At 39.1% G+C, this 144,179-nt stretch overlaps 1 protein-coding gene and 3 non-coding genes across 5 annotated transcripts; 3 read left to right on the top strand and 1 right to left on the bottom strand.

Moving 5' to 3' along the window:
- The first annotated feature begins 37,097 nt into the window (after window positions 1–37,097).
- On the top strand, window positions 37,098–37,179 carry TRNAS-CGA (transfer RNA serine (anticodon CGA)). Its single transcript has one exon. It is a non-coding gene; the product is annotated as a tRNA-Ser (tRNA).
- A 1,253-nt stretch (window positions 37,180–38,432) lies between these two features.
- On the top strand, window positions 38,433–114,814 carry LOC135702377 (beta-glucuronidase). Of its 2 annotated transcripts, none has more exons than XM_065223408.1 (9): window positions 38,433–38,566; window positions 111,975–112,083; window positions 112,146–112,446; window positions 112,506–113,189; window positions 113,246–113,418; window positions 113,479–113,707; window positions 114,000–114,176; window positions 114,261–114,399; window positions 114,466–114,814. In XM_065223408.1, the coding sequence occupies exons 1-9, from the start codon at window positions 38,485–38,487 to the stop codon at window positions 114,657–114,659; spliced, it is 2,088 nt and encodes a 695-aa protein (XP_065079480.1). In that variant the 5' UTR covers window positions 38,433–38,484; the 3' UTR covers window positions 114,660–114,814. The 2 variants fall into 2 exon arrangements, with proteins under 2 accessions (XP_065079480.1, XP_065079478.1); XM_065223406.1 differs by lacking the exon at window positions 38,433–38,566 and adding an exon at window positions 64,106–64,388.
- TRNAS-CGA (transfer RNA serine (anticodon CGA)) lies at window positions 113,807–113,888 on the bottom strand. The gene has a single exon. It is a non-coding gene; the product is annotated as a tRNA-Ser (tRNA).
- Window positions 114,815–126,481: 11,667 nt separating the features above from the next.
- On the top strand, window positions 126,482–126,554 carry TRNAR-CCU (transfer RNA arginine (anticodon CCU)). The gene has a single exon. It is a non-coding gene; the product is annotated as a tRNA-Arg (tRNA).
- Window positions 126,555–144,179: the final 17,625 nt, after the last annotated feature.

Below are 144,179 nucleotides of genomic sequence, written 5' to 3'. Positions count from 1 at the left end.
ACAACAAGCCTTGCGTAGTATAAGTAATGTGCCGTGAGTGCACACAGCAATGATGTTATTATCGTCTTGCTCTCTTGAGATCTTGGTAACTCACTGTTCGAAATTCTCTCTGCGTATTGACGAGTGCACGGATGGATTTGAGTTCACTCACTCGACAAAAAGTGACACAACAGCGGGGCCCTGTTTACTAAAAATGAACACATATATGTTCATTTTTAGGCTCTGAACCATTTGGTGGATTATTTTAACTTTTGGTTAAAATTTGACAGATGAAAAGTTATCGATTAACCCTGCTATCCGAGCGTGGTTACTTCTGACAGACAAGAAGTTAAATTTTGACGACCGTGGCTCGAAAACCGGTCGATCGACAGCACGGGGATTTTCGAACATAAGAAATAACTTTCGAAATGTCACTTTTAACCACGAGTTAAATTTAACTCGGCAAATGGTTCACAGCCTTAGTAAACAGGGCCCCGCTGTTGTGTCACTTTTTGTCGAGTGAGTGAACTCAAATCCATCCGTGCACTCGTCAATTAGTGTTAAGAGTCAGAGTTCATCGTTAGCTTATGATGATGCCAAAAAATCTTGTAGCAGGTGTGTGCGTATTCATTGATCGCTGGAAGCGATTTTTCGACATCACTGGTTGAGATCGTTGGTTTTGCGGACGACGTCGCCTTGACGGTTACAGGCGAGACGCTGAAAAAGGTGGAAGTGTTGGCAACCGAGGCGATCGACATGATTGGTAACTGGATGCAAGGAGCGAAGCTGCTGATATCCCACCGTAAAACTGAAGTGCTATTGGTCAGTAACTGTAAAGCAGTGCAGCGTACAGAAAACACCGCCATAGACGAGTGCACGGGTGAACTTTAGCTCATCTACTGAAATTTTTTTGACACAACAGCGGGGCCCTGTTTACTAAAAATGAACACATGAATAATGCTCGCGTAACATTTGAAAAGGGCCTATCAACTTTTGTAAATAATTTGCTAGGTCCTTTTCACGAGAACCGAAGTACGCCCATGCAAACCAAGAGCACTATCGGGAAGGGGAGAATTTCCTCTGGCCGATGGTGTTGTTAGTTTGCGTGAGTGCGCGAAAAAGGCTTAACAAGTTTTGTGTACATAAGTTGATAGACCCGTTTCAAATGTTACGTGAGTATTATTCATGTGTTCATTTTTAGTAAACAGGACCCCGCTGTTGTGTCACTTTTTGTCGAGTGAGTGAACTCAAATCCATCCGTGCACTCGTCTATAGCCTCAAATCGCGTGTTGAAATACCTGGGAGTGATGATCGATGAACGCCAAAAATTCAAAAATCACGTTGAATATGCCTGTGAGAAGGCTTTGAAGGCTATCAAAGTGATAGCTAAAATCATGAATAACTCTGGTCCAAGCAGTAGTAAAATGCGAGTCATGAGTGCGTACAGAACCATCTCGTTGGAAGCAGTATGCGTTATCACTGTAATGATCCCTACTGGCATCACTCTGGCGGAGGACGAGTACTACAGGCGAAAAGAAGCCGAATCTTGAAAACTATAGACATTTTTGGGAATTTTAAAGATGTGAGATTTTCAGAGAAGTCCACAGAACTTCAGAGGTGTTCTGAGTTGTTCCGAGTATTTCGAGGTAGATCAGAGAACTGTAGAGCCATTAGTTAATTGCAGGAACATTTGAGAAGTTACAAGAATTATGAAACATTCCATGATTTTCTGGAAATTTGCTAGGTATACGGAGATTTTTCATGAATGTATTAAAAAAAAGTAGAAGGGTCTGTGCCCAGGGGCACGAACGGAAGCTTGACGTAGGACCGCTAGTGGACGGAATAAATGTGAAGAGCATTTAGTTCTTTTAATTGATCAATTATCTATCATCTCAACTCTTTCCGTTTTTGAATTGTAGGCGTACCAAATTTGTAGTAATCTTTTTCAAAGAGAAAGTTGATTAAGAGAATCAATCAAAATCACTTGCACTCCTGCTTCCAAGTTTGGCTACAAGATTACAACTCTGGAGAGCATTTTGTGTCGTCGTTGGGGGCTTATGGTTCTGAATATGGACAAACAAGCACAAATAAATTCTATTCCAACTCTTTACTGATGTAAGCTTGATGGCCCTGAAAGGGCCGTTCTATTGAAGAGGACATCCATGGCCACTTACGCTTGGCGTGTTTAGTGTAGGTGACAGCATCACGGACCTCATTTTCCAGGAACACCTTCAGCACACCTCTTAGATCAGACCGGAAATACGTTTGACACCACCACGGCGAGCCAGACGACCGATGGCGGTTATCTCGAAGAACTTTGCGCCTCCTTTACCAGACCTTTTCCTCCTTTGCCACGACCAGTCAATTGTTGCTTGTTAGGTGTGAAGGAGTGGACTAGCCACCACCTTTCTACTGCTGCTATTGCTGTTCCTCACGCCGTCCGAAGCAAAAGTGAGCTAATGCCATACAGCAGCGCTCTTTTATATCTTTTCAGGATAAAGCAGAATGATGTGCAACCAAGTGGTATAAAAGCTACAAAGACTTCCCCCATTATGAGTAGTTTGCTATCAAGTAGCGACACTGGCTCTTTTCCTTTTGCGTACACGGCGAATGAGAACTACCCAAATTTGAGTTTAGTTCACTGATAATCGCCAAAAGTGCAGGAACTCAGCGATGAATAAATTTGTCTCATGGTTTCCTGTGGAAAACCTAAACAATTTGCCAGAAAATGAGGAAATTGACGAAAATTTTATTCAGTCTCGGAGTAGCACCAATAGACTAAGTGAATCCAATCTTCACTTTTCTCAAATTTTTCTCTGGAAAATCCTGGAAAAACCTGGGAAAACATGAGGCAAATTTACTCATCGCTGAGTTCCTGCACTTTATTTCTTATTTCTGAGATAACTATACACAAATTTGGGTCGATCTCATTCGCCGTGATATCACCTTGAAAGATATCGGCGCCGGTGGTTAGCGTGATTACCTCTCACCCCAGCAGGCCTGGGTCCAATCTCAGTCGGCGCCACCGGCATGTTCTAAGGCATAACATCTCTGATCACGCCTTCTTTCGGGAAGTAAAGCCGTTGGTCCCCGGTTGAGTTGATGGGTCGATTGGTAGGGTCCAGATGTGGGAGCTGCCTCCCTGGCGTCAGTAGCATTGAAGCTCAGTACGGAAAACAAATCTCGCGTCACTTTTCAATAGGTCCTATCTACATTGATCGATTCTCTTCATCGACACTCTCTTTCATAAATAACTCGGCTTCACAAATGTTTCCTGCCGTCTTCGTCGAATTAGATGCTAGATTGTTGCTTCTTCCATCGAAAATATCCGGCCGTGGCGATTCAAAGTTGATCAAGGTTGATCAAAATAATGTATACCCCTGCTTCCAGTTTGATTACATGAGCATTTTGAGTGGTCGTTGGTTCTGAATATGGACAAACAGGCAGATGAATTCTATTCCTACTCTTTACTGTTATAAGCTTGGTGGTTCTGAAAAGAGCCGTTTTGTTGCCAAAGTTGGTGATGATTTAACCTCCGAAACCAAACAGAGTGCGTCTCTGTCACTTCCAAACGTAGATGTCATCCATGGCCGCTTACGCTTGGCATGTTTAGTGTAGGTGACAGCATCACGGATCTCATTTTTCAGAAACACCTTCAGCACACCTCGTAAATCAGATCGGAGATACGTCAGACACCACCACGGCGAGCCAGACGACGGATGGTGGTTATCTCGAAGAATTTGCGGTTGGTCCTGAATATGGCGATGAGTGTGCAAAATATTACGCATTTGCATCCTCACTATTCGCACGCGCCCGAAGATCGGAGGCGAATGCCAGTTCGCCTTGTTTCGTCTACTTACTACTCTTTGACGACTGTGCTGGGGAAGCAGCATATGCATGTAGGTATTTGATGGATTTGTTAGTTAATTCGACGCTTTTGGACAATGCTGAACATTTACCAGTTTTTCAATAATTTCTTGTTGAAAATCAACATTTGGAAGCGTTGTTATCGATGCGTAGCCATATTTCGGATCGATCGGTGATAAAATTATTGAAATTGGACCAGGGGCAGCTGAGTTATTAACGTTCAAAATCTTTCTTAATTTGTTACATGTTCCATTTTCGGTTTTCACAAAGTGTACCCCCATATAGAAATCAAAGACGTAGTCCTACGTCAAAAAAATGATGCATGCATTTGTTATCTAAGTTTAGAGAAAGAAAATTGAAAAAAAATTACGCACGCAAATTTGAAGAAATAAACAAGTAAACCAGTAGAGGTTTGAAAAAAAAAATTAATTGAAAATAAACTACAAGCTATGAAAACATTCACTTATTACGGAAAATCGTGATAAATTTGCGAAATTTTACGGTACCTAAATTTAAGTTTGCGATTACTGACTCCGTTTTCGACCTATTGGCCCGAGCTTCATTTAGCATGAGATTAAATATTAATACATGCACAAAAAATCAGTCCCATCTCATTTAACAAATTCGCTCATAATTCCACAAAATATTTTAAATCAAACGACGATTATTTCCTACACTATTTCCTGTTTCTGAAATTCTCCACCAGAACCAAAACACCACTTACCACATTATCATCGAAGTCCCATGCCTTCGGCTGTCGATTTCCGGCTGATGGCGGCGGCACAAACGGCTTCCCACAGACTAACAACCAGCAGCAGGACATCATCACTATCAACACGACTCTTGTGACCCGGAGCATCCCGAAAACGGAACCACCTTTGCTGCTGGGGACATTCTTCCTGCTGGCATCTCGCCCACCTACTCCAGCCGAAGCCATCGTGTCGACCTCGATTCTTCTACCTACTTTTTCCTCGAAGGTGAACCCTTTTCTTATTTTTATGCTGACCACAACACAACACTTCCGAACTTGACGGGGCTTTTCACCTTCGTAAGCTATTTTTCTTCCTCTCTTCTTCACAGATTTCTTCTACACTGGGCTTCTGAACTGGCCACACTTGAACGACACCTTTAATTAATTTCGCGTCTTCTCGGACATGGCATGCACATTCTCTTGGACTTGGACACTTGAGACTACATGTTAAAAAAAAATCAGCTTTTTATTGCATTTCGCAGATACTGACCAGATTTTGGCTTCGACCTGGCGCCTTGACTGCCATTCAACTCCCGTGATATTCCCCGGAGGGATGTAATAAAAGCAGCTGATCCGGCTGGAGTTGGAAATGGGGTGGGTGAAAGGGGTTCAACGTGAACAGAATTCTGGCGTCAACGGCGACGAGACATCCGAGGGAGATCCCGAAGGGTCACACACTTTCATTCATAAAACCTCGCACTGGCAGCGTCCTTGCGCAAAATCCTACGATGAATCATGCACACATTGTTGGCTGCTTTTGTTTACGTTTTGAATTTTTGAAACTGACAGGTGATACTGAAACCGGTGCGGACTTTCGAAACACTTTCCGAAACACTGGTATATTAGCTTCTCCACTAAGAAAACAAATCGATTTTCGCTCCGTAAATCATGGAATTTAATTACACTCGCTGAACCCACTGACTTTCGTCGGGAAACACGATAAAGAAGGACACAATTTCATACAACTTCGACAAGTTAAATTGCCAGCACGCAGGCGCTACGTTTGTCACCCCCTGTTGAATTCACGAAATGACAACACTCTAGTTAGCAGCATAAGCAACAATGAAAACGATGGTAAAATTCGAAACAGCAATGAATTTAAAAAAAAACACGATGTAAACAAAAACCGATCGACGAAAAAAATAACAATGCAAACATGGAGTCTCGCACACGAATCTCAAACCAACCGACAGCCCGACGGACAGCGATAGACTGAATGATGGAATCATTAAATGAATTTCTGAGCAGTCCTGACTTAACTTTACTTAAATGGGAGAGAGTGAACAAAAATAATGATCGCACGCTTCCAACTGGCACACACACTGGCAGTTGCAGAAGAGTGCGGAGTTGGGATCGTTGACGATCGTGCTTTGGAGAATGAATGCTGGAAGCAATGAACAAGAAATACTGGAAGTATCCAAGTTCATCAGGACGTCGATGAACCGCGTTTGGGACCACTGGCAAAGGTAGAAACTCAATCTTTGAGTTCTAAAATTTAATATTCAAGAACAGAATTGACGGAATCCTTTTTCCATCGAATTTGTTCTACCACTTCGCATTTTCTCGAGCCCACATCTGGCGATTTACTTAATTTACGAGGTTCATAATGTATCCAATTGTTTGCTGTAGAGAAGCAGCAGGTCAGCACGACTTCTGAATGTGGAGATTTTTTTTTTCATTCCTTTATTTAACGTCGGTCTCTGTTCCGCAATCTAGTGCCAATCACCGACGGACATCGATTGCCATCCATTGACGGCAATCGAATGTGCAGGAAGGCAGCTTCCACACCTGCGTAGGATATCGCACCCATTCACAACACACATGGGGCCGGGACCAACGGCTTTACTTCCCTTCCGAAGGAAGACGTGACCAGAGATTTTTATGCCTCAGAAAAATCCCACCGACCTCGGCGGGGATTGAACCCAGACCCATTGGGGTGTTAGAAAGAATGTTGAGATTAGTGCCTTCGAAAACATGAAGTGAAAGGATTCCATCAATTTTGTTTGTGAAAAATAGTGATCGACGATCGTACACACGGTCGACCGATGAAGATCTTACCAGAACTTTACCGGAATTCTGTCGATTAAAAAATAAATGGTATGTAACTTAAGGATTTCAAAATCAGACGACGACCGATATTTCACTTAAGGTTTGGAATAATAGATAAGCAAAATCTATAATTTATTAACCACCAAATATGCAGAGTCTGTGAAGTGTTCGAAGGATCTCAACTTTTCAAATAAATGATAAGACCTGTACTCGAAAAAAATGCACCAGACAAAAGTGTTCGCCAAAAATTTATTTTAAGTCGGATTTTCTTGAAACTTTCAGGGAATGAAAACTAATACATATGAATTATGTTTCGGCATAATTACTTTATTCAATTTCCTTTCCATCGCTGAAAGCCCGCACCTTTCCCTTAAGACCCCTCATTACATTTTGTGCAATGGTGGAGCCGACCTTTTTGGTCACTTTCATTCATTCTTTCTTCAACTCCAGCTCGCTCTTAAACACCTTGGACGATTTTCGAACTTTGGCCTTCATTATGGTCCAAAATCTTTCCACCGGACGAATCTCTGGTGAATTTAGGGGGTTGGCGGTTTTTGGTACAAAAACAACGTTATTGTCTCTGTACCAATCCAACGTCGATCGCGCGTAATGGCATGATGCCAGGTCCGGCCAAAATAATGTCTCGCCTCCGTGGGACCGCAGGAAGGGCAACAGACGCTTCTGGAGGCACTCGGTGCGGTAAATTACGTTGTTGATGGTACCCATTGTGATGTACGGTTTACTCAGTTTACCAGAGCAAGAATTTTTTGGCGAATTTGTCCACTTTCTTCTTCCTTATGTCTTCCGGAACATCAAACCGTGATTTGTCAACGTAGAACTCCAGCCCCGGTATCTGCTTTGCGTCTGCCTTGATGTAGGTTTCGTCATCCATAACCACACACATCGGTTTCGTTAACCACTCTCGATACAGCTTCCTTGCGCGGGATTTGACCGCCGTGTTCTGTTGATCACGCCGGTTCGGTAGCTTCCGGACCTTGAATACACGAAGCCCAGCTCGTTTCATGGTTTACTTAACGAACCAGGCGGAACACTTTGCCTCCAGAGCCGCGTCGCGAATCAAAAGGTTCGGATTACGCTTGAAATAATCCAACACCTTCCGGGCCTTCACAGGGTCAGCTGTCTTCGATTTTCTTCCACTTCCAGCCCGCCGCTCGGTCGTCTGGGACTCTTTAAACCATTTTACCACCCGAGACACAGTTGTATGGGTGATTCCCAGTTGTCTTCCGATCCATCTCATGGTCGCAGTCGGATTTTCCATGACGGCGCGCAAAATTCTCCGGCGATTTTCTTCTTGTTTCGACGACATCTCAATAGCCACAGAACTGATTGTTATGAAATTTTGCACATGTGAACAATTCACTCCAAACTATTTATACCCAGATTTTCATCAATTTTTACCCACGGATAAAAAAGTTACACACGGATAAAAATGGTGCATTTTTTTTTTCGAGTACAAGCCTTAAACACTTGAATGGAACAGCCGCAGAGGTGGAGACAGCGAGACAGCAGGAGGAATGGCTCCACATATGGCGAATAAGTGAAATGATGTCATGCCAATTTAACAGAGTGACAATGGCCACCCTATGACCCTGGAATAGGTTCTGAAAGCCCAGCAGGAAGTGACCAATCTCTGATTTAAACAAAAACTAGTTATGCGGTATATCCAGAATTTAAGAAACAATTCAGAGACCATTTTTTCTGTTACGGGGCATTAGAGACCATGCAAAGACACCATATGGCCACCCAATGTCCTTGGAACAAGTTCCGGAAGCCCAGAGGAAGTGGTGTTTTTCGTATTGAAGAAAACCAGACGTGCGGCTAATCGAAATATTCAGAAATTCCTGGACAATTCATTACAGATCATGCCAACTGAACAGAGTGACAATGGCTACCTGAAGTATTCGGAACTGGTTCTGAAATCCCAGGAAATAAGAACAATCAATCTATTTCTACTATAAACAGCCATGCAGTTTATCTTATCGGTTTAACGAATATATCATTCGAAACCATGACAATTTACAAGATTGACAATGATCAGCTGTGGTGAGCCGAAATTCCCAGCTACCAAACATTCATCACTAACATGACGAGATGACCATTAGACTGATGCAAAAATTGTTAAGCAATTATTTAAGAGATTGATAATTTTATGGCAAGATTAAGCAACTGTATTGTGGGCAACACTGTATTCTGCAGTGTGACATAGTAGCCATGGTTTTTGTCCTCTATTCTACGCGCCACAAACACCAATGTTGCCTGCTGAACAGTTGATTGAGCATAACCATAAGACATCGGTGACTTGAATCATTAATAATTTTTATTCCTTACATTTGATCGAAAAGTGGTCTTGAACAAAGTTGTAGCTGAGAAAATTTTCAACAAGCTCAGCTATAATTTTCTATAGCAGAGTAAACTGGTGAATTTTGAGATTTATATGAACCGAAATTATGGTTTCTCCATAGTAATTTCCATATAAACTTCAAATTGTTTGTGCGAAGTCAGTTTCTTATCAAATGAGTTTAAACTTTCGGAGGCTAGTCAGGACCCGATTTGAAACCGTTTCAACACTGTGGAGCGAAAATTTCTAATTTTGCATCAGTCTAATGACCATTATATTCCCTGAACTGCTGTGGTCTCCAAATTAACGAAAACAGTCTGAAAGTTTTGAAACGCATCACGGCCACTTTCTTTATGGTTCCAGGGCACTGTTCCAGGGACATTGAGCCTCTCTGCTCGATTGGCATGTCACGAATCCCAAGTAACAATTTGGGTTTTATGAGGGTTCTGAAGACCATGATTTCGACTTGTGGAATGCTTTAAAACTACGATTAAACTTACAATGCTACTTGGGATGACAAATCCATAACATTCTGAAAATTTTGATATGCCAAATGACCAGTTTGGAAGAATTGAGAGGATACAGTTTTCATTCTTGCCTTCATCGCAAGGAATGGATTCTAATTGAAAGGTCCCGCTATTTATACCCTTCGAAGAGTGAGAACACCCTCCAAAGGCGCGCCCTAGAACCTGTTCCAGAGCCATTGGCGGACCAATGTCAGTCTGTTGAATTAGCATGGAATCTAATGACATGTCCATAAAACTGAAAATTTTGATATGTCGCATGACTAATTTTTGATGACTTCAGAGATTGGCCACCTTCTCCGAGACTTCCGAAACCTGTTCCAGTGACATAGGGTGGCCATTATCATTCTACTTAATTGAAATGACCTCTAATGATATGCCCATGAAATTGTGGAAATTTTTAGGTTTCCGGAAACTGTTCCAGAGCCATTGAGTGGCCATGGTCACTTTGTTGAATTGGCATGGAATCTAATGGTATGACTCAGTGATGCAAAATATCATGACACTCACGTGACACTCGTCTACGCATAAACCGACCATCGCTGACAGAACGTTTTGTCACGCAATGAGAGGTAGAGCCATGGCAAACAACAATCACCAGTAAGTGTCGCTGCTCACAGGCAAAACGTAACACTCGCTGCTGATTATGTAAAACACAGCGAAAACAGTGAAGACTTCTGCAGTACGATGGTGAGAAAAAGCGAAACGACAGAAGAAAATGAAAACAATGCCTAAGCATTTCAAGTTCGTCTCGGCAGGCGCGACTGTGTGAGTTAATAACAAAGCATCAGGCAATATTAAACGGAAGCTGTTAGGCTCACTCACCAACACACTCACATAATCAAGCAAAGCAGCAACTGCTTCAAAACGAGCACAGATGAGTGGCGTGATTGTCGAGAATGATCAGATCGGTGATGGATCACAACCGAAGACAACATTCACCAGTTGCTTTTTACTTTTTTCGTCAACTTGATGGATGGTCATGGAGAGAGCTTCGACGAGCATATTGATAGGAATGTACAAAGCGTTACTACCATCATCCGTTTGACGATTGTGATTGTGATAGGTCGCAACTCTGGGTATGACTTGACATCTCGCATGACTAGTTTTTGCAGAAATCAAAGATTGGCCTCTTTATTTTTTTTCCTCTGTTCGGGACCTAACACTACTTCGACCAGTAAATTGATCTATTGTTGTATATCCCGTGTCCTTAGTTTAGTGCATGTCGTATTACTCCATCACTATTGAGAAAAGATGAAGTATTCGATTTTTTTACAGTTGTCATTCTCGCATTTACCGCAAGGATCCGACTCTAATCTAAAGGTCCCATTATTTATACCCTTCGGAGTGTTGAAACACCCTCCAAAGGCGCACCCCTCTGTCAGTCAAAATTGGATTCCTTAGCAACAAAATTAAGGAATGACACCGATAATGACCATGCATCAGAACCCTAGTCTTAACCACTTCAACCTAGGGAACAACGAATATAAGATTAGGAATCACATAGATGAAGACTAATTAATTCATTTTTTCCTTGTTTCAAGATCATCCTCGGTGGACAAAGCCGAATCTTGTCACTATCAACAAGGCATAAAAAGTAACAAAAACTAAGATGTGTTCCTTGGATTACTGAAGTTCCCCTTGTTTGAAGTAGTCAGGACTAGGAATCGGTGGTAGATCTTACATCCCGAAACGTACCACGAAAAGGAGATCTACCCACTTTACGGGGCATGCCACTTCATATGAGGCTCCAAAACCAATTCCAGGGATATTGAGTGGCCATTGCCACTACTAAATTAGCACGGTCACTTATGGCTTGTCCATCAAATTGTGAAATTTAGATATTCCGCATGACTAGGTTTTGTTAAATTAAGAGATTGACCATTTCCTCCAGGGCTGCCGAATCCTATTACAGGTGCATTGTGTATTAATTTTCACTCTGCTCAGTTCAGAGGGTGCCCAATGAATTGTCAATTAAGTACTGAAAATTTTGATATATCACTCGTCTGATTTTGTAAAAATCAAAGATTAGCCACCTGTTCAAAGAGCATTGGGTGGCCATTGTCACTCTGCTCAATTGGCATGATGTCTAATGAATTGTCTACAAATTTCTGATAATTTTGAGATGTCACATACCTATAGGTTTTGATGAAGTCATGGATTGTTTATCCAATCTGAGACTTCCGGAACCTGTTCCATAGGGTGGCCATTGTCATTCTGCTCAATTGAAATGGCCTCTATTGACATACCCATGAAATTTTGAAAATTTGTATTTGCCGCATGATCAGCTTTTATTGAAATCGGAGATTGCCCACTTTCGCCTGGGCTTACGGAACCTGTTCCAGGGTTATTGGGTGGCCATTGTCAACCTGTTGAATTGGAAATGTAGCCTGTTGAATTGACTTACTTACCTTACCTTACCAATCAGGCTAAGGCCTTGTTGTCCTCTGCTGTCCGAAGAAGTCGTCTCCACTCTACTCGATCCATGGTCACACTTCCCCTGCCTCGTAGTCTGCGAAGGGTCCGCAGGTCACCTTCTACTTGGTCGATCCACCTTGCCCGCTGTGCGCCTCTTCTTCTTGTTCCTGTTGGGTCGCTTTTAAGAACCATTTTCATTGGGTTGTCGTGCGGCAGCCCACCGCAGTCGCCCAACTTTTGCAATGTGCACGATGGATGGTTCTCCCAGCAGCTGGTGCAATTCGTGGTTCATTCGCCTCCTCCAAGTTCCGTCATCCATCTGAACTCCACCGTAGATGGTACGCAACACCTTCCGTTCGAAAACACCAAGGGCGCGTTGGTCCTCCACGAGCATAGTCCAGGTCTCGTGGCCGTAGAGGACCACCGGTCTAATCAGCGTCTTGTAGACAGTCAACTTCGTGAGGCGGCGAATTTTATTCGACTGGAGCGTCCTCCGGAGTCCAAAGTAGGGACATAATGCGTCTTTGAATTTCTCTGCTGGTATCATTTTCGGCGGTCATCAGTGAGCCCAAATACACGAACTCATCGACCACCTCCATTTCGTCACCGTCAATCTAAACTCGGGGTGGGAGGCTAACATTGTCTTTCCTAGAACCTTTTCCTTTCATGTATTTTGTCTTTGATGCGTAGATGGCAAGTCCAATCCGGCTAGCTTCAGCCTTCAGTCTGATGTACGTTTCTGCCATCGTCTCAAAGTTCCGTGCCATGATGTCAATGTCATCGGCGAAGCCAAGAAGCTGGATGGACTTGCTGAAGATCGTACCACTCGTGTCTATCCCACATCTTCTGATCACACCTTCTAACGCGATGTTGAACAGCAGACACGAAAGTCCATCACCTTGCCGTAACCCCCTTCGAGATTCAAAGGGACTCGAGAGTGTCCCGGATACGCACATCACTCGATCCATCGTCGCCTTGACCAGATTGGTTATCTTAGTATTTTACAACATGTTTGAAAGCTGTATAGCGATAAACATAACCAACATGATTTTATTTCAATTTAAACATCAAAATGGGTACCCGGGTACCCCGTCGCACACATAAAGGTTAAACAACATACCAATAACTTGATGAGATATACCGTGGACCCAACCGGTGCAAACTAACGACTTTAAATTGGATCACACTGGACTAGCCTATCGGTCCCAAGTACATCGATGAACGTACCTTATTCTAGTCGAAATTCTAGTACTACACTATGTTTGTTTTGATTTGCTATGAAAGTTTGACAGATAATACAAGGGGCTCGTGGATTTCTCTATGTGTCGAGAGGTGTATCGATTAGCTTGGGACCGAAAAGAGTACCAGAGCAGAGCCAAAAAGTTGAACGCGTTTCTTTGGGACCTTCTGGTCTTAAAGTTACCTCTACGGTCAAACCATAGAGGTAACTCTAAGACTATTAGGTCCCGGGGGAACATTCAATCCTACAGTTGGTTTGTCTAAAACCATCGAAAACCTAAATTTCGAATCTAATATGAGTGAGTAAGTGAAGTAATGTAACAGTTTATTTGGAGTAATAATACCATGATAAAAATACAAATCCGTGTTTATGCATGATCAACATCTTGCTTGTCGACAATCCGATCTGCTAATGTGTGGCTTAACTCGTTCTCATCTGGGTGGAGAGTTTCGGACATTGCGGATACTAAGCTGGCATTTATTGTTCAACGAGACCGTAGTCCATTGATTCGTCTTTTTACTCTTTGTCCAACTTCAATCAGGAGATCCGCCTCGGCTTCCAGTTCAGCTAGTTCAGACATAAATCCATCGTTGATCGTGCTTGCTACAGACAACCGACTCCGGGTTGTTTCCATTCTAATAGCTTCTGATAATGGCGCCGATCGGAAGAATTTCAGCAAAAAATTCGGAGGCATTTCAGACATTCGGCGTTCTCGTTCATGTGGAGAAGCCGAGTGAACGTAGTTAGCCCAGAGCCTCCAGGCACTTGAATGTCCGGTGAACTGATGTCCATGAAGATCCTGAAGTTCCTTTGCCAGATTAGTCAAGGTCTGATTGTTTGGTGCTCCTGAACGATCTGCGTTTTGAAAACGAATTAGTTGTTTGTCAGCCAAATCCCAAAGTGATCTACAAGACACTGCGTTTGAATAGATGTGCACGTGAATCCTTATTTCCTTCTCTCTCCATGATACGAGTAGTTTGCTATCAATTTGATCGATAGTGAGACGTCGCTTCAGGGCTTGATCTTGCATTATGACAAACTTGCTCATTGCACTGAAATCAGGATCATTATCAGCCCATGTCGGAACCTGCACACCGTTGTTTTCAACAAATACGATTTCCCGACACAAGACAGGTTGCTAAATCTTCCAAACACCTCGCATAATTTCCTCGACCAAATTCCCAGTAACTGTTGCAGAAGAGAATTGACTTCCCGAAGTTTCACCAACAAAATGTCGCTTGAAGAAAACTCCACGGAGAGCAAGTTGGCTGCTGGCTGGTTCACGAAGCTCAACGCGTTTTTCTGTTTTCTTCCGTTTGTTTGAAGATTTTGGACCAGAATTTTCCTTGTTGCTGACGTCACTTAGTGGATCTTGATCAGAAAATTCCTCATCGAGAGCTTCGAGTAGGTACTCTGCTTGATAGCTGCATTCTAGAACGTCTTCAGGGAACGAAAACGTCTGGTTCTTTGACTCCTCCTCGTCTGCATCCATGGTAGATTCTGCAAAGAGGATACACAAAACTATAAATTCTTAAGTCTTAAGATATTTCCGATAATTTAAGGGGTAAAACTTACATATGATGATTGCTCCGATAATAATTTCACTTCTTCTGATCGAAATCGTGGCTTGCAACTGATTTTTGTTCGGAATCAAAACAACAACAAAGTGTCTGTTTTGGTTTTTGTTGTTGTTTTGATTTCAAGATCTTACACTCTCATTGCATTCTACTGGAAACACGTGTAAAAATAATTTTGCAAAATATTTGCAATTTTGCAAACTATTTTACTTATTTGTGAACAATTATATGGTTTTCCAAGTATGAATTAGATTGAAAATGATTTTGAGACGTGTTTAAATTCAAATGGTACACCTTTTTTGTTTCCAAATGTGTTAAACTCAATAGCGTTCTAGGCGTGAAATAACCATAAAGTTCGTTGTTTTTCCTCAGCGTACCATCAAAGTGCAACTCAAAATATTCCCAAAAATCCAGTCACCACTGCAACCGACAATATTGATATAATATATTATATCCTAAGATCAATCTGTTCAGCACTTTGGAAGAAGGCTTCATAAGTGTTTTTATGAGCATGGTCTGGTGGAAAATACACTGAAGTGAACACATGCGTTTCACCGGCTATGTGTGATTTCACCCAAACATGCTCAAATTCTTTGAATTTTCTTTCTTTCTTCACTTTGTTCGCTTTCATCCTAGCTTGTTTCAGTTGCCACAGTAGATCAAAATTTCATTCGTATTTTGTTTATGTTTAGTGCGTATATTTCATAAAGGAAACCCTGGAATAAGAGGATTGCTCAGTCGTGAAAATGATACCCTAAGGAACCGTTTAAATACATTTAGCGAAAATAGAGTGAAATTAACGTTTAAATTTATGTCGTTTTCGATTTTGCGGTGTAGCTACACCGGTGCTACACTGCCGTACACCGAAATATTTTAAGGTGTACATATAGGATGCACCTTTGTTTACAAACAAATGATGTTGAGCTGTCAAAGACTCGCGCTTATTCCTGCTTACACTACACTGAACCAAAACATCCGCAATACTTCGAATGATTATTGCATTGCTCGAGCCCTTTAACAATATGCATTCGAATTACAGAATTTCTTATGGTTGAATTCGTTGTCAGATGATGAACATCCATATGACTGTCATCCATATACAGGATGATTTTCGTTTGAAAATTAGCTATACAACATACGGTACTCAGAGGACAAACATTTAAGAATAGTGTGACATGCAAGTGCTTTTAATTAGATTTATAATTTGATTATCTACATTTCCATACTGAAAAGCCATATAATAAGCCATTCCATTATGGATACAATTTTTTTTTCGCGGTGTAGAAAACCTCCTCTACCACGAACTTAGTTAGTTTAAATGATCTTTATTTTAGTTTAACTTGGACGATTACCATATAAATTTTTACTAAGTGATTTAATTGCTTTCTTCATCTTTAGGTATGGGCAAAATTCAAAATTTGTTTTACAGAATTAGTCCTAGACTTAGTACACGGTCGACCACCTTGGTGGGATTGGTTTGTTTTGTTTTTAGAATTTGAAGAGAAACTACTTAATACTACTATTTACAGCTTAAAACTAACCTACTCTACTATATACACTTAACCTACTATGTACAAATTGCTTATTAAAGCATGTTCAGAAAGATTGCATTTTTGAATAAATTTAGTTGTCATATCATCAATTTTGGAATCTACTTTGGGAATTTCTGCCTCTTGATGGAGGTCTGCTATTCTTGTGTCGAATGGACGATCTAGGATCATCCTCAACACTCTATTCTGTGCAACCTGGATTTTGTTCCTGTGGGTCTGAGCGCACGATTCCCACACCGGGGCGGCATAGAAGATCGCGGGGGCTATGATCTGTTTGTAAACAGCCAGTTTGTTTTGCCTTGAGAGGCGGGATCTGCGGCAAATGAGCGGATACAAACACCTAACCAAGGCGGAGCACTTAACTAGGGTTTTCTCTATGTGCGAGCGGAACAGGAGCTTCTCATCGAACAACATCCCGAGATAAGTAACATCAGTGGACCACTCGACCCTTGTACCATCCATTATTACGGTACAGGAGGGAGACGGTTTAAGTTTTAATGATTGTCTGTGAAGGAACATGATCGCTTGGGTTTTCGAGGCGTTGATTTTGATTTTCCACGTGGTGGCATAATCAGTAAAGGTGTCAAGGCATCGTTGGAGCTTGTTCGTAATTTCACGAGGCATCCTACCCTTGACGGCTATCGCGGTGTCATCTGCAAACAGAAAGAACACGCAACCGTCTCCTAGAGGAGGGATGTCCGACGTGTAGATGCTGTAAAGCAGTGGTCCCAGCAGACTCCCTTGCGGAACACCTGCTGGGATCGGAAATTGTCCCGAAAGGGAACTATTCAACGACACCCTGAACGACCTTTGCTGGAGATAGTTACGGGTGATTTTCACAAGGTATGGTGGAAAGTTGGAGTTACAAAGCTTGTATATAAGTCCGTCGTGCCAGACATTGTCAAACGCCTTTTCGACGTCTAACAAGGCCATGGCTGTGGACTTGGATACAGCTTTGTTACTTCGGATGTTATTCATCACCCGCACTAGCTGATGATTGGTGGAATGCCCCTTGCGGAACCCGAACTGTTCCGGAAGAAGAATGTCATGTTCCTCCACAAACTTGTTTAGTCGGCTGAGGATCAATTTTTCGAACAGCTTGCTCAGCGCTGAGAGCAGGCTAATCGGTCTGTAGCTTGACGGTAGTGAAGGGTCTTTCCCAGGTTTGCGGATCGGGATGATTTTTGCCACCTTCCAGATGCTTGGAAAGTAGTGCAGCTCCAAGCATCTGTTGAGGATGGCAGCCAGCAGCGAGTGCACCCTCGCGCTGAGATTTTTCAACTCTAGGTTGAATATTCCGTCAAACCCAGGAGCCTTCATGTTCGTACTGTGTTTCAGCGCTGAGCAAATTTGTTCCTCTGTAATCCGTTCTTCTGGAGGGACGGCACAAGGGGAGGCATCTAACGTCTGGACGCACTGCACAACCTGGTTCTCGAGTGGACTTGGGATTGTAGAGCCAAGCAAATGCGACTGGGCAATGTGCTCCCCAATTGCATTGGCCTTCTCTTCGTTGGTGATAAGCCGTTTGTCATTGACTCTAAGTGGTGGAATGGGCTTGGGGTGAGACTTCAGCACCTTGGCAACCTTCCAGAATGGTCTGGAACGGTCGTCCAGGTTCTGAACGAGCCGCCCGAAGCTCTCGTTCCGGATTGAGACCATTCTGGAAGCGATCTGCCGATTCAGATCGACCATTTCGTATTTACGCTGCAGATCCCCAGTCCGCTGAAACTGGCGTCTACGAACATTTCTGAGCCGAATCAAGAGTTTGGTGTGGGAATCAATTGCTTGAAACTTACCCCTCACAGGAACTCGTCGAACGCACTCTTCGTCAGCCATGGATATGGCTTGATGGAGACCCTCCAGGGCCCGGTCGATGTCCTCCACTGTGTCGAGCGGTGGGTTGTCGTCGATGTGGCGGTCGACCACGCGTCGAAACTGGACCCAGTTGACTCGATGGTAGTCCTTCCGCTGGCACGGTGCAGGGGCCACGTTGTAGCCCAGCTCGGTCAGCACCGGTTGGTGGTCCGAACTCAGGTCGTTGACGGCAACCGGCTTGGCTAATCTGGTGTTTGCCAAGAACAGGTCCAGCGTCGATGGGTTGCCCGTCGGTGATGTGAAGGTTGGTTCGTCCGGAAACCAGACGGAATAGAGACCATGCTGGGAATGGTCGAATAGCAGGCGGCCGTTCTGGTTCTGCTGGTAGTTCCGCCAGGCCTCGTGCCGGGCGTTCAGGTCCCCTCCGATTACAAAGCGGGCATTGGTGTGGGTTATGATGGCAAGGTCGTTCTTGAACTGCTGTGCTGTACCATTGCTAACGGTACATTGCCGGGGGCAGTAGACAACGATGAACCGGACGTTTCCGGTCGATGTTTCCACCTCAACGCCGACGGCCTCGATGATGGAAGTGCGGTAGTGGGGTAGGGTGCAGTACTTGATGCCTTCCTTGATGATGACCGCGACACCGCCCCCCCTGGAGCTGGTGCGATCAAGCCGGACAATGCTGTGGTCGGGCAGCCAGAAGCTGTCACCGGTCTTGAGGTGGGTCTCGGTGAGAAGGCCCACGTCGATGTCGTGCTTGCGGAGGAAGTCTGCAAGCTCAATGTTTTTCGCCCCTACGGAGCGAGCGTTCCAGTTGGCGATCTTTATGGCTTCACGGTCCATAATTAGCGACGAAGGAGATGATAGCTTGGAGCTGTTGTGTTCTTGTTGCGCAGGTGCGCTTGATGATGATGGCCTGGGCCAACAGTGTGACGATCTCATCCGTTGACAGCGGAGAATCGTCTGTAGCTTCACCGGTTGTACCAGCCAATCCCGGAGCAGGGGGATCCGTCGATGGCCCGGAGGCTTGACCGGGTACTGCAGCGGCAGCCAACTGTTGGTTGAGCGGGAGCGGCGGCAACACTGGAATTGGCCGTGATTGGACCGGTGATAACGGAGGAAAGTTCTGCGCGTTGTTTTCTGGAACCTTCTTGCGACCGGGCTGGCTGTTGGACGAGGCCTTCTTCCGGATCTCGGCGTATTCGGCCCGCTTCGGACAGGCCTTACTCGTGGCCTTGTGGGCGGCACCGCAGTTGGCGCATGTGGGAGTGGCTTCCTCGATGCTGTCGCAGTTGTCGATCTTGTGGTTTTTGCCGCATTTGATGCAGCGGCTGGCCATGCGGCAATTTCTGGTGCCGTGCCCGAACAATAGGCAGTTCGAGCACTGAGTGACGCCACGGTGGGTGGGTTTATACCGCTCCCACTTCACTACGATGTGGAACAGTGTGTAACCCGACAGCCTTACGAGTTTCCCGTTTTTAGTAAAAATGGCTTAAGCGCCACTCCCGAGGGAGACCATCTACCGAGACTAGGGTTGCCCGACCATATGAGACCTTTCAGGGAAGGTTCTGTTTTTCTCAAATGAATGAGCGGGAAGCAAGTTGGCTGTTGATCGATTACGATAAGGACGGGAATGCCCACGACCTATGGTCGTGAAAGAATCAAATAAAAGAATGAAGCATCCACGAAAACGATTTCTGCCACCGATGAATTGCTCTCGCGGATTTTATCATCACGGGCAGACTTGACACAACACTTCGAACGGATCCCGTTCGAATAGAGAGAAATCCTGGTTGGTTTCGGGGCCAACTTCCCCAGTAAAACTCTGCAAAAACTTCAAAAGAAAACGACCGGAAACGTGAAAAAGCCTTACATTCGCTTTTCTAGATCACTTTGGGAAATGATGAACAAAAACTTTTTATCTGTAGTGTGTTGGTTTATTGAAAACGCCTCCTATTCATCTTCAAACTACCTCTTGTTCATGATGGTTTATTTTCGTACTTCTACGTTATCGACAATTTATTATTCTAGGCCTATCTCAAATTCATTCCCTCTAGTTAGCTATCCTTTTCTTCTTTCTTCTTCTGGCGGTATTTATCTAGTGTGCTGTGCGACGAATGGTATTCATTTTGTGTGTGCTACAAAAAAGCTGTTTGGCGTTACCGACGCTTGCGCGGATCGGAATGGGTAACGGCTGAATGAACAGCGGCCACGCTAGCGGTTATGCTATGCTAGGGGCTTTAACTCACCATGCGCATGGGAATTTTGTGAACATGCATGTTACTCACGTTTTGACTCGCTACTTGCGTGGAGGAATTGGCGGTTGCTCGATGATGCCGGTTGAACCCACGTGTACCACACGTGATACTCCTACGGACTCCGAAACTATGCTACTGCGGACTGCACATAGCCGATGTAGTTTTCCAACTACGCCTCACACGCTGAGTTGTGGTCTTCTACCTAGACGGGGTACGGCCGTCGCATCGATGGTCGTCACCGTCGACGGGAAACTGCGGAAAGTGGTTGCCGCTGAAGAGGGAGGTTACCGGTTCGAAACCAGTGGGTTGCTGCTCACTGTGCCTAGGGCGCGGAAACCTTTTTGCTGCCCTTTTCCGGCCTCTGGTACCACCGGGTGTTCTTCGAAGCTGGAAAATGGGGTCGAAAACGGTCGCTGACTGATGTGGGTGGTGTGACGAGCTTCGCAACTTGCCACAAATCTGCCAAAGAGAAATTCCGTCGCGTGGCATTCAACATCTGCACACTGAACAAAGTTATGCACACAAAATTACCTCGGTTTCAATACACCTTCGCACACTCCTAACCGCCGAACTAACGCACTAAGCACTTTCTGCTCTAATTTCGAAAACTAACGAACTAATCGAGGGAATTTATAAAGAAAATCTAAATTAACAAACTTAAAGACTATTTCACGTTTACTAATTCACCTTTAAATTCACACCACGGCGCGATAACTGAAACTCGGACCGCTCTCGCCTCTTCCACAAACCAGAACGAAGTGAAAGAATCAAGTCTGAAGGTCCTCAGATTAGGCGCAAGAATTGCAATCTTCGTCGCCGGAAATTACGTGAAATCAACGAAGTTGACTTTCACGAAGTTCAAAAAATCGCCTTCACGCATACTAATTTTTTTTGTAAAAAAATACGAAGGAAGGCATTCTCCTTCTATCAAGTTAACGCATATGCCAATTCGCTTCCCACCCGAAGTGCATGAAAGGATGGGACGGGTCAACAAATCCTGAAAGCAGAATTGTGCAGGTCGATGTCCGTGCGTTTACGCGTGGTTTGCTTAGACTCTTCGTTTGGCTATCGAATTACGCTTTGGCGCCCGAAATGGTACAGAGAACTCATTTACCATCTAATGAACATTTCGGTGAGTGAACTTTTTGCGAACGCTTCATGCGTCAAGGGGTAATTTGATGGTGTTTGAAAAATTTCAATTAATGTACAACTTTTTACATTTTGATTTTTATAATATGGCACCTGCCACAAGTGTGCGTGTCGTCTGGAGATCCTTCACGGTTGTGAAGTTCTTCTCCAGATGGACCAGGTAGAGCTGGACACGATACTTGATGGCCTTGCTGCGGGTCATCTTGTGGACTTCGACCGGCTTGAGGCCGTTCGCCTTAATCGCGTCCATTAAGGTGGTGGTGTCCATGTCGTGGAGCCCGCGCAGCACCACTTTCAGCGGCTTGGTGGCCTCGATGTCGTGGGAGAAGTACTCCAGCTTCATTCTGTCCAAGAGGGCCTGAACTGCGTTGAAGTGTTTTTCGGCCGGGACCATCAGTTTGTAGCCTTCCGTGCACCGTTGAATGGTACAGCGAAGGCCCTGCTTAATGTAGAAATCCAGCTGCTCCCATAGCCCGGGAGGGAAGCCCTTCACATAGAAGGGTGGCAACTTAACTTTTTTCGGCACCGTCTCAGGGTCCGACTGCGGCTGGGCTCCGTTCTGCAGGGCGGAGAACGGATTGTTGCTCAGCAGCTTTTTTGCTGCTGATACGGTGGCGCTGCTGTCTTCAGGTCTGGGTCGTTTAGTTCCGGGAGGCCCCGGCTGCGGGTCCGCAACGCCTGTCGGGATGGGCAATGGGGTTTTCTTCTGCTTCTTCTGGGCTGGCTCGGTGGTCGCGCCGTCTCCTGGGAGAGTCTGTTTTCCCGGTAAACCGGCACTCGCGTTACCGCGCGATTTCTTACCCATGGCTGGGTCAGCGAGAGCGTCACTACACAACGCGGAGCTAATTCGACTTGCGAACGAACGAACGAAACTAGAGAGAATTCAAATCGACTGAACTGCTCAACAGTCTGGCAGCGAATGAGGTCTACCACGAACTAGCCAAACATTGGTTTTCATCCTTTACCTATGTTCGTAACAGCTCTGATAGCGATGCATATGCTTCCACCTCGTTTGTCAGCTCAGATCAGCAAATGACGTTCGATAGAATTATTTGCATCATTGTTTTGAATGATTTGCGTTATGGGGTTGAACCAATACCATATGCATTTCCATTTAGTATGACAGTCATTCTACAGAGAGCATTACGCATTTTAACTGAAGGCACTATCCCTTCTCATAACAATTTCCATCCTGTATTCGAGAGGAAAATCATCTGATTCCAAAACAACCGTCATCCGGTTGCAGCCATCATTCGAAAAAGCGTTTCGGTGTTTTGTTTTGAATGGTCTGAGGTTTCATTCGATCAAAGGATGATGTTTGTGTACAGTGTACACCAGTGCTACACCGCAAAAACGAAAACGACATTAGGTTGCCGAAAAAAGACGATTTTACCCATCATCACTTACCGTACATAATGTCTTTTTCACTCAAAAAATCTTACATTATTGCTACCAAGTTGAGGTAGCTCATCGATTCTTCCGGTTCGCCTCCTAGCATCGTGCTATAAGGTACCAGGCGATAACCAGGTAGTTGGTCGATAGCTCGATGACGTCATTTCGTTGGCGTCTGCAATGGGAAATTCTCATAGCAGGCGTTGACGATGGGACGTTGTCGAGTTGTTGAATAGCAACTATCGTGGTAGCTCACCGATTGCCTGTCGATCTGACAAATTTGGAAAGACGTCTGCATTGAATTGTCTCATATAATAATATTCCGCCCACTATATCACAAGAAATTGCGAGTAGCTGAGTAGAATGGAGATAAGTTAAGCATTGGGTACAGGACCAAGTCTCCCCTGGGTGGTGCCAAAAGATGAGCGCAATAGAATCATCAAGTTGCCATAAGGCACGGAATGAGACTATTGCATCGCTGGGTAGTCAAAGTCTTCCATTCGTTAGTCATTTCAGGTGGATTAGAACAGGTTTAGGTTTAGGGTGGGCGTTGGCCAGATTTGGATTTTTCAGATATAATCCTAAATAGGACCTAGATTATTTAATACACTAGTAACCTCAACTTCTGTCACAATGTTTCATTGTGACTAATCAACACTCAATGGGTAAAATATCAAATTTGCGGTAAATTTGAAAAAAAAGGTAACTTGGAGTGTAGAGTGCACTGCCCACTGGACGATTCTGAAGCCTGAACAATATATATAGATACATTCATACCATTGGCATTTTGTATTTGAGATAAGACAGAGACAGGATGCGGAGGGCCCACTTAGGGGGAGCGTAACCCATGTTATGGCTTCCATTTATTAAATAGTTCAGATAGGCTGGAAATGATAGGTTCATCGTGAGAAAATGTACCATATGGTGCCCGTTCACTGATCAAAATTAGATTGAAATCGTCAGGCCCTGCCCTGTAATAAGGGGATTAACGATGATTTGTCAAGTTTCATTTTGCATTTGCATATAATTGTAAGTTTAGGTTTGCTTTTGTAATTGTAAGATAGATAGTTTGGCTCAATTGAAACATTGAGTTGTATAAACTTGACGAATCATACATCTAAAATAGTAGTAGTTACAGTGCCGCATTATCTAACAACCACTGCCTGCAACTAATGTTGGAGGGGTCAGCAGGGCTGATTACGGATCAAAACTAACATAACTCTAACACTGAAATGATCCCGAAACTAACGCTCATTCATTGCACTTTGAGTCATAAAGTAGTTTTATTTATTTTCCTACTAATCTATCTACACACTTAGTTTTTTCTACCGAGCTCGGCTGTGCGGGTCTCGACGGGGAGGGGGTTTCGCTGAGATCTCGGCGGGAGTGACATTTGATTGCCGAGTCTCGGATAATGCCTTTTCTAATAATCTGCCTACGTTTCTTTTATTTGTTATCTACTTCATCCCTTTTTTATTTGTCTGCTCTTCTTTCCTCTTCTCTTCTTTTGTTTTGTTTGTTTACATATAACTAATACTAATACCTCCTTGTTTTCTCTCTAATTTGTCTACTATGTCCCACCATCACGATGTGAGATGAGCTACCGTACATGGTACACGCTCATATACACTCCCAAAATAGTATGCCGCAAGTAAGTATATCACAGAGGCAACTAAAGATCCAGAAACGAAAACCGATAACGCTGAAGATAATGAGCTGTGGTGATTTATATGACTAAATAGTATTATTTATTTATACTAACCTAAACACAACGTGGGGTGACCCAAATCCAAACGATCACTAACCAAAATAATAGACTTATCTTTTTTCAGCAGCACTACACCAGCCAGCAAAGTTCAACAATCCATCGTTGCTTATGCCTTTGTTGTCGTTTGGAACCAGTTTTGCAAGGTAGGCGACGATTGTGCGTATTTCTCGCGTAACTTTTGAAAAGGGCCTAGCCTGAACAATACGTAAAGAGCAAATTGAAACATTGTACGTCGCGTGAAAGTGGAACTTAATGAAGGCCTAAGTACTTTTTCGTAGTTTTTAGTTTTCGGATTTGAAAGATCGTCGGTTACAGTGGCCTGCTTACTGAGCAGAAAAACGTGGTCCCAGGTCCTTACATATCAAAGAGATTTATGGTAAAATCGCTTGTGTATCGTGTATTTTGCGAAACTCGTTGTTGTCGTTGGTTCCGGGTTTGAATGGATACAAAAATTTGAGCAACGGTATTATGTGATATGAGGGGCTCGGTGGCCTTAGAGCAACCGTTTTTGCTTACTGAGCAGAACATCATGAGTCTAATCTCAGGCCCATCCACATTCAAGATTCGTCAATCGTTTTATTTGTTAATATGACTACATGGTAATAACAGCAACTCGGTGATTAAAAAGGTGCTCGTCTGCCTAGTGGCAAACGTTTTTGCTTACTAAGCAGAAGACCGTGGGTTTAATCCCAAGCTCCTTCGCGTTATATGATCGTTAGGACATCAATTCAGCTTATCGTTTACCAAAACGAACCCTGCTGCAAACCCAACCCTCTTATCCAACATCCCAGTGATTCCTCGTGGAAGTGCAGAGGTGTTCTCGGCTTCCATCAAAGCGAGTGTCATGTCAACACAATCCTTCCCATTCCTTTCTTGACCTGTGTTCGGGCGCGGCCGACGCTGGTATTGCCTAATTTAAGATCACCAGTTTTTACACATTGAGGATGATTGCTAGTCCCAAGCATCGTCTATTGGTTCTCTGTGTAATTACAGCTGATCTGGCAATAACAGAGTAGCAACCGTGGGCGGTCAATCAAGCTCAAGCTCAAGCTCAAAATCTTACATTATTGCTACCAACCTCATTCCTAAATTCAAAAATCTTTCTGCAATAAATATATAAAACTGGTTGCAGTGTCAAAACGGGAAAATGAGAGGTGAGAATTGTGTAAACTTTATAATTCAGAGCAGTGGGGAATTTGGTGGCTACCCCGACCAACCATTTCGTTAATTTTCTATACATCGATCTTCAAAGCCATTCATAAGAAAAATCGATAGCGATCGTCACCATTTCATGAATTATTGTAAAGATGCTAAAAGTCTAATCGTGAATCGTTTCTAAAGATCTTTCTCAAAATATTGCCACCAATCGTTACCAATGTTAAAATATCGATTGTGTTGCCAGATCAAAATATCGATTTCTATTGTAAAATCAAAATATCGATACACAAAAACTGCTGATTTTATTTGTGATTTTTTATGCCATCTGGGGTGTACTGATTTCGTTGTTGGTTGCTAATCCTCCGGTCCACGGCTGCTGTTGATGAGCTTATCAACGACAGGTAAACACACTCTAGTATGTGGTGTATTGAAATTTCTGTAAATCTTTTCATACATGAATTCAATATTTATTTGTCATAACCATCAACCAGTCTGCCATGTAGGTGTAACAGAGGTCAAAAAGGTATCAATTTTCCTCATTGGGTTCTAAATGCCGAGAATCCCACCACGCATGCTATCACGGGTTATTAAATATATAGACGTAAACTTGAAGAACTACAACTTCCGACTACTTCTTCCGATGAAATGCCGAATATGTCGATAAATAATATAAACGTTGCCATCTGTCACCTGGTGTGTATCGAACTCTCTTTAACCAGCGATGCAAATCGATAACAAGGAGATTATAAATATGCATCGATGGCAATCTTTGTTGTTCTTTGTCAAAGTTCAAAGCTACGATGATATCAGTATTTAAATATTTATTGATGAATATTTGTCCATGTGACAAATCGAAATTAAAAGAAATTTAGTATTGCACCTTTATAGATTACTATCATAATCTTAAATGTAAGTATCGATCAACAAAGATTTTTAAATGTGTACATCGACATCATAGAAAATTTAAAGTACAGAATTGCCGACATAAATCTTTATTTCTGTATAAAGAGCATTGAAGATGTTTCACGAACAGTTGGTCGGGATCATGGTTTAAGCTCGGGTTTAAGTCAAAATGATAATTTCGAATTGGTAATCGATTTGGTAGTGGTGAACCAACAAAATTTCATTCAATTTATAACTACTCACTACGTATCCAACAACACGTGCTGATGGACCCATTGATTCAGTTTACTATGCAAACGATTTTGATAAAACACAGCTCCCTTTTACACATTCAGGCCCTATCAGCCGACGACGTGATAAGAACGCATTTTTTCCTTCGCCTTATGCACTTTCATACTGGTTTGGCAGCAGTGAACAGAAAATGATAACGCACCATTCAGTTGAGTAAGTTCGACAAACAGCGTGTTATCACAATGAAAGGAAAGTTTAAAAAACACATTTCAAGGCAGCTAGAAACCCACAGCGTAGAAAGATGACCATCCCACTTAATACCGAGGATGACCGAAGGGGACAAGGTTTCCACAACGTCGAGCTTTGCAATGTAATGACAAAGATTTTATTTACCCTGCACTCCGGCTGATGGTAACCGATCTTGGTCCATTTGATGATGGACAGATGCATTCCCGATGGGGTGTATTAATCACCCCGATCGTGACCGACACGGGTAGCTGTCACGTCCAATCTACCGACGATGCGTTTGGTGAAATTCGTCTTCAAAGACGACTGTCGTTTTCACGGTAAATTTGCCAGCGAGAACCGTTGGACCGATCGCGCGTGGGAGATCACTCACTCGATTATTGTTTGTTGTCATTTGTGTGTCTCGCGATGAGCGGTGTAAATATTTGCATTACTGCTTCTTGTTGCTGATGGTGGATCAATTTTGCAGACGCTCTTGTGATGGCTCTACCTACTTGACACGGGCGATGATTGGTTCATCAACCAATCGCGGCGAGGTGATCCCCGAAGGCCACGTTGTCAGCCGGACGGATAGATTTCGAGACGGCAGGCAACAAGTAGAATTTGTGAAAATGGACAAAAACGAGCATCGTCGTGCATTCCTTTTACAGTAGGGGTAAACGTTGCAAAATGAATCCTGAGGTAAAACTTCTGATCTATGCTGACTTTGGAGAAACTCAGATCACCGGGGTGAATTTGATCATTATGACTAGTTATATCCCTCCTTGGAGGCGAACCAGCCCAATGCTGAAAGCCTCTTTAATAAAGCTAAATAATAATAGTTATATCCCTAATAAACGGGTACCATATACTGACGATATCTTAGATGGTGTGACCATACCACATAAAATTTGGATGATATCTCGAATTAGTGGTTAGGCGCATCTTATGGTTATTGTTTATGCGGGATTTTATGGCATAAATTTCAATTTTTTCTGACGTTCAGTAGCATTCAAGTAGCATTTTATACCAGAGACGATGTTTAGTAAGATGCGCTCGGAAAGAATAAAGGTAAATTTGGGTTTCGATTCAAATCTAATTTTTCAATTCCCGTTTTTCATCATCATCCCAAAAATAACCGTTTAGGGATAATCACATAATTTTAAGAGCAGAATTGCTCTACTATAAGTTTACTTTGTATAAAATCATATGAGAGAAGATTTACTTTAACATCTTAATGATCTAGATCTTCAAAATTTCATGGAATCATGAATTCGTATAAAATCAAAGATAAAATCACTACAAAAAATGAGCCTAAATCTTGTTTTGGTATGTCGGAAATACAAGACACCAGAGCAGGAGAAACTCAGTATTAAATAAAAGTTAAATAAAACAGCAAAAAAGGTTATCGTCCATTTAATTCCACTTAATTAATTTTGGTATCCATGACAGATACGTATTTCGACTACAATGTGCAGTAGACTGATGCAAAATTTGAAATTTTTGCTCCACAGTGCTCAAACTGTTCCAAATTGGGCCCTGATTAGCCTCCCAAAATTTGAACTCATTTAATGAGAAACTGACTTGGCACAAACCATTTGAAGTTTATATGGGAATTGCTATGGAGAAACCATAATTTCGGTTCATATCAATCTCAAAATTCACCAGTTCACTCTACTTTAGAAAATGTTAGTTGAAATGTTGAAATTTTCTCAGCTACAACTTTGTTCAAGACCACTTTTCGATCAAATGTAACGAACAAAAATTATTAATGGTTCAAGTCACTGATGTCTTATGATTATGCTCAATCAACTGTTCAGCAGGCAACATTGGTGTTTATGGCGCGTAGATCAGAGGACAAAAACCATGGCAACCACGGTAAGAAAAAAGTACCCAAAATTGAGTTCCTTTCACTTATTACGTGGCTTCCGTGGGGCTAGGTAAAATTAAGTTAAAGAAGAAAACTCAATTTTGAGTAATCCTGATCATGAATCCACGTTGACCAAGTTGACAAAAAATAATAAAACGGAGCAGACTGGAACCGAACCATGGACGTTGAGATTACGGGGCCCGTGTGTTGACTATCCGTCTATCAACGCTTGTGAAAATTAAATGGTTAAAGGCGCATAAGAGCAACCTCAATGAAAATAAACTTATATTTGAGCTCATTTATTATTACTCAATAGTTGAGTAAATTTTAACCAACGCCGCTTTTCTGATTCACTCAACGGTGGACCTCAAATGATAGAACCCAACGTTGAGTTTTTTTTTCTTGCCGTGTATGTCACACTGCAGAATACAGTGTTGCCCATAATACAGTTGCTTAATCTTGCCGTAAGATTATCAATCTCTTAAACAATTAATAACTATTTAATTTGACGTTTGGCTAAAAAACGATTTTCTGCAAAGTTGTAGCTGATAAAAAAATCACATAAGAATAGCATTAGAATTTGTTAACAGTACAATATGTAAAAAGGCTAGAAGACACAGTAATTTCCATATAAACTTCAAATGGTTTGTGCCAAGTCAGTTTCTTATCAAATGAGTTTAAACTTTCGGAGGCTTATAAGGACCCGATTTGAAACCGTTTGAACATTGTGGAGCGAAAATTTCAAATTTTGCATCAGTCTAATGTGCAGTCTTCATCAGTGCCATTCCCACTAAAGAACTTATCAAAATCAAACCCCCTTAAGTACTCATCCCCTAGGTAAAAAAGTCAAAATCATAGGTATAAATATGAAACTACAATGTGTTGAATCGGAACCTATCTAACTAATAAAAACCAAAGATTTAAGTAAACTAAAGGAGAAAAATCTATACAACTCTCTAATGAGGAAAATCCAAAAGGCTTGGTAGCCATCATAATGAAATAATGAAATTGGGTTGTTAGCGGAATGCTTAAATAAAACAGCAAAAAAAGGTTATCTTCCATTTAATTCCACTAGAAAATTAACAACACAATCATGTAGAAGAATGATTCCTCCGTCATTTGGAATAGTTTGTTTGCGAGATTGAGTTTTTATTCGGAAGAAATCAGTGATTGACGTGTTTGTTTACAAAAGTAATTACGTCCAAATCTCGAAGTTCTCGGGATTTATCATTCTCCAAAATGCCCTGGAGATATCATAAAGGTTAATCGAAATCTTTTTCGATGTCCACCCAGAATTGTACTTGGTACATTTTGTACTTCACAGATACTCATAACATCATTTAAAATTATTAATTGTGTTTCAATCGATGTTTAAATATAACATTGTTGCATTACCCTAATCATCCTGGATATCACATCAGGAAGTTCCGCAGACTCAACAAGGTATACGTTGATTCGACTTAATAATAGAATGGGCAAACCGTCGTGAAGTCCCATAATAACATTTGTTTGGTTTATTATGTTCATACCTTTATTTTTTTATTTTTTATTATAGTCAAATCAAAATAAATTCAAATTTTTTACTCTGTAAGCTATCGTGGTAGGAATAATGGCAAAATCACCGTTTGTCCCGTGTGCGAACAGATTGCGAGTGGAAGAAAATAATAAAATTTATCAAATTTTGAGGATAGTTTGATTTTCAGAGTTGGTTGGAAATGCTAACATGAAGCTTTAGTGTGATAATTTATTAGCTAGAGAATGATCTTTTAGAAGAGAGTAGGTGGATAGTTCCGTTAGAGTACGGCAGTATGAAAATTGAATAGAAGTTGAAAATGAGCGTCACACTAAAGCTTCATGTTAGCATTTCCAACCAACTCTGAAAATCGCTAACTTTGCGTATGAAGTAACATAAAAACACTTTGAATGTAACAACTCAAGGCGGGAGTAGCCGTCAACAATGCTGATGATGGTACAGCACGCAACAACCACCCTACTGCTTTCTCTCTGAGATGATCACGTTGGTCATGACGAGAGGAGCAACACAATAGTTGGGTAAAGAAGAATTGCATTATAACACACACCATCGATTGAAAATGCTCTCGCAACGTGGGGCTTTAGGTAGTGATGAAAACGTCGCTAGAACTATTCCACAGCCGCAGTCAGTTTATGAGCAAAAGAGGGACACACATTTTTTTTTTTTTCGAAGAACTGTGAAGTCCGACCGCAACGCGGTCCGCAAGAAAATAGTTTCCCTAGAAGCGCTTCAATTTAGAGAAAAGGAAGAAAGTGCTGAGTGGTTGCGATGATGCGCGTTGGTGTAGGGTGGTAACACAGGAGTGGAACTTCGTATCAGAAAGTGGCTCCACTTGTCATTTGCAAACACTAACGCACCTAGCGGTAGAAGGCATCTTCTGCCTGCAGTTAAGATAGGCAGCATCCTATGATAGTGTGAGTGCACATAGAAAGCCCGTGTGGAACGCTACCACAATACATCGCTTGTTGAGCAGAAAAACGAAGCACCTTTTGATTTACCGATTTGTTTGCACTTCCCCTTCTGTTCTGTGGTGGTAACCTCCAACTAGGTCGGCCAAATGTTGTAAAGGATCTTGATCGGATTTACCGGGAAATACCGATTGGAGCTGATGACCATTAAGGACAGGTAAGTAGTTGGTCCATCAAGGTAAGATAAATTAATAAACATATAAAGTATCCGTTCGATTTTGGCAACACGTCCTCAGTATATTTAAACTGCTTGTGCTCTGCAGTTATATTATTAAATTCTGTTTAATAATTTTCTTAGATTTTCAGTAAAATTGTGGAGCTTTAAACGTCACCTGCAGGCCTGTTCTGCGAGTAGTATGGCTCTCTGTCGCTAGTAGGGTGACGGTGGTCGCCTCGTGTGAGGTGACTCTTCATTTGATTGCACGGAGAGTCACCCCACTAGTGCGTGACTTTTGTTGACTCATTGGTGGTGGAGATTCGCACGACTCGCGGAATAGGTCAGATGATAAGATTTGCATTTATTAAAGATTTTGAAAGGCTAAGAAGTCAAAATTGTGTTGACAAAATCTAACGGGTAATGCCGATATAACTATATATATATATATATATATATATATATATATATACACACATTAAATGCAAAGGGGAGGGATGGGACCACCAGGGCACCGGCTTGAAGCGATTTGGATGGGGAGAGTGGAATTGCCAACTCCCTGTCATTAACATTTCGTGAATTGACGGCGGGCTCTTCTCCCCACTCATTGGGACGTTCCCTCGTATGATGGCTTGTTCTACATCGGGTTGTAGGATTTTATCATTGGAAGGCGATTCTCCTGACCCCGCGGATTGCGTGTAAGTGTATCTGCTTACGGGTCCGCCCCTCCGTTTTTGGCCCTTCTTACAATGGTAAATTGAATACAACCAGGTATCGCTTACTTCGCGTATGAAGTAATATAAAAACACTTTGAATGGAAGATAGTTTGATACTTTACCACAGTGAAGGACATAAATATGAAAGTTGTAAACAGATATGTAAACAAGAGTATATAATGGTGTAGGTGATACAAAATTGATTGATGGCAAGTAATCAATGATACACATGTATTGAATCTGTTTCTTCAGTTTCTTCAGTTTTTTGCTCTAAGAAAGTTAGGTTGGACGAGTTTTCCACTCCCATCATCAAGGTACCAGGTGGTAACCAGGGTAGTTGATCGATAGCTTGATGATGTCATTTCGTTATTGTTTGCAATGGGAAATTCTCATAGCATGCGTTGACGATGAGATGTTGTCGAGTTGTTGATTAGCAACCATCGTGGTAGCTCACCGATTACCTGTCGATCCGCCAAATATGGAAAGACGTCTGCATTGAATTGTCTCATATAATAATATTCCGCCCACTATATCACAAGAAATTGCGAGTAATTGATCTATGCTTCTATGATCTATGCTTCTTTCTATTGTTTTTATACTTTTCAATAATCTGCCTACGTTTCTTTTTCTTTGTTTTCCATTTTATCTTTATTCTCTTTTTATTGTTCTATTTTCTTTTGTTTTGTTTGTTTAGATATAACTAATACTAATACCTCTTTGTTTCCTCTCTAATGTTTCGTCTCTAATTTGTCTGCTATATCCCACCATCACGACGAGAGATGAGCTACCGGTTTTAGAGCAAATTGTAAACAAACTCAGTCGCTGTCCCATACAAAAATCCAACAGGGCTGAATCATGAATTTGACACATTAGAACACCTATATGTAGTCACCTTGCTTGTAACTGTGCTGATTGTATTTCTTGTGTGTTTTTGGGTGTCGGAGGGTGTTTGTTCATGTCAACCGAGCTGTCAAAACATCAATCGAAAAATTATGCTTGCTGGCACCCTAAAATCCATAATGCTGAAAATGACAGATCTCTCTGCGACTGCTTCGCTGACGTTATTTAATAAACCCAACCGGTGCTAGGATGATTCGAGGCTGAACTAATACCATAGAGGTAACTCCATAGAGGCAACTCTAAGACCACTGGGTCCCGAAGAAAATCATTATTATTTTTGGCTCACTCAGTACCAGAACAACGGTCCCAAGCAGTCCCAAGCTATTTCACTCACCCCTGCATGTTCTGCATGAATCCACACACCCCTGATCTGTCAAACTTTCATAGCGAATCAAAACAAACATAGTGTAGTAATAGAATTTCAACTAGAATAGGGTACGTTAATTGTTTGCTTGGGACCAATAGGCTACTAAAGTGGTGAGCCAATTTAAAATCGTTAGTTTCGTATTGATTGTTGGTAACTCTTAGACTAGAAGGTCCCTAAATAACGTGCTCAACTTTTTGGTTCAGCTCTGGTACTCTCTTCGGTCCCAAGCTAATCGATTCACCCCTCGAAACATAGGAAAATCCAATAACCCCTCATTTTATCTGTCAAACTTTCATGGCGAATCAAAACAAACATTGTGTAGTAGTAGAATTTCGACTAGAATGGGATACGTTAATCGTTTGCTTGGGACCAATAGGCTAGTCAAGTAGTGAGCCAATTTAAAATCGTTAGTTTCGTATTGATTGTTGCTAATACGGTCCGCAGCACCGGCTTCTGGAGTGAAACCAGAGCACGACCGTCAGCTAATATCACCGAATTGTTGTACATTTTCAGTGCCTCGTGGAGGAATCGGTTTCCCGGTGGGAAGAAACATAAGAAATGCTGTTGTAAGTACTACCAGGGACAGCCCTATGGGGTTGTACGCAATGGTGACGTACGACTACGTGGTCTTATATAATAAATGTTATTTGTTAACTGCAGCAGGAGCTTGTGTTTTATGTAGGAATAGGAATTTGAGCGGGGTTCTCTCTGTTTATACTCTTTAGTATTACTAAGATTGCCCTGAAAAAAACCTTTTGATATGAATTTTAGTTGGGACATGTTCAGAAATTTAACTCTTTTGAAAAATGCGAAAAGAGCCGATGGTAGTTCAGACTTAAAGGCTTTGGAAGATGATTATGATGTGTAGGCAGCTGGATCAGCAAACCGGACCGGACAATCCCATATTCTTCGGTTCAATGGTTGAGCACTCGCAAGAGTCTCGGCCAATGTGCTACTGTACAGGGGTTGAACAGGTGTCTGCGACAGGTTGGAAGGCCGCAGAATATCAGTGTGAACCCAACTAAAGCTCCTCCCCTTTTAAGTATTTCTCGTTAAACTCTTTCTCTCAACAAGTTGGTAATCTTAGCCTTTAGCAGAAAGACGCTTAACACTTTTTTCGGCGAATTTATGATCCTGTTTCACGTCATGGTTCTTCTCTATGCCTGTTCAGATAAATTGGGTTCTTTAATTTTTAAAAATGTATCGGTTTTTCAACATCATCTGAAAGAGCTTCGTTTTCTGAGTACAGCGATATTTTTTTTCGAAAACATACATTTTCATCTCGATTTTTAAATCAATATATAAAGCAAAACAATAACTTCACTGTTTGACACTAAACTAACAGACTGACAGCTCGCTCCCATGCAAAGTTCCACCGAGTGGCCCTAAGGTGGTAATTTTTGCAAATGCAATCGTACTTATTTAAAATAGTTCCTGTGTACCAAAATTGATGAAATTTTTGATTTGGGTTCTATTTTTAATGCAGATTACGAATATGCATTTACCTCAATACCCTTAAAGAACCCAATTAGTACTTTTATTTATGTTCTCTACTGCGCTAAATCAAACGAGTAGAAATAAGAAGGAATGTCGGTCACGCGCTCGAATAATTAAAAATTTGATAAACATTTAATCGAATAGCTAGAAAAATCTTTACGATTAGTCGTTAATCGAATAATTGCAAAAGTTCAATCCCTAGAAAATAGTGTAATTTCACGTTTTTTTTATGGTCCTTCGAAAATGTCGAACAGCAAAATTGCATCCAGCAAGTATAACCCATGAACCAAAAGCGCTGCGATGCTAATTAAAAAAAATCAAAATAGGGTTAACTACCCCATTTCCGGCCTATCGTCAGCAAGTCCTCGCCAACTGGAAACAAAAGTGGAATGATGGTGATCTGGGAAGATGGCTACATTCTATTATCCCACAGGTGTCGATTAAACCCTGGTTCAAAGGGTTGGATATGAGTCGTGATTTTATTCGTGTAATGTCCAGGCTCATGTCCATTCACTGTTCATTAAACGCCTACCTCTTCCGTATTACGCTTGTCGACAGCAACTTGTGTACCTGTGGAAACGGTTATCACGACATCGAGCATGTTGTTTGGTCCTGCTCCTTGCATCATGAGGCGAGATCCTTCTGTGTGATTCCCTTAGGTTTCGAGGAAAACAACCCTTTAAGCCAATTAGAGACGTCTTGGCTTGCCGTGATATCGTCTTTATGAAGCTTATTTACGACTTTCTTAAAGCTGTTGATGTATGTGTTTAATGTTTTGTGTTTTAGTCATCCTTTACGTTTAAGTTTTAAATTAGTTCAATTGTCCTCCCTCCAAATGATCAATAAATGTAATCCCTAATCTCGAGTAAGCCGCGAGTAATCGGCCCCCGTTCTATTAACATTAGTTGTAAGAAATGATATTAATGTAAAAAATATTCGGCTCCGCAAAGCTAAAGCATTTGAGCCTTGACAAATAAATGGATTATAGAAAAAAAAAACACAGCTTCTTGACGCCAAACTCAGCCTACGGATTCAAAACTCGGCCTAACGCGTTGAAACGCCATTGAAACGCCAATGAATTCACTTCGGCCTATCGGATGAAGATACAAATTGATTCGGTCGGAGCGCTTCTTTTGTTTTTGGGAATAATGGGTGCAAACCTTCACACCACGCGTTCTCATTGTCTTCGTTCGGTAGCTTATTAACTAAAGTATCGAACCAAACGCATAATTGACTTGTTAACTCTGAAATCATGGATTTATTTGAAGTTTTCTGCTCGATAGGCCCAAAATGGGCGATTAGGATGTTGTTTAACAACATTGTCACAAAACTGTCGAAAAACCTGTCAATTGTGCCCGTCAACCATGAAATCAATGAGTTTCAACATTATTGCTTTAAAAATGCCACATGAAGCTTAGCGGGGCGCTATGCCCCACTTTCCCCAATTCCTTTTGCGGTATCAATATGAGTTCGATCTGAAAATCCGATTTGTCGTCCAGCGCCTGGCCTGACAATTTCCGTAGATGGAAACTTGTTTGCATCAAGAACAATGATGTTCTTGAATTTGTGTCGACTTTCGGTTTCAATGCAGCTCTGTGTGCAGCATGCAGCAGAAGCTAGCCCTCTTGATGTTTTCACAGCTTGCTTTGTTTACCATATGGGATGAATACTGGGCTGCCGTTGCCAGGCAACACGCTCTCAAACATTAAACAGCAGCGAAGTTTGTGTAGAGTAAGTTCATTTTGATTGAACGCACACTAATGGTACGTATTTTTAGAGAATGAAGCACAAGCTTTGTCGCTAGTTGCGTTTGTAGAGATTAGTTATGTTAGGAGGAATTTTACTTGATTTGCTTTGAGTGCCACTAAACCACAAGCAGTCGTGGCCGAGTGGTTAAGGCGTCTGACTCGAAATCAGATTCCCTCTGGGAGCGTAGGTTCGAATCCTACCGGCTGCGAAATACTTTTTGCTTCGTTGAATCCCTTACGCGAGCAGTTATTCTGGCTGCCACAGTAGACTATTCATCAGTGCCATCTGTGATCGCTCTACTACATCGACTACATCACGCCATAAAGATTATTGTACGGTGTACTGTACACGGCCGTTCATTTACACTCAGAGAGAGAGAGAGAGTAACTTACTCAGATGTAAGAGAAAATGATATCTAATAATTTAATATCTAAAATCGCATACATTTTTTTTCGATATCTTTACCTACATTGTTTTCAAGATGAATAGAAATAAGTTCATGTTTTAGGATTAATTAAATATGTGTATAATAAATTATATTTCAAACCTCCTTCTCCCTTTCCCCATCCAAAAAATTGTAAATCTCCACTAACCTCGACACGACCGCGAGTAATCGGTTCAATTCCTTTAACTCTAGATTTAAGACATTATTCATGTATAATGCAAATGATAACTCGGCTCTGTAAAGTTTATTCGATTGAGCCTGTACAAATAAATTAATATAAAAAAAAAAAAATCTTTACCTACACACTGTTTCAATCCTACACGGTAAAAAAAAGTACAGCACATACCGTAACGTCGGTTAAGATATCGAAAAAAATACGGATAAAAGAAGAAAATTCTCATACGTTATAATTATCGGTAAACATGGATTACCAAAAATTAACGTTAAAAATTTCCTAATGTATCGTAGAAATAGCCTATTTGAAGTTTAAAGTAACGGTTTTTACCGGTAAAAAATTCCTATATATTTTTACCAATTATTTGAGGTGATCGTAGCTTCGAGTGTAGGCCTTTCAGCGCTCAGTGAGCTTGAACGGCCGTGCACTTTACGAAACGATTACCGATTTACCGATCGATAAAAATTATCGTTACTTTTTACTATAAATAGGCATATTTTTACTATAAATTAGAAAAAAATATTAACATAAATTTTTGATGATCTTTCATTACAGATAATTTAAGTATGTGCATTTTCTCCGAATATCAGCAATTTTTATCGATATCTAGGTTTTCTTTACCGACTTTGAGGTATGTGCATCTTAGCGTGTGTATTTGCTATGCATGCCATGGATTATAGCATCAACTTGTCAAGCAACCAGCTGACATCACCAACACAACGATAACGCGCCTACTAAAACGCAATCATTTCACACAAGTCACCTTTGCCGATTCACCGGTGCTAGTTTAGTATATCTATGATAGTTGCTGTCAGCGGTAAAAACAAGTTTAACCGCAGGGCGTTGCTTCCTTCAAGAGTGATAATGTGTAATCGTGCCATTCTCCAGGGTTAATGCTGGAAGTGATTGTGTCGCTACCATCGAACAGATGGTGGCCAAGTCAAGTGATCGCTGCGCTGGTGACGTACTTTAATGGTGAGTGATGGCGATAATTGAGTTGTAAAACAAAACAAAACCTGTTTCCGCACGGGATTCACAATCAACAGGAATGTAAACAAAACATGCAAACACCGTGACCGATCGGCACTCTGCCAGGATGCAGAATCCGATAACATAACAGAATATGTGTGTTGGCCGAGGGAGCACGGTGAGAGCGATTGTTTACACTCAGGCAGCTTGTGGTTGCTCCGCAGAGCTGGCTGCCCGAGCAAAGTAAAATAACAACCCGATATCATCTAGATAACAAGTCTTGTTATCCCAGATATCATTTTGTTTTCAGTTGTTATCGCATAACTTATTTAGCTATCAGCCTTGATCAATTTTGTTATCAGTTGTTATCATGAAAAATTCACTATACATTTATTAACGATGCAAGGTTAGTTCAAAACTTTAAATATTATTCGCATTGAAACAATAAAAAATAGTACTTTTAATCCCTATCATATTTCAGTTATAAGCGTAAGGCTTTGATATCAAAATGATAACATGATTTGAAATTTATGGAATAAATTTGTATGGCTAACAGAATTTGTTATCAAGATATTATCAATGATAACAAAATTAGTTATTTTTGTGATATCCAACGAGCAATTTTTTGTTACCATTTTTGTTATGTTGGCTGTTAATTCAACCATAATGATAACATATTCAGTTATCAAAAAGTGATAACCGGATAATAGAACTTGTTATCAATTTGATATTTTACTTTGCTCGGGTGCAGTCCAAGTGAAGAGGAGAGTGACTGTTCTTATTGCTTCTAAGCTGTCGCTTTAACAAGACTAATTTAAATCTTATTGAGGCAGCAATAACAAAGTGCCATCAGACGCGGCACAGGGGAATATGGGGTAAAATGCGTTGTTACAAAAAAAAACAGTACACACCAAATTTAAGTTTTCAATATCAGTTAAACAGATTGCTGGATCATGGTCAGCAATCAAATGCTTTACTGAAAAACAGCAAACGATATTTTTACCGAGAAATTCAGCTAACATAAACGATTGCTGGCCGCTCAGTTAAGAGCTGTCAAACTGATAGCATCACAGTCGCAAGTATTTTGCATTCGTACAAATCCGTCCACACCGCAGGAGGTAAAAAAAACTACAAATTATGTAGGTAAGGACACTGGATCGGACACTGATTATATTTAATAAATAATATATTGAAAACAGCCTGGCGATTTTGTCTTTATTATTTGTATATTTGTATCAACGATCTTTTACAGAAGCTAGAAGTCCCTACCCTAATAAAAATAACCATAAAAGAGAGCTTAACGACGTTTTCGGGGTATCATCCATACCATTTGTGGGATAGTTTACTCGTTCGGGATACAGTTCGTTTATGATATTTTTTTATTAGGGTAGTGAAAACAATTTCGATTTACTGAGTTTAATAGTTTAATCAGCAAAATGCTGCCAAATGTCTAAATTCTTTATTGCTTAAAATCAGTAAAGAAATATAGCTGCTGATTTGCTGATTTTTAGTAAAATATTTTCGTTTTGACAGAAGTTGGAATTGCTGGAAAATTCAGCAGCAATATTTTGCTGGAAAGTTTGCTGATCTTTCATCAAGTCTAAAATCAGCAAAATTTTGCTGATTTTCAGTGATTTAAATTTAGTGTGTATAAGGATTATACCACAGACACAATTAGACCACCGACAAACTGACATGACACTTAATTCTGACCTATGCCCGAAAATCGTAAACGGCCGATTTAAATGTTCAGTGATCCGAACTGTCAAAACCATAGGATTTTTTATCTAGATAAAAATAATTTGTCCAGAATAGATCACACACGAACCAATTCATAACTTATGCATGCGGGTTCATGGCTTAGCTAAATATTTCCCGCGAACACGGAGCCAGATGTCAGTAGTGTGCTTTGGTCAGAAAATTTATTGTTTTTTCTATGGTCATTCATGTTGGTTTGTCGGTGATTAGACTGCCGGTATTCTCATAGCAGTCTCATGTCCTGTGAAGTTCCTATCTACATGTAGTATGATCATGCAAGAGTCGAATAGTTTGCTTATTTATCAATAAGCATTTCTAAGGCCAGGAAAAAAATAATCCTAACTAAAAAACACGAAAAAGTGCTTCTACACGTCAAACTTAAGTTTTCAAACTCAGCTTTACTGACAGCAAAACACGTGTTTTACCGAAAAATACAACTAATATAAATGGTTTGCTCGACACCCAGTAAAGCAGCGTTGCCAGATTGTTTTTAAGCTTATCGGCATTTATTATTATAATTAATATAATATTTTTGTCGTTTTTGAAGGTGAAAATTAAAACTATTGGACTAAGAACAGAACATTTACTTTCCAGGAGAGTTCGGAAGAAATTTCCAGAGGATGATGAATTAGCTTCTGAAGGATGCCGAAAAACATCCAGATAGAGAATAAAGCGGTTCTTCTGGAGGAAGTTTGAGGAAAGTTCTTTAAAAACTCGGGAAAACATCCGGGGAACTTCCAAGAAAAATATTGAGAAATTTTGGAAAAAAAATCGGATGACACATTCAAAGGAAGCCAACAAAATTTTGGAAATTGGAAGCAAATTCCAGGAGTAGCCATTTCTAGGGGAAGCCATCCAAGCTGGTGCGAGTATTCTATTTGACAATTGATCATTTTGTCAAGCTTCTGCATACATGTTCCATAAGATGTCACAGCTGTTGTTTGCGGTGACATCTATCGGAAACTAGACACAATCTGTCTTCTTATAATTGTTCACAGAGGACACACCGTTCAAAAAATTCATGTATTTTTCTGCGAGATATAATAGCGCAATAAAATTAACGCTAGATTTGACATAAATTTACGCGATATTTCATGTAAATTTAAGCGCAATATCGCATACATTAGCAATATTGTATGCAAGCTTGTAAACGATTTCGCTGTTTATGCCAAGTATAGCACAAAATAAAACGAAGGGAAATTTTACGTGATAGTTAAAATTCAGAATTTTTTTCTGTGCACTGCAGTGCAAAATATGTCTGGACCTCTATATATGCATTTAGATTATTATTCGAAGTCCCTCCTTTTTTACACATTCTGCACACAAAATAGCTCACCCCTCACAGAATTTCCCGCCGAATTTTATGTATGGGGCGGGGCATAAAGTATCTTTTGCGCAGAATATGTAAAAAAGGAGGGACTTCAAATGATAAAGCAAATGCATGTATAGAGATACCAGACATATTTTGTAGTGTCAGGTACTCTATTTTGTAATCTGTGAAAGGGAAATCACAAATCGAGTGTCAACAAAATACATGGCATGTTGAGAGATTGAGCTCGTGAGAGAGAATTTCTCTCTCAAATTTGAATTTTTTTGGCTCTCTGGGGACTGGTAGTAAAGCAGGTAAAATTGTATGAGGAAAAATCATTTTTATTTTATTGTTGCTTGTTAAGCATTAATTTCCGGGAAAAAAGTGAACGACAAAGCCCCTGACTAATTTCTTTATGTTGTCGTTCACTTTTTTTGACTTGAATATGCACCGAAAGCGAATTATTCCCACTTCTCTCAATTTCTATATGGGGATTTTTATCACCTACCAGCGGAACAGCGCCATCTCTGTGGAAAATATTCGAACAAAATGATTAATTACTTGCTTTAACTTGAAAGCTCAACTAGATAGATTTATAAAGCTGAAACTTGACGAAGCATCACAGCAACGAAAAGCATTATTTCCTTTATTGAACGTCGGTGTCTGTTCCACCGACCTCAGCTGGGATTGAACCTAGACCCATTGGGGTGAGAAAGCAGTCACGCTTACCACTACACCACCGGGGCTGGCAAAAATTAAATTTACTCTTGATGCAGTAATATTTTGTTGAAAATAACTGTAAAATCAGTTAGAAGCTGTCATTTATTCTTATGCTGCAACTTCAGAGAAAAAAAAGTAAAAATTTACTGAAGATTCAGTAAAGTGTTGTCATTGTGACGGAATATCAAATAGCTGGAAGCATCAGCAGCATTATTTTGCTAGAAGGTTTGCTGATCTTTCATCAAGTCCAAAATCAGCAAAACTTTGCAAATTTTCAGCTATTGTTTTTTTTTTATTTGTCATGGCTCAATTGTACTAACTTGGCGGTGCCGTAATTCAACGTACACTAACAAGAATTCTTATGACCTAAAGTTACTAGAACGGAATACCAATGCCGCCTTGAAACGAGGCAACAAGTTGCTTTATTCAGAAAATGTGAAAATTAATGTTAACTCAAAAATCGCATTAAAAGCTTGGAAAAGTTTACTATCGTGGTTCCCAGGCGATAATCTAACCGTTTTTAATCTGAACACGTTTTCATTTGAACTCCGTTAATCTGCACGATCTGCAAACTAATGTCGTTTTCGTTTTTGCGGTGTAGCACTGGTGTAGTGTAAGCAGGAATAAGCGCGAGTCTTTGAGATCTCAACTCAACATCATTTGCTTGTAAACAAAGGTGCATCCTATAGCTACACCCTAAAATATTTCGGTGTAGCTACACCGCAAAAACGAAAACGACATAAAAATTGCTCAAACGTCATTCAGCACATGGAATACAGTATTATCAACAATCAATACGAAACTAACGATTTTAAATTGGCTCACTACTTGACTAGCCTATTGGTCCCAAGCAAACGATTAACGTATCCCATTCTAGTCGAAATTCTAGTACTACGCAATGTTTGTTTTGATTCGCTAAGAAAGTTTGACAGATAATATGAGGGGTTATTGGTTTTTCCTATGTTTCGAGGGGTGAATCGATTAGCTTGGGACCGAAGAGAGTACCAGAGCTGAGCCAAAAAGTTGAGCACGTTATTTCGGGACCTTCTTGTCTTAGAGTTACCTCTATGGTATTATTTTACGAGCCGTTTCTTATTCACCTTATGAACGAACTTTGACACGAGGCTGCGCACGCTATAGCGATTTTCACCCTCCCCTATTTTCCACATGCTCCAATGTGAGGATTATTTTATCTATTGATGGTTTGTTTCATGGTGGGCCTTTCCACACCAGTTTCCCCATTGGCAAAGATGACTCGACATTCTCCTGCCTACCAAGACTACGACCGGGATGGACAGTGACCGTTGAACTTCTTGCTTCTAGTAGTGCGGTTGTAATTCTGTGGGCGTTCGGAAATACTCAATTTGCATCAATTACGCACGTTGACGCGGTTGTAAAACCAGAACCATGCGTCCCCACCGCTTGAAATTGGGCTAAAATTGGGGAACCTCAATCCAGAACTCGTTCACATTGTGGCAACCGTCCATTGCGAAAACATTTGTTTACACACTTTTTTTTTGTCATAACACTCATAACCTGCAACCGGGACGGGATGACACCACCGTTCACATTGTTCGGGTTTTTGTTTACGCACGCTTCGTTCGTTATCTTCACCGGTCGGCCGCAACCGTCGTCGGTCGTCGCTACCGCATTGTGTTCCATCATTTCACTATCACCGTAATGTTTACACCCATACGCATATGGCCAGTTTTTGCAATCCCATCCCTTCAGTAACTCCTGCGTTGTCTGTCGCTCGGAGTCAACCCGTTCTGATTTCCGCGGCGCTGAGTCGAATCAAACGAATAAGTTGCCGTCTTGTAGTGCTCAACTACTGCAGTCAGTGCTGTCCCGATCCCTCTGAACCCCCCGCATTATTTTGCCACTTGCTAATTTCTTCAACTCTTGAAGTTTATGTTCACTGACTCACACAACGCCAGCGAGAGGGTTATCGTTCTTCACTCGGCAAACGTCACCGGCGTGAGTCGGATGCACAGCAGCATTTCTTGCACTAAGAGCTCTACCTCCATGCATCAACGGCCATATAAAAGTACTAGTTCTTGATCGTGATCGCGGGAGTTGGGCTGTGAACTTCGGAAGGATTGCTCGGTTCTCAGTGCGGGTTGAAGCAAGTGATCGATTCAGGACTTTGGTGACCGGTTTTTGAGTGTGTATGTTTTGAAAGACTAGTTCCGGAAGTGTTACGAAGATATGGCGATTCATCGAAGGAGATGTCCAGGAACGGGTAATTTGCACCCTTGTTTTTTAGGTTATTCATAATAACGGTATTATTTCTGGAAGTGTGTCACCAAAGGTGGTTCGGCAAAGTAGGACACGCTTGCTTTAAGTGCGGGAGAATGTTCACTATGGCATGGGATGTTGTCAGATGATTTGCGAAATAACTGAGAAATTGATCACCACTTCATGTTGTTTATGAAGCTCGTTAAGCATGTTAAACAGTATTTATAGAAGCTGAATTAAATCAATAACAATGTTTAGCTATGTTCTGAAACTGATGAATCAATTAATCCCATTGTTGTTAACGGTGTCTTACGACAATCCCTAAGTAACCGTTTCTGTGAATGTTTGTAATTTCTTATCAGCTCGCAAATTCATCGATAGTCGAACACAAATTGTAGATCTTTGTTTCGGAGCGTTTGGCTTTCATCCATACATAAACAAACGTCAGGAATGAGAGAGTTGATTAGCATCAGCGTTGGCGAGAGCGTTGGTTAATATCAGTGTGATAACTATGGAATTGCGGCGTTTTTTTGGCACATGATCTGTTGTTAAGAAACTGGAATTGGTTTGAAAAGTTTTTTTTTTTGTTCAAAGTTGGAATTATACAAATGGATGTTCTGTAATAAATCATAACTACACCGGCATGCATCTTATTTACTTGTTCATAAATGCAGAATAATCAACACAAATAGTTCATGGTCTTCTTAACGTTTTTCTACACAACATGTTTCAGAGTTCTTACACCGACAAACCGACATGAAACTTATACTTAACTTTTGCTCGAAAATATAGAATGACTGATTCAAATGCGCAGCGATTCGATCTGTCAAAAAGCATATATATATTTTTTTATCTAGATAAACAAAATTGTCCGGAATAGATCAGACACGAGCCAACTCATACATTTTGAAAGCAGGTTCGTGACGCCTAGTATTGTCGCGCTTATGTAAAATTCTCATTTGGTGACGGTCGAAGTGCGATGCAACCCCGCCCATAAGTGTGTAACTTTGATAGTCTTTTATGGCAGCGGCTTGAGGAGCGAATCCTGGATAAAGAGCCGCCGTGTGTTAAATCAATGGGCGTAAACAGAAAACAGATGGTATAATCCCTTTTTGAGAAATTATCTTGCCACACACAATATACAGATCGAAGCGAAGTGATCTGACACCTCCGGTGAAGTGAAAATCTAACTAAATCTCTCGAAACGTCAAGCTGTTCTTTTCATGCGTGAAAAAAGTAAACGTAAGCGAAAATGATGCAATTCACAACATCCGATTTCGCTGGATCGAATCTGTTTACAGTTCCAAGCGAAGCAAAATATTTGCGAATTACGTGTTTCACGCAGGTGAACAATGTAGTATTTTGCATGAGACAGAAGTCAGTAGTGTGTTTTGAGCAGATATTTCATGATGATTTCTATGGTTATTCATGTCGGTTTAACGGTAGTTCTTATACGACCTGATACAGGTCAGACCTTGACTGTGGCGAATTGTTCATTGAAGGTTAGGAAAACTCTTGTAAACTCCATGCCTTTATATTTCACTAACATTATGTAATCAGCTCAGCTGCTAGAGTGTACAGAAAGAATCCCGTAAAAAAAAGAACCGTAGAGGGACAATGAAATGTATTGTAACCATACAATAGAGTTTATTGTTTATTGTTTATCAGTCAACAGGTAAAATGACACTTGTTCTACAACTAAATACAAAACTAACGAATAACATAAATTAACATAAAACTCGTTTAAAACTACGCTTATTTGTTTCTCGTGACACGTTGAAATCATACACATAATAACACCGGTTGAATACACGGGACATGCTTCGCAAAGGTTCGTGTAAGCCATAATTAGTTCTTGCCGGAGGGATGGTGATAAACGAGTGCAACCGAAGATTGCGACAACGTGTGTTGATGTCAAAGAAATTAAGAAGCGTAGGACCAGATATGGGAATTGTCGCGTTTGTCATTGACGCACGACAAGATACATTACAAAAATGGTCATCCTGGAAAATTCTCGTTAAACAATAATTTCTTGTCGCACGACAAGATCACCATGACAAAATCAAGAATCCATCCAGTCGCGACTATCTATTCTAGTCATATGTCACTCATTCTGTTCCCTGAGACAACAGTCTATAGGTTGTTTAAAAAGGAGGATCACGACAAGAAACCATCCATTCTAAAACGGAGGTTAGATTTTAAAAAAGTCCGGAAATAATGTTAATTTCCTTCAATATTGGTAGGGGAATTTACGTATTCTCGGCAACCTAAGCAGCGACCTTCTTTCTATAGTCTTTTTCTCTATGGAACGCACACATATGCAGTATTGGTTTGTTTACCATATTTTGCTATCAGCTGCTCTAACAATTTCAGTCGAAAGAATTGTCAAAAACTGTTTTGAAACGCTTTTACAAAGCTCCAATCTTCTTTAGTGAGAGCGAGTATTGTCGGCAACCAGTTTTTCTTCGGCAACCGTTCCATTTGAACTGCATGTAAATCTGCTGTTCTATTATCGGCAACTCGAAATCAGCTACAATTTGTAGTGCGTGTGTTGCATTTCAAGAAAACCTTGCTGGATTGCTTTTTCTCAGTGGTAAATAGTCAAATTGAAGCTGAAAGCATAAAGAATCGTTTGCATGCATTCAGCGAAGTTTTTTCGTAAGAAAATCCAGTGAAAATAGTGTTTCAATTTGGGTTGCCGAAAATAGTCTGTCATGCCGAAGCCGTCATTTCCCCTATTTCCTATTTCAGAAAAAAGTGGGAAATACTGCCAAATACACTTCAATATGTATATTTTTTGAATCGGGATGACGTATCAAGACCGAAAATCGATATCCAGCGCCATCTTGAAATCCAAGATGGTGGCTTCCGATTTCAGAAAAAGTGGGAAATACTGCCAAATACACGCCAATATGGGTATTTCCGGAATCGGGATGACGTCTAGAGACCAAAAATCGATATCCAGCGCCATCTTAAATCCAATATGGCGGCTTCCAATTTCAGAAAAAGTGGGAAATACTGCCAAATACACTTCAATATAGGTATTTCCGGAATCGGGATGACGTCTTGAGACCGAAAATCGATGTCCGACGCCATTGTTTAATCTACATGGTGGCTCTCAGATTCTGAAAAACTGTCATATACTCTACAATATGTATGGGACGGGTTCGACGAAAATATATGTCTGACACTATTTTGTAATGCAATATGGCGGCTCTCAGATTCAGAAAAACTATCAAATTTGGGTATTTTCGGAACAAGTACTACGCGTACATCCCGAAAATCGAGGTCTGACGCCAGTTTTGAATCCAAGATGGTGGCAAGTGGCTTCAGAAAAAACTGTCAAATACCCTATAATATGGATATTTTCGGAACTGGGTCGACGTGTTCATCCCAAAAATTGATGTCTGACGCCATTTTGGAATCCAAGATGGCGGCCGTTGTTTTCTGAAAAGCTGTCAAATTCTACGATATGGATATTTTTGGTACAGGGCGCGTGTATGATGCCGAAAATCGATGTCCGATACCATTTTTGATATCCAAGATGGTGGCTCTCAGATTCGGAAAAACTGCCTAATACCCTAAATCATGGGTATTTTCGGAACAAAACTACAATTTATGTCCAACATCATTTTGTAATGCAAGATGGCGGCCATTGACTTTAGAAAAACTGTCAAATACCCAATAATATAGATTTTTGAGATGACATGTAGATGCCGAATATCAAGGTCCGATACCATTTTTAAATCCCGGATGGCGGCTTCCGGTTTCAGAAAAAAAGATATAAAAACAGTCAAATCTCGCGTAACATTTGAAAAGGGCCTATCCTCGTTGATCGATTCTCTTCATCGATTTTCTCTTTGGTTTACCACGGAAACATTAACGAATTTCTCGCTAAGCTCGCAGCACAGTTCGACAGAAGATGATGTTAGCTTCAGCCTGAAACAACACACTCAATGGAAAATTCATTTACAGTCGGGTTATTCGCGAAAGAGAAAAATGATGAGGAGAATCGATCAACAATGATAGTCCCTGTGTGTTGCGTGAGAAATAACCTTCAATATGAGTAATGCGCGAGAAATAACCTTCAATATGAGTATTTTTGGAAAACGAATGATGTCTAGATAATTACATCTAGAAATAGAAAATGAGTGACCTGAAATCCAAAATGGCAGTTACAGGATACAGGAAAAGTTGGAAATACTGTCAAATACACATGATTGTGGGTATTTTGGGATTCGCGGTGGTAACTACGGATTAGCAACTACTGTCCGATGCCATAATGAATTCCAAGATGGCAGCTTCTGGTTGCAGATAAACTGGATAGTAATGTTAAATACCCCCCCAATATGGGTATATTTTGAATGGGGACGATATTTAGAGGCTCAAAATCGATGTCCGACTGTCAAAAACCCTTCACTAGACGGAAAATTGATGACTGACGCCATTTCAGCATTCCAATTTTCGGCATCTGTACGTCGTCTTTGAGCCAAAAATATCCCTTGCAGAAGATCCTCAACAAAGCACGCTTTTGCCACGTTGCGTCTTGCTTCTAGTAAGTCCAGATTTATAAGTAGACAACGGCTTTCATAACTGGGCAGGTTGAATGGATCTCTCCACCTAAGATGACGTAGAGCGAACCGGACGAATTTTCGCTGAACAGCTTCGATGCGTTGAGTTTCATTCTGGTAATAAGGAGACCAGACGATAGACGAATACTCCAAGATAGGGCGCACAATTGAGCAGTATAAAGCTTTTAGGCAGTAAACGTCCTTGAACTTTTTTGCAAAGCGAAATAAAAATCCTAGTTGCGATGAGGCTTTAGACACAACATACGCGACGTGATCCTTGAAGGTTAATTTTGTATCAACCAGAATCCCCAGGTCCTTGACTGTCGAATCACGTTGTAGATTCACGCCTCTCAAAGCATAGCTAAAATGGAAGAGTGGGCCATGGAAGCTAAAATGGAAGAGTGCGGCCAAATGAAATAACCGAATATTTGGACACGTTCAGCGACATTAGATTAATATGGACCATTCCGTTGGTCATCGTAGAGGGCAGTCCGGATTCCATCCGTTGGTAATTGACGTAACGCCAAAAACTTCTGGGATTTGTCTTGAAGCGCCTTTGCAGATAGTCCTGATATGCGTTGTACAAACGATTATTAAGTTGGTTGTATTCAGTGCTCGCCGCCATATATCTCGTTCTCGTGGAGTCCGTTCGATACTTGCTATGTCGTCTGAGAGCTGCCCGCTTCACAGTCTTAAGATGCTTGAGGTCAGCATTTGACCAGGCTGGCTTAGCCGGCTCGTGTCTAGACTTCACGGGAACGAACTGATCGATGGCATACCACAGGATACCAGATATGGTCGACGCAGCGAGGTTGGCATCACAATTTTGAAGCACCTCGTCCAAATTGACATGTGCGAGGATCTCGTTCATGCTGTTGAAGTCAGCCTTTCTGAAATCATAGGCGATGCTTTCAGAGGTATCTTGAAAGCGTTGCTGTGGATGTTGCGATGCTAAGTTACAATTGAGTAGCAATTTTTCCCAGAAAGATCTTATTTTTGAGCCAAAAAAAAATCAACTGCAACTGCTCACAGAACAAGTTCTTCCAGCAAATACGCATCGCAATTTGCCGGAACGTATCACTATTGGTGGTCAGCTCCAACCGATATTATCCTCGGATCAAATCCCGATCAAGAATTTTCCGGCTGCTTTGATGTCGACATCAGCTTTAATCAACAGGAGTCCAAGCAAACATTTTGCAGATTATCCAAACAGGAACGGGATTAAAAGTTAAACCAGAGTTGGTGCTTACCACCATAAGAGATGCAATGTGAGTGGCCATTACTTTTTAATAATGACATTCATAAACACCAGTTGAAGAATTTATCTATCCAGGGTGTCCTCAAGGGTTTTTCTTTTCATGGGAAAAAATATCCTGGAAATCTTAGAGGATTTTCATATTCTATTAATATCACATTAATAAGAAGAATGCACACGTCAAACAAATTACTCTGGAATTGAAAACATTTTATAATGCAATCAATTCAACTCTTTCTCTGTTGATATCGTTTACTCGTAGAACTTAATAATTTCGGAGCGTAGCCCTAATAAAAATGTTATGGTTAATTTGCTTAACGACGTGTTTGGGGTATCATCAAAATCATTTGTGTAATAGTTATCGTTTGTTAATAGTATTTTTTGTAAGTGAGTTCTTACGACAAACTACTTAATAATAGCGAAGAATACAAATCAAGAAGACTGGCAACTCTGCCAAAAATCAGGAGACAGCAACGGCAACGCCTCTTCTGAGCAAAAGTGGAACCTGTGTATGATGGTGTGTGTTAATTCACGATTGCATTCACACACATAGGAAGAAATAAATAGCTGTCAATTATTGGTTTTGTTGTGATTTTCGTTAAAGTGAAACGTTTCTTTCTTTGCTTTATGCTGACAACAAGTAAAATTCCAGCTGCAATTGAACAAATGCGTAAATAAAATTGTTTTGAAAATTAAAACTATGGCAATGATGCCATTCACAATGATGGTGAGACCTTTCTCGATCATTAATTTGCTATCTCAGAATTATCTTCCACTTTTCCTTAGCCCTTTAGTGATGCATTTATGGGCATTCGAATGGTGCATTAGTAAAATGCATGCCCGTTCCGCACGGCTTTGGCACCTGACCACAGCGGGGGGAGTTAAGTTGTGACGCTCGGCAACTTGGCACAGTACTCGCTGACCATTTGAATGTCTCTGGACAATCCGAAACTTTTGTTATCATTCTCTGGAAGGGGTCGGTCTATTCCGAGAATTGTTAAAGCATACAGAGGCTCACTATCCGGTGGTTTCATGTTCTGACAACATCTAAAATGGAAATATATGCTTTATCAATACGTACCGTTTGGGATTGTAGTCCTTCAACCTTTCATTATCATTTTCTCCAACATTAGATCCTGATACGCCTTCCGTTGGATCGTGATGTACGTATCGGATTTTTCTTCTTTTTGAATCCTTGAATTTTCAGCAGCTTCCGAATTACGGTAGTTCACTCAATGGTGGTGGAAGCTGTCAATTCCTTATTATTGATTGCTTCCAACAGGCAAAATAAACAATACTTTGCTTCCTCGTTCACAAGTAATAGCTACTTTCACTAGGTATCGATCCGAGTTTCAATCCTCTACTTGATCCACCGTGACAAGTTTTTCGGTTTGAAGTTGGAAAACCACCGGCTTGGTGGGATTAGGATACAAATTGCCGTTAAATTTTGTAGAGCAAAACAAAAACAACAACGAGTACCGCGTAATGATTATTCGTTTCGGTGACATTAGGTCACACACACAGTCACTGTTAATGAGCAGTCACACTAACACTTGTGCTTCAAAGTTCCACCTTTGATTGACAGAGGCGCTGTTATCAGTGATGTTTGACATTTGTATGGGAGAAGGGAACAGTTGCCAGTCTTCTTGATTTGTAGTCTTCGATAATAGACTAATAGCAATTTCTTAAGTCATCCTCCTTCATTCCACTCCACGCACTCAGAAATCTCCGCGTGTAAACAGGAATCCTTTGTGAAAATCAGTGAAACATCTGAAAGTCAATACAGGAATGCAGAAACTGCGTTGAATTCCAGACGCTTAGTTTGAAGAAAGAACTTTCACTAAAATTACCTGTTATAGGGCTCCTGACTTAGGTACGCAATCCGACACATCAAAAAAGCCACCTGAAAATGCTGACCGCTCAACCTGGGCTACTAAAAACAGCATCACTGCTAATCCACTAAACATCTGAAACTCAGTCCCCAAATAAAAATCGTTATAAATTCGAAATATTTTAATCGAATGAACCCAAACAACTAAATAATTACCAGAAGCAAAAAATAACACGTTTGATGCATTTGCTGACTTATAGTACGTTCAGACTACAGAGTTTTAACATGTTATAGCGCTATCTTGATGGTGGTTTCTGTGTTGCAATTATTTGACAACCGTTATAACATGTTATAACTCTCTAGTCTGGACAGCGTTTTACAGACCGTTCCGATAATTATAAATACACTAACGATGCACCGTCATTTCAAACTGCGTGAAATATTTCACAAAATTCTGGCTGATGTTTACATCCTACACGGTAAGAAAAAAGTACCCAACAGTTAGTTCTTTACACTCATCTCGGCACTATAGTGCAGGAACCCAAAAGTAGGTAAAGCGGATCAAAGTAGTTTTCATTTACTTGTGTGCAATTGGTATGGAATTTTCCACTAGCTTTCTACCCAAAAGTAAGTTAGTTGTACCCAAAAGTAGGTAAATATGATTATGCTCAACGTTGGGTTCCCACACTTCACTACCCCTGTTGGGTGGTTTTGCTCCTCAATTTTTGACAACATTAGAAGGAGAAAAGGCGACAAACTAGTCAAAAGTAGGTAAAAATGAACTGGTCGTTGGGTACTTTTTTCTTACCGTGTATGAAAGATCATCCGAGGCTGTCATAGCCGAACGAACAACATTCATGAATAAGAACGAGCTGTCATGTTCTGCACAAGACGGCAACGTTGCATGTCGTATGACAGCTTCACTGTGGGCTGTCGCTTATAGCTCAATCTCAAGGCTGTCGTAGGAAAAAGAAAGCGACAGCCTTTGGAATGCTGTCATGAGGCGGTACTTTTGGTATACAAAGCTACCCGCTTTATCAAAGATACCCCGTTTTATGGTAATGAACTTCTTTACCGTATAATAACAGCTTTCCGGAGAATGACTTAAAATAGAGTACCGAGTTTTCCGTATTGGTTATGTTTTATTAGAGCAGTCACCAAACGAAATTCCAATATTGCTGATCTATCAGTAAAGAAAATTTATTTTGTCATCCTCCTCCATTCCATTTAAAATTCAATAAGTCCCCAAATCTTGAAAATTCTGTCTGCAAATTTTTTTTTTTATGTCCCCGATCTCGAAATGCATTTTCTGGGAAATCAGTTTTTTTAAATCATGGATTTAAAAAAATCGAAGATAAATTTTTACTAGGGAAAATGGCTCTAATGTTGGCCTATGGATCTAAGATTGGGCCTATCGCTAAAAATCTGCTATTTATTCATTTTATCTAGGTCATTGGGATGGTACTAATGGATATTTTTGGTCGCTATTGAAAATTTAGTCGATTGCTGAATTTATGTATGGGCCCAAATTAGGGGCATTTAGGCCGACATTACATCTATTTCCCCTGCCTAATATTTGTGGCTCATGTTATTGGGCTACGTTCGATATAATGGCCATCGAAAAACTTCTTGTTTATGTAACTTGAAATATGTTAAGACTTGGAATATTTGGACTTTAAACTTGAACATTTGACCATAATTTTGAACTATCAAATAAAAAAACCTATTGCTGTTCGTTGCTAACAAAGCAACAGAGTCGGAAGCAAATGTTGTCCTGCCGAAGGCAAGCGCAATAATCAACCATCGCTTTGGTGATTCCCCTTTCGTTTTGCCTGACAGGTTTTGGAAAGCTTAGCTAACTTATTTACACTACTAATTGACTGAATTAATTCAACCCCTACAATGAAATTGAACTGAAGTCATCCCAGCAGTCAGCCGATGTGAATATAAGCTGTCAGTCGCTACCTTCCGAATCCGATGCTTGAAAAATTATTCGGGAAAATAATATATGGAGATATATTGATTTCAGAGGTGAAAGCTTGAGCGGAAATCAACCATGCTGGTATTCCATTACATCTTCTCGAGGTATTTTCATACACTTGGTAGGGCAATAAGGCAGCAGCGAATCATGGTGCAACTTGTGTGATTTTACGTTTCGCATGATGAGTTTTGGCTCCAGGCAGATTCTTGTCACTTCTCGGGGAATACCCAGAACAAGTGCATGTGTGACCATTCTGCTCTAGAGACTAAATGTTATTAAACATGATCTTCTTTTGGAGTCTGATATGATTTGATAGACTCAAATAAGATTCTGATCATATCCTCGATGGCACTCGGAACATCTTGGCTTTCCCAGTCTCTCTTTGAATGTAATTGTTCTAATGGTTGCCTTTTTTACCAGCTTTCTCTGTTTTGTGGCTCTCAGAGAGAGGCAACACGCATTGGCGTAGCTAATGGGGGTGCCAAGGGGTCAGGCCCCTTCCAGAATTATCTAGCCCCCCTCCCTTCAGAATATTTGGAATTTTTTTTTAGACTCCCCAGTATTTTTACAAGCTTGTCAAGTTCGAAGTTAATATTCAACAGCGGTTAATAAAATTGAACCACAAACAACGATTTTTGTCCCTTAAAGTTGACTACTTTTCTAATATTTTGGACTAGAAGAAACAATTTAGAAAAATTATATTATATCGATATTTAATCGATGGCATAATAAGACGTCTTCAGGCTCTACAAATTGGCCATGAGCCTAGGTATTTTCTTCAACTTCTGGAAACATCGTAAAACTTCAAGGACTTCAAAGAAGTTCAGGGATCATCATAGGAATTGAGGCAACTTAGTAGATATTCTAGGATAGATCTTCTGAAAAAAATCGTAGAAACAAGGAACTTGAAGAAGTTTTAAAAACTGTGTAGAAGTGGAAAATTTATTTAAGTTTAAGGAGCTTCGTAGAAGTTAAGGGAATATTATATTATTTCAGAGAAGCTCATTATTGATCGGGAACCTCTATATAATTTCATGGACTTGGAATAGTTGTGGAAATTACGTACAAATTCAAGAAATTTCGTTCCTGGAACATCGCGATAAACGTAGAATAGTAGAAAACATTTGTAAAAGAAATTTTTAAATAGTTCTGAAATTTTTTTTTGAATCTAAAAATAGCTCAATAAAGTTCTAAGAACTTAAGGGATCCTCGCTTCAGTTTAAGGAAAACTTAAAAAAAGCTCCATGAAATTCGATAGATTTCAGAAGTGCAAAGATGTTCAGAGATCTTCGTAGAATTAAGAGAGATGGAAAAATATGGGATTAGGAATAATTTCAGGCAACTTCGTAGAAATGAGGAAATTTTGCAAAATTTAAGGGAGTTTTGTAGATGTTCAGGAAACTTTGCATAAGTTATTGGATATTTTTTCATACATCATTCCTTGACAGCAGGAAATCCTCAAATGATCTCCATAATAACGAAGATATTGGTAAAATTCTCTGGATATTTTTCCAAGACTTCAGGTTGATCATGTTCTGAGGATCTCCAGCTGTTTAAACATTCAAATATTCTTACAAGACTGTAGGCTGTTCAGGGAGTATTCAAACGTTTTCCAGCTAATGGAATCCGGTATCTGAAATCTGATTTTTCATAATTTTTGTTAAATGTCAAGATTATTCGAACTTTTAAAATCTTAATTATTTTTTTTACTTTCTTATCTTGAAGAATTTTCAGGGCTGGTAGCCATCAATGCTGTCAAAAATAATGATTTCAGTGACCATGTTGAAGAAATAAGGCTTGTACTCGAAAAAAAATGCTCCATTTTTATTCGTGTTTAACTTTTTTATCCGTGGGTAAAAATTGATGAAAATCTGGGTATAACTAGTTTGGAATGAATTGTTTATATGTGCAAAATTTCATAACAATCGGTTCAGTGGTTATTGAGATGTCATCGAAACAAGAAGAATTTTGCGCGCCGTCATGGAAAATCCGACTGCGACCATGAGATGGATCGGAAGGCAACTGGGAATCACCCATACAACTGTGTCTCGGGTGATAAAATCGTTTAAGGAGTCCCAGACGACCGAGCGGCGGGCTGGAAGTGGAAGAAAATCGAAGACAGCTGACCCTGTGAAGGCCCGGAAGGTGTTGGATTATTTCAAGCGTAATCCGAACCTTTCGATTCGCGACGCGACTCTGAAGGCAAAGTGTTCCGCCTGGTTCGTTCAGCAAACCATGAAACGGGCTGGGCTTCGTGTATTCAAGGTCCGGAAGGCACCGAACCGGCGTGATCAACAAAACACGGCGGTCAAATCCCGCGCAAGGAAACTGTATCGAGAGTGGTTAACGAAACCGATGTGTGTGGTTATGGATGACGAAACCTACATCAAGGCAGACGCAAAGCAGATACCGGGGCTGGAGTTCTACGTTGCCAAATCACGGTTTGATGTTCCGGAAGACATAAGGAAGAAGAAAGTGGACAAATTCGCCAAAAAATACTTGCCAATGCGGTAAACTGAGTAAACCGTACATCATAATGGATACCATCAACAGCGAAATTTACCGCACCGAGTACCTCCAGAAGCGTCTGTTGCCCTTCCTGCGGTCCCGCGGAGGCGAGACATTATTTTGGCCGGACCTGGCATCATGCCATTACGCGCGATCGACGTTGGATTGGTACAGCGACAATAACGTTGTTTTTGTACCAAAATCCGCCAACCCCCCAAATTCACCAGAGATTCGTCCGGTGGAAAGATTTTGGGCCATAATGAAGGCCAAAGTTCGAAAATCGTCCAAGGTGTTTAAGAACGAGCTGGAGTTGAAGAAAGAATGGATGAAAGTGACCAAAAAGGTCGACTCCACCATTGCACAAAATGTAATAAGGGGTCTTAAGGGAAAGGTGCGGGCTTTCAGCGATGGAAAGGAAATTGAATAAAGTATCCATATGTATTAGTTCATTCCCTGAAAGTTTCAAGAAAATCCGACTTAAAATAAATTTTTAGTGAACACTTTTGTCTGGTGCATTTTTTTTGAGTACAGGCCTTAAGTGACCAAATAGTGACTTATAGTTGCAAAATATGACTAAAAAGTGACCTAAGTAGAAAATTAGTCGTTCTGATGGCATACAAAATATGTAAATATTTGATGTTTTAGACTTATTCAATTAGATTATCATAAATATGTACGATAGGAACCTTCCCAATTAACATTGCATGTTTTATAGCATTCTACAAGTCTAAATCATGGTCTACAGAACCCTCATAAACCTAAATTACTTAAGTTTAAATCGAAAGATTCAATAGAAAGTTCATGACTAAACCTCCAAGCTTCTACTACCGGAAATTCTCAGGGAATTTTATTTTTCATGAAAATACCTGGAAGTCTCAGGGAATCTTATGCATTTGCATGCATTGCATTATGAAGAATGCATTTTGAAATAAAAACATTTAATATTAGTTATTTATAGATCCAAAATGGATTAATCTTCAGTAACAAATACATTTTTAAAATTCAGAGATTTCTAATGATTTTTTTTTGGTTCTAGAATATGCATATTTCCCACAAATTTTATAAATTCTGAACTGAAAAGTTATAATACTTCAAGAAAATGTCAAGAATATGGAGTCAAATTCCAGTTTTAAGGGCTCATGGAATTTTATTATAATTTCTAAGGACCTCATTCCACGGGAGTTCCGGGAAAAAAATCTATGAGAAAAACATCTGCAATCTGCTTTCATGGAAAATCTGAGGAATTTTAGACTTCATGTGAAGCCTAAGCATAAAATAGTAAACTCCAAGCGAATTTTCATGAGAAATCTCCGTTGAATATGGAATGGACTATTCTGATCAAATTATTCTAACAGGCTATCAACATATTTGTAGCGCATTGCTGATTTGTGGAGTAGTGTTAAGCTTAAGTAAGTCTTGTTCAGTCCTTAGTTCACCTTACTTATTGAGGTTGAATTATGGGGAACAAAACGCTTTATGCACTACTAGTCCACTAGATATTCAGGCTGGTGTTAATCAGCTTCGTAAACCTTAAATCAGCCAATAATCAGCTTCTGTTCTTACTGTTCAGCTTGAATTGTTACTTGGGACATACAGTGGTAGAGGTAACAATAGCTGCAATTTCCAAACCTACACGGTAAAAAAAAATACTCACAATTAAGTTTAAACAAAAACTCACCGTTGGGTTCTATCCTTTGAGGTCTACCGTTGAGTGAATCAGAAAAGCAGCGAGGGGTAAATTTACTCATCTATTGAGTAATAATATATGAACTCAAATTTAATTTTCTGTTAATCATCGTTTAGCTCAAAACGTAATATTTGTCATTATTGATTGAATTAGTACTTTCCGTAGTTGTTTAAAATGTACATGTTAGTAAATTGAATATCCTGAAATATTTATCGATACATTCCGTTTAACTGAAAAACGCTGCGATTCAAAGTAAAAAAGAACTCAATTTTCAGTTAATAGTACTCAACCATTATGTTTTCACCATTGGGTACTTTTATCTTAATTTTGGATGAAAATCATAGCAACCTGCACTGCCATCGACGCTGTCATTTGTTTGTGCTCCATCGCCTCCGTTCCTGCTCAATTAGTCCTCGCGTTAGTCTTCGTTAGTGTTTGGTACATATCCCGCATAAACATTCAGGATATCATCCCAACTCTATGCGGTATGGTCGTATGATATCGTTTGTGTATGGTATCCGTAGGGGGTGGTGACAAAAAAAGTTGCAACGAAAACCGGTTGCATGCTGGTACGTTGGGTATTTTTCACCTATTCCATTCGATTGATCGTTAGGTAATTTTTACTCAATGGATTCTTCATCAGAATTTTTTTTCCTCTGTTCGGGACCTAACACTACTGCGACCAGTAAATTGATCTATTGTAGTATATCCCGTGTCCTTAGTTTAGTGCATTTCGTACTCCATCACTATTGAGAAATGATGAAGTATTCGATTTTTTTACAGTTGTTACTCTTGCATTTATCGCAAGGATCTGATTCTAATTGAAAAGTCCCGCTATTTATACCCTTCGGAGTGTTGAAACACCCTCCAAAGGCGCGCCCCTTTGTATTCCTTAGCAACAAAATTAAGGTATTACACCGACAATGACCATGCATCACAACCCTAGTCTTAACCACTTCAAACTAGGGAACAACGAATAGAAGATTAGGAATCACATAGATGAAGACTAACTAACTCATTTTTTCCTTGTTTCAAGATCATCCTCGGTGGACAAAGCCGAGTCTTGTCACTATCAACAAGGCATAAAAAGTAACAAAGACTAAGATGTGTTCCTTGGATTACTGAAATCCTGTTCCCCTAGTTTGAAGTAGTCAGGACTAGGAATCGGTGGTAGATCTTACATCCCGTAACGTACCACGAAAAGGTGATCTACCCACGTTACGGGGCTTCAGGATTACACAAAATTGAGTTTTCTTGTTTAACTTAATTTTACCTAGCCCCAGTGAAGCCACGTGTTGAGTGAAAGTGACATAATTTTGGGTACTTTTTTCTTACCGTGTACGACTAGATCCCTCCCTTCAAATAACAACTTGAGTGTGGTACAATCGGTAGAACTGTTTCAAACACATCGTCGGTACACGATCAAATCGGTGATCATCTCTTTTTTTCCAGTGCTTGCGGGGGTGGGGTTGAGGATACTCCTCACCATCCCTCTCCAACTGGGGAGTTTGGTAAAGAGAGATGATCAACCAGATTCGTACCTTCCTCAAAGTTGTCCTTGCTCGTTTTCTACTCTCTATATACAATTTTAACACAGCCGTACTATAACCATAGAGGTAACTCTAAGACCACTGGGTCCAGAAGAAAATCATTATTATTTTTGGCTCACTCAGTACCAGAACAACGGTCCCAAGCAGTCCCAAGCTATTTCACTCACCCCTGCATGTTCTGCATGAATCCACACACCCCTGATGTTATCTGTCAAACTTTCATAGCGAATCAAAACAAACATAGTGTAGTAATAGAATTTCAACTAGAATAGGGTACGTTAATCGTTTGCTTGGGACCAATAGGCTACTAAAGTGGTGAGCCAATTTAAAATTGTTAGTTTCGTATTGATTGTTGCTATAACGGAACTATCAACTCTATACCACCATCTACAAAATCAGGACATTTACGTAAAGTCCACACGTAGACGTAGAACCCACAAATTTGAAGACAGTATCACCTGAACAACTTTCCCGAAGACGGAAACATTCTAAATAGTAAAGATCTCAAGATATATTTTATGCAGGAAATTGACTTGCACATTAGCGCCGCATAGTGGGAAAATTCTGTACTACTGTTCTCTATCTGCCTTGATCTACTGTGCATTTTTGCCGAAGACAGTAACCTTTTATATGGCCAGGATCATGATATATTCCATGTGACCCTAGGGGTGGCCAACCTTACCCCGCATATTTTTTTTTCATTCATAATCTAGTCTGTTTTTGATTCGTGATAAAACATCATCAAATTAAATTTAAATTTTATGAAAATCAATGTAATTTAGGAAAGTAGTCTAAAGATCAACACAGCAAAAAATAAATTGTGGATCAAAACAAGTGGATGCACTTCAATCAACCGGTGGAAACTAACGATTTAAATTAGCTCACTACTTGACTAGTCTATTGATCCCAAGCAAATCGATTAACGTACCCCATTCTGGTCGAAATTCTAGTACTACACTATGTTTGTCTTGATTCTCTATGAAAGTTTGACAGATAAAATGAGGGGTTCATCGATTTTCCTATGTTTCGAGGGGTGCATCGATTAGCTTGGGACCAAAGATAGTACCAGAGCTGAGCCAAAAAGTTGAGCGTGTTTCTTCGGGACCTTCTGGTCTTAGAGTTACCTCTATGCTTCAATCATGTCGAAAATCTCATGTAATTTTTATGGCCACAAAAATAAACAAATGCATTAAAAGCAGCGTAATGTCAGTTCATGCACTGTATAAATGATAATTATGTCCTTTTTGGCAAGTAATATTACACCATATTTTTGACACGATTGAAGTGCTTCCACTGTGATATGATATCTAAATATTTTTTTTGCTGTGAATAATCACTAAATTTATTGTGAAAATTTTATTTAGTTTTGGTTAAATTTTACTTCAAGCTTAGGGTGGCCGTCTTACCCCATCATCTCCTACGTAAACAAACTTTGGTACAGTCATGGGGGCTCAAGTACTCCTGGCTCAGAGCTTTTGGCGGGAATCACCTGAGAAAGAGCAAAACTGTTTTAAACTTGAGAACTTTTCTCAAGCAGTTTTCCATTGGCTTGAAAAATAAAATCGATCGACTCCGCAGTACTTAGGTCAGGCATTAAACGTTCCCATATAGTGGCTACATACTATGTACTTAGTACTATTTTTCACTAGTTCTCGCAATCTGGCTTTACCTGTCTTATCAAGAGCCTATTAGTTCAACTACGTAAACCAGATTATGATGCTCACTTGAATAGTTGGAAGAGCTCACTCACCTTCACACTATCGTTATTGTTATCACGACAATCAAATCTTCAATCAAATGAGCTAATATTAGATTATACCTTGTTCTAATTCGGTTCACAGGAGGGTAGCGTGAGGCAGGAACGTGTGGAACTGACGCAACTTTTCCCAACAAACAAATTACAACACCACAGATACGGTGCGACGGCCTGTGGGACACGATGCGACTCGGATATTTGTTGATTATTCATAATTTATGTGTGAATCGGACGCCAAACCGGCCGGCTTCTTCGGAAGAAGTGCGTGAAGTGAGTGGTCGTGTTAATTAAATAGACATTACAGTGGGTGGTAATGCAAGTTGGGTAATATTTTGGGGGGATTTCTCGAAGTTGGATGAAGTTGAGTGCGAGATTGAGTGTTTACTTTGTAAATGGGATTGAGGTTAGTAACCTAATTATTGTTCTGATAATTAGCAGTACGTCTCGTGAAATCCAGGGAACGTTTTTCCTATTACTAATGCATTGCTTGTCACTCATCTGTGAACCCCTCTCGTCCGTGCGTACTTAATTGATGTCCTTCAAGAGACTTTTTATCTTTACTACCGTTCATACTGGCGACATCGCTCTGATGAGACAACGAAACCCTACCCCGGCTTCTCCCTTAATCATATCCTTCGAAAATGTACCATGTACCCCTCTAACCTCATGTAAGCCACGACTATTCGGCCCAACTTCTACTAGATACAGAAATAAGTTAATTTTGTTACAAACAATGAACAATGAATTATCGGCTTCGTAAAGCTAACGCGATTGAGCCTTTCAAATAAACGAACTAGATAAAAAAGAGACTAAAAAATGAAGGGATTTACACCTCTTTCACACACACACACACATTTGTTTTGGCGATTTTGAATTCCATTGATTCCACATAATTTCCCGTAAAGTCCGTATAATTAACCCAAGTAGAGCCCATACTGAGTAACCCACAAAACAATAAAAATGGTCATGAGAACTGTGTCAATCGAGCTACGGGACTTCTACAACATGTAGAAACTTTTCAGTGGGTCATCCTTATCTCATTTCGCATACTGTTAGTCATGTATATTTTTAACCATGGAATGATAAACCTGGTAAACAAACCGTAAATCCTCCCGCTGCGATATACCGCTAGATTGATTACACAACCCAGCTGTCAATGCCGACGGTGGTTCGATCCATCGAAAGAATAGGGACGACCTAAAAGATTGCAGCGCCTCCATGTTTCGTTTCTGAAATCAGTGTCAAGTGCCGGCCGTTCTCTTATCATAGAACCTGCACAGAGAACAGACGTCCAACTTCGGTCAGAAACTTGTGTAAAGCATAATTTTCCACTTTCGATACATTTTCTGTTTGAAATTGCCACTTGGCGCTACCATCACTTAGTGTCTAGTGTAAATTGTGCAACGCCACCGCCATCAGGTTGTCAAAAAGGGTTTTTAATTGGGGAAGTCGCCGTTAGTGGCGCTTAAGTCGAATAGGAATCTTTACACTAGTTTTTAGAGAAATTGTGTTTGAGCCTCAACGACTGTTCTCTGTGGAACCTGGCAGTAGTCGATAATGTATCTACTCCATAATATGTGCACAGCCGTTAAATTGCAACAAATCGCAATGCCGACATCCTCTATTGTTTGCCAGAAAACCCTTCGAGTGTAACGCCACTTCTGAAGAGTTAGATAAGGAGCTCACCTCTTCCACCACATGTTACCATTACCACGACAACTAGGAACCCGTTATCAATGCACACAGCGTGATCTCCCCGATACGATTGTGTCACACCACCACCGCGGGTCGAAATTTGAACCTTACTGTTTTGAAGATACGTTCCAGCGGCAGTAAACTTCGAGGAAAAAGTCAAGTCATTCCCACTTTAATTGTTCTACGTTCTAGACAAAAGATTGAGAACGGAGGAAAAATGAGCCATTTCATAACCAATAAATAGTAGCTTATCGGAGAAAAATGTCACGTCACGCTCGATTTCAGTGTAGATGTCCGTAACGTTACGCATAGACGTTCTAGAAAACGTTCAAAGGGGTGGGAGTTTCAGCTTGTTTGTGTTGTTATTTGAGTTAGTTTTCTCTGAACACAATCCACAAACGAATATTGACAAACGTCAAAATGCACCCCCCTTTTCTGAACGCCAGTGACGGTTGATTACAGTGTTCTCGGGTAACGTAGCACTTGGATGACGCGTTCTTGGCTGATAACAAGTATGTTGTTAAGCTTGCCGGCTTGATGGTGTAGAGAGCGTCGCCGACGCAGATAAAAATACAACTGCATCGACCGCCCCGTGTCCGTTCAAGATAGGGCGCCCCAACTGAATGTAGGTATGTGGTAGAGTTACCGATTCTCTCGCAACTCGCACACGAAACGGGTGGAACGCGGTTTTAGTTCCATTCGCGGCATCGTACGACATCATCGGGTTACTTTTCAATCGACCAATTAATTAGTTGATTCGGAGTGCAAGGGAAAGGTGATTCCTGTGCAGGACGACGACCATGACCACCGGTGACCGGTAATCATCTTCATCGCGCATAACCATGGTTGCCGACAGAATTGGCGACCGGGAACGATTGCTGCAGGTTCGCCGGCGGCGTAGGCGGTTCCAGAAGTTGCATGAAATCCGACACAACCACAACATGCGGCTGCTGGTGTCGGTGCTAATCGGTAGGCTCATTGTCAGTGTTGCGATTTGCTTACGAGATCTCTGTGATAAAGCAATTAAATGTTACACACCGCGAGCGGCCGGTGCGCTGAGAGGCTGCCACATAAACGTGGCTCTCCCTTAGGGGCGCACGTGGTATGCAAACAAGTACCGCGTAATGCTCCGAAGCTAATCACAGTTACGTTAACCTTCTAGGGTGCAGCTGGGATTTGCAGCGAAGGAGTTGCACTTGAAAGTAGGGCCCCGTGCAGCTGGATCTCAGCACAATCCGAATGATCAATTGTGAGACGTAATAGAGCGAATCTTATCGCGAATCGTTCGATAGTGTTGCGAACGTCGGTTTGCAAGACGATTGAACAACATTTTGTGATAAGGCAATTCAAAGAATCCTATCAATTAACAAAGGGCTGGTAACACTTATTTTCTAAATTTGAACAAACCCACGCTTTCAAGCATAACTCTAGGCCTCTCACTAATCTCGCTAATGCGGAAGGTATTGAAGTGCTAAATTGAAGACATTGTTTGACAATTGTTGACACTCTCATTTGAAGAACATAAAAACTGAATAAAGAGAGACAGGGCTGATAACGGGTTACATTTTTGTGACGTTGTCACTTCTTTGTAGGTGGCCACTTCAAAGTTACTTTTTTCGCCATTCGTACTTGAATTTCAATGAAATATTCGTTCACAATAATAAAAAATTGTTACTGTTAGCTTAGTTCCTATTTTGGAAGTTCATAAAATTAACTAAGGGGAAATTGAAATCAGTATCTAAAAGATTTCCATCAATGTACCTACAAGATTCTTTACCGTATTAGTACAAATAGGGTGAGTTTCTGTACATCCAACCGAGGAATATAAGATTTACTTACAATAATGAGGGATTCATCATCGCATCTAACATCATGGAGACCGCATGAGCGGAGGGTGAGATATACCAAGCTGCGGCAAGAAAATTGATACAGATATTGTTGGAGTGTGTTAGTGAGTGAAATAAATTAGGTCGACAAAAATAGAAAAAACGAACGTTGCGAATATCAGAACGCTCGCGTAACATTAGAAAAGTGCCTATCCTCATTGATCGATTCTCTTAATCGACTTTTTCTTTGATTTACCGCGGCAACATAAACGAATTTCTCGCTAAGCTCGCAGCACAGTTCGACAGAAGATGATGTTAGCTGGTGCCTGAATCAACACACTGAATGGGAAATTCATTTGCAGTCGGGTTATTCGCGAAAGAGAACATCGATGAAGAGAATCGATCAACAATGATATGCCCTTTTCTCGCGTTGCGCGAGAACTGTGCTTTCTCCATTGCTCTCTCCATGCTTGCTTCGGAATATAGATTAGACTGCCAGCGAAAAAGGTAATTTTTAATTTTGCTAACAAACCATGTATAAAATGTTTATTGCCTCGAAAAATGACCCTATGCAAAATTTGAGCTCAATCGGACATGATTTAGGGGTGGCGCAAACGCGTCAAACTTTGACTTTTTTCACTCTCGAAAATCTCCCAAGTGAGGGGGGGGGGGGGGTACATGAAATTTCGGAAATCAAATTTTTGTTTGATGCCAAATGTCTTAAAAATGCATGAAACGTCGAGATTTGGTGATATCTCAAAAAAAAATTTTTTTTCAAAAATCATTTTTCTGGGACTTGGAATTTTTTTCATGAGTTCTATATGGAATATAGAAGATTGATGAGTCGGCTTCTAAAACTGTTCACAATTGTCTCCAACCTGCTTATATATAGAATTAAACCACCATTTAGGATCTAATACGAAATAATTCACTAGGGTGGTCCAATTATTCTTCATTAGGGTGATCCAAAAATTCAAAAATATATGGAAAACCACAACTTTTCATCAGAAATTCCTAAAATCAATTGTAAAAATATCTTGAATTGCGTTAATCTGTTTTTTTTTTGGTAATCGTGAGTTTTACACAAGAGGAACATTTGCCTGAAAAGATGAAAAATACTTGTTTTATACTTTGCCGTATATTTCCTTATTAGCTACACCAAATCAGATTTCCTGGTACTATTATAATTTTTTCGATGATCTTCAACTAATTGTAAAATGCACTGCTTTTGATCTTCATCCGTTGATAGTTTAGAATTGTATGTTTTAATCAATGCTGTTCCACGCTCTGCATTATCATTAACTACTTCCAAACATTGAACCCGTCTTTTGCATTTTTAAACTCGATGGAACTACTCCACTGCTCCATATCGACATTCAGCAACGACTTCGGAATTTGGAGAGCTTTGAATAAGTTTTCAATACCACTGCTGCCTTGTACAAAACGAGTGTAGTTCAATCGTTGAAATATCGTTGGATTCAACAATGGATCTGGCTGTAATGTTTTTATGAGTATCTGTAAAAAAAATCATTAGAAAATTAAATGCAAATGTATCATTTAAAGCATTTACCTGATAGAAGTAAGGCTTCGATGACCTTTTTCTTAACCGGGAGGTCTACATTTTCGTCGAACAGACATAGTCCGATAAGGCTGTTGTCCAAATATTGTAAGTGAGTTAAAATTCCTTTATGCACACTAATCGAGTCAGTACGGTTTTACTGAGTTTTTGAATTGCGGAACTGTTCGGTAAAAGTTTAAAAATCTGTGGAAAATTTATTGATGAGAAAATTTGTTCTGAACTTGTACATACTTAGTTCTGTTAACCCCATTTAACGATAGAAAATAAAGTTGGTCGTTTTCATTGATTCCTTACGGATAACGGTCATTTGAATTTTTACCGAATTTTTCAGCAATTCAGAAACCCAGTAAAAAATTACTGACTCCTGTAAAAAAATCTTAGTGTGTGTACTGCTTTCGCAACGTCTTCATCAACAGTTTTATATTCCTTCAATATTTTTAACAGGTTCAGATCGTTGTTGGGTGCCATCGCAGCACACGGAGAAAGAAACCAAATTTCAAATAATTTTTTACAATGAACACACAAAATCGAGCTAGTTGATTTTTAGTTTTATCTGGTAAAGCAAATTCATGCCGAAGAATAAACATTTTCAAAGAATAAATTATTTTGGCCATCCACCTTGCATTGTGGAACGCACCAGGAGCTCTTATTTGTAATTTTTCATCGATTTTTCCACCCAAATATAAAATGGCAAGTTGTAGAACCTCTCGGTAATCACCACGGTGGTGTTGCTCTCTAATTTGTTTTTTTTTTATAAAACTCCAATAATGCCATTCTTTCTATTTCCGAAATAGCTATTTAAAAAAATCATCATCCATACGTGAGTGGTATGAAGTCTTTTCCAAAATGTGCCATTTTGATTAGAATTCCTTAAAAATCTCAACATTTGGAGACTTTGACGTTTCAAATTTCAGAATTTTAAAAGCTTTGCCAAGTAGCAGTTCATGTATGTGGTGTCTACAAGGGAGGCCTATAAGCTGCCTCTTAAACAACTTGTCCAGGTACTGACACGCACCTTTTTTTCTACCGGTGTTTGATGCAGTAGTATCAAAAGATGTAAACATAATTCTGAAAACAAACGATAAAATAGTCAGAATTCTTAGGTGAACATACACGATTTAAGATCATACCTGTCCGCAAGCCCCCATTCGACGACTGCATTGTACACCGCTTCTGCTTGTTGTGCCGCCGTAGAGTTTTCGATGGGTGGAACAGCCAATAATTTGCTAATGCCTTCGCCTGATTCAACTATGGCCAAGCGCTCGGTTTTTGGTAGAGCTTTGGATGGTAATATGTTAGGTAGCAGCTTAGAATCCCAATGTACTGTTAAATTTATATCTGGCTTAAACGATGCTTTTAAATCATGTTGCATTTGTAAGCGAATTCCTGCTCTGGGGATTCTGACAGATTCCTTGTTCAACAATAATGATGAAACATCGTGCCCTAAAGCTTTAGCGATCGATGATATTAGAAACACAGCATTTCGATCACTCACTTTACAGCGGTCCAATGCAGCAGCTACCTCAACTGTAACAACTCGTATCAGTTGCGATTTACGTGTCAAAGCTGGTTTTGGAGAACCTAGAACGTTCAAAATATATTAATATGGATGGTAATAGGTGTATAATCTAAAAGAAAGAAAAAAACATTAGTAAAACATCACAACGTACCTGTTTTTGGAGAAGCTCTTTCGGATGTACTAGGCGAGTACACTGACCCAGCCTGGCTGTCGTTTTGTGATGATGTTTCAATTGAGGTTGCACTACAAATTTGATCCGGTCTTTGACTTGACCCTTCTTCCTCAAAATCGCTACACGAAATGGTTTCATTGGTAGGGAGAACCTCAGTTTCTTCTTCAAGATGAGCTTGTTCCCGCTGTTTTTGCAAATATTGCATCGCCTGCTTTTCTTCACGGGTTTTTGTCTTAAAATGCTTCCCGATATCAAACAAACTCCGCAATGATCTATGAAATGTGTTCCTTTTTTCGACGTGTTTCTTAGCCATTCTAAGTTTGCATTTTAATAAGGCTTTCCAGGTATTGAAAAATAGCAACAGTTTTTTCTTTATGCTTATGTCATTTACCAAATGTGTTAAGTTTTTTTTCTTCCAAGCATCCTCCAAGCCAAGCCAACTCATCAATCTTCTATATTCCATATAGAACTCATTAAAAAAAGATGCCGATTTTTGAAAAAAAAAAATTTTCGAGATAACACCAAATCTCGCCGTTTTATGCATTTTTAAGACATTTGGCATCAATTTTTTTTTTTTGATTTCCGAAATTTCATGTACCCCCCCCCCCCCTTGGGAGATTTTCGAGAGTGAAAAAAGTCAAACTTTGACGCGTTTGCGCCACCCCTAAATCATGTCCGATTGAGCTCAAATTTTGCATAGGGTCATTTTTCGAGGCAATAAACATTTTGTATATGGTTTGTTAGCGAAATTTGATGGTCAAATTTTTCCCATTCATTGATTGGCAGTCTAATATAGATAGACTAAAAGCGAACAAGAAGCGCTCATTTCTTCGCACACTCAGTTTCTTATGCTTTTTCTGTTGACCGGGGATTGGAAATAATCGTGGCAAGTGTGTGCGTCGATCTACAATGTTATAAATAAAATGCTTGCTGGTATAGTCGAAAGCGTAGACAGAACACGAAATAAAAAAGAAAAGAAAAATCGTTACATCGTCTGCTAGGTCAACTTATATCATTCGCTGATAGGAAATGCAACGAACATTCAATATAATACATTGGGGGGGGGGGACAATTGTCATATCGGGTGAGGTGAGTCTCCGTTTAAATCAAATGGAGAGTCAGCTCACCCGAGGTGACAATTACAGGGCTGGCAGTGATCAATGCTGTCAAAAATAGTGATTTTAGTGACCATGTTGAAGAAATAAGCGACCTTATAGTGACTTATAGTTCTAAAAAAAGACTAAAAAGTGACCTAAGGGGAGAAAATTTGTCGAAAAACCGGGAATTCTCAGGGAATTTTATTTTCAATAATTTTCTTACTAAGAATACATTTAATATTCCTAGTTATTTTCATTCACACATTGAACTTTATAGATCCAGAATAGATTAATCTTCAGTAACAAATACAATTTTAAAATTCAGAGACATGTGAAGCCTTAGCCTAAGATAGTAAACTCCAAGCGAATTTTCATGAGAAATCTCCGTTGAAAATGGAATGGACTATTCTGAGGTCTTCAGCACTACGTGAAAGTTCCCAAAATATTCCTGATGTTAGTTAAATTACCTTGAAGTTCTTTTGTAGTTTGAGAAACTAGCCTGATCTGATGCTCGCAATACTCATCATTTTTTAAACTTCTCTAAACTTTTTCGGACTTCCTAAAGTTTCCACAATTTTCCTAACGATCATGAATCTTCTCTAAAGTGTTAAAAATTCACTGAATTTCTCGAACCTTTTTTAAAATTTATGTAATTTCCCTGGTCTGGAATATCTCTGCTCTGAGGATATAGGGGAATTTACGTATTCTCGTCAATCTAAGCAGCGTCCGCACTTCTATTAGCATTTTCACAGCGTCACGCACATATATGACGTGTCTGTTTGTTTCAATTCATCTGCTGCTTGCTTCTCTATCCATTCCAATCGACAGAATTCTTCAAAACTGTTTGAAAGCGTTTTTACAACGCTCTAAACTTCTCAGGTGAGTGTGACTATTGTCGGCAGCCTCTTTTTCTTCGGCAACCTTCCCATTAGAACTGCGTGTTAACCAGTTGTTCTATTATCGGCAACTCGAAATCAGCCCCATTTTGTATTACGTATGCTTCATTTGAAGAAAAATCTGGCATAAAAGGATTGCTCGGTCCTAAAAATATAATCAGATTGAAGCTGAAAGACTAAAGAATCATTTGGATACATTCAGGGAAGTGTGTTGATGGTAAAACATAGTGAAATTAACGTTTAAATTTTGATTGCCGAAAACAGTCAATGGGTGCCGAAGCCGACATTTACCCTATGTTCTTTCTTGACGTTTTTTTGTTGAGAGCTTTATTAGCGAGAGCAATATTTTTCTCGAAGCTCTCAAAACTTATTTTAAGTGTTTGCAGTTCTCATGAAGCTTGTTGTACTACCATGAATTTAATTAAACTGTTCTAAAAATGTTTAAGCTTGCGTGAACTTCTAGACTTATACGAAAACCTCAATAATATTCTCAACACCTATAAAGTTCTCTGAAAATCTGGGAACTTCTTGAAATTTCCCGCTAATCTAGTGAAACTAATGGAACTGAACTTCCCTGAAGTTCCCTTTGTTTTTGAGTTTTACTAAACTTTTTTGAGATGCTCCCGAAATGTCCATAAAAGTTCCTGAAGTTCTCGGATCTTCCTTTAAGTTCCATAGACTTTTATGAAGTTCTCGAAAAGTTTCTGAAGATCTCTGTACTTTTTAAAGTTTTCGAAGATATTCTGAAATTTCAGAATAACTTCTCTAAGATTCCGCAGCTAAATAATCAAAATAGTTCTATGATTTTCACTGAATTTCTCAAGATTTGTCTGCAGTTCAAATTATCGAAACTAATTCATAACTTCTTCAATAGTATAGAGTTTCCTGATGTTTCTTAAACTGCCCAAAATATTTCTCAATTTCCTTGAAATTCTGTAGACTGCCCTGAATATCTTTGTTTTTTTTTTATATAGAACCCACCATTTTACTGGAATTGATTTAATTGCCTTTGAGTTCAACGATTTTCCTTTAATTTTATAAAGTTTATAAACGCTCACGGAACTTTACCTTAAATCACTAATTTTCCCTGGAAAACCTGGACATCCCAGAAGTTTTCTATGCTTACCTTAACTTCTCTAAAATGATTAAATGTTCCGGTAAATTTTCTGATATATATTTATAATTCCCTGAAGCTTCTAAAGACTTCTTTTGATACATTTACCCACTGTTTCATCAAAGCCAGCTCGTTCTCCAACACCTTAGGTGTTTTACGAAGTCTCAAAACTTCTCAATCGGGTGAAGTTCCGGTGAGTTCGGTGGGTTGACGTACAAAAACAACACCAGCTTAACTGTACCAGTCTAACACCGGCCTCGCGTAGTCAGGATGCCAAATCCGGCCGCATCCGTCCCAAGTAACATTGCAAGTTTTATCGAGGTTTTAAAGCATTCTTCAAGACTAAATCATGGTCTACAGAACCCTCATAAAGCCCGAATTGTTACTCGGGGTGAGACCGCAGGAAGGGTAGGAGGCGCCAGGCATGGAAAATCATTTACATTCATCATTTACATTCCGCAAAATGATGTATAGAGTATTTGTAGGTTTTGTTATTAGCTACAACTTTTGCTCCTAACTCAAATCTGTATCTCTTATGCATCACGAACTAGAGCGGGCAGAACTTGTTACTGTTTTTCAGTGAATGTAAAATACATTCACTGAAAAACAGTAGTGGCTCTATGCATAATTTTGCGGAATGCTGTTGAAGACAAATGAAAGGCAAATGAATGTAAATGAATGCACGAAATGAATGCAAATGATTTTCCATGCCTGGGAGGCGCTTCTGGAGGCACTCATCTCGTTAGATTTGCTTGTTGATGGTACCCGTGGTGATGTACGGCTGGCTCATCTTGCCGCACCCACAGATGGCCTGCCAAACTAAGAACTTTTTGGAGGATTTGTCCACCTTCTTCTTCCTTACCTTCCTTCAGGAACGGCCAGCCGTGATGTGGCAACGTTAAACTTCTGCCCCGGCAACTGCTTTGTGTCCGCCTTCATATAAGTCTCGCCGCCAATCACGACGCACCTCTGTTTCGTCAGCCACTCCCGGTACAGCTTCCTGGCGCGGGATTTGGCCACCGTGTTTTGTGTTTCGTTCCGGTTCGGTGCCTTCCGGACCTTGAAGACGTGGATGGCGGTACGTTACGGGATTTTATTTTAAGCAATCATTGTTTCACATTTTATAAATTTGTGTACTCACAATTGTTGGATTTGTTCTTTGTCTAAAGGCTAACTAAAAGTAAATTGGTACGCACAAAAAGACCTCGTGATTCAATAAGTTTAAAAAGTCTATTAATGGTTGCTTTACAGTACTTTTATTAAAACTTCACAGTTAAAACATTAGATGGTTACTCCACTTCGAACGAAATCTCGAACCTTCCTCTTGATGGAGCCCATCAGCTCCCGAACAGTGGAAACGGACACGGAATGAGCGCATTTCTTTCATTTTGCCCGCATTTGCTGGATATCCTTTACTGCCCCGCCGCTTCGTCGAAGTCGCTGCTTTGAAATTGCCCAGTATTTTTCGATTGGTCGAAATTGCGGGCAATTCGGAGGATTCATTAGCTTGGGGTCAAAATCGATCTTGTTGGTAGCATACCACTCCAGAACCACCTTGAAGTAGCAGCTGGACAAATCGGGCCAAAAGATGACTTTGCCCCTATGCTTGCGGACGAACGGCAATACAGGCTTTTTCAGGCATTCTTCGATGTAAACTTGCGATGTCATCGTCGAGGATGTGACGAATGGTTCCGTTTTCAGGCCACAACTGCAAATCGCTTGCCAAATCATGGCCTTCTTCGCGAACTTGTCGGCAAACACGAACTGAATCTTTCCGGCACCTTCTCACGTCCAGTCGCGATGTAAAACTTTTGCCCGGGAAGCTGCCTAAATTCGAGTTTGACGTATGTTTCGTCATCGATCAAAGTGCAGCCCTTGAGTTTCATCAAAACACGGTCGTACAAGAGCCTTGCACGCTTTTTGGCCACGGAATTCTGCTTCATATGCCAGTTCGGATGTTTACTGGCTTTGTACGACTTGTATCCTTCCCTGGCAAGGATGTTCCGCACCATTTGAAAGTTGGCGTTGTACCTTCTGGCTGACGATCCAGTTTTTTCCTAGGTCCGCTGATTCCCTTCCACACTCAGGGTTTCCTTGTAGGTTTTGAGCACTCGAAAAAGTGTTGTTTTCAGCATCTTCAGCACACTTAGCCAGCTTGGAACCCGATCACTCCGGATTTTCCAAGTGTTTGTGCACAATATTTTTTCTTCTTTCGAGTTCCATTTGACGTTATTTCTGAACGCCGTTACGTTATCGACTTCTTTGATCAAACTTACACCAGTTTTTCTCTATAGAAGTGTAACCAAACCACTGTCAAAGATTTTTGATTCTCAACACTAGAGGCGTGCTAGTGGTGGGCGAAGGGCGTACCAATTTACTTTCAGTCAGCCTTTAGTTACTGTTTGAAGTTCAACTTTTGTGGTTTTGTTGGTAAGTTATTATACATAGCGGTCTTAAATTTGATTGTTCAAAGTTTTGTGGATTTTTTTGTAATTTGTGATGGGTTAATATTTGCGGTTGTGCACTATTCGAGGGTTATGGTGGTTTTGGTGAAATGTTGGGAACGGGTATTATAGTTGAGCTTTTTAGATGAATTCAAGTGGGCATAGTCGGCATTATAATACACCCAATACAGTCAATATACGAACAGACGCAGACAATTTGAACACAGCTAACGCAGGAATCTTACACTCACTAAAATCCAAAGAATCGATTCTAATTGAAAGGTTCCGCTATTTATACCCTTTGAAGAGTGAGAGCACCCTCCGAAGGCGTGCCCCTTTGTCAGTTAAAATTGGATTCCTTAGCAACAAAATTAGGTGTGACATAAATAATGACCATGCATATGAACCCTAGTCTTAACCACTTCAAATTAGGGAACAACGAATAGAAGATTAGAAATCACATAGATGAAGACTAACTAACTCATTTTTTTTTTCTTCTTTCAAGATCATCCTCGGTGGACAAAGCCGAGTGTTGTCACTATCAACAAGGCATTAAAAGTATTAAGGACTAAGATGTGTTCCTTCGATTACTGAAAAATCCTGTTCCCCAAGTTTAAAGTAGTCAGGACTAAGAATCGATGGTAGATTATACATCCCGGAAAGGTGATCTACCCACGTTACGGGCCAAGAGTTGAATGCCCATGGTGAAATCCAAACTGCTCATCTGCAACAAATGAGTTCGTATTGATGTGAAGCATCATTATATTGAAAATTATCTTTTCAAAAAGTTTATTTATTGAAGAAAGCAAACTTATTGGACGGTAGCTAGGATCTTCAGCTGGATTTGAATCCGGCTTCAAAATTGGAACAACTTTTGCTTTTTTCCATTTATCAAGAAAGTATGTCAAATGGAAACGTATGTTAAATAATTTTACCAAGAAAGACAAGCTACGCTCAGGGAGTTTTTTGATGAGGATATAGAAAATTCCATCATCACCTGGAACTTTCATATTTTGAAACTTTGTTGGTATAGATCTTATATCGTTCAATCAGGATCATCAGAAATATTTTCCTGAGAGAAAATATTCATATAATCCCGAGCAACCTGATTCTCAATAGGACTAGTAAGACCCAAAATTAAATTATGGGAACTCTCGAATTGCTGAGCTCCGAATTTGTGATCAAAATTTTACCACATTCTTTAAGCACTAGAAAAGGGTTTGGAACTTGGGTCTAATTTTTCCACATTATTTTCAAAAAAAATTGTCTCAGGGTTTTATGAAATCCCGCCAGATAACTTTCATGGCAGGATCGCAAGTTCTGCAAAATTCTTCGGAATTCCGTTTCGAAGCGAAATAAACGGTATAACTCGATATATCGCATACTCTTAAAACCATCAGATGTTATAAAAGGTGAGCTCAACCCGACGGTGCAGCTCCCTATGAGAAAAAGGTTCCATAACAATAATTTCAAGTCGTTTCACCACGTTCCATGCAGACGACAAATTGATTGCCCCTATACAGTCTGCTTGCCCACACAGTTTTATTGATTACCAAAATAATTCCTCTGCAAGATACGGTAGGGGAACAGCTTATCAAACACATTCCGTCGCGAGCAAGTCGGAAGTCAATCTTGACATTTGACCCTGCCCACACTCATTCACTAAAACTGCTCAATAGAAGTTCTCCCTTCGTCCGCAGTATGATTATGCTACTACGCCTTCATTCCGCCGTACCCCCTTCGTACGGAACAAACCTATGTACACGTGCACCACACGCACTTTCAAACGAATAATATCAATAAACACCACAACAACAGCGTGATTAATTCACCCACAGCCCCTACCGCCTGTGTTTACTTAGTTAATGTCGATTATTTCGTTAACCAATTTAGCGCCCCGTCATTTTATACCATTTCAGCTGGCGTCCCCTGACCTTCCCCTGATCCGATCTAAACATAATCTTGTAAACGGTGTTAGTTGTCCAGTATCCCGGCTTAAGCTCCTTTCGAGCGGAAACGGGGCGGTATTCGTTCGTTGTACGCACATTGTAGGTCATTCATTCTCAACGCGTCGAGAGGCGCTGTGGGAGAAAAGCTTTACACTCATCCACCTAGTAGGGACCATCGCTCAGGTCGGAGTAAATCGATCAAATGAATCCCATACCCATTCTCGAATGAAAAGTTCTAAGAGTTCGGCTCGCCAGACTGGACGTTCTAGTTCCATAGCACTCGATGGCAGTCAATCAACGGACGCGCACTAGTATGGTAGAGTTGTGCCAGAACACGTTAGATTCGGCCGTTCAAGTTCAAGTTTCAACGACGACATCGTGGTCGGGCGGTTGTCTGTGCGATAACAACAGTACGGTTCAAATGTACGGCAACACCGGTTATTGATTGGTGACCTCGCGGGACTATGAACGATAAACGTCGCCTGGCTGTGTGGACGGATTGTAGAATAAGTAGGCTGGTGGCGACGTGACACACGTGTGTTGTTGGAACATTGCAAGCTGAGTGGTGGTAGTTTCGTGGAGTAATGCGCCCATTTGCGGGTATCGTCAAAATGGTCCGGCGAAGACCCCGAATGTCGGTAATCCTGTCAGGTGCGCTCGATGATGATGATGGTGATGATTTCCTTTTTTTATGGTAGGGTGTGGGTCGCGCCCTTGGTGGGCGGGAAAATTGACCCTTTTCCGGCAACAGGTGCTGTAAGTGCAAATAAACGGTAGTGGTGAAAGTTTGATGTGATGATATGATGGCAGCTGTAAATGTGATCTAATCTTTCGAAAGGTGGGGAGCTTGGAAGGCAAGGTCAACGTCGCTGTTCGGCACAACATGAGGTCATGTTGGTGTCGTGTTACATACCTATGCTGCCTCCTGCGGTGGGCGTTTCTGTGTACCATTTATCAGTGCATGTGCAAGTGTATCATCGGAAGGCGTTGAAGGTTTCTCGGATATCGCACAGTGGAACGAAATCAAAAACAGTGCAACATGGCTATGTGTGACGAAACTATTGAGTGCACTGGGCTGGTAGTTGGTCACTTTAGAGTGACTAGGTCATTATTTTCAAGTCAGTAACTAAAATGTCACTATTTATTAAAATTTAGTAACTAAATTCACTTTTTTACGACCAATGTTGAGAGTAAAGAATTTGCCTTAACATAATCTCATCATATTACAGCTTTATTAGGTAACAAATGAGTGTTTTTAGAAGATTAATTAAAAATGAGCATATGAAGTCCGACAAGACGAGTTGCGACAGGAACGTTAATTGTCTAATTAGTGTCGAATCACTAATATTTTGCTTTTTTTCAACTCCGTGATCTCGAATTTGTCATATTTTTTCGCAAATTTACTGAGGTTTCGAAAAAAAAAATCTGTTCCCAATCAGGAGGCGGGGCCCTTAGCAGAATATATCAAAATATTTCTTAGAACAAACATTGTTCAGCACAGAAACCTCTATATTTTACATGGATTAGTTTTTGAAAATACTAAAATATTTTCGTTGATTTTTAGAATATTTAGAATGTTTAGATTTTTCATTAAAGAGATTTAAAACTTGAGAATTCATTCGCCTCCAAGGGGTTGGTCATATAGCACAGTGTACCAAAAACACATATGGGAACACCTGGGCACACTCGTTGGAACTGTTTGGTACCCATGGTACATAATTTTTGTGATCTCTAAAGTAACTGGCATCACTGCACTGCATTTCTGCCACCTCTGATGGTTCGTTGAGCAAAATTGTATGGACTGGCGGCGCCACCAAAGAAACTGCTGCTACTGGACGGATCGTGCTAAAGTGCCCATTCCGGTCGTCAGCAGGAGCAATACCAGCAACATAATCATAATTATAGTCAGCATCACCATCCACCCCTCAGAGACAGACTGGTTAAACCGGTGGAAAGAATATTCATCTCTCTGACGGAGATATCGTCATCGTGCGACAGAGGACAAATATCATCGTTCAGCCTCTCGTCATGAACGAATCATCTCCATTGACGAGTGCACGGATGGATTTGAGTTCACTCACTCGACAAAAAGTGACACAACAGCGGGGCCCTGTTTACTAAAAATGAACACATATGTTCATTTTTAGTAAACAGGGCCCCGCTGTTGTGTCACTTTTTGTCGAGTGAGTGAACTCAAATCCATCCGTGCACTCGTCAATGTGGATTGTAGGCAGGGTTCTGCATTTTCGAAACAAAGAAAAGAAAATGAACCCTCCGCAGAATCGCTTCATTTCGAGCAGTATAATTTTCGTGTAAGTCATTGTGTTTCTTGTTATCGAGTCACGATGAACATTACTCAGCTGTCAAACATGACTTGGCTATCGTTTGTTTCGTGCGTCAAGATCAGGGCTCTACATTTTCGAAGCTCTAAAATGAACTCTTGGTTTGTTTCTCTCATACATACGTGTTCGACGCTTCATTTCTATAACGCCTAGCTAGACTATCAGCAAGAAACGAAAATAAAAAAGCAGGACGCTTAGAAGGAAAGGCTGGCTGTGGAACTTCTCGTCGTTGCTTTGCTCATCGCTTTCAATGTAACTAACGTCGATTTTCTAGTTAAACGAACCTCATTGTGGCTTTCAAACCCCTTTCACGAACACTCTATCACCGCTCTTTCAATTTGTTTAAAATGCGTTATGTCCCGTTTCGTTAATTTTTTTTAGATAAATATGTGGATGGAAGATAAATTAAACATATTACGTGTAATCTTCAAGTGTTTTCACGTGAGAAATGCTTTAAATGGGTTATTTCATTTTCCGTCATATACGTCATGAAACCTCTGTTGATGTGTTTCATGAAAGAGAAAACCATCAAAGTCGAGCGCTCTTTCGCTCATCCGTTTCACCGAAGCTTGAAAGGAAGACCAATGGAGCGACGGGAGAAAGAGAGACAAGCGATTGAACATTTGTTTGTGCACGCCCACTGAGGTTCTAGAATGCTGCGAAGCTGTTCGACTTTAACAGAAAAAGAAAGCCAGCAGTCTCTTCGTCGCATCGATTTGGTCGATTGAAGCTGATATGGTGACGCCCTGGTCAAGATCATCGATTCATTTCATTTGAAGCAAAGAGAGCTTCAATTGACGCAATGAATGACTGAAAAAACGCTTCCTTCGTTTTTTTTCCCCTTTCACTTCAATTCGGGGCTCATTCGACTTGTCACGCGTCGCGTCGTCAGGCATCAAAATATAGTATCCGGACAATTCTATTGGTTGCCAATAGGGATGGTATGCGGAGTATGTGTAGCAATAATGTGTTATTTTATATTAATTGAAAATTAAATTAACGAGGCCATTTTGAAGTCCAAGATGGCGGCCATCGGGTTTCAGAAAAAGTATCAAATACCCTAAGATATGGGTATTTTCGAAACGGGGACGACACGTAGATGGCGAAAATCGATATTCGAGGCCATCGGGTTTCAGAAAGATATGGTTATTTTATAGTATTTCACGCTTTTCTTAAACCGGAATCAAAATGGTGTCAGATATCGGTTTCCGATCTCTTGACGTCACCCCAGTTCCAAAAATACCCTACTGGTGGGTATTTGACAGTATTTTCCACTTTTCCTGAAATCATAAGCCGCCATCTGGGATTTCAAAATAGCGTCGAATATCGATTTTCATTATCTAGACATCATATTGATTCCAAAAATACCTATATTGATGGGCAAGGAATCAAAAATATCTCGAAATGACAAAATGACAAGCGATCAACGAACCGAATAATAACGCTATGTCAGAAAGCAAACCCCACACGCATCAATATATTGACGCGAAGGGGAATTATTGACAATAATATTGATGATGTGAATTAAGAAATATTGTCAATCTCGATGTATTGACGTCAATATAGATTGTATTGACAATACGATTATTGTCTATAAAAGCAATCGTGTAGGGTCCACTGAAGTGCAAAGCAATAATGATATAATCTTCTGCTTTCTTTTTCATGACAAGCAGCCCGGGCGACACAACTCACTCGGGGTGGTAGAAGGAAACCAGCAAATTGTTGGCAGGCTGCTTCACGAAGTAAAGCCGAAGATGATACACGTGTGTTTATGGGATTTTTTTTGTTATGTCTTTTTTCGATTCATATCAAGCTATGTCCTCATCCGTGTGTATTGCAACAAAGCAGGCAAGCAATATATCATTATCCTTCTACCACTCGGATCGAGCTATGTTACAGAGCGAGTTTGTCATGGTAGTCGTAGCAACCGTTTTGTCTGTATCGTTGGTTGCTTTATGTGTTTGGATTCGCTGTTGATGGGTAATCGACGTTATTTATCATTTCTATTTAAGGTGATTCCTTGTTGAGTCCACAAATGGCCGCCACGTAGGCTATACATGCACTTCCACTTCGAATTTTCAATTACACAAATCTCGGAAATCGGTGCCCCATTTCACCTGAAATTGCTACTTCATGTATGCTGCAGTGCATAAGTAGGTTTATTTGACAATGAAAGACGAAATGAACACGAGTCAAGCCTAAACAAACAGCGTTAAAACTGATCGAAAGTAGTTCTCTTGATGTTGAAGGAGATCTGCTCGAAGAGAAGACAGAATGACTTTCAATTGAAAGGGATGGTTGACAGCTTCGTCGTCGCTTGACGATTTTCGATTGAAAGTGACTTTGAAGGGCCCTGATTGTAGGCATCAGAGTTGCAAAAAATCAAATTCATTTTACTGACGCAGCACTCTCTATACAGGGTGCGTGACGAATTTTTGCAGTAAATTTCAAATAGTAATTTCTCATGCTTGTGCATCATGATTTAGATATATTTGACAGCACTTGATAGCTTATACTGTTAGGTGTAAGATTTAAACAAACAATGTTGAGTAAACGTAAAGATGTCAAAACAAGAGAGCAATCGGTCAGCCGTTGTCGCTTTGTTGCGCGCCGGAGTATGCATGAAAGAAATAATTCGGTCGCTAAATGTGTCTGAAAGAACAGTGTATAATATTAAAAAAGGCTTGGGAAAGTGATAAGACGGAGCACCTGCTCATACTGCTAATAAAGCACAGAAATGGCTTACGGAAAATATTTCGTAAATTTGGGAGGAAGAAATTTGACCCCCAAGCAGTCCCGATATCAATCCGTTGGATTATTTTGTATAGGGCGTCGTCAAACGGGATACCAATAGAACCCCTCACACCACACTTAAGTCGCTAAAAGCTAAAATCAAGGCAGTGATGACATCTATGGATCGAAACATTTTAAAACGTGCATACTGCAGTTTCCGGAAGCGTCTAACTACAGTCGTCGAAAGGGAAGGCAATTTTTTTTTAATAAATTTACTTACAACTTCCATATGTTGCGAATAAATCGCATAAAATTCATTACTAGAATAACTAACTGGTGTATTTTCTCTCAAATATGCCATTTACTGCAAAAATTCGTCACGCACCCTGTATATGCATTTGATTTTTCCCGCAATCTCTCCGCACTCTTTCGTATTTGGATTCAATGAAAATGAAAAAGTTGCCTCTTCTGTACGAACGTCGCCGATCTAAAGTCAATCAGCTTGATATGGAAATTGTGATCGATGATAACGTTCTCGTCTTTGATTCCCCGGTGCAGAATTTTCAACGAGTGCAGGAAAGCAACCGCATTAGCAATCGGTCGAAAGATCCAACAATCCAACTTCTCCGTTATCACGGGTCTTCGATCGATAAACTCGAACAGATCCATCCCGTGGATTTCCTACACAACCTGGAAGAACTTGTTGTTCTCGAAACAATCGAGCATGTTGACAATGTTCGGATGCTTCACGTGCGTCAACAGGTACACTTCCGTCGGAATTTCCCGCTTCTCCTCGGTCGGAATCATAAACTGCGGTACGAGCTTCGCCTTCAGTATGAGTTTCGATGTCACCAGCAACCTATCCGAGTTCCGGTAGCTCAGCTTCACATCCCGAAGTGCCTCATCAGCGTGTAATATTTGCTGTACTCTCCATAAGGGGTTGAAACTGTTGACGTTTTTTACGCAACTCGCTTCGTTGTCATGCGCGACAGTCTGTTTTTATTCGTACTCTCATGCTCTACTAGTCGTCTCTCTTATAACTATCATATGACATGTGTGATTTCCTTCTAATTCCTCAATTTGGTGTAAATTAAACCATCAGCAGCTCTTAATATGAGAAAAACTAAAATGCATACATTGGTGGCGGTCTTCGGCAACAGTGTCGTATGACAGAGCCTGTCATATGACATTTTAGTTTGGTACTGTAATTTGATAACTTGTTTTTCAAGTGTCAGAAGCAAAGGCAGTCGATTATCACAAAAAAATATGTCAACTACGGTGACCACTTACAAGACTGCTATCCATGGATAAAATCTTCATTGCACTGCGATATACGGGAGACAGAACTGGGCCGATCCGAGTGCTGTACAGCAGCAGTGTTCTTGATGGTTTGCCTAAAGGTCCGATTAGACTATCTGATTTTGACCGCCGCCATAATGGAAAATCTGCTAGAATTTACTTTCGACACACTTTGTCGAACCCCCCTGTTTGCTGCTGTTCACACTGCTTGCACATGTCAAAAGAATTGTCAGTTTAGATTTAAAAACAAAATTGTATCCGGAATCAAAAGTAAATGCTTTGGCAGGCGTATTTGCTTTTATTATTTTAAATAAAATGAGAAGGTGAACTTTGTGGTGTAGGAAATGGTTGCTCAGGAGGAACACCGGGAGGGATCTAGCTCATCTTATCCTTCAAGAACTGCGATATTAAGACGAAAAAGGATTTCAAAACTTCGCCAGGATATCGATACCAACTTTCAACAAGCTAGTGGGAAAAATTCTTTATAGATCTACAAGATTCCTTGAGTTCTGAAAATTTCTGTTAAGATCTCAATTCTGCATATTTCTCTGAAGGCCTTCGGACGTCCCTGAAGTTTTATTTCTGTTCTCTGGTAAACTATCTTTGAAGATCAACAAACTTTCCTTAAGATCTGCAAATTTCTCGGTAGTTCTGCAGATTTCTTCTCTCGCAAGTTATATAATTTTCTCTGTAGATTATCATGATTCAATTAATATCTGCAAATATCTCTGAACATCTACGCAATTCCCTTAAGTATAAAAAATTTATCTAAAAAATTTTGAGCGTACCGAAAATTTGAGGAAGTTCTCTGAAGATCTACTAATTTTTCTGAAGTTGTGCAAATATCTATAAAGAGCAGCGAACTTCCCAGAAGTTCTGTAAATTTCAGTTAAAATCCAAGAACCTCAAATTTTGCAGATTATTCAATAGATCTTTTCTAAAGTTCTGTACATTTCTTTGTGGATTCTTGGACCTCCACAAAGTTCTGCAGATTTATTGGAAATATTTTGAAATTCCTTAAAGCTCTACAAATTATCTGAAAATATTTTAATTTCTCTGTATTTACACAACACTTTTAAAAATCGGCGAACTTTCCAGAAGTTCTGTAAGTTTTGCTGGAGTTTTGCAATTTTTTCTAAAAATGTACAAACTTCCTGAAGCTCAACAGACTTCTCTTAAGGTCTACGGACTTTTCTGAAGTTCTTCAGATCTATCTATTTCCAACTTCCATGGAGTTCTGCAAAATCTTGGACTTTCGTACTTCGCTGAGATTTGTTTTTGGAATTGAAGCACTTTTCTGAAATGCTCAATCACTGAATGTCTCTGAAGATCTGTAAAATTCCTTGCAGTTCTACTGATTTCACTAAATATCTACTCTCCTGAAGTTATACACATACCTTTGAAGTTCTGTAAAGTTGTCTCATGCTCCGTAGTTTTATTCTCAGGATCTACGAATTACCTTGAGGCTCAATACATTTCTCTTGTCTGAACTTTTGTAAATTCCTCTGTAGGCTCTCGGCTGAACATCTGAAAATTTCCCTGAAGATCTTCTAAATTACCTAAAGTTCTCAAAATTTATCTGAAAATAGTTAAGCTTCCTTGAAGTTTTTAATGTTTCTCTCAAGATCTACAAATTTCCTTGAAATCGTATAAATATTTTTTTAAGCCGCTGAACTTCCCTGAAATTTTGCAAATTTCACTGAAGATCCATTAAAATTTCTGACATTCTTAAAATGCATCAGAAAAGCTGCACTCTTTCTTGAAGGTCTAAAAATTTATTGGAAGATCTATGACCATTCTTGTGATTTTTCCAATGTTCTGTAGCTTTGATCTAACAATCTACGAACTTTTCTGATGTTCAATAATTTTTCAGTAGATCTCCAAACTTCTGTGAAATTTTTTACATTTCACTGTAGATTCTTAGACATTTTTCTGAAGATCTACCTAGTGAATTTTTCTGAATTTCTGCAAATTTCTTTTAATTTCTGTAAAATTTTCTGAAGTTTTGTTGTTCTGTTCTCAAGATCTACGAACTACCCTGAAGCTCAGAAAATTTCTCAGCAGATCTCCAAATCTCTCTGAAGCTCTAAAAAAATCTTAGTAGGCTCTCAGGCCTGTTGTCTGGCATGCTTATTCTTATATAATACATACTTCGTATTATATAAACACTGTTTTGTTGACGGCCAAACCACAGACAAACAGACGTAACTCTTTGAAAAACTTGTTCTTGAAAACATAGTATCTCAAAACATATATCCTCAGTAACGACATCTCTCTGGCTTCTCGCGGAAAACAAGCTTGCTCGCTAACTCGTAAACAATATTGCATAAAAATTCTATAGAATGTATAGAAACGTCAAAGTGATCCGATGCCAGCGCTGCGGCGAGTAGTTCACGGAACTGATAATATTCAAATCAACCGTTAAATGCATGAACGAAGAAACACAATGAAGAGTTACGTCTGTTTGTCTGTGGCCAAACACACTGGAAAATAAAAAGCAGTCAAATTATACACTTTGAAAAGTGAAATCGGTTTACCTTGCTGCTGGATGTCATCAAAACGCAAATCAAATCCTTGAAATTTTAGAAGAAAAAAATCAATATTTTCATTTCACTTGCGGCTATTTTGCTGAATAAGTCAAATGAAAACTAAACACAAACCTATTTCGGTCGACTAATCAAACGTCAAATCTAATCATCATGTCGAAGAAGTGTGAACGCATCCGAACATTGCATCGGACGCTCGAATCAGACCAACAAATCAGATAGTCTAAACGTACCTTAAGCGAATTGTCCACCGTACTAGTCACTCTGTTGAACGTCAACGTCAGATTCTGATCCTTATCCTCATCCTCCAGGTTGTTGTACGATGAATCCCGGTTTACCCAGATGCAGTAGACCTTCTCCAGCTGGGCCGAATGTCGTTTCTGTTGATCTGGCGTCGACATGACCATTGCCTTCGACAGCTCGTATGGTTTGACATACCGAGGAATTGTAATCGTCGGAGTAGCACTCAGCGGAGCCGAATAGTCCTCACTGGAGGAATTCTTCATCAAGGCTGAATTGGTGTCCTCCGATGCGTAGAGGTTTTCCTTCGAAGGACCTTCAGCTACATCGTTTATACCACTGAGCAGATTCACGCATTCGTTAACGGGTGCTAGAAGACAATGTTCAGCAATCTTCCAATGCGGGAGGTTTGGTAAGAGTTTCCTTTACCGTACACGTGGCAGCTGCCGAGGTGACTGAGGGGGGAGGGCGACACATCTAAATCTTAATTCTAGATGCGCGAAAACTCTCACACTACCCGAGCAAAGTTTGAGATCAAATTGAAATCTAAATTTGATGTTGTGATTTCGCTGATAATGATTGCTCAGGTTGCTGTCGTTTTGGTCGTTTTAACGGTTAAAATATCAAAATTGAGAGCAAAAAAATCTTCCTGTGACATCACATAGAAAACTATTTCTGCTATCAGTGAGAGCAAACTGAAAACTAAATTTGATATCAATTTTTCCTGTTGATAACAAAACAAGTATTCAATTTGATGTTATGCTAAGGCAATGAAAACAAACCCGTAACAACATATTGTTGAAGAGCAAATGTACAGCAAAATGAAAACAAAATTTATCAATTGAATAAACTGAAATCAAATTAGGATTTCAGTTTGATGTTGATATCAAAACTTGATTTCAATTTGCTGTCATTTTGATGCTGTACTTTGCTCGGGTAGCGAATCAATCATCGAGAAATCTTCTTTCATTTCTCGCATCTACTTGCATTGCACATAATTTTTTGCAGGAAATCTTCAGAATCGTGATCAATTTTCTTTCTATCTACTCAGTTGGTTGGTTCCCACCACTTTTCGATGCTGATGGATTTCCAACATGGATTCCCCAAAAAACGAATTAACAATATTCTCTACCGGCGTCGGACACAATTGGCATACCATTTTTTGTCAAGTTCCATGTCTCAGTTTTGATCGGTGTACTCCCGATATTCATTCAAAGCAAAACAAAACATTTGAACTGTCAAAATACCGGGTTGCCAAGCATACAATTATTCACAAACAAAGTCAGTCCGAGGCTGGCACTCTTGGTACCGCGCGGCACACTTGAGGCACACTTTCAAAAATGTTGGCGCAAAATAAGTGTGTAGAGTGACCACCGCCTCTTAAAAATGTTTGATGATATGTTCAAATATATCTAAGTTTTCTTTATTTCCCAAATCCTAGCTTTTTTACTTCATGATCTGAAAGGTTGTCCAAACCTAAGATGGCGAAAATAGCATAGAAAAATGTTCAAGCTCAAAATCTTTGAAGCCCGCCTACTTAAAAATTTGTTCAAACATCGAAAAAAAAAGTCATGTCGCAGAATCTTGAGTTGTTTTTTAAGTCCATTTAATTGTACTGTGAACCAAATATTTAAAATATCGAAAAAAAAAATCATGGCCAATCAATTTAGTGTGACTACTTTTTGCTCGTTCCACCCTATACCGACTATCAGTCCCGCATTTTAATGTCTTCTAGAATGTTTCTTCACTACTTTATTTGAGTAGTGAACATATTTGCTTATGAAGGGTATACACTCAGATAAAAAAAAACTTGTTTATGTCTTGTTAAAATTGATGATCATCTAAGGACACATAACTTTTTAGTTTGAATTTTCCCCTTTTTTCCATGTTCTACAAAATTGTAAGTGCTTTGAAAGTGCATATTTTCTCCCTTTAACTTCGTCAACTTGAGGGATAGAAAATGTTCGTCTTCGGAAAAGTTTCTCATAATGACTTCATTTACGTGTCCACAGCTGTTCATAAATTTTAACAAGACATAAAAACGTTATTTTTTTACCTGAGTGTATACCCCTCTTAAGCAAAAAATATTCACTACTCAAATAAAGTACTCAGAAAATGAAGACATCGAAATGATACACTCGTCCCACTGTAGATCGGAGCCAAAACCAGTCTCCAATCGTAGCTGTTGGGGATTATTGCTGAGTTTACGACCCCGGTTCGGTAGCATAGTCAGGACTACGACTACACATCCAAAAGCAAATGAGTTAAATTACGGTCTTCTCTGAGGTGCAGCTTTCCACATGTGGCATATGTAAATCAACACCTGCGTTTATTGAATGGCTGCCAACAGTAAACACTCTCGAATTTATTTGGCTTCTCACACTTTTCGACTGGTCGATTATGGGTGGTACGTCCAAACATGCCCACTTTGCCGAACGGATATCGATCGATGGATGTAGAAAGGTGGTAACTGACAGATCGCACCTTCCAGCAATAGAGAATTTTATTGCCGTTTTTCCTAGGAAAAGAAATTTGTTTATTTGGTGCCCTTTGGCGGGTACTTGCATGCGTTCCTGGACGTAAACGATTAACTGGCGGTTTTTAAACGAGTCAATATTAGCATTTGGCCAATCTTGGGACTTAACGCGGTGCAGCTGCTTAAACATTGATTTTGCGTGTGTGATCCAGCATTTCAGATAAGAATTCAAGTCTCAATCTCTTTTAGCTTACCAGTCTTGGCACGCACATTTTGGAAGGCAGTCTGCTTGTGTGCGTAAATGGTGCCAATTCAAGGAAGAATTTAATTCCTAACAATCGAACCATTCAATAACAGAAAATTGATGAAATGTGGTGACAAAATGTAGCGGATTTCCTGTGTTTAAGACACAAACACTTACGCTTTTCACGAATCAATCCAGCTTTTTATAATAAAGGCTACACACTTAGACTTAGAATACCGATCGACTCTCTCTTTCGTTCACTTGGCTGCATTCATATGTCGGGCTAATTTTTCTACATAGTCTGTTGAAAGAAAGTATTGTGAAGCGTATTGGACGATAAGAACAGCTGAATATGTATTTAAGTCATAGTGTCAAAGTTACGGGAAAGTCCCTCTTTTGATCAATGGTGAAGATTTCGGGGATTCCTATGTTTTTTTTTTGTTTTAATGATAACAAATACACCATACGCATTAATTCCATACATACACACTTAGAAATTATTACCAAATTCGGTAATTTTTACCGAACTTTCAACAGAAATGATCCATCATCCAGGAAATATTCTAGTAAACTTTCCCGGTTTAATGTCAAGAAGGCGAAGATTCCCCCTATTGTGATAACCACTTCCGATTTCCATGCTCTTCGCACGGAACTTTTGAACTTAGTGAAATTCAAGTTTTCACTTCAAATTGGCCGTCGGGGTGATTGTCGTGTCTTGACTGAAACCTTGAACGGATTCCAACGTTTTTTCAAGTATCTTACTGAGAACAAATATTATAAATTAACAATATGGTTCACTTCCAGAACTCCCATATATTTCTGAAAAGACGCATAAGTAATACCATAGAGGTAACTCTAAGACCACTGGGTCCCGAAGAAAATCATTATTATTTTTGGCTCACTCAGTACCAGAACAACGGTCCCAAGCAGTTCCAAGCTATTTCACTCACCCCTGCATGTTCTGCATGAATCCACACACCCCTGATGTTATCTGTCAAACTTTCATAGCGAATCAAAACAAACATAGTGTAGTAATAGAATTTCAACTAGAATAGGGTACGTTAATCGTTTGCTTGGGACCAATAGGCTACTAAAGTGGTGAGCCAATTTAAAATCGTTAGTTTCGTATTGATTGTTGGTAATACCCTCTCCCGGTGAGAAAGGTGACTAAAAACATTCGTGATCTTATTATTTAAGCGTGTAATCAATTCATACGTTTAGTCAAATAAAAGGTGTGGCAAACAGTATTAGCTTTCTCATGCATGTTACACGCCTACCCTGACGTCATGACATTGTACTACGTTCAGACTATAGTTGATATAAATAACGTAATAACGTTATATAATATGATATCAAAAGTGCCTAAATAACGTGATATCTGCTAAAGTTTGAATGTACAATAAGCTTAGATGTACTGCAAACAAATAAAAGAAAATGCAGATTATATCTGCCATCCCTCTTTACATACCACATTGGCAACTAACAGGAGGAATACTTTCAACACGCTAATAATCGTTAACCCAATTTTGGGTAATAGATTAACGAACACGGTAAGAAAAAAACACTCAAAAACACTTAAGTTTAAAAAAAGCTCAATAACAAAAAATAAAAATGAATTCGATTTTAAGTTAAAAGTACTCAACCGTCATGTTTTCACCATTGAGAAATTTTAACTTATTTTTGGATCAAAATCATAGCAACCTGCGCTGCCTTTGATACTGTCATTTTTGTGTGCTTCATCCCCTTCGTTCGTGCTCCATTATTGGCGTTGACGGCACTGTCGAAAAATGGTCTCTTCTAGAAATGATTGACAGTTTCTTATGGGATTTTTCGGTGAAGTGAAAGAATAGTACCATATAGGTAACTCTAAGACCAGAAGGTCCCGAAAAAATGTGCTCAACTTTTTGGCTCAGTTCTGGTGCTACACAGAAAAAAAGTTGTTGAATATTACATCCAAACTGCTGCAACCAGGTCAAACCATCGGTTGTGTAATATAACGTTGTACGATGTACATCGATTTTGCGAACAAAATTACATCCATTGATGTAATATTGTATCTGCTTTTTGCTATTACATCATTATTTCATACATCAGCTTGAATTACATTGATCGATATTACATTTTTTTTTGCTGTGTATCTTCGGTCCCAACCCTAATAAAAATTGTATGGTTAATTTGCTTAACGACGTGTTCTGGGTATCATCCAAACCATTTGTGGAATAGTTCAATGATTTGGGTTATCGTTCGTTTATGGTTATTTTTATTAGGGAAGCTAATCGATGCACCCCCCGAAACATAGGAAAATCCACGAACCCCTCATTTTATCTGTCAAACTTCCATACAGAATCAAAACAAACATAGTGTAGTACTAGAATTTCGACTAGAATAGGATACGTTAATCGATTTGCTTGGGACCAATAGGCTATTCAAGTAGTAAATCAATTTAAAATCGTTAGTTTTCACCGGTTGATAGTATGAAGTCCGCCATGTTTCACGCACAGTCTGAAGTTTACTTATGGATTTTAACATAGGAGTAAAGAGCTACAGAGTTGCTGCCAACGCCAATTCCATTCAATTGATGGTTAGGTAATTTTTACTCTATGGATTATTGATGTGAATTTCTCAACATTTAGTTTTCATAATTTATTTAATTTTACCTATCCTCATGGATTATTGATGTGGATTTCTCAAAATTTAGTTTTCATAATTAATTTAATTTTACCTAGCCTCATGGAAGCCACATGATGAGTGAAATTGAACTCAAGTCAACTAACTTTTAAGTACCCATTATTGGGTAAAAAATATAAATTTTAAAGATAAGTGACTTACCATTAAATTAGCAATTTTTACCCATTAATGAGTATCTGTTACCCATTAATGGATAACAGTTACTCATTAATGGGTTCAAAACTACTAATACTAGTTAAGTCACTTTTCTTCAAAATGGACCTTTTTTACTTATAGATGGGTACTTTCAAGTTAGCGTGTTGGGTACCTCGTTCTTCATGCAGCAACATCTAAGAGAAGAGGTGACAATACGGCGGCAAAAATGAACCACTTTTCTGTCAAACGTGAACCAGCTCCTGATTGGCCGATTTCATGTGCGTAAGATAGAGATAGAAAAAGATAAAGATAGAGATAGAAATAAAAGAGGAAGAAGCCAGTTGTCACCTCTTCCTCTTAGAGCAACATGTGCAAAGGCATACAAGGCAAATGTATGCAATGCATTTAAACGTCGGTTGTTCCTGAATTGCAACATGCCCACTCAAACTAACTATATCATCTGATAGAGCAAATTATCTCTCAGATGTTGGTGTCAGTTTGCCAGATTGAATCAATACTCATGAGGAATCGTGCAAAGTCATTGTTTACATTTGGTAAATAGGCTTTTTTTACATGTTTCTCTACTTATTATCTTTCTCTATCATACGTCAAAACCATCATAGCTCAAAACAAAAACGATAAAGTTGAATGTTGCGGACTGGACTATGGAGTATGTTTTTGTGCAATCGTTGGAAATTTATAGTGGTCGTAAGTACTAAATACTATAGAGATTTAACAGAGAATTTTGTTTTCTTGATTTGTTTTCCGTCAATCGTGTTTTCCGTGCTGAGTTTACTGCGGTTTAACTTAAATTTGAGTTGTTTAAACTCAAGCTTTGGGTAAGTTTCATTTTCTGTGTACCCTGAGACTGGGTAGACGGTACCCATTCTTATGTGCAGTAAGGAGTTGGCAGAATCTGAGTAAACCAGTTTCATTACGATGAGTAAAATGTACCCAAATTCTGGGGAAATGATTATAATCGCATGTTTAGAATGTGCACGTATAAAAGGGAGATTTTTGCGGTGTCCAAATATCCTACAATACTGTTGACTCTTAATGCTGCTAATCTTAATGACTTAATGATTCTGCTTTCCATTTTGCATCGTTCCATTCCGCTTTATTATTTATTACGCAATTACAGCGGAAGCGGAACGGCAGCGCAAAAAGCGGAAAAGCCCAATCTGAGTAAGCCTACTTATCGGATTGAAAACTATTCAGAACAAATTTTACTCCGGCTAGGCATCTTGATGTCATTTGTGACAACTGCCAAACTGCTCATAAAGACGACAATGAATAAAAACTGAAAATGTTCATGCATTTCCAAATGGTTTCCTACCTTTCCCATATATTCGAAAGTGACTGGCCCTCTGGATGTGGATGATGTCAAAAACAACAAAACATGTTTAATTGAGTACATGGGACTTTACTTACTTTTGACTTCCCACATAGTACCTAGTTGGATGAAATAAACTTTTTTTCCTTGATTTGTTTTCCGTACTGAATACCAATGCTACCGACACCCGAAAAGCAGCTTCCACACCCACCCTTCGTGATCAGAGATTTTGAACCTCAGTAAATCCCGGCGGCGCTTGAGATATAAACTTAATTTTGACTATTTTTTTCTTACCGTGTGGTTAAATTTTACTCAACAGTTAGTTGTTTTTGATTGCCTTGTTACGCTCAATTTACAGTGTACTAGTCACCTTTCGCGTCACTAGAGCCGCTAGTGTCGGGAAAAATCGTGTCTTGGGGATAATGGAAGAGTGAACCATATTGTTAATTTATAATATTTGCTGAGAAGCAACATCAATTTTTTACTTACGACACTAAAACTGAACGTGTGTTCAAGGTTGTCATGAAAGGACTGCCCATTGGTGAATCCCTGGATCAGATCAAAGATGAAGTGGCAAAATTGCTTGGAGTTGTGCCGTTTTAAGTAATCAAAATGAAAATGAAATACCGTGCTGGCGATTCGCCCAACTGGATTTCTAATTATTATTTTTTGGTCCCTTCAAGTATAGTGAACTAAACAACCTTAAGGCCTTAGAAAAAGCTAGCCTTATGCTCCATGTCCGAGTGAAGTGGGAACACTTAAGGAAGGCTGGAGGCACTTTCCAAAACCTCACCCAGTACCGTAAGTGCCAGGGATGGGCTCACGGAACAAAAAATGCTACATGCCTGCTTAATGCATGAATTGTGATGGTTTCTCTCAAGCAAAGGACTACTGTCCTGTGAAGGAAGATCATAAGAAATTTAAATGTTCAAATTGTGGTGAAAACCACAAATCTAATATTTGGGAATGTAAGACTCGCAAATTGATCCTACAATCTCGTTCTAAACGACAGGTAGGAAACGCTCCACATTTCCGACCTGGTACAAATTCCTCTGCTGTTAACAACGGTCAGCGAGGAACAAATTCTACATTCGTACCCGTAGGTACAAATATCACCCCTGCTTCAAATTCTTCATCTATACCTGCTCCCCTCGCTGCCAACAATGTAAAGCGAGTAAATGGAGCTACCGATGCTGATATTGCACCGGGTACAAATCAAGATACTGGCCAACATAACGAAAATATTGATAATTTTGACTTAGGAAGCATTACTTCTCCTAAAATGGATTACTGATTACTGATATGCTTAAATCTAACTTCATGTTTGATGCTATTCAAACTGGAGTAAAATTTGCGAACAATATCGTCATGACTTTGAAATTCAGTAATAGATTTTAAATCATTAATTTTTTTGAATTGGAATGCTTGATCTCTTAAAGATATTTAACTTTTTGAGAGCTCATAACGTGCATATTTCCGTTATAACCGAACCGTTCCTTAAACCTGGCCATAAGGTTAAAATCGACGCAATTTTTTTTTTCTTTTATAGAAATGATCGTCTTGATGGACACGACTTGGGCGACTTACGTTTATAGCTGCCTATTTGCCATTCCAATGCGTAGGCCAGCAAAAGAATTTTCTCAAGGGTGACCTTCAGAAACTTAACCCGTCATAGGTCTAAATTCTTCATTATTGGTGATTTTAATGCAAAACACCGCTCATGGAATAATGCTCAAAGCAATTCCAATGGTAATATTCTGTTTGATGATTGTTCTGCAGGTTATTACACTATTCAATATCCAAACATCCCAACATGCTTTTCTTCAGCAAGAAATCCCTCTACTATTGATTTGGTCTTAGCTGATTCATGTCAACTTTGTAGCCAATTGGTTACCCATGCTGACTTCGGTTCTGATCACCTTCCAGTAACTTTTGAAATATCCCAAGAAATAATTTGTAATCCCAACAACTCTACTGTCAATAACCATACAGCTGATTGGGAGAAATATTGAACATTTATGGAATATAGCTTCGATCCAAACATTCCTTTGTAAACCAAAGATGAAATTAATTATGCTCTTGAATCTCTGACTACTTCTATAGTTGAAGCAAGAGCTGCTTCAGTACCAAAATGCGAGGTTAAATTCGATTTAATTATAATAGACGACGATCTTCAGCTCTTGATTCGTCTTCAAAATGTCCGTAGGAGACAATATTAAAAAACACGCGATCCTGCCATGAAAGTTATCTGGTGGGATTTGCAAAAACAAATTAAAAAGCGATTCTCTGCCCTGAGGGACAACACTTTTGAAAATAATGTTTCGAAATTAGACCCAAGTTCCAAGCCCTTTTGGAAACTCACAAAAATTTTGAAAAAAACCTCAAAAGCCTACACAGCAAAAAAATAATTTTAATATCACTTCAAAGTGGATGCACTTTAATCGTGTCGGAAATATGGTGTAATATTATTTGCCAACAAGGACAAAATTATCATTAATTCAGTGCATGAACTGATATTACGCTGCTTTTACTGCATTTGTTTATTTTTGTGGCCATACAAATTACATGAGATTTTCGACATGATTGAAGTGCATCCTCTTATATGTAATATATCAACATTTATTTTTCGCTGTGTATTTCAGCGGTGGTAAAATTTTGATAACAAATTTGGAAAAAAGCTCAGAAACTTGGTACGCAATTCGAGAGTTCCCATAATTTCAATTTGGGTCTTACTAGTCCTATTGAGAATCAGGTTGCTCGGGATTATCTGAATATTTTATCTCGAGAAAGTATTTTGATGATTCCTGGAGGACTGATTTGGACGAAGTAAGGTCTATAACTAAAAAGTTTCATAATATGAAAGCTCCAGGTGAAGATGGAATTTTCTATATCCTCATCAAAAAACTCCCAGAGAGTACCTTGTCTTTCTTGGTAAAATTATTTAACAGATGTTTCCATTTGGCATACTTTCCTGGTAAATGGAAAAATGCAAAAGTTGTTGCAATTTTGAAGCCGGATAAAAATTCAGCTGAAGCTTCTAGCCACCGTCGAATAAGTTTGCTCTCTTTAATAAGTAAACTTTTTGAAAAGATAATTTTAAATAGAATGATGCTTCACATCAATACGAACTAAATTTTTGCAGATGAGCAGTTTGGATTTCGCCATGGGCATTCAACTTAATTCGTTCAAACAAATCTGAAGGCTGCTCACCTGGAGTTGCTCTTCTAGACATAGAAAAAGCATTCGACAGTGTTTGGCATGAAGGTTTGATTGATCTACTTCAATAGGGACGCAAGTTCCAAAAATCGTAAAAAATATAATTGCTAGCTGCATTAAACCACCGCTGGTTTACGGCCAAGACAGCACTTCTATTTTGCTGGTATGCCCTCCGCCTCCACTTCACACTTGGAATCGTGAACATGGTTTTTCAAACAGCGGAGAAACAAAGTCCAGACTGGGCAGATTTATAGATCGAAAAGGCTAATGTACGACATCAACAGCGAACATACGGAACCAGGAAAAATAAATTAACCATACCATAGAAACAATTTTTTTACACCAGAATTTCAGAATTAATCATTAAACAGAATGATCATTTACCAAATGCATGTCTTGCTCTATTTGCTGCATAATTTTCTTCAGTTTCCCGTCTTATTGTTTATAGAATTTAATCACTCAGCCATATTGCAAATTGATTTTTGTCGTTTCAATTACAGATGTAAAGTGCATGGTCCTTAAAAGAAAATATTGAAGATTCTGGACTTAGGATACAAATATTTGTAAAAACCGAAACAGAATTATTGTTTTCCGGATTTTTAATTTTTCGTTGTTCAAAATTCTCATGATATGAATTCCAGAATAAGCCTGGAATTCTTCTCTGAATTATCATGGAATTCTTCTGCAATTAACCAGAAAACAATTACCGTTGAATTCTTTTTGGAATTTACTTGCCACCCCTTCTAAGAATTTAATTGGAATCCTTCCTTGAATTCCCTTGAACCCAATGACAATGAAAGTTGGTCACTCACCGCTCCACTCAATCAATCGTGCTGTTTACACTCTTCTTCATAGTGAGTGTCATCTCAGCAGCAATTTTTCTAACAATCAGTAGGAAGAGCTTTGAGTGGGTTGGTTTATTTCCTTTAAATTCCGTTATAATTGCTTATCTTTTGACAGATACGCGTATTTCGTCTACTACTTGCAGACTTCATCAGTGCCAAGTACACAACACCACTGAAACATCCATCTTTTATCTACGAGTTATATACTAAGCATTAGATACTAAAAATCAGCAGGTATCCACTGCCATGTCACAATTTACCTAAACAGGTACCTAAATTCAGTCTCCAACAGGTAGATGCATGCTACGATGTGTTGTTTTAGGTAGCATGCTAAAGAGTCTCGAGTATCCGTTTCCTTGATCTCTATTAAGCAATGTTGATGGATTATGTTTAAATATTTCTAAACTTTCAGCTACGTCTAGTTTCCAAGGCGAAGACACAATTTATAATGAAGTCCTTTATCCATCTCTTTGTTGGCCTTTTTTACCTCTGCGATGTGTTCCTTGAACCTTGTTTCCAAAGTCCTTTTCGTCTGACCAATGTAGATTTTATTTCAATCTGGACAAGAGATTTTGTAGACTCCGGCTTTCCCTAAGACATTTATTTAATCTTTTGTTGATCCTAATAGTGACAAATTTAAAGAATTAACAATCAGTATCATTATTTTTTTTTCTATAGCTGCCTCCGGCTCTAGCGCACCGTTTTTGTGACCTTCCCACGAAAAAACTGGATAAAAGAGTATATTTCATTGATAAGGGTTCAATTTACTTTGATGCTTTTTGGAAAATTTCAAAAGCAGTTTTTTCCGACGCATTATTTCAGATTGCAAAAAGCTCGCACTATTCGATTCTTTTTGATATTTTACACAAAATGACGCGAGCTTTTTACAATCTAAAATAATGCGTCGAAAAAAACTGCTTTTGAATTAAAAAAAAAAATCATCAAAGTAAATTGAACCTTAATATCACCTGAAGGATTCTGTTTTCTCAACAGTCGTTAGAAAAGTATCCGTTTAACGGGGTGTCTTTGATCGCAGGGGAGGCTTTGATCAGATCGTGCAGCGCTGAGCTGCTCAGACGTTAAAGTTATCTTATCCATTATCCATTATCCAATCTATCATTGAATATTATCCCTATCCCGATAATTTTGAAGTCTGGTCGTTTTTGTGTCAATAAATCTGGAGAACTTTGAGATTTGGACGTATTTGATTTTGTAACCAAACACGAAAATCACCAATTTCTCGCAAATAAAAGCTCGATCTCGCAGGAAAACATTACCAACTGATATAGGAATAATTCCTCTACCTGATTGTGTATGCTTTCGAGGTTGAGATTTTATTTGCGAGGAATCTGTGATTGGCGTGTTTTGTTACAAAAGTAAATACGTCCAAATCTCAAAGTTCTCCAGATTTGTTAACACAAAAACGAAGCTTACGAACAACCATTGCTTGTTGTCTGTGTCACACTCAGTCTTGACGTCTTATTATCTAGTCACTCACCCAACAAACAATTTCAGTTGCAGATTAGCTTATACTGCCAAAATTAGGCTTATGCAGCTAATTTTTGCCTGTATAAGCTGAGCTGCAGCTAAAATTGTTAGTTGGGCAGTTGACCCTCAGTTTCCGAATGTCAGATATGAACGTCACTCTTTCGAAGGATTGTCAAATAGCTCAACAAGTCAGTCGGGGTTAGGTGTGGTGAGTGTCATCGGCGAGATTCGTTTAATTATGCTATGGTCTTTTCCTTTGGCTACGTACGCTCTCGTGAAAATCGTGAGTTTTTGCAACTCTGGTTTAATTTGGCTAGAAATGTACCTTTTTTTTGCGAGTGACTATCTATGTACTTATTGATGTTTAGTTTTAGTACTTTTCATTCTTTATTTAGGTTACATCATTGGGGCCAATGACGCCTGTTGATGTTTCGTCATAAATAAATAAATAAAGCAAATCATCACCCCCGGGAGCTTTTCACAGCTGAATGCAGAGACCTACGTTTATGACAATTAATATTTATGAGCTTTTCCAAAGTGCAAATCGACACGTAATGACAGTAATTTTGATGTAAATACATACGACCGGTAAGCATAGACGCACGACCGATGTTACTATTTTTAGACTGGGAGACAACTGCATATTTTCTCAAATCGCTTAAGAAAACTAAGCTACGAAAATATATTATGATTTCAGAATAGGTATACATAACGTAACTGCGTTCAGAATAACAACCGGAAAAAAAACAAGATCTATTGACAAAATGTCACTCTCAAGCACAGCCGGATAAATAAGAAAATTGATTTACAGCTGTGCCCCAGGGTTTTTTTTTTCCATGACTCAATCAATCAATATAAGTGAGTCAACATATCGTCATGGCACATGCAGAGGAAACGGTTTTCCTGTGAGATTGATTTTTTATTCATTTTCTGAAAATCCCTTTAACTGACAGAACCCCAAGACATCAAATCTTCCTCAAAGTGCCACCCGGGAAAAATAACCATACAATTACCATAAAATAAAATACAATTACAACCAAGTCTATTTACAACAATCGATCTTATTGTGCGTATTAATGGTAAATGGCTCAAGTTTTTATGGTTAAGATGCATAAAACCCCCTTGTTCTATTGTATATTTTTTCATTTACCATAGATTCTATTGTGGAAACAATACACGTTATTGTTATTTTATCGTTGTGGATAATAAGATTCATTGTAAATACAATAGCCGAATTCAATAGAAACTAAGCGATTGTTTCGTCTTCTGGCGGTGAATAGGGGAACCATAAAAAGAGTGATGAGGGTGGAAATTTTCACCGTGAAGCATAGGAAGAGGAAAATATTTTCACCTTTCCTGATTAATTTATCCACCGCAGGTGCTTGAAATCATCATCATCGTGGAATATTTTGTTTTCTGTATCGGGTTTGCAATGATCCGGCTGGTGCTTCCATATATTTTTTGATGAGAAAAAATAAGATTTATGAAAATAAAACAGCAAAAGGGTTTATCTTCCATTTAATTCCACTTAATTAATTTTGGTATCCATGACAGATACGTATTTCGACTACAATGTGCAGTCTTCATCAGTGTCATTCCAGTGGGAATGACACTGATGAAGACTGCACATTGTAGTCGAAATACGTATCTGTCATGGATACCAAAATTAATTAAGTGGAATTAAATGGAAGATAAACCCTTTTGCTGTTTTATTTAGCATTCCGCTAACAACCCAATTTCATTACTTCATTCAAGATTTATGAAATTGTCTCAGCGGTTATGATCTTCCGGATTTTTAATTTGTGGTTATTTCAGCAGTAAATCAGTTCAGATCTGTAGATAATCGTAAAATAAGACCACTCCCGATGGAAATTTGCAAGTTGTGCAATAAAATGTAGATTATTTTGAGTTTTGAAAATCGTCATTATGATGTAAACAAATGGATTGGATGACATTTCCTCTCAAAATCGGCTAGCGCACTCTACATTGATGGTGCATGAAAAGAGCCTATAAGCTCTATTGTATGGTTACAATACATTTTATTGTACCTCTATGGTTCCTTTTTTTCGGGCAAGACTGCAAACAGCGTATCGATAATGGTTGCCATGGCTGGTTCTCGACAATACGATGATCAGCCGTTATGATTCAGCCACCATTCAAAAGGTATGGCTATCTACTTTCATTTAGAATCGATAGATTGGAGGCGAACCAGCCCAAGGCTGAAAGCCTCCTTAATAAAGCTAAATAATAATAATAATAGAATCGATAGAAACTCGATTGGGCTTGTAGTTGGCCAGCCGGAACGGAAAAACCGGAAAAGTCCCGAGTAAAATGCGTGTCTATTCATGTTGATTTGCAATTTCGTTACCAAATTTTAAGACTGAGCTATTATTTGAAATATGTGGCTATCTACTCTCAAACGACAGACAGGGAACCGATTGGACCTGTTGGCCAGTCGGAACGGGAATACCCGTGAGATGTGGCTCTGCGGAAATTCAGATTTACCGGGAAAACGGTCATTTCCTGTAAGTAGACACGATTGTTTTTAAATTGCGCACAATCAGAGGAAATATGCCATCACCATATCGATTTTATTACCGGGTGTTCAGAAAAGGGTCCTCTACACACTTAATCTAGCTCGGTAAAATCTTCAACGGCATTCAATTTTGCTGATATCTCTGCAAAATATTAGCTTGTATCTAGTCTAGTCTAGTCTACACATACACAGCCAGTACTTGAAAGAATCCTGGAAAATGATACATCTATCATTTTTCTTGTCATTATTAATGCCTGCTGCACATCAATGATGTGAAACAAACAATAAAGCGGCCAGGCCTACTGTGTAGCGTTTAGTTAATTTTTGTGGAAGTGAATGTTTACCATGTCTACTTAATAAGTATAGACAGTGGTTAACATTTAATCCACAGGTAATCAAAGAGCGGGGACATACCGTACCAACCGCTCCGTATGCAGGATTTGAAAATAGGCTATATAAATCGTTGGGAGTGACAGAGCTAAGAAAGTTAATGTACAATCCTTGGTTGTCCGATCTCCTGGGATGGAACACAGGTATTTACCCCTTGTGTTCGAGCGTACAGTCCTCCCTCCGTACAAGCGTGGAGGGCACCGCCAACCCACTGCCATCCCTCAATCGATCCAGCCGACCTCAGTCGAAGGACAACAGAGAGCGGTGTGCGGACGTAACCTATACGGAGGGAATGCTGTATTCGCCTAGGTTATAGCGCCCTTGCTCGCTACCATTTTCTTCTAGCGGTTGGGACCTGAGCACTAACTCTTGTCCTAGCCCTATATGGCATATGGTTATAGCGCCATTACTCGCTTTCTGAAAAGAGAAGAAGGGAAGGGAAGGAGAGGAAAAGGACTCAAATGCTCAATGTACAAAATATTAGCTTGTATCTCAGCAAAATGTTATTTGTTAGCTGAGTCTCGGCAATTGTTTGACTGAATCTCAGCAAAATAAATTGCAGAACTACTCGGCTGTTGGAATCTCGGCGAAAACATTTAAGTGTGTAGATATCCGGAGTCACCGGCAAAATCGTCAATTCCTGAAAGTAGACCAGGAGATCCGCATTTTTTTCTAAATTGCATACAATCATAAGCATAGAGGAAATATGCCTATGTCACCATATCGATTCTGCCACCGAGTGGTCAGAATACGGGCATCCAGAATCTCCGGGAAAATAGTCGATTCCTGAAAGTAGACCTAGAGATCCGAGATTATTGTCTAAATTGCAAGCAACCATAAGCAAAGGAAGTATGCCATCACCATATCGATTCTGCCACTGGGTGGACAGAAAACGGTCCACTAGATATCTGCAATCATCGGAAAAATGGTCAATTCCTAAAACTTGACTAGGAGAACACTATGTCTGCTAAATTTTAAAATTATTTTAAATTATCGATTCTGCTATCAGGTTGCTGGAAAATAGTTCTCCAGATATCTGGATTGTTGTTGCTGTCTTTTATAAGATTAGTTTACCATACGATATATTTTAAACCTCATCTTGATCAAAAGAGTTTTTGCTATAATTGTCTTTATTGCAGGAATTACTCTGAGGCATAAAATCTCGGATGATCCCCCGGTCTATGTGGGAGCTACTTTCCTGGTGGCGGTAGCATTGGTACTCAGTCAAGGGCGTAGCCAGGTTTTGAGCTAGGGATGGGCGAAAAAAAAATTAACTATGGAAAATTTGGCCGAATGCCATTTCACCGAAAGCCTTTGTGTTGCTGAGTTTAGGGGGGGGGGGGGTAGTTGCCATCCCCTGCCCCAATCTGGCTACGCCTATGTACTCAGTACGGAAAATAAACCAAGTAAAAAAATAACTCCACTTTAATCAGAATTCTATGCATTTTATAAACACTCTAGAACAGTGTTGGAAAAGTTCGCGATATTTCATGAAGTTCACCAAGGGAAAAGTTCGCGAGTCATAGTGAGTTTTTGCGAACTTTTCCATCACTGCTCTAGAATCACTTCTCGTAAATAAGGCATCCAGTAATCCACTTTCTGGCCATCCATTGATGGTACATGTATCTAGGTATGTTCCTTTCAACGATCAAGAAACAGTCATACCTCGATACAAAGTAACTTAATTGTTCATTTCGTAACGTGATTTCAAAGTTACGTTATCAAAATAATAGAAATTTTTTGAAAAATAAATAAATAATTTTATTCAAATCTGCCTGGTGAAGTCACGAACAGAGCGTAAAATTATCGACTGCTTAGGCTGAGTGTGAAGGTACTGCATTATTCAATTGGGTTGTTTAACTTCAAAAAATATAGGGTTAACTACCCCATTTTTGGCCTATTAAGCACAACCCGCACTTAGTATTTCTTAATTTAGCGCAATCTAGCACCAAACGGAATGTTATTATTACTGATGGCTTTCAAATTTATTTACCTTTCCGTTTGTACCGTAAGATTTGATAAAGAGAAACCAATCGTTGAGATATTGTCAAAAGTCTAACACTGCTTCTTGACGCCAAACTCGGCCTACGGATTCTGAACTCGGCCTAACGCATTGAAACGCCATTGAAACGCCTTTGAATCCACTTCGGCCTATCGGATGAAGATAAAAATTGATTCGGTCGGAGCGCTTCTTTTGTTTTTGAGAATAATGGGTGCAAACGTTCATAACACGCGTTCTCATTGACTTCGTTCCGTAGCTTACTAACCAAAGTATCGTACAAAACGCATAATTGACTTGTTAACTCTGGAATCATGGATTTATTTGAAGTTTTCTGCTCGATAGGCCCAAAATGGGCGATGAGGCCGAAGTAGTTATCTACCCTACCATTTTTTTTTATACATCATCTGATAGAGCTTTGTTTTCTGAGCACAACGATATTTTTATCGATCCTGTAGACATTCATCCCGATTTTTAAATCAAGATTTAAATTTTTGATCGTTGACACTAAATCTATTCGTTGACAGCTCGCTCCCATACAAAGTCCCACCAAGGGGCGCTAATATGTTGATTTTTGCTAATGTAATCGTACTTATTTAAAATAGTTCCAGTGTACCAAAATTGATGTAATTTTGGATTTCGGTTCCATTTTTAATGCAGATAACGAATATGTATTTTGCTCAATACCCCTGAACCACCCAATTCATTGCTCTATCCAAACCGTATGTAACAACCGGTAAAGGACGAGGCAATGAAAGAGCCAACAAAAACATTCAGTCACTCACGAAGGGGCGATACACACCGCTTGCCGCCGGTCACACAGCATGTAATTGAGGCATTTTTCCATAGAAAATGTACGCTCTGTCATTCAAAACAAGGATTGGGTACCATCATGGAAGAATAAACGTGCTGAATGAGCTCTCCTGTCAGTGACTCGTTTGCTTTCCAATCATTCCGACTCTCATGAGGCAGTGAATGATAAGGCGAATGGCTGTTCATATTCATATGAAAATGACTCATTGAACCGGACTGTTTTGCGTACTGGTCACGAATGTCAATTTTGTTTATCTTGTAGGTTCATTAAGGGGTTACGCCTACCTGCAAACTTTCAAAAAATCGATTTTTTTTTATTGTCCTAATCGAAAGTATATAAAGTCAAGAATATTTCCTCAAAAGATCAAGTCCAACGGCGCCGGTGGTGTAGTGGTAAGCGTGATGACCTCTCACCCCAGCAGGCCTGGGTTCAATCCCAGTCGGCGCCGCCGGGATGTTCTGAGGCATAACATCTCTGATCACGCCTTCCTTCGGATGGGAAGTAAAGCCGTTGGTCCCCGGTTCATGAGTTGATGGGTCGATAGGTAGGGTCCAGGTGTGGGAGCTGCCTTCCTGGCACGTCGGTAGCATTGGTGCTCAGCACGGAAAACAAGATCGACGGAAAAAACAAACCAAAGGAAAAAAAAAAAAAGATCAAGTTAATCCGATGAAAATTGTGAAAGTTATGCGACGTACAAAAATATTCACTTATAGTGGACTAAACCCAACTTGAAACTTTAAACACGATTATCTCGGAATCATATTTTCAAAACCGGTGCCAAAAATTTCTCGAAATGTATACATTCGATTCGTCCGATTCGTTTTGATTTCTGTTCAGTACTATTTTGTGCAGTCCACGATCGTTCGGATTTTGTCTATCATTTAATTTCGATTTTTTACAGCCGATCAAAGACAAATTTTAAGGATCAAAAATCGGCACAAGGCCGCCATTCTGTCAAAAAAATTAAAAAAAAACCGAACGATCAAGGACTAGTTAAACACATGCTTAACGATTTGGCATGGTTTTTTTTTTTCAGATGATTACATCACAAACGGCAGTTGGCACCGCAAAAAGCGTTTTTTAGAACATCGTCCACGGGGAGCAGCCGTGCGGGGCACCAGGACCTCGTTTTTACAGCATCGACTGATAAATGTACCATTTAATGTGTGTTCAATAAACGGCAGAAAACCGATTTTCAATATGTTGCGTCGTTTTCGAGAAAAAAAAATCCAAACTTTCGCTTTTTCGGTCTTGCAGGTAGGCGTAACCCCTTAAGGGAAGATCCGAAAACTTCAGGAGCTTCCATAAACATTAGCAAAATGCGGGAGCATTTCAGTTTCATTAGTTTCAGAAATATAGCGGGAAATTTTAAGAAGTTCCCATATTTTCTGAGAATTTCAGAGATGTTAAGAAAATAATTGAGGCCTTCACATAACTTCAGAAGTTTATGGAAGCTTAAACATTTTTAGCACAGTACAGTAATCAGGGCAGTACAACTAGATTCATGAGAACTGCAAAAACGTTAGCGAAGATTCTCATTTATATTCAAAACCCCAAGGCTGCAAACAGCGTGTCGATGCATGTTCACATGGCAGGTTCTCGGCAATTCAAAGTTCAATCGTAATGATTCAGCCACCACGATTAGGACAATAAAAAAAAATCAATTTTTTGAAAGTTTGCAGGTAGGCGTAACCCCTTAAGTTCCATAGAAGAGATTGAAATTTTTCTGAAGATATCTGCACTTCTGTGAATTTTTCGGAGCCGGCGCCGGTGGTGTAGTGGTAAGCGTGACTGCTTTCTCACTCCAATGGGTCTGGGTTCAATCCCAGCCGAGGTCGGTGGGATTTTTCTGGGGCATAAAAATCTCTGGTCACGTCTTCCTTCGGAAGGAAAGTAAAGCCGTTGGTCCCGGCCCCCATGTGTGTTTGATGAATGGGTGCTATATCCTACGCAAGTGTGTAAGCTGAATTCTTGCACATTCGATTGCCGTTGTGATTGGCACTAGATTCCGGAACAGAGACCGACGTTGAATAGAAGAAAAGTGATTTTTTATGAGTTTTTTCTGAAATTTCTGGAACTTCTTTAAGCTCCTGCAATTTTCTTGGAATCAAAACGAAATAATTAATATAGGTCTACGATTTTTACTGAAGTTCTCAAGATTTTTCTTAAGTTCATGGAATTGCCCAAAAGATTTCTGAATTTCCTGAAAGTTCTCTATACTGCCCTGATTTTCTATTTTTTATAAGAACCCTCCATTGTACTATATAAATGCTCACGGAACTTTGTCTTAAATATCTAATTTTCCCTGAACTTATCGGGACATTCACGAAGTTTTCTATCCTTACCTGAAGTTCTATAAATTTGTTTAATTTTCTGGAAAAATTTACTGATATGTATATTTATAATTCTCAATATCACGCGTGATATTGGAGCAAAATATCATGCTTGATATTGCGAGACTATTCACAACGTGTAAAGCTGAAGCTGAGAGTTGAATCGACTCAAAAATGATTCCGTTGCACCTCGTTTTCTTAGAAAGAGAAGGTATAATACACTGAAGTCTTTTTTTACACGGTTTTTCGCGATTTACACGGTACGTTTTTAACGATTTCTCGACAACGGTACAACCAATCGACTTGATTCCAATCACATTATCCGTTTCAAGCTGTAGGTAATCAAATGACATACTTTAAAAAAAAATCACAATTTTTGGTGTAAATACAGAATTTTTTTAAATATGTCTAGATGGACCATAGCATGCTATAATTACAAATGGCATCAAATTCCGATTTTTTAAAAACATTTAAACATGTGAAAAATCAAAATCTTGTAGGTTTTTTTTACACGGTACGTATCCCCCGTGTAAAAAAAGACCTGAGTGTAATGCTATCTCTTTTTTCTCTACACCGATTGCAGACACGAAGCGACTGCTGTCAGCCGTTATGGAAATTTCGGTTGCGTTCGGGTGTAGGGTTTTTGATCTAATTTTCGTTTTACTAAGCACAACCCGCGCTTTACCTCTCTTTTCTGAACGAGTTTAAACAAAAAATGGAATATTTCTGTGAAAGATGACTTCTAAATTCATTAACCTTTCCATACGTACCGTTGGATTTAATAAAGAGTCACAAATTGTTGAGATATTGTTTAAAATCTAAAACTGCTTCTTGATTCTAAATTCGTTCTACGAGTTTCAATTCCGTCCTAACGCATTGAAACGCCATTAGATTTTCTTCGTCCTACGGATAAACGTAGAAAAAGAGGATTCGCTAGGGGCGCTTCTTTTGTTTTGAGAACAATGAGCGTAAATATTCATATAATGCGCTCTAACTGGATTTATGTTGTAGCTAATGAACTTACGCATCAGCATAAACCTATTATTGATTTGTGCATGGTGAAATCATTGATATTATTGATATTTTCTGATCGGTAGAACGGAAATGGGCGATTACGACGAAGTAGTGCTCTACCCTATAGCCAAAATAATGAAACTCAATCTCACCACAGTTTTGTTAGCTTGATGTTCCGAGCTGCAATATCAACTTCAGTTCTTTGCTTGTTGGTTTTTTTTTCTACGAAAATCAAGCATAATCTTGTTCTTTGGTGAGATTTGATATTTTTCCAACACTGACCTTAAAATACTTAAATTTCTTAGAAGTTCTCTGGAATTTCTTGAAAATTTCAGTGCTTGCTAAAAGTTCTCACCAAATTGTTTAATTAAAAGTACTTTGTAGTCGAAATACGTATCTGTCATGGATACCAAAATCAATTAAGTTGAATTAAATGGAAGATACCCTTTTCTGAGCATTCCGCTAACAACCTAACCCAATTTCATTACTTTATTATAAAAATGATGGTGATGTGTGCGCGCTTGTAATCAGATTATAGCAAACTAAATGTTTAGTTGTTAAAATTTCACGCAAATTTGCTTTTGGCAACGATCTATTCTTGCACTATTCCAGTATTGTGGTTGCAGGTCTTTGAAAAAAAGATGTCCTAAATCATAAGATGTTTCTTTATTTTTCAGGAGAATTTAAATTGTTCAAGGACTATGAAATATAGAAAAAAAATTCAAGCAGCACAAATTCAAGCAATTCAATCTTTCAATTTATTTGTCTTAGAGATTTCGAACTTTTAAGTAAAAAGATGGCCCTGAAGTCCCTAATTCTCCACTATCGAGATTTTAAGTCCAATCTACATTTAATTCTAGATTGCAGCTCTTCACGTTGCCAAACACATTGCATCATCATTTTTCGCTGTGCTTCAACTTAATAAATTTCTTATTAAAAAAAAAATCGGAGAAGACAAAATAGTGCAAAGTGATGAAATAGAAGTTAGAATTGAACCAACTGGTGGAAACTAACGATTTAAAATTGGCTCACTATTTGACTAGCCTATTGGCCCCAAGCAAATCGATTAACGTACCCCATTCTAGTACTACACAATGTTTGTTTTGATTAGCTATGAAAGTTTGACAGATAAAATGAGGGGTTAGTCGATTTTCCTATGTTTCGAGGGGTGAATCGATTAGCTTGGGACCGAAGATAGTACCAGAGCTTAGCCAAAAAGTTGAGCACGTGTCTTCGGGACCTACTAGTCTTAGAGTTACCTCTATGATTGAACCATGCTCTTGCTTATTCAATTCATGCTTATTTTTCAAGAAACATGAAAAATATTAAATATTATGAGTTTATAAAATTTCTCGGAGTGGCAACCGCTATCAACGGAAGATTGGAACCATATTTTTGCGACCAATAAAAGTCACTATTGGTCACTATTTTCGTTATTTTAGTCATTAAAGCCACTGTTTGGAGGCGAACCAGCCTCAGGCTGAAGGCCTCCTTAATAAAGATAAATGAATCAATCAGCCATTAAAGTCACTACTATTACATTACATACAAAAACCTCAGCATTTAGATATTTCTTATAAAGAGTGTTACGATCAAAATTTGGTCGATTTAAACTTGAGGCATTTCGTTTAATCGAGCAGTTAAACAACCTGAACACTAGACTGATGCAAAATTTGAAATTTTCGCTCCACAGTTCTCAAACGGTTTCAAATCAGGTCCTGATTAGCCTCCCAAAATTTAATCTAATTCCGTAAGAAACTAACTTGGCACAAACTATTCGAAGTTTGTATGGAAATTACTATGGGAAAACCAAACTTTTTGTTCATTGTCTTCTACCAATTTTCCATATTGCTTTTTCGAAAATTTCTATAACTATTCTTACGGGAAATTTTCTAAGCTATAACTTTGCGGAATATTGTTTTTCAGCCAAACGTCAAATTAAATTGTATTTAATTTTTTAAGAGATTGATAATCTTATGACATGATCAAACAGCTGTTCTGTGGGCAACACTGTATTCTGCAGTGTGACATAGTAGCCACGATTTTTGTGCTCTATTCTACGCGCTAGAAACACCAATGTTGCCTGCTGAACAGTTGAATGAGCATAATTTTTGTTCACTTTACATTTGATTGAAAAGTGGTTTTGAACAAAGTTATAGCTGAGAAAATTTGCTACAATCATTTTTAAAAGCATAGTGATGTGGTGAATTGTTAGATAGATATGAACAAAAACATAAGTTTTCTCATAGTAATTCCCATAGAAACTTGAAATGGTTTGTGCCAAGTCAGTTTCTTACTAAAGTAGTTCAAATTTTAGGAGGCTAATCAGGACCTGGATCAGGAATGATGCCTCTATTTTAATTTTGTCGTTTGCTCTTCAGTTATCAAAATATCGTCCAAGCATGTTCCTCTTGCATCAAAATTTTGCACGCGCATCGCTAAAATCCGAACTACTCGCACCGAACCACGTCAAGGCAGACTTCAAACAGCTTCCTGGGCAGGAGTTTTATACGAAACCGGAAGGAGAAAGGAGGCAGACATTTTCAAGCATATGAAACTGTCGTAGTTCCCCAAGAAATGTTGGTTTGGCAGGCTATTTGTACCTGTGGCTTGACAAGCTACATTTTCATTGAAACCGGGACCGTGAACCAGAAAATATACGTGAACAAGTGTCTGGAAAAACATCTGCTGCCTTTCCTGCAGCAACACCATTGTTCCGTGCTATTACGGAAAAAAGGCCATACGTAGTGGAAAATTCCCAAGCAACAATTTTTGTTTTATTTAAGTTTTATAGCAGTTGATATAACCAAATTATAAAACCTTCACTGACGACCACATTGCTTTAACAATTTCCTGAGAACCGCAATACAGCCATGTCATGGCCAATTGGCCCAGTTTTAATGCAGTCATTAAAACTTGATATGCGAACTACTTTAGGAGCATAGGATTTATGTCAGTTTTATCACACTCTAGACGTGATTGTTAAAAATGAAAACATAAAACCTCCTCCAGGTCAGACAGTTTTAACAGCCTTCTAATGACTACCATAAAACTATATTACAACCGCATAAATCGCTCCTGAAGAAGTTGATAAAACATGATACGCAAAACATTTTGACAACTTTGAAGGTTTTAAGTTGGGGTTTTTGGATGATAGTTAATATTGAGAAATATTTTATTGTGGTTTTATTCTTTCGATGTTTGATGTGAAATCATGATCCTTGTCAGTTGGTAATAATTGCTGATATTATTGTACATTGAAAATAAGACGACTTTATTATAATTTTAAACCAATCTGTATATGCTTCACAGCATGCCGTGCAATATTTATGGTGATTATTATACCAAATAGGAGCATAAATTTAGTGCGCCATATGAATACTAAAATATAGGGATATTTTTAATTTGTCTGCATTAGCACCATGCATTAAAGAGTCATTCAAAGATTATCTATTTAGTACAAAACTGTTACTACTGTTGAGCAATAACCAGTCACATATTATTTAATTATACATAGATGTATGAAAGTGTTTTATTGCCTATCAATTAAAGCGTAATTATTCATACTGTGTGAAATTTGTTCATACGGCGACATTTTTTTTCGTTATAACTTGCTACTCCTTAAAAATACCTCAATATAACATATTCTCCTAGATTGGAATTCTATAGCATAACATAAACCTAATGGTTGTATCTTAGCATTTCGTAGTCCAAATTGAGAGCGTTAAGTTATATTTAAGCTATATAACTAGCTTGCTGGTTTTATTCGGTACAGCGAATCAAAACAAAACAAAAACCATGACCACCTGTCAAAAAGTCAACATTCCAAGCGATCCTCCTATTTTCGCTTGTATTAAAAATGTAAGAAATGCTTATTGGAAAAGCTTTTTCAATACAAGGTTTAAAGCCGTGATGCCAATACTGGCCATCTCCAAACGGATTTAGTGAAACTGTTGGCGTTACTTTAAGAAGGGTTCGTGGATCTTTCGGAAGTGTATCGGAAAGCCGCTTGTTCAATATTTTTAAGAGCTCCTTCACCGCACTGTGCCTTATGTAGGGATCGTATAACTGTAGTTCCTCCAGGAGTTTCATATTGTCGATCGTCTCATCTTCATCGTGTTCAGAAGCACTGAAGGGGTTTTCATTTCATATATATCTGAATAGATTTGTTTTTTTATAAAGACAAAAAATTTCAGAGTATTTTTTGTTGTAGCAGTATATTTCTTATCTGTGAATCTTAGGCCTCTGATAAAGATGATAGTTGTAATGAAGCTTTAATGAAGGTCTAAGACTGCTTCAAGTTTTATATCGGTCATAAAAAGTGTACCATAAAACATAATTGTATGTTTTGTTTTGGTTTTATTCTTCAGTTATAAGTAGTGATGCAGAACCACCTTACAGCTACCGTTAAAACTATGAAGTCTGAGTTTTAATTTAGTAGTCATAAAACAGTTTTATAGACGACTTGGCGGCCTGATTTTATGACAAGCACACAAAACCGTAATACAACCACAGGGTGGAAGGAATGCTATGATAAAACAATGATAAAATAAGAATAAATCTTCCAAGCATTTAGATTGTTACTTGGGGAACCCTCTCAACACTCCAGCTCCGCTTAATCGAAAAATATTAGGCCATCGTCAAGTGGAACCTGAAGAAGACCCAAAAAACTGTTGGAAGCGAGAAGCAGTTTTAGACAAACTGGCGTTCAGCGGCGAACAAAGTGGACGAAGTGGCTGTACTGAATCAGGATGACAGGAATTAAAGCAAAGGCCCGTAAATTCAGATTCAGTCAACCGGAAGCTTAGCCGAATATGTGTCCTGGTCCTGTATTGTATACTAATTGAAAAATAATTTGATTTCTAATAACAAAAATTAATCAATTTACACGCATTCTTGTTTGACCAAATGTTGATGGTAACACCCTTTACTTTACCCAAAGTCAATTAATTTTACACAATTTCCAATGAAAAATATGCCGACGACCAAATTACAGAATCTGTTCAAGCGGTGATTGGCTAGAGCAAGGGGAAATGGCTCTCATATTTGCCTATGGATTTAAGATTGGGTCCATCGCTAAAAATCTGCTATTTATCAATTGTATCTAGATTAATACGTCATTGGGACCGTACCAATGGATATTTTTGGGCGCTATTGAAAATTTAGTCGATTGCTAAATTTACGTATGGGCCCAAATTAGGGGCATTTAGGCCGACATTACATCCATTTCCCCTATTATGCTAATTTATAACTTCTAATCGATTCCATTTCAAATGTTTACTTCACAGCTCTCACATTCCTGATTATGGGAGCAATTGGTTATATGGTCAACACAGTATTCGGAGCCATGTTCACCAACGGAAACGAGAGCTCAACGGTAGGGCTGATGTACCCTCGGTAAGATCTCTAGCCTCAATTTTTCCCTCGTCATCCGAACTCATTTGGGAGTTTCATTTCAGCGAATCGGAAACGCGTGAGGTGAAGAATCTGGACGGGATGTGGAACTTTGTCCGGTCGGATAGCAACAACCCATCGCAGGGTTTACGGGAGAAGTGGTTCAGCGATGACTTGAGCAAATTCAAGCCCACCGTCGGGATGCCGGTGCCGAGTAGCTACAACGATGTGACGGAAGATGCGGCCCTGCGTGATCACGTCGGAACGGTGTGGTATGATAGGAAATTTTTCGTGCCAAAATCCTGGGGCACTGAGGATCAGCGGGTGTTTGTGCGATTCGGATCCGTGCATTACGATGCGATAGTGGTAAGTGTGTTAAGTCGTTGTTTGGTAAAGAATTTAGTTTCACGGTTCCAATCTTGCAGTGGATCAACGGAGTTCAGGTAGCGAAGCATGAAATAGGTCACCTTCCGTTCGAGGTGGACATCTCGACGGAACTCAAGTATGGAGCGGAGAACCGCATCACGGTGCTGTGCGATAACGTGCTACTGCAGGTAACGGTGCCGCAGGGTAAGGTGCAGAATCAACCGGTGGACGGAGGTGTTGAGCTAGTGCAAACTTACACGTTCGACTTCTTCAACTATGCCGGCATTCACCGGTCGGTTATGTTGTACACGGTTCCGCGAGTGTTCATCCGTGACGTTGCGGTTAGCACCGATCTGGTGGATGAAGAAGGTCACATCTACTACAATATCAGGAGCAATCTGAACGGAACCAACGACCTTCAGGCAACGGTGAAAATTATAGACAAGAATGGGACGGTAGTGGGAGTGGACAGCACCGCAGGGGCGGAGCTCAAGGGAGTAGTTGTAGTGAAAGATGTAAAGCCATGGTGGCCATATTTGATGCATGAGGAGCCAGGTTATATGTACAGTATGGAAGTCACGCTACAGGGAAAGAGTAATGAGGCTTCAGAGCCTGTTGGAGAGATTTATGACGTGTACAGGATGAAGGTCGGTGTGAGGACATTGGAGTGGAACAATACGTCGTTGCTGATCAATGGTCGCCCGATTTACTTCCGCGGGTTCGGAAGGCATGAGGATTCTGATGTAAGAGTGAGCTCAGATCTTTTTGGACGTAACAATTAAGCTTGTTTCATTCGTAGATCCGAGGAAAAGGCCTTGACTATGCACTGCTGACCAAGGACTTCAATCTCTTGAAGTGGGTTGGAGCAAACGCCTACCGTACATCACATTATCCGTACTCTGAAGAGAGCATGCAGTTCGCAGACGAACACGGTATTATGATAATTGACGAGTGTCCCAGTGTTGATACAGAGTAAGTATATTTTCACAAAACATTCTCTGAAGAAATGCTTAATCGAGACTTCATTTCAAGAAACTATTCGCAAATCCTATTGGGGAAGCACAAGTCCAGCATCGAGCAGCTGATCCACCGGGATCGCAACCATCCCAGTGTAGTAATGTGGTCCATCGCCAACGAACCCCGTACCGGTTTGTTCGCTGCGGACGCTTACTTTGAAGCTGTTGCGAAATACACGCGCCTATTGGATCCTTCTCGACCGGTGACGGCCGCCATCGCTGTGGGAGTCAACGATGACCGAGCGGTAAGTTTCCAACCTTCAAGTTCGCCGTGTCATGCGCGTTGAAGTCTCTCGCATCGATGTCGCGTAGAAAAATCACATTCCATCAGCAAAAAAGAAATGCGCAGCCGGTAGGATTCGAACCTACGCTCCCAGAGGGAATCTGATTTCGAGTCAGACGCCTTAACCACTCGGCCACGACTGCTGATGCGAGATGGGTGCTCCACATCGCTACAGTTTGCTCAGTCCCTGTCACGAAAAGGGATGAAAAGAAAATGAACGAAAACATTTATCCATCTCTTTCACTCACACACAGGCACAGCATCTAGACATAATCAGTTTCAACCGCTACAATGGATGGTATTCAAATGCCGGCAAACTGAATATGATCACGAACCGAGTCGTTGAAGAGGCCAAATCCTGGAATGCCAAACACAACAAACCCGTTCTTATGTCCGAATACGGGGCCGATACCATGGAAGGATTGCACATGGTGACTATAATTCCCCGCTCTGCATGCTTCTTTTTTAGGAGGAACGCCACAGTTGACTAACCGCCTATTTCTCGTTCCCAACAGCTGCCCGCCTACATCTGGTCCGAGGACTACCAATCGCAGGTTTTCAGCCGTCATTTCCGTGCCTTCGACGACCTCCGCAAGCAACACTTCTTCATCGGAGAATTCGTGTGGAACTTTGCCGACTTCAAAACGGCTCAAAGTAAGGATCACGGTCGGCACCCCCGGGACGAAACTCAGGATAATCCCATTCCTTTTCGACTTACAGCGTACACCCGGGTCGGAGGCAACAAGAAGGGTATCTTCACCCGCAACCGACAACCGAAGGCGGCCGCCTATCTACTGAGGCAGCGCTACCACGCTTTGGGCGAGGAGCTGGACAAGAGTACCCTGCCGGATGATCTCTTCCTCTACACGGCCGGCAGCAGCGAGACGAGCGTGGCCAACAAAAGTGAGCTGTGAGGCGAAAACCGTGTGAAACTGTGCGGTTGTGCTCAGGAACTAGCATTGTATTGTTGCTTTTATTCTACTGTAGGAATCTTAAACACGAGTATTGTTTGTACATACATAGTTTTATTTGGTAAAATAAAGAGAGAGAAAACGTGAGGTCGAGTCTACATTCTCATGTTTTATTTTCTTCGCCGATGGGAGGTTCCACCACTTTTAGACATTCATCGGCGAATTCTACGAAAAGAGGTTCCATCATTCCCACTCGCATGGCTTTCATTCCGTCGGGAGCGGAATCGATTTCCTGGAGAAGTTTCCGGAGGTGTGGATTGTAGAGGAGGTTCTTCAGTGAATCCGATTGTCCTTGAATTATATAAATAATAAATAATAACCGGAAATAGAGGGTTACTGATGGTTCGAACCTAATTGCTCAAGCTTCTCTGGATCTACGGTGTCAAATGTCATAAATAGTGGTTCCTTCGAAATGGTGTGGGAATCATTGGCGGTCTGGACTTTGGTTGGTGGTTCGCATGGGGCTTCCTGATGCTTCTTGTAGCATTGCAACGAGCAGCTGAAAATCAGTACCAATAGAAAGTGAAATACACAATTGACGGTAAAATATGCGCAAAAATCCTCATGAGTTTTACAGCAGAAATTACTAGTATAGCTTAGAAACAAGTAATAAATATGACATGTAAATTGAAATTAACAAAAAGAACGTTTGATTAGGTTTGATTGAAAATTTTGTGACTTCAATGTTATGTCAAAATTGACATGAGTTTTTCGTAGTTTTTAGTGAATAGATGCTATTTTGAATGCAGAAAGGTATGCAATGTTACGATTATAATATGGGAATTTTAGATAGAGCTGTAATTAGGGCGTAATAGCTTTTGTAAACAATGACTTTTCTCGATAATTTCAAGGAATTCAAGGCACACCCACGCAAACCAACATAACCGATGGTGATGTTGATTTGAGCTGGCGAGCCTTAAATTTCTAGAAATAATCGATTGAAGTCATTGTTTTCAAAAGCTGTTACGCCCTACTTCCAGCTCTATCTAGAATTTACGTATTCTCGTCAATCTAGCATGGTCCGTGCTTCTATTAGCATTTTCTGAGCATCGCACACACATTGACGTGCTGCTTGTTTCTGTATCAATTCAAATCGACAACTGTTTCTACAACGTTCCAAGCTTCTCAGGTGAGTGTGGGGACCAGAGCGTCACAATATCAGCTTCAAACGACAAAATCGATGTGACGAAGAGACTACTAGCTTTATTTTCTTGTTGAAGTCGAGCAGCTTCGTAGCATTCTAGAACCTCACTCGGCGTCTGCAAACAAATTTTCAATCACTTTGATAGTTTCATGGCGGAAATGACGGAACATTAAAATATGTATTCAAAGCATTTCTCCCGTGAAAACACTTGAAGATTACACGTAATATGTTTAAGTTATCTTCCATCCACATATTTATCTAAAAAAGAAGTAACGAAAACGTGTCATAACGCATATCAAACAAATTGAAGTGATACGAGTGTCGGTGAAAGGAATTGAAAGCAGTAATAAGGTTTCGTTTAACTAGAAAATCGACGTTACTTTCATTGAAAGCGATGAGCAAAGCAACGACGAGAATTTCCACAGTCAGCATTTCGGTCTAAGCGTGCTTCATTTTCATTTTCGTTCCGTGCTGATAGTCTAGTTAGCCGTTATCGTTAGAATACATTCAGCTGTTTTCGTGGAAAAATACAGTGAAATTATCGTTTAAAATTTGGTTGCCGAAAAAGGATAATGGGTGCCGAAGCCGTCATTTACCCTACTATTTTTATAAATAACTTGGCTTCTAGGAAACTTGCACCATGCTGTCAGTTGAAATTAGTGGTGTTTCCGTAATAAATCTTGTATGGTTATTTTATTGCAGATTATCATCCATACCGTTTGTGGAATAGTTATGTCATTTGGGTTATCGTACACTTCCCTGCAGGCAAGGTAGCTTCCACTCACTTCGCTATAAAAAATATTTTTTGGAATTATGAAATCATTAGATGTCATAATGATATAATATACTTGTAAGTTACAATGTTGCGTAGTATGTGTTTAACACATAAAACCTGTAAATTCTGCTTTCAGAGTCACAATCCGCGATTTTACGATTCGTGAGCGCTCACGAATCATAAAATCGCGGGTTGTGACTCTCTGAAAGTGAAATTAGCCTGTTTTATGTTTTTATAGCGAAGTGAGTGGATCAATCCTGCCTAAAGGTATATTTTAGCATTTATGATGCTGAATTGGCTACTTACTAAGGTACTTCACATGTTTTACACTTATATTTTTGATTATTTTCGTCACATACGACACACTTTGGAACCATTTTTAGCTGTTTTGTTTTGATCGTTTATCCTCGTGTGTTTTGTTTTGATTCATGGAAGAAGACTGCTGGTAAACTGTCATGCAATGATCTTCTTTACCGATATGATGCCCTTTTGAAAAACCACAGTTGACAGAAGTACTCTGAAATATTTCAGTACCCAGAATTTTAAATATCCGGGATAATGTCCATGGTCCTGCAGGTTTTTTTTTTATGAATTTCGCGTCACTTTTAAAAAAGGTCCTAAGTAACAAATGTAAACAAATCGAGTTAAGCGATACAAACTGTTGCTCTTCTATCATTGTATGTGATACATAAACATCCATTTTAATTAACTTTCATTTTTTTAAGATAATCATAGGTAAAAAATTGCCCAATGTACAGTTTGAAATGATGGGTACATGATTGTTACTTCGGTTATTCGGACTGACTAACATGATTGGTGCTCATTTTCTAAAGGCGGGACCAATCTAAAGTTAGGTTCTCTACTCTGGAATCTGTGAATGGAAATCTAGTATCATGTAGAAAATACGTACAATGCAATACTCATTGATTATTTCATTGAGAAAAATCGTCCAATGTAACATGTCCGATGTACAACTTGACTAGTCAAAACGTCCTATTTTTTTCTATAAATTGTAGCATACAATTCAAAGTAAAATGGTGAACTTTCAACGTTATTATTTATTTACTGACTACATTAAAAATGTATTGTTTCTAAACAGTTAAAATAATAATCTGTTGAACTTCAACTTCGATTTTCTCAAAATGGTGGATATGTTACATTGGTCTATTTGAAAATTGACGCGAGAATTGCTGCAAAAACTGGTGGGGATTCTTTTGATCATTCGTTCTCATAATTTTATGGACTGTGCTCACAATTAGAGTTTATGGTTATAGAGGAAATGGCTCTAATGTTGGCCTATGGATCTAAGATTGGGCCCGTCGCTAAAAATCTGCTATTTATCAATTTTATCTAGATGAACGCATTGGGACGGTACTAATGGATATTTTGGTCGCTATTGAAAATTCAGTCGATTTCTGAATTTATGTATGGGTCAAAATTAGGGGCATTTAGGCCGACATTACATCCATATCCCCTATGACCAAAAAGTTAATCATCCAAATAAGCGGATCTGAAGGAATCAGCAAAAGCATATTCGACAATTTGACTCAGTTTCTTACTTTATAACCATTTTAAAGCTTATCCCAAGGGGTAGGTCTTTCCACGCAGCACACTTTTTGGTAGTTTTTTGGAAGTGTGCCCCAGGTGTGCCGATTGTGACGGTCATAGAGCAAGCTGCGATTGTTTGTAAAATACCTTAGAGAAATAATTACAATAGAGAGCTCAGTTAATCATTTCCCGAACAAAATAATTTCAACACTGTCATGAGCGCAATCTATAGGCCTTTTTAATGGGAACTAAACTATCGATTCAACCTCTGGTGGTGAATAGGAGAACGTCAAAAAGAGTGTTTTGAGCAGAAATTTTTGCCTTGAGACATAGGAAGCGGAACACTTTTTTACTTTTCCTGATAAATTGATTCATTTGAGATGCTCGAAAACTTAATCTAAAGTTGAAAAATTTAATTCTGTAACGTTTTTGCAAAGATCCTGCTGGTGTTCAGGAATATTTTTGTTGAGTAAAATGAAAAATTTGAAAAGTGCCTTAGTGGTTATGATCTTCCGGATTTCTTGTGTGTGAATAGTTAAGGTACAAATCAGTTCAGATCAGTGGAAGATCGTACAATAGGACAATTACCGATAGAAGTTGGCAAGATGTTTAATGAAAAATGCTTTAATTTGCGTTGTGAAAAATAGTTATTATGATGTAAACAAACGGTTTGGTTGACGTTTCTTCTCGAACTCGCGTGTTGCACTCTACGTTGGTGGTGCATTAAAAAGGCGTATTGATATTCAGGTGCAGCTTTTTGTTTGTGCATTTTGTGTTTGTACCGTGCGCACGCATATTATTTTACCATGACAACTGAGATGACCACTCGATCAGCTGGAAGTTAAACTAGCACATCCATACCACAATAATAAAAACATCCTAGCTTGTTGATGGTTTCTTTATTTGGTTAATTAAGTGGTAATTTTTGATACATTTTTAAGAGATATTATTATTTTTTTAATACAATTCCGAATGTTTCAGTGTATTAACAATTAACGGCGTTGCAAACAGGATAAGCTTGGGCAGAACCCAACAGCTTTGTAACCACTCGCAGATTTGCTGATATGTGCAGTTGACAGTTGGATCACGCTCGGGATCAAGCGAGAAATATTATGCAACGATAGACAGAAGAGCAGTACCAGAAACCAACAGCTGCCGAGTCCTGCCCTACACAGATAAAAATTCTGAATTTTAATTGTGATGTAAACATTCATTCACGTAAACTTGTATTTCATTTCACGTAACCGAGCAACTTGTAAACAATGTTGTTTACAAATATGGGCTTTTGTATACAATATTTGCTACATTGCATGAAATGTGTCAGAAGTTTACATGATATATAATGTAAACTTATATGATATGTGACGCTCCATTGATGTGCATCATGTTGAACAGAAATTTACACTACTTTTTCGAACTGTGTAGATGTTTAGTTCCAAGAGACGAAAATTAAGCAGTGATACAACTGATAGTCTGGTTAAGTGCTGCAAAACCTCGACAGTACACGGTGATATTGACAATTCTGCTTTGGTCACTCATTTGAGCTAACAGTCATAGTCAAGGCAAACCATGTCAATTGTCAATGACAATGCTGTCAGTGACGAACATGTGTAGATTTTTATATTAACTAAATTTGTAACGAAATTAAATGACTTGAGCAAAACAACTACATGGAGCCATTTTAGTGAATAAGCATCTACGTCCTGAACTACTTGGATAACAATAATGTGACACAGAATGTACTAAATTACACGATTTGTTACCAGGTGAATCTTTGTCATTGACGAAAAAATGAATGAGATTTTGATGAAGGTTTTTTTGAGGATCAAGTCTGTCAGTGACTATGTGACGAACAATTTTGTCAATATCGCGTGAAAGCCTGTCAATGACAATGACAAATCTCAGCACTGGTCTGGTTTGATGTTGGCGTATGTGCTCCCAAATATGGATCAGGGTCAGGATACGTAAGTCGAATTTTCAAGATGTGATTTTAGTTCTATCATAGCATTCAAATGTGTGTGTGATGTGATGTGATTAGAAGCCACCACCAGTGCAGGACTTGCCATAACGTACGGTTCCTCTTAATGGCAAGATCAGACTATGCAACCCTGCAATATTTACTGTTCCGTTGTGTGAAGGGCCAAAAACGGAAGTGTGGACCTGTAAGCTGATGCACTTACACGATATCCACTGTAGGGATAGAGAATCTCCTTCCAACTGAACGCTCTTATTACAGGGCATACATAGAATGCAATACACATTAAGATTTCCGTCTAGTGGTTTGTTCGAAATAGGGTGCATCAGACTCACTGTAGACTGTTAGAAGATAACTATACCCTCGATAATATCGATCCAAGGATTTCCATCAAAGAAGGCATAACCATGTAGCATTCAAATGTGTGTGTGGATAAACCGGATAAACTTTAGTCTCGACTTTAGTAGTGTTACTCAGTTAATATAAACGAACGTTTGCGTTAGTTTTAGTATTTTGGTGATCATTGAGCATAATAAAAGCTCACTACTTGAATAGTAGTATATTTGTCCCAAGCAAATCGATTAACGTACCCCATTCCAGTCGAAATTCTAGTACTATACTATGTTTGTTTTGATTTGCTATGAAAGTTTGACAGATTAAATGAGGGGTTCGTGGATTTTCCTATGTTTCGAGAGGTGCATCGATTAGCTTGGGACCGAAGAGAGTACCAAAGTTGAGCCACGTTGAGTACATTTCTTCTGTCTTAGAGTTACCTCCATGGTAGAATGTAGCCAAAAGAACTCTCAGTTGGTGTAGCCAACCGAGAATCACGTCATCATGATGGGAAGTCTTGTAATAGGGGGAGGGGTGTTAATTTTTCCACAATTTAGCGTGAAATGATTAATGCTTGACCCCCAAGATTATTGCTTCTACATGGCCGTTGAATCTGATATCCCGTACAGATTATGGCTTATATCATGTAATATAGCTGTCTTGCAATGAGCACTCATCTAGTTTTCACTATGTATGAGTGCTCATTGCAAGACAGCCTATATTCTATAATATAAGCCATAGTCTGTACGGGGTATGACTCAAATTTGAGATCCGTTTTCTAAAATTCGCAGAAACGCAGGTCGTTCATATACTGAGTAAATATTTCTTCCTTTATCTGCGTGATTTCGAGAAAAATTGAGACAAAATTTCTCATTCTATCACACTTAATCTAGGTCGGCAAAATCTCCAACACTTCGGATAAGCATACCTGTCACTTTGACAACTCTATCTGTCATACGCATGGCCCGCACTCATTTCATCCCCGCACTTTCAAAGTGCGGAGTCCAGTAAGGTGCAAAATGCGCAATACTGAATCTCACCAAAACAAATTGCACACTCAAAAAATATTGAAATATAAATAGTATAAAAGTTACGCTAAATCGCAACTCTCCCGTACCGACACAAAGGTCGGTAGAAAGGGAGAGAATGCAAACTTAGTATAAAAATGGTTTATGCGTGCCATTGTATAACATCGAAATATACTTACAATGCATAGATACGCTTTATTCGAGAGAATGTATTTTTCGCTTCTTTATTTTATTTATGGTAAATATGATTGTTTTCAAATTACAAAAAAAATGTCTCAGGAAGGTTTTTTAATTATTTTATTTTTTATGAATGTTATTTAAACATATACGTACCTTTTAGATGTTCATTAGGATGAACTCGTGCTCACGCAGTATAGCCAACAATCAATACGAAACTAACGATTTTAAATTGGCTCACCACTGCACAGTGGTTCCCCTTAGAACAAAAGTTGGCCAAAACCTCAAAATTGTTGCTAATAGGCAAAAAACAGTTGAAATAGATATTTTTCAGCTGTACGAAGAAAACTTGACAATCAAGACGTCACAAAAAGGAGTATAGTAGAACCAAAACCAATGCACAATGGTCCCAGCCGTATTTACCTAGGAAGACAAAAATGTTTGCGCTCAAACTGTCAGTTTTAGGTACATGGTTTCTTAGGGAAAGTTGCTTCATATTTTTTGTTCAATCTTTTTATGTTCGTAAAATTAGGGTGGTCCATAAAATTGGTGAATTAAAAATACAAACTATTTATTATTTGAGATAGACCAAAGCAGTGTTCTAAACAGTTGTAGAACATTACATTTAAAGCAACTTTGTGGAAGACACAATGTTTTTATCTCTTATGGTTCATGAGTTATGATTTTTTAAACAAGCAGGTTAGGGTGGCTACTAAAATCGATTTTCTTTGAATATCTTTTCATGCGTTAATTTCTTGCAAAAACATTGTTCTGATTACACTTAGAACTTTTGATGACGCATATTTTTGCTCAAGCAACTAGGTTACTATCTTTTTTGATTAGAAAGTTAAAGGCTATTTTCTTCGAAAAAATGACTCTTTCCAATCGTCAATACAGGTCGGACTCGATTATCCGGAGTATTGATTTATTTTACTCCGGAAAGTCAAATCCTCCGGATAATCGAATCACAAAAAAAAATCAAATCTGCTCCTCCTCTTAGCTACATCCAATATTGTTAAAATAATCATATTGTATATTATAATACTAAATTATTTCAAATGTCTGCATAAAAACAAAAAAAAAAAAACCCAAAAAAATACTCCGGATAATCGAGACTAAAATTCCGGATAATCGAACCCCGGATAATCGAATCTCCGGATAATCGAGTCCGACCTGTATCATTCATTGGAAACATCGTTTTTTTTTCATTTTTGGTGAAAAAAACGGCAAGAGCTTTCTGTGTTTAAAGCATTTAATTAAATTTAAAAAAGTAATATTTTTCAACAAAACTAGTCATAACTTTTCAAATTAAAGAGATAACAACTTAGCAAAAATATGCGTCATAAAAAGTTCTTAAAGTATATGGTATAAAAATGTCACGAGAAATGAACGTATAAAAAGATATTTAAAGAATGCCGATTGTCTAGGGGCCACCCTAACCTGCTTGTTTAAAAAAATCATAACTCATGAACCATAAGAGATATATATATGGTGCGTGTGTGTATGCGTGTGCGTATTGGTGTGCTTTGAAAAAGGCATTGTGAAGCTTGCTACGGTATACACCGCAGATTATATAACTTAAAAACAGATTTTTTCAAAGAACACTTTACTTGTTATTCCTAATTTCAACATGTTTCGCAAAAAATCGCAAAACACATTAAAGCCCATCTGAAAGCTAACTTTTTTAGCTATCTTTTGGTTACTAAATGATAGTGGGCGGATGTGTCCGTCATATGTTTTGCTTAGTCTAAATGCGAAAAAAGTATATTTTTACTAATTTTTATATCAGAAACTGTCACTAAAAACACTAAGACACTGTTTTTTTTACATCTATTTGACGTGAAATAAGCCGAGGAACATTTCTTCTCAAGCAACCAAGTTTATAAACACATTATTTTTTGCTATATTTGAGCAAAACAGTAACAAGAAACATAACGATTTTTTTCAAAAAAATTTGATATCTCTACACTATAACAGCCATAAAAAATATTTAATCAACAGAACTACACAAATCATTCAATTTAAGATACTCTTAACATGTAAAAATGATAAAAAAATATTGAAATAAAAAAATATGAACTCTAATTTTTGAGGTTTTGGCCAGCCAGGAACCACTGTGCACTGTAGTAGCCTATTGATCCCAAGCAAACGATTAACGTACCCTATTCTAGTTGAAATTCTATTACTACACTATGTTTGTTTTGATCCGCTATGAAAGTTTGACAGATAACATCAGGGGTGTGTGGATTCATGCAGAACATGCAGGGGTGAGTGAAATAGCTTGGGACTGCTTGGGACCGTTGTTCTGGTACTGAGTGAGCCAAAAATAATAATGATTTTCTTCGGGACCCAGTGGTCTTAGAGTTACCTCTATGGTATAGCCATAGAGGTAACTCTAAGACTAGAAGGTCCCAAAATAACGGGCTCAACTTTTTGGCTCAGCTCTGGTACTCTCTTCGGTCCCAAGCTAATCGATTCACCCCTCGAAACATACACGGAGAAAAAATACTACCCAAAATTTGAGTTCTTTTTACTTAATATTGACTTCAGCCTCTCACTTGCACTCGTTATTGTTGTCAGAAAAGGAACAAGAGATTCGACCCAACGATATAGTTCAGCCCAATAAGCTACTTCTGAGTAAAATGCATATTCTCAAATTTACGTGAATTAAACTTAATTTTAGGTAGAATATACTCAAGAGTAGGTATTTTTTTTTGCTGGTGTTAAATGGAAACTACTATATGCGATTTACTCAAATTTGGGTTATTGGGCTGAACCCCGGAATTGAGGGAAAAGTACTTAATTTTGGGTAGTTTTTCATCTCCGTGTAGGAAAAACCAATAACCCCTCATTTTATCTGTCAAACTTTCATAGCGAATCAAAACAAACATTCCGTAGTACTAGAATTTCGACTAGAATAGGGTACGTTAATCGTTTGCTTGGGACCAATAGGCTACTAAAGTGGTGAGTCAATTTAAAATCGTTAGTTTCGTATTGATTGTTGGTTTTACGCCAGGGTTGCTTCCACTCACTTGCTATAAAAAAATAATTCCCTGAATTTTGAAATCATTAGATGTTATAATTATATTTTGTTCTTGTTAGATGCAAGAAGATGTTGAAAGGCAAGTGTTTGACACATGAAACCTGTCAAATTTGCTTTCAGATAGTCACAATCAGCGATTTTACGACTCGCGAGCGCTCACTCTGAGTGAACGCTAACGAATCATAAGATGATTGTAACACTCTGGTAGCGAAATTGACAGGTTTTATACGCCAGCTGAGCTGAAAGTACATGGCCGATGAAAGTAGCTCATAGACGGTGTAAAATTGTATTGCTTTCTCTTTTATACGAAACTGTACGACATATTAAACCGATAAATATATAAACGTTGCAAAACAATAAAAATATTTAATTCTAATCACTCAAAGATAAATTAAATCAAAAAAGCTCAAAAAGTATGCAGTTTCCCGCTTCACCTTATTGAGTCCGAGCCATGATTACTTCGGCAGTAGTCATGCATGATTAAAATCGAAATAATCTTTCCAGTATTAAATTTTATTCTTTTTCAGTACTGATATATAATCAAAAAAGGTTAAAATTCAATCAATTTTTTTTTAAATAGAATCAAAAATGATTAAAAAATATTCAAAAAGAGATAATCTACAATCTAATCAACCATGATTAAACTGGGATTAATATCAGATGCTTATTTTTTAGAAAGAGAGGATTAATTTTTAATCATTCGATATGATTAAACTGAGTTTAATGTCAAATTGATTAAATTTCAAGCAAAATGGGAATAGTTCAATTTATCAGTGATCACTCCAATATTTTTGAGCGCAAACCGTGTTTTGTTTGTTTCAGTGTTGAAATATTTCAGGCCCATTGTAACGTAACAACTGTGGTAATAAATTATAGCATTATAGCATCAGTTTTTCGTTTCTCTTGCAGATGTCAGCACATGTAAATTCTAAAAATAGAATGAACACTGATGCTATAGAACCAACACTTGTAAATTTGTATTGCAGTCATGTGAAGCCTGATGTGCAGGATGGTGTGGATTTTCCGCTTGTTTATTGTATTTTTAAGATTTAACTTATTAGATGGTGATAAATTAGTTGATTTAATATTGATTTGATTGAATAACGAAGCGCAGTCATTATCATTGTGGTTCCATGCTCATTTGTTAGATTATCATTATTTGGAGATATTCGAACTCCTCTCCCGCTCTTTCAGATGGTGTTAGTTTGTGAATGTGTGTTTTGAGTCGCAGAAATTGGCGTTTGAAGACATTGTTTACAAAAGCAAGCAGTTGGCAACCCTAATTAGTGAACGGTCCATTTCATGTACTAAAGTTATATAAAGTTTCGCGTAACATGTGAAAAGGGCTAATCATCTGTTGTAAACAAAACTTGTAAGAACCTTTTCGCGCGAATCGAAGTACACCCTCGCAAACCAAGAACATTATTTGGAATATCCCCTACCTAATGGTGTTGTTAGCTTCGTGGGGTGTTCTTCGGATCGCACGAAAATGGCCTTAAAAGTTTTGTTTACAAAATATGATAGGCTCTTTTCAAATGTTTATAATAATTGCTCCGACTCCGCAGTTCGCGGTACAAAGTGAAGGATGAGCGAAATAGAACGCAAATAAAATGTTCCATCTCGTTTGCATTCATCCTCTGCGGTTGCTTCATCTAGGTTATTGTTCACTCTCCATTCGAGAAGGTGTGCACGGGAAGGGGTAAACGAGCTTAAATATGGCAGCTGGCAACCGTGTCTTCACCGCCCCAGTGGCCTAATGGACAAGGCACCGGCCTCCTAAGCCGGGGATTGTGGGTTCGAGTCCCATCTGGGGTAACCCTATGTCTTTTTTGGCGAAAGAATGTTTTTGCATATCTAGCGCTAAGAATCATAAGGGCCTCATTGCGATAATCGGTTTTCTTCCCATCGATTTCCTGTTTGAACTAAGGTTGGTGCGAATATTACTTTTGTTTTATGTCGCACTCAAATAGGTCGAGGGGGAGGTGAGCAAAAATAAAAGCAAGGGTTGAAAAAAAATTAAGCACAATTGATAAACTAAAAATAATGTGTGCCGTTTAACGAAAAAGTGCAGCGAGAAAAACAGTTTTGAATAGGGCTGATAGGGGCGACATAATATAAAAATAAAATTTGCATCAACCCTATAGTGAACAAAATTTCCTAATTTTAACCGATAGGGTAGAGCACTACTTCGTCGTAATTGCCCATTTCCGTTCTGTCGATCAGAAAAGATCAATAATGTTAATGATTTCAACATGCACAAATCAATAATAGGTTTGTTCCGATGCGTTAGTTAATTAGCTACAACATAAATCCTATTAGAGCGCATTTTATGAATATTTACGCTCATTGTTCTCAAAACAAAAGAAGCGTTCCTAGCGAATCCTCTTTTTCTACGTTTATCCGTAGGACGAAGAAAATCTAATGGCGTTTCAATGCGTTAGGACGGAATTGAAACTCGTAGAACGAATTTAGGATCAAGAAGCAGTAAGGGAATTTACGTATTCTCGGCAACCTAAGCAGCGACCTTCTTTCTATAGCCTTTTTCTCTAAGGAACGCACACATATGCAGTATTGGTTTGTTTACAATCTTTTGCTGCCAGCTGCTCTAACAATTTCAGTCGAAAGAATTGTCAAAAACTGTTTTGAAACGCTTTAACAAAGCTCCAATCTTCTCTAGTGAGAGCGAGTATTGTCGGCAACCAGTTTTTCTTCGGCAGCCGAACCATTTGAACTGCATGTAAATCTGCTGTTCTATTATCGGCAACTCGAAATCAGCTACAATTTGTAGTGCGTGTGTTGCATTTCAAGAAAACCTTGCTAGATTGCTTTTTCTCAGTGGTAAAAATATAGTCAAAGTGAAGCTGAAAGCATAAAGAATCGTTTGCGTGCATTCAGCGAAGTGTTTTCGTAAGAAAATCCAGTGAAAATAGTGTTTCAATTTGTGTTGCCGAAAATAGTCTGTCATGCCGAAGCCGTCATTCCCCCTATTATATTTTAAACAATATCTCAACAATTTGTGATTCTTTATCAAATCCAACAACGGTACGTATGGAAAGGTGAATAAATTTAAAAATCATCTTATTCAGAAATATTCAATTTTTTGTTTAAACTCGTTCAGAAAAGAGAGGTAAAGCGTAGGTTATGCTTAGTAGAACGGAAATTAGATCAAAAACCCTATAGTGCAGAACAATAAAAAAAAAGAATACCGGCTGCAACCCCATCCGCAAACAACAGTACCTCTTTGTAGACAGTTTAAGGTGTTTTTGCGTGTATCCACGATCCTTATAAATCTCGATGAACATTTCAAATGGTCCTATCTGCTTTGATCGATTCTCTTCATCGACTTTCTCTTTCGTCAATAACTCAGCTGCAAAACCTTTCCCTGTTGTATTTGACGTTTTGGACGCTAGATAAGAACCTCCTTTATCAAACTATGTGGTAGAATTAGCGCGAAATCTGTTTGCATAGCAGTGGTTATGAAAAGAGAAAGTCGATGAAGAGAATCGATCAAAGCAGATAGGACCATTTGAAATGTTCATCGAGAAATGTTCATAAATTTGTTTTCACGTTGCACCAGATATCTGGATGATGACACATTGAATAAATAACTTGCTTGTTCAGCTACCGAAAGTGTTGAAAATACACGAACCAATCAGAAAGTGTATCAAGCTTTGCGCTATCCAACAAATATTTAAAAGCATCGACAGACTGCTGCATAAAAAATAGTATTCAAATACAACAGATGATTTCACCCAGAAAATAACAAAAGCAATCAAATATCTAAACGGAGATAGGTAATTAGCAGCCACAAAAAAAAAAAACAACCAAATGCTAGCACATACGCGTGCTGCTTAATCAAAACATTGATCCGCTGTAAACGAAAAATGCTGTACTTCCGCGTGAGTGATTAAGTGAGTAAATATAGACCGCACTCAGTTCAACCATCGACACCTGTTGTGTTTTCCCAACATCGTCGATAAAGCATAAAGCAAAATAAAAGGAAGGGTAAAGTGGAATGTTTCTGTTAATAGCTCATGATTGGAAAATACTGCGGAAGTAGGGGAAGGAAGGGCATAATGAGCATCCTGTACATTAGCCTTAAATTTATAATTGTTCAAAACAAATTAATTGGCAGTAGGTTCAATATCAATATGATATTGAACCTACTAGCAATTAATTTGTTTTAACAATTAGATATTTAAGGCTTAAGTACAGGATGCCCATTATGACCACAATGCCTCTCCTATACCTGCTTGTCGCGTAGAATGAAGAGCGCTAAGGGCCGATCGGTGTTTAGGAAGCCCTGAGCCATTGAAATGGAATTTGAAGCATCTTCATGCAGCATTTGACTGTAAACACTCTCTAGGAGATCACCTAAACTACTAAGCTCGTATAGGGTTAAGAGCTAATTTCCGTCAAAAAATATTTACACGCTAAGATTTTTTTGCCGAGATGGGCACCACCGAGCAGCTCGGCATTTTATTTTGCTGGATATCAATGAAAAACTTGCCGTGATTCAGCTAACAAACGGGAAACTTGCCGTGATATCAGCTAACAAACATAAATTTAGCTGAATCTCGGCAAGTTTCCACTGAGATCCAGCAAAATAAAATGCCGAGCTGCCCGGTGGTGCCCATCTTCGCAAAAAATCTAAGTGTATACCTTCCAAATGTATGAATGACGTCAAAATTTACATGGTGGTGAAATGTCTTCAGGACTGTGTCGCATTACAGCAATTAATAGACCGTTTCGCTGAGTGGTGCTCCAGAAATAGGCTTACGCTAAGCATTCAAAAATGCAACGTTATCTCGTTCCACAGAAAACAGAAACCAATCATACATGACTACAACATCGCCCAGCAGCCTCTTGAGCGTGTTTATCAAGTGCTGGATTTAGGAGTTATACTTGATTCTGCGCTAACCTTCCGTTTACATTACAACGATATTATTTCCAGAGCTAACCGACAGCTTGGATTCATACTCACGATAGCCAACGAATTCCGTGACCCTCTCTGCCTTCGTCCGTTATATTGTGCTCTGGTACGGTCGATACTGGAATCAAATGCTGTAGTTTGGTGCCCGTATCAATCAACGCGGATTGCTAGGATCGAAGCGATCCAAAGGAAATTTGCAAGGTACGCCTTTCGTGATCTTCCATGGCGAGATCCACTCAATCTGCCACAGTACGAGGACCGCTGTAGACTGCTGGGTATTGAAACTCTAGAAAAAAGACAATCCACTGCGCGAGCGGTATTTGTGGCTAAAAACCTTTTAGGAGACACGGATTTACCTGATATCCTGGCCCAGTTGAATATTTACGCTCCAGAATGAATCCTTCGCCAACGTGATTTTTTGAGGCTCGAGTCCCGCAATGCTTTATGTGGTCAGCATGATCCCATCCGTTTCATGTCAGCTAGCTTCAACCAGATGTATTTACTATTCGACTTCGACGCTTCTGCCGCTACATTTAAGCGCCGACTCTCGGATAGACGGTAGAATAATAAGTACACTCAAAAATTTCATTATCCAATGATCGTTCGATTTGGGTAATTGGTGAGTAACTGTCCAATTTCATTAGACTGTTTGAGTTATGCTACTTGATATTTTTTTTTGTTCCCGGTTTGTATCATCTTCTCGACGAGCACTTCACCGAGCATCCGACATGAACAAGGATGATTACTTTTTATGCTACTGACTACTTATTGTACTTTTATGCTCATTTTTGTTCTGTTCTATGTATTATTTGTGCGCGAGATGAAAATATATGGGGTTTTTGCACCTGCATGAGATCGGCTAATTTTTGTAGCCGAGTCATTCAGGCTTTTCCCCATCAAACTTCATGACTGTTCTGACTGTTAGTCAGATGAAGAATAATAATAATAATAAACAAAATAATAAACAAAATTTCTCTTTCCATTTCCGAGAAATGAAAGATTCTGTTACAGATTTGCATGAAAAGTATGTAGAATTTGTAATGTTTTGCGACATGAACAGATTATGTAAAGTAGTCGTCGGAAGGTTTTTAAAATAATAGTTTTTATGTTAGCTTATTTTTCGAATCTAGTTTGTTTCACCAAATGTATTGCGTCTAGAGAATCATCTCGTGTAGGTTGTATACAAAAATATTCATCATAAACTTGCTTGTACACCAAAAACTGCCATTACATTTGCTGAATGAAACATATGCAGATGATGTAATAAATCCAACCCTACATTATTTTGCGTGTACCGTTAGATTTGATAAAGAGTCACAAATTGTCGAGATATTGTTAAAAGTCTAACACTGCTTCTTGATTCAAATTCCGTCATACGAGCTTAAATTTCATCCACAGCCATTGAAACGTCATTGGATTCACTTCGGCATACGGATGAAGGCAAACTGTGACATGCGCAACTCACATGTCATCAATTTCCAAAAGATCATTTCAGTTTTCAATTAGTAACAAGCATTTTCCCATGCCTCACTCGGACATCGAACTCCTTACGCAGCAAGTGCATGGAGCAGTTCGATGAACGCTAAAACGAATTCAATAACCCATACTCGGCGTCTAAGGATATCGTATTGCTTGTCGCCAAGGCGCACTCCGGGCAGCCGATATTCCTAGTTGCTAAGCCATTTTCAGCGCAACCGATTTAACCAATTTGCCTTCTCCAAATTATCTCTCTCTCTCATTCTCTCATTCTCTCGTTTGTTAATATCGATCGCTGATTGGTGATCGTTTACATAAACTGTCACATAATGACTTCAGGTGTCTCCCGTAGGAAAAATGTGTTAAGGAATATAATTCTGAATAAAGATTATTATTGTTCTAACCACCAACGAGTGCGTTTGTGATTTTCGGAAAGATATCAAAATCCAGAAGAACCTATAGGGACAAAGTGTCCCAAGTTGTAACATGGCTACCTACGACAGGTATCAGTGAAATAAGTCCCGGTAGATAAAAGTACGTGAAGATCATGGACATTGTGGTGTGATTTAATACAAGAGGTGTGACTTCACGGGTCTGTACTAGATGTGATCAAGTTGGAAGTAATGTGTGTTTGCTACAAAAATGCGCTATAACAGTTGAATCTAATCACCCTGGTGCAACTTGATCTAGCGGTTGTGAAATGGATATCAATCGTGGACTAATACACACGATAGTCGACCGAGCGAACAAGAATAGCCTCAATTAGGGTAAACTCTCCAGTTAATAGTGGCAGAAGAGTACGGTAGGCAGCAGAACAAAGTGTCGCCACGAAAGGATACCGAAAGTTCGCAGAGTGCAGTGCGATATATCACTCAAGAAAAACTAAAGAGTATTTACCCGCACAACGTGTCAAGTTTCAGACACTGAACTCGGCTTGAATAAAAAGTGACATTTTGTGAATGAAGAAACCCGAGCAGTAGACTGGCCCAAGTTTATAAAGTAAATTTTATCAAAATGGGCAATCAAAAGGCGAAAAGTTCTTCCACAACCCAAGAAGGGAACACCAACGTCAACATAGTGGAACACTTAGAAAGCAGTGAATTTTACCATGAATCACACGAAATAAAGCTGTGGATCATTATGGCAATCAACGTTTTGCAACTGCTGTTGGTGCTTCGAAAATCTCTGAAGAAGAGGTGGCGTCGGCAAGGATTTAACCGCGCCAGCTCAGCATCCCAAGACAATTTGGACAGTGTCAGAGTAGAACATTAAAAGTGCAAAAAGACAATTGCGTGAACCAGTCTGCGAAAAAAGTGAAGATAAAAAAAAAACTACTACGTGAGCCAGCCTATCGTTAGTGCAACGAAACGGACGAATTTAGTAACGGGAAATGCAAACATAAACGCTATTATCACCGCCAGCGGCTCACACGGTTCAGTAACCATCGACTTCAAACAACAACAACGAGGAAAAAATGACGTGCATGTAGATACGAGACACTTCGGACGATGCAAAGAGGATGGCTGGTGAGCTAAAACATTTCTTATGAATGTATTCCTATGGACATAGAACAAGTTAAGTTAGAGCTTGACTCTAACATTGCACAATTAAATTTAATTTTAGTTAACTTTACTAAAGCTCCTAGAAGGATTTATAGTAAAAAATTCTTGATTGCTAAAGCGAAGCAAATTAAAATTATTTACAATTATATTAATGATTTATTAGCGCAAAATGAATCAAAATTAGCGCAATCAGAACAAAATTTTTACATAAAAGGAGCACGCAATAAATATAGTGATACCGTACAAATCATTAATGAAAAATTAAAATTCGCCAAAGACACGGTATTAAATATTACAACCGTTACCTCTATATTGATTTTTTATATCAAATTAAAAAATAGGATTAATCGAAAAAAAATATTAAAACCCAAGATGGCAAAAGTAGACATAAAAACGGGCACTGCGCTCGTTGAAATATATGATGGCAATCCACAGAGGCTGAATTCTTTTTTGGACTCTATTAAGTTGTTTTTCGACTTAGTCGACAACGCTAACGCGGAGGCCACCGCAGCGATTAAAGCTGCCGCTAAAAACATTGCCACTCGATTCGTGAAAACACGACTAACGGGTGCTGCCAGGCAAGCAGTACCAGAAAATGCTACCTATGAAGATTTAGTAGCAGCATTGAAAGAGCATTGCTCTCCAAAAATCACAGCCGATAACATTTTGGCAAGGTTACAAAAACTTAAACAAACTTCCACCACAGAAGCATTCTGTGATGACGTAGAGAAATTAACTTTACAGCTAAAATCAGTCTATATCAACAACAAAATTCCAAATGATGTAGCTGATCAAATGGCAACAAAAAAAGGCGTTGAATCACTGATCAACGGCACCAAAAACAGAGACACAAAAATCATACTAAAGGCTGGAACATTCAGCAAAATTAATGACGCAATCCAAAAATTAATGGAAAACGACGTGCCAACTGATAATGGAAATAATTCCATTTCTTCAAATGCACACGTATTCGTTGCAAGCAGAGGAAACCGTTCAAGAGGACGAGGTAGAGCTAGTTACAGAGGACGAGGAAATTATTATCAAGAAAATAATTTCCATACCAACCAATTTCCACGGAATAGTAGATTTCAAAATCACTTTTCCAACCGTGAAAATTTTCAAAATAATCGTTTCCCAAATCAAAGGGGAAACTTTACTCAGCGAGGTCGGTTCGCACCGAACATGTTCTTAGCCCAACATAACGGTGTTGCATATCACCCAGCAGTACAGCAGGGAATTCAACTACCGATACAACAACCAATGCAAATTCCACAGCAACAACATGCGACACATCTACCACAAGGAAATATCCACCCTTTAGGGGTACAGTTAGGGCAGCATACACAATAAATGTATCTGCCAACAATTATGTTCAGCTAATGGTCGATATGGCGGTTTCACAGCGTACTTTTATTGTTGATTGTGGATCTGATATATCGGTCATTAAAGCTGGAGGGGTAAAAAGAACTCAAATATATTATCCCAGTCAAAAATGCGATATAATTGGAATAGGACAAGGAAATGTGAGTACGATGGGTACTACCCAATCAAATATAATAATAAATAATATTGAGATACCGCATACGTTTCACATTGTTGGAAATGATTTCCCAATTCCCACCGATGGAATTCTTGGGAGAGATTTTCTGGTGAAACATAAATGTAAAGTTGATTACGAATCCTGGTTACTCAATTTAACGATTAATTACGAAACATTTAGTATTCCGATAATAAATAGGTTTATAGATTCAAAACTTATACCAGCTAGATGTGAAATTATAAAACACCTAAACAATTTCGACATTCATGAAGACAGCGTTATTTTGTCAGAAGAAATATGTCCTGGAGTGTTTTGTGCAAACACAATAGTGAACAAAGAAAACCGTTACGTTAAAATCATCAACACAACAACCAAGGATGTCTTATTGCCGACAAATTTCGTGCCTAAACATGAATCACTTGCAAACTTTTATTATTGTACTATTTCAAACAATGCGAACAAAATGCATTCAACTGAAAGAACGCAAAAATTGAAAAATGAACTGAACATTGAAAATAATGACCCCATCATCAAAGATAAACTCGAAAAACTTTGCATTGAATTCAACGATATTTTCTCACTTCTAGGTGATACGCTATCGGAGAACAATTTTTACAAACAAGATATAACTCTCAATGACAGCAAACCCATATACATAAAAAATTACAGATTACCCGAATCTCAAAAACAAGAGATTTCCAACCAAATTCAAACAATGCTCAATGATGGAATAATTCAAAATTCAACCTCACCATACAACTCACCTATCCTACTTGTCCCTAAGAAATCCACTACAAACGAAAGCAAAAAATGGCGGCTAGTTATTGATTACCGTCAGCTTAATAAGAATATATCTCCAGATAAATTTCCGCTCCCACGTATAGACGAAATTTTGGATCAGTTGGGACGAGCTAGATATTTTTCAACGCTTGACCTGATGTCCGGATTTCATCAAATCCCTTTAAATGAAAGTTCAAAACGATATACCGCATTTTCAACTGATACGGGCCATTATGAATTTAATAGACTTCCTTTTGGCCTTAATATCAGCCCAAATTCCTTTCAACGAATGATGTCTATCGCGTTAAGTGGTTTGCCCCCACAATGTGCTTTCCTTTATATCGATGACATCATTGTGATAGGATGTTCTAAAAATCATCATATAGCAAACTTACGTAACGTATTTCAAAATTTACGAAATTTTAATCTTAAATTGAACCCATCTAAATGCCATTTCTTTAAGAATGAGGTAACCTATCTAGGTCACCATATTTCGAAGGATGGTATACAACCCGATAAAACTAAACATTCAATAATCTTAAACTATCCCATCCCGAAAAGTGCTGATGAAGTACGACGATTCGTTGCATTTTGCAATTATTATCGGCGCTTCATTAAAAATTTTGCTGACATTACCAGCCCATTAAACAAATTACTACGAAAAAAGGTAGATTTCAAGTGGGATGAAGAATGTCAAAAATCTTTTGAAATTCTGAAAAGGGAATTGTTATCGCCACAGATTTTGCAATTCCCAGATTATCAAAAAGATTTTATAATAACAACAGACGCGTCCAAAGTAGCTTGCGGAGCAGTCCTAGCTCAACGTTACGGCGATTTCGAATTACCAATTGCATTTGCTAGTAAAGCATTTACGAAAGGTGAATCGAATAAGTCAACAATAGAGCAGGAATTGACCGCAATACATTGGGCAGTAAATTATTTTAGGCCTTATATTTATGGCCGAAAATTTATAATACGCACTGACCATCGACCACTAATATATCTATTTTCTCTGAAAAATCCCTCATCCAAACTTACGCGGATGAGATGGGATTTAGAGGAGTACGATTTTGAAGTGGAATACATCAAAGGCAGTTCCAACGTGTTATCAGATGCGTTATCAAGAATACAGATAACCTCTGATAGTCTAAAGAATATGTACATTATAACTAGGTCTATGACAAAGAAGAATCCACCTCCATCGCCTGACCTTCAGACACAGAAGCCTGATCAACTTCATGTGTACGAAGCTGTCAGTAGTCTGGAGGCATTTGATTTGCCAAAATTAACGTTTAATTATAGTTTTAATAAATCATGCATGGATATGATAATATATGATAAAAAATTTAGAAAGAAGCTTACTCCAGCAGTAACCCTCGCATTAAATTCAAATATGGAAACAGAATTACAAAGGGCATTACAATATATAGATGGCAGGCCTGCCCAAGCAAATGCCCAAACAAACGCTCAAACAAACATACAAAGAAATGCGCAAAGAAATGACAACATAAATGCACAAAAGAAGCTAGCAATTCAAATAAATGACGATATTTTTTCATACGTCAATATAGATACTTTCAAAAAAATCGGCAATGCTATTCTTAGGAATACTGCCATAATACTTTATGAAAAACCTATTGAAGTTTCAACAGAAACACAAATTAATAGCATAATTAAACAATACCATGATTCTCCAATTGGAGGTCATCTCGGTATAAATAGACTTTATAAGAAAATAAAATCGCTTTATTCATGGCCAGACATGAAGAAAACGATAACAGATTATGTAAAATCATGCGCCTTATGCAAAATGAATAAACATTACATACCTCTTAAAACACCTGCCATAGTAACAACAACACCAAATAAACCATTCGACGTCGTGTCTATTGACACAGTCGGACCGTTTGCTCTTACGGAAAAAGGAAATCGCTATGCAATTACATTGCAATGTGATCTTTCTAAATACGTAATTGCTATTCCAGTACCCGATAAATCAGCTCTTACAATTGCCAAAGCAGTAATAGACAGATGCATTCTTGTATTCGGTCCCATGAAATGTATAAAAACAGATCAAGGTACAGAGTACAAGGGAGTGTTTGATGAAATATGTAATTTACTTCAAATAGACCATAAATGCTCTACAGCATATCATCCCCAAACAATTGGCGCTCTGGAACGCAATCACAAATGCTTAAATGAGTATTTGAGGATGTTTGGAAACGAGCGTAGAAATGATTGGGATGAATGGCTGTCCTTTTATTGTTTTTGTTATAATACAACACCGAACTTACAACACAACTACACGCCATTTGAAATTATTTTTGGGAAAAAATTAAACGCTTTCGAATTTTGCAAAAATAATCAGATAGAACCATTATACAACCTAGACTCTTATCAAAAAGAATTGAAATTCAGATTACAAGTTACACACAATAACGTCATGCAAACAATACAAAGTGAAAAAGTTAAAAGAACAAATACAGCGAACAGTAAAATCACTCCTTCAGACATAAAATTAGGCGATACAGTATATTTACAAATTGAAAATAGGCACAAATTAGAACCAGTTTATAACGGCCCATTCAAAGTAATAAAACTAAATCCATCAAATGCTACAATACTTGGCAAAGACAATAAACAACAGGAAGTACATATATCAAGATTGATAAAATAAATTCAGAAAAATATATATGGTAGTGCATTTCTTTCTCTGTTAGGGGGAAGGGGTGCGTTAAAAAAAAAACAGAAAAAAAAATTGTCCGAGACATTTGAAGTCAAAATAATTTCCATTACATTCAATCATTTTTTCCTTAAGGGGAATGGTGTGACATGCGCAACTCACATGTCATCAATTTCCAAAAGATCATTTCAGTTTTCAATTAGTAACAAGCATTTTCCCATGCCTCACTCGGACATCGAACTCCTTACGCAGCAAGTGCATGGAGCAGTTCGATGAACGCTAAAACGAATTCAATAACCCATACTCGGCGTCTAAGGATATCGTATTGCTTGTCGCCAAGGCGCACTCCGGGCAGCCGATATTCCTAGTTGCTAAGCCATTTTCAGCGCAACCGATTTAACCAATTTGCCTTCTCCAAATTATCTCTCTCTCTCATTCTCTCATTCTCTCGTTTGTTAATATCGATCGCTGATTGGTGATCGTTTACATAAACTGTCACATAATGACTTCAGGTGTCTCCCGTAGGAAAAATGTGTTAAGGAATATAATTCTGAATAAAGATTATTATTGTTCTAACCACCAACGAGTGCGTTTGTGATTTTCGGAAAGATATCAAAATCCAGAAGAACCTATAGGGACAAAGTGTCCCAAGTTGTAACAAAACAAAAATCGATTCATCCGGAGCGCTTTTTGAGAAGAATGGATGTAACTGTTCATATCGTGCGTTCTTATAGGTCTTTTTAATGCACCACCAACGTAGAGGGCACCATGCAAGTTTGAGAGGAACGTCAACCAAACGGTTTGTTTACATCAGAAGAAGGATTTTTCACAACGCAAATTAAAGCATTTTCATTGAACATGTTGCCAATTTCTATCAGTAATTGTCTTATTTTACGATTTTCCACACATCTGAACTGATTTACACCTAAACTATTCACACACAAGAAATCCGGAATATCATAACCACTAAGGCACTATTGGAATTTTGCGTTTTCTTAGCAAAACTATTTCTGACACTAGCAGAACCTTGCAAAAATGATTAAATTAAATTTTTCAACTATAGATCAAGTTTTCGAGCATCTCAGATGAATCATTTTATCAGGAAAATTGAAGAAGTGTTCCGCTTCCAATGTCTCACGGCAAAAATTTCTGCTCACAACTCTCTTTTTTGACGTTCTTATAGGTTTATTGTGATACCAGCAGCCGTGTTGCGGTTCTGTTTTCTTGTATGTGTGGTTTTATTACACAATAATGTAGAGATGTCAAAAATCTGACTGTTTTTATTTACCATGGGGGATTAGTGAAGTAACTCATTGTTACTATTATTTTTATTGAAGTAACTTATTGTTACTATTATTGTTACTGTAGGCAGGTCAAATGTCGCAGAGGATTGTAAAGCAGTTCGATAGTGTAGTCATGGCAGTCAAGCTTCTTCAGGGATCACCTCTAGAAAAGAAAAATGTGTTTAATATTGAAAAATTAAACGAAGAAGAGTATTTGATTCTACCCCAGTCGCTACCATCAGATTCGTCGAAATCGTATATTTCGGTTAATTTCTTATGAAATTTTCCCTTACCTAGCGCGAGTTGCTTCCACTCATCGTAGGTAAGGTCTCCAAAACGTTGCATCGACTGATGAACACTGTCCCACCAAGTGAAGCTGGGCCTACAAGCTCGTAACTGTGGAGCTCTCAACCGCGCAGCACATCGAAGGGGATGAGAACGGTTTCGTCTCCGAACATGTCCCCTCCAGCGCATTTGATAAATGCGAACCTTTTTTGTGATTCGCTTTTTACCAAGCAAACGATTCACGGATGCGTTAGCAACAGATCCATTTTCACTTTGGCACAAGTTCGCCATATTCTGCACCACTTGTTTCTCGTATCCCCGGATAGACGTTCGATTGTACTTCATCAAAACAGCAACTTGAGTCCCGACAATCATGGCAGGAGCTATAACAGACTAATAAATCTCACGACCCAGCTGCCAGGATGGATTGTACTTTTTTAAGAAGTCCATCACGGCTCTTGAAACTCACACAGCATTCCTACAACGAGCCCTCACAGTCATAGGGCGTTCTAGTTTAGCTGTAAAGTACACACCCAAGTACCGCATAGGCTCAGTGGTTTTATAATACCGCCCACCAATCTGGATCTCAGTCAAAACCTCCCCCTTTGATTCCCTAACTAAAATCTTACATTTATCCTCATTTAGATTCAGGCCAACATATCCTAGGTATTCTTTGAGTTTAGAAAGAATAACCTCTAGGTCTTCCTTATTGTCCACGATAATAATGATGTCGTCGGCAAATGCAAGGATAAGAGGAAGTGTACCTTCCTGGTTCAGTAGGTTGGGAACTTCATCAGCAACAGATTTCAATACAGCTTCCATAATTAGGTTGAAAATATATGGAGACAAAGGACAACCTTGTTTAATTCCTCTTCGACGAGCATGTGTTTCTGGAGTTTGGATGCGATTTTCTCTGGTACATCGCTTAGAATTGCACAAGGCAATAGTTTGACACCAAAAACGAACCCTTTTGCAAACCGCCCTGCCCAAGAAGGAGAGGATTGACGATAATTTGTTAGGTTTCATCCTGCAGTTGCTTTTGTTTTCTTCAAAGTTGTTAATATCAGAAACGTAGTATTGGCACACAGACAAACAGACATAACACATTGAATATTTCTCACTGTTAAACATCGTTGCTAAAACATTACCGCCATCTGTTGAGTACACTGTGGTGGATAGTACGCTGAATAGATGGCGGTAGTGTGTAAACGTCAAACGTAAGGGAATTGACTATGCGTGCCACAGGTGACGGTACTACCAACTAAGATACTTTTAAATTGACTGTTAAATGCTTGTTCGATTAACAACTTGCGAGTGTTATGTCCGCTTGTCTGTGATTGGCATATAATTGTAATTTTGAGGTTGATTTTGTAATTGTTTGATAGATAGTTTACCTGAATTGAAACACTGAGTTGTATAAACTCGACGAATCATACCTTGAATATAGTAGTAGTTACAGTGTTGCATGATCTAACAACCACTGTCTGCAACTAGTGTTGGAGGGGCCGCAGGGTTGATTACGGGTCAAGGCTAACATAACTCTAACACTAAAATGATCCCAAAACTAACGCTCATGCATTGCATTTTTAATTATAAAGTAGTTTTGTTTTCCTACTTATTTATCCATTGTTTTTATACTTTTCTAATAGACTGCCTAAGTTTCTTTTTCTCTGTTTTCATTAACTGTTGGTATTGTAAATACATTATAGCCTGAACAATGAACAAGAGCAAACTGAAACATTGAACGTCGCGTGAAAGTGGAACTTAATGAAGGCCTAAGTACTTTTTCGTAGTTTTTAGTTTTCGGATTTGAAAGATTGTCGGTTACAGTGGCCTGCTTACTGAGCAGAAAAACGCGGTCCCAGGTTCTTACATATCAAAGAGATTTATGGTAAAATCGCTTGTGTATCGTGTATTTTGCGAAACTCGTTGTTGTCGTTGGTTCCGGGTTTGAATGGATACACAAATTTGAGCAACGGTATTATGTGATATGAGGGACTCGGTGGCCTTAGAGCAACCGTTTTTGCTTACTGAGCAGAACATCATGAGTCTAATCTCAGGCCCATCCACATTCAAGATTCGTCAATCGTTTTATTTGTTAATATGACTACATGGTAATAACAGCAACTCGGTGATTAAAAAGGTGCTCGTCTGCCTAGTGGCAAACGTTTTTGCTTACTGAGCAGAAGACCGTGGGTTTAGTCCCAAGCTCCTTCACGTTATATGATCGTTAGGACATCAATTCAGCTTATCGTTTACCAAAACGAACCCTGCTGCAAATCCAACCCTCCTGCAAACCCAACCCTCTTATCCAACATCCCAGTGATTCCTCGTGGAAGTGCAGAGGTGTTCTGAGCTTCCATCAAAGCAAGTATCATGTCAACACAATCCTTCCCATTCCTTTCTTGACCTGTGTTCGGGCGCGGCCGGCGCTGGTATTGCCTAATTTAAGATCACCAGTTTTTACACATTGAGGATGATTGCTAGTCCCAAGCATCGTCTATTGGTTCTCTGTGTAATTGCAGCTGATCTGGCAGTAACAGAGTAGCAACCGTGGGCGGTCAATCAAGCTCAAGCTCAAGCTCAAGGATGAAGGCAAACAAAAAATGGATTCACCCGGAGCGCTTTTTGAGAAGAATGGATGTAAATGTTCATATCGTGCGTTCTTATAGGCCTTTTTAATACACCACCAACGTAGAGGGCAGCATGCGAGTTCGAAAGGAAACTAAACCGTTTGTTTACATCAGAAGAAGCATTTTTTACAACGCAAATTAAAGCATTTTCATTGAACATGTTGCCAATTTCTTATTTTACGATTTTCCACACATCTGAACAGATTTGCACCTAAACTATTCACACTCAAGAAATCCGGAATATCATAACCACTAAGGCACTATTGGAATTTTCCATTTTTCTCAACAAAAATATTCCTGAACACTAGCAGAATCCTTGCAAAAATGATACAAAATTAAATTTTTCAACTATAGATCAAGTTTTCAAGCATCTCAAATGAATCAATTTAACAGGAAAAGTGAAAAAGTGTTCCGCTTCCAAAGTCTCACGGCAAAAATTTCTGCTCACAACACTCTTTTTGACGTTCTTATATTCACCACCAGAGGTTTAATCGATCGCTGAGTTTCTATTAAAAAGGCGTATAGACCAGCTAGGTGGCATCCCTATCTTGTTTGCCTTGCCTTGAAAAGAGCTAACATCGCTGCGGACCCGCGAATTGCGGGCCCCACTGACAGCTCATAATTTGTAAACAAATAGAAGATTCAAGCCAGAATTTCAAAAAAGGCGTGACTGATATTATGGATATTCTTAATATTTTTGCTTGCATTTTGTGAAAAATAAACTTAGGACTCATAAAATATTATTTTCTGATTTTCTACCACGAAGTCAACCATTTATATGGCATAAAAGGGAAAATAATTTCATTTGATAAAAATAAGACAATTCAGTCACGCCATTTTTGCAGTTCACACTGGAATTGTAACGTTTCAGATGTTGGTTTCAATAACATGGCGGCATGCCACCCAGCTGGTATAGACACTGTTTTGTAATTTTGAACTTAACTATCGTACCAAACGTATGATTAATTCGTTCCCGTCGAATTCATTGATACATTCGATGTTTCTGCCCGATATGACGGAAATGGACGCTTATGCCGAAGTAGTTCTCTACCCTACATGAGCATACAAAAACAAACTAAGCATTGTGGCATTTAAATCAATTAACACACTCGTAAAATTCGCAACCTCCGTCTTAACTGCCCGGCGATGGTGATGGTGATTCAAATACAAGAAGGTAAACGGGATGTCAAAGTCAACAGAATCCAAATCTATTGATCCGGTCAGTCAATCCTATGTGTCCGATCCATACACAAACACACCCGTGAATGGGTGTATGTATTTGAATCGAATGTGAGTTCAACGACTTCCCGTGGCCGGTTTACCTTGCCCATGCATAGCGAAACGGAACGGGGTGCTCAAGTCGAGCGATCTTAGTGGCTATTGACTGCAGTTATGCAACCTTGCCGGTTGTCCCTCCTGCAACGTCAACTCAGCCGTTGTTGGTCGTCTGTCAAGCGATTCATAGAATGTTGAATAATATCCAGCTTTATTTGTTTTGGTTTAATATAAGCGATTGATAAAATGGATTACATGGGTTCATTTCACTATGTTCTCCATTAAAACAAGGGGCAATACACTTCAGTGCGCTTTTCAAAAATAAGATCCCCATTTTTTTTTCGGTACATCGTTTACGATCGCTAGGGTAAGTGAACCAGTTTGGGTACTATCGCTTCAGCTTTAGGCCTTAGGGCCTAAATCACATTTCAATATAACTATTCATCGATATAACTATTTATAAGACTGGAAAAATGTGAGATTTATGATAGGGCCGCCCGGAAAAAAATAACCATACAATAACCATAAAATAAAATACAATCACAATACCATCAATTGTCAAGTAAAATAAAAATATTGTTATTACAATAGATCTAAAATACGTCCCATATACAGTACTTTTTTGTCAACCCCATCTGAAATTTTAGGCTGAAAAAAACGGGAAATTTTCTATTGCAATATTTTAACCATCAAAATGATTTTGAAATCAAGTTTAAACATTATTTATTTATTTATTTATTTATTATCTACAATCATCTGACAAACATGGTATACATGATTTAAACGTACAAAAACTTAAACAACTATACTAAATTGCGATTACGTAAACGACATTTAAATGTTTCACAGCTAACGTTAAAGTCAAACAAGTGGAAAACAGAGTTAAAAATGTTACACATAGCACATATTGGTTCGTTTTGACCGTAAACTGTCCGGTGAAAAGGAAGACGGAGGAAGTTCGTGGAATGAAGAACTCTCGAGGTCACGTTC

This window comes from Ochlerotatus camptorhynchus, unplaced genomic scaffold (assembly GCF_037179485.1).
Source record: "Ochlerotatus camptorhynchus isolate MF236.1 unplaced genomic scaffold, CSIRO-AGI_Acam_v1.1 ptg000192l, whole genome shotgun sequence".
Classification (NCBI taxonomy): domain Eukaryota; kingdom Metazoa; phylum Arthropoda; class Insecta; order Diptera; family Culicidae; genus Ochlerotatus; species Ochlerotatus camptorhynchus.
The sequence above is the reverse complement of the archived record's forward strand: the minus strand, read 5'-3'. Positions and strand labels throughout refer to the sequence as shown.

What these genes read in the sequence shown, in the direction of transcription:
- LOC135702377 (XM_065223406.1), top strand. Translation starts at nt 64,262, where the DNA reads ATGGTTGCCGACAGAATTGGCGACCGGGAACGATTGCTGCAGGTTCGC. An exon ending in CCATGGAAGGATTGCACATG is followed by an intron (nt 114,177 to 114,260) that starts GTGACTATAATT and finishes CGTTCCCAACAG; the next exon opens with CTGCCCGCCTACATCTGGTC. An exon ending in CGACTTCAAAACGGCTCAAA is followed by an intron (nt 114,400 to 114,465) that starts GTAAGGATCACG and finishes TTCGACTTACAG; the next exon opens with CGTACACCCGGGTCGGAGGC.